The sequence below is a fragment of the Vidua chalybeata genome, chromosome 3, assembly GCF_026979565.1.
Source record: "Vidua chalybeata isolate OUT-0048 chromosome 3, bVidCha1 merged haplotype, whole genome shotgun sequence".
NCBI classification, from domain to species: domain Eukaryota; kingdom Metazoa; phylum Chordata; class Aves; order Passeriformes; family Viduidae; genus Vidua; species Vidua chalybeata.
Window position 1 is genome coordinate 84,373,203 of NC_071532.1, and position 106,922 is coordinate 84,480,124.

A 106,922-nucleotide genomic window follows, 5' to 3' on the forward strand; every position below is an offset into this window, starting at 1 on the left:
AATACAAGTAGTAGAGCAAACACTCTGAGGTACAGAAGCTGCACAAGCCTCAACTGGTTAAGAAGAGTAAGAAATATGAGCTATAGTTGGCTAGGAATTGGTTTTTAATGACAGGGATACAGCAAATTGTGCATACCTGAGGAGAAACCAAGAATGTCACAGTCCTCCATCCTGCTGTCTTGGCACATGCAATTAGAAGGCAGGATACAGATCACAGAAATTACATACTGATCATATTAGAATTTCAGATGAAGAGTCATAAAATTGAACAGGCAAATGCAAGGATTCACTTCTGAGTATAAATTTTGAAAACAGAACTAAGCAAAAGACTGATAGAGAGATTTCTCCACTGTGAAACATAACTGCATCTGGCAGCATTTCAAGTTTTCTTCTCCCACTACTCTAAGAGCATAATGATGTTGTTATTACAAATGAGAAATACCCAACATGCCTTCTTGTGGCTTCAACTGAATATTTGCAGTGAGGAAAAAATACATCTTTATTCACACTGGATTCAGTCTCACATACATTAAAATCATTAGAAATGTACAGCTGTTCAGGTCTCTACTACCTTAAATTTACTCTCTAAATTACTTTCTTTAATGATTTTTATATTTTTATTGACTCTATTTTCCCACTTAGAAACACTACAGGTCCTCTTGACTAATTACAGCATTAAAACAACCATTATAAAAAGTTTCAAAGGAGCAGCTGATCAAATGATCCTTAAATGATTTCCAAAGTTAATTTATGCCTATTGTCTAGTCTTGTCTCTAGACAATATATTTTGTGTACAAGATGTAGAACTGCTCAAGAACATAGGGTCTGAAAGAGAATTGTATTGAAAAACTACATTGACTTAAAAGCTTAATTGTCAGACCATGGTAAGAGATAACAGAAAATTGAAACAAACAATTGTCCCACTGATGTTCCACAATGTCTTTTATGAGAGGACTTCTACCAAAGTCTTTGTCAGATGAAGGACGCTGGCCTAGCTGGATTTTGGCCATAGTTCTAGCAATCAGTTCTTTTACAGTTTGGTGTATTCCTTTTTATTAGCCACAAAAATAGATATTTGCTAAACAACTTTTCAGAAGAGGAGAACACACATTAATATTTACCTTTTAAACCAGTCTTGATCTGGCTGTAACTTTTTCAGTTTTCAAAATTCTATAGGATATTTATAAACTCCTGAAGAAACTGGAGCTGTATTAGCTGCACTTTTACTACATAAAAAACCACTTCATTGTAATTGTTATCTATGAAGATTTGATGCATTGTGAAATGGTTTCATAAAATGCCAACCTCCCACACAGGGATGAAATTGGCAAATGATTCTGTATTAAGGGTGTGTGTGTACATATACATATATCTGTGTGAATAAGGATATGCAAATGTATGTAGATATTCATGTTCTAGAAACAGTTACAATTTTAATTTTCAGCTCTGTGTGGGAGGCAGTTTCCGTCCATGGAGAGGAAAAACACACATCTATTGAGCAGAGAGGAGAACCCCAGTTTGTGACTGGATGCAGGGTACAGGGTGTGTGAGAGGGGTCTGTGACAGCTACATGCTGGGTCACACTGTCCATGCCTTACTGCCCACAGGGACTGACTGCCTTCCCACAGAACTTGCTCTTCCTGTGTGCCACCAGGGAAGCACTACAGTGTGTTCTGCTCATGGACTAGGGAAAGCCCTGCATGCCAATCAGTGCCAACAAATTACCAAGGCATCAGTAGTCAGTCTCCAGCACGCTGAACACCTCCCAGAATCTACAGTAAATCCAGGTTTCTTGTCCTCGAGTTTAGAAAAGCAGCATATTCATGCTAAAACTGCTTCTGAGGAGGCAACTTCCTTGGAGACAGCCTAACTTATAAAAAACAAAACTAAAAATGGGCAAGACACAGGCTTAAGGAAATGTTTGTTGTATATCCAGAACACTGTGACATCCAGACCACTCCTGAATTTTTATAAATATGTGTCTGGCTGTTGAAGTACTGCAGATAGAAAGGGTTCTGCGGAGAACAAAGTGAAATTTGGGCTGCTATTCCCAAATTAGGCTGGAGGAGAATTTCCTACAAATGAGGCAGCTCAAAATGTTAAAGGGATTTCTTGCCAATTTTCTGATCCCCACCTTAAAATTTCTCACCCAGCAATCACGAGATGATGAAGCAAGCTCCATAATACATTAGTTCTGTCCTAAAGGCCAGAAGGAATTGTTCTTTCCTTTGCTCAGAGATAACAAATCAACACCATGTTTCCCAGTGCCACTATGGTCTAAACTAATGCCAGCACCATCATAAATCCTGCCCTGTCATCAGTTCCATTTCAACACAATCCAAAAGGACATAACCATTTTTTTTGTTACCATAAACTGAAAGAAAAAACACACTTCTGTGACAGGAAAAAATCTTAGAATCATGTCAAAGCAGAGATGGAAGAACACAAAAAAAGAGCTAGGAATTGAAATTTCTATTATGGTATAAAATAAATAAGTTTTCCATTTTCTGCTGATGACCAGACATTAAAGGTATGCAGCAGCACTGCATGTCAGGGACATTCTTCTTAGTGAGGGACAAGTATTCACCTATGTCCACAAGCTGCCAATTCAAGGGTTCAAAACATTTTGGGCTAAAGGAGGTACATAAGGAGGGCCCTGCTGATGGACATGCTGAGGGCTTTCCTTGGTCAGATGGGGTTTTCTGAAATGCAGGAATCCTAGCCAGACCAGCACTGCAGGACTTGATGCAACAAAGAAAAGGCTGTAATAAAAGATCAGTTAGATGTTACAGTGACCTTGACATAGATGGATGGAAGGAAAGACTCCAGAAACAGAGACCAGGATCCAGTTTAAGCCCAGGCTTGGTGCAGCTCATGTAGAGAAGCCTACTCCTGCCTCTTCCTCCCCTCCTCTCCCCTCCATAACACAGCACAGTACTGGTCACCTCATTCTCCAGCCATCCTTATTTCAATAATATGGCAAAATGAAAATACTTACTCTTTCCTTGCATACCTGCGCTGTTTTGCTTTCTGGCTTCCTTCAAAGCACCACAGTAGCTGCACAAATCCTGCAGTGAGCATTCTGTTTTTTACCTTCACACAGGGTTTGTGGAGCCCAGCAGGCCGCTGTGATAGACCCAGTATTATCCACAGTTCTCTACAAACAGTTTTATAGGAAGGACCATCTGGTGGTCAGCTGCCCAAATGCACATTTGCTGCCTCCTGCACCTGTTCAGTGTCATTCAGCCTCTCTCTGACAGTTGCTCTCCCATCAGAGGTCTTCCTGAGCGCAGGGACGAGAGGATGCAGCACATCTCCTGAAACAGTGGCAGGTACAGACACCTTTCTGAGATTTCTGTTCTTAAGGAGGGATAAATCCCATTTTATCTTCAAAATTGAGATGACAATAGGACCAGAAGGTAACCACCTGGCTCTCTGAGCCCTTTTACTCAAATCTCTCTGCCATTTCAGAGATGGTATTGATGCCTGCAGTCATTCACAGGTGAGCCTACAATGTACCTACCAGTCAGATGTGTACTACTTTAGCATGGTATTTCTCTGTGCAAACTAAGACTTGAAACCATAAAAGCTTGTTTAGGGACTGTCCTGATATACCAGAATGTCCTGACTGGACAGACTGGACCACAGCCATGTGCTCTGAAAAAAGCTGAATAATGTAACCTGACAGCTAAGTGACTTTCACAGAGGAGACCTTGAAATGAGTTTGGGTTTAAACTCCTGAAAGTTTAAAACTTTCAGGGAGACTGATGCTACTTCTTAGAGACATCTTTCTCCCTCTGCATCTTTGACTTCCTGCAAAAGCTAGATTTTGACAGAATATTTAACTTAAATTTGAAACTTGAGTCAAATGCAACTGGAGAAGTTCCAGTTATCTTTCTTGACTGTAGGTAAGATCTTCACATACAAAAATCCCCCATATTATCAAAAGATTTCCTTCAATGAAAGGAAGCAGAAAAAGAAACACCTGCATTTTGTGATTAATGCTATGATGTGCCTTATTACTACTACAGAGAAACAAAGAGTACAACCTATCAAAAAAAACACTTCAAGGATGGCAAAAAGTAAAAGTGAAATTAAATAATATGCAATTTAATGATAAGAGAGCTGTAGCTGTCATTATCAGGCTGAATAAAAAAGCAGGGAGAATGAAACAATATGTCTGCCAGACCAAATGGCTACTGCAGTCCTGTCTAAAGAATATCATCTGGGAAAAAATCTGTCTCAAGATCACACATACACACTGCAGAATGTGTAAGTGAAAACTCTGGGGTAAAATGTAAACCAAAAGCAGGATACTCCCTAAGCTAAGCAATACTTGCTTGTCTGTCTTTTAAGACACAGTGAAATTTTCCCCAGCTTTCAAATGGTAGCTGGAAACACACCGTCCTTTGTTCTTTAGCCTCTCACAAGGAAGTCACACAGACTAAAGGTTTGCTGAGCAAATATATGACTTTTTCCTAGTCTGCCAGTTTTATTTTGGTGGTAAGTCCCTCTCAGCAGCACGTCAGCTAAGACTCCTTAGTTGTTAGGTGGACGCACTTCACTCTTATTAGGGAAAACATCCCAGCTAATTTGTAGGTTTGAGATTCTTGTTGTCACCTGAGTATAATTTTATTCAGTGTTACCCTCCTGGCTGTACCATGCTGTAGGCATTTGCTTGGGAGGTGGATAGGCAGAAGGAATTTAAAGAACTAGCTTCAGCCTTTTCCCTCTCCTTTTAAGACAATGTAACTCCCTTTTACAAGGTGTCTAAGAGCTGGCCCTGGACATCCCCTTCACTGCCACCAGTGTTTGGGAAGGGTGCAGGCAGCAAAAGCACTGCAGGTCCTGTTGCCTCACTGCAGCCCCCCCCCCCCCCCCCCCCCCTCTGAGGAAGTGAGTAGTTCACACTCATGTTCACCATGGACACCCTGGCTTCCCTGGTCACCACCAGGGTACTGACACCTAATTCATCTTGCTTAGGGCAGCTGTTTAGGCAGCCTTTAAAGTCATTAGGGAGGATACCCTCAAAACACCCCCATTCACCACCTGTAATAACAAACTCTCCCCATACTGAGACAAGACTACCTGTTAGAGGCATCTCCCTGAACTACAACTAGGAGGGAAGCACAGATGGCTACATAAGTCACTGGAGTTTAAAACAATCAGTTATGAGAGTGTAAGTTATAGTTCAATATCTGGCTTCTAGAATTAACCTGACCACCGCTGCATAGCTCACTTGACTTTTGTCAGGGGCTAACATTTGAGAATTACAGCTGTGTTTTGATAGGCCACGGGTGTCAGCTTTAATATAAATCACTGTATTAAGGACCTTAAAAAGCTTCTTTGAACACTTTCACCCTAAAAATGGCAACATTAAGATATGTGATTTTTTTAAAGGCACAAGGCTGTAGCTGACTGGGAGATTTAATGCCTCGAAAATGCATGTCAAAGACTTTCCTGCTGCAAGCTTTAATTGGCACTTCTGATGCTATTTGAGGGGAAAAAATTTCATTCTCACAGCAAAAAAATGCAGAGAGATGCTGAGTATTTTTGAAGAAAATACATATGGTCAAAGTAATTCAGCAGCTTGGTTTCCAAGGGATGGGAGGCCAATATCTGCACTGCCCCCACACTTCAAAAGTCAGTAACTCCAACCTATTCCGAAAAGGTGTCAAGGAGAGACATTAAGAGAATTAAGCTCTTGAAAGCTCTGTGGAAATCAGTGGCTGGGAAAGAGGTCCAAATAACTCCTCTCAGGGGGAAAAGATGTGCAGAAAGATGCACCTGGCCTACTGTAAATAACATCAATCAACACAGGAACGTGAAGATGCTCGATCTGCAGGGGGTGTCAGACATTCATAGGAAACAAGACTTGGTTAGTTCCGCCCCTCAGACGCTCCTTTTAAACAGAGCTCTTTTCTCAGGATTTGCCATTTTGTAACTAAGATTCAACTTCTACTGGGACACCCTTTCTGCAACAAAAGTGTTTTAGAAGATTACACGTGACAACCCCTAAACAAGCAGCAGTTTTGGAGCTGGAAGAGGGAGCACAGCCATACCCACATTAGAATATAGCCTGCACATCTCACCTGGTCTGATATGAAACACTGACCACCAGCTAAGCAAAGGTATTTTATATTGTATTTTACAAAAGCAAGAAAGTGACCACAGATGTGCATGGTTTTGATCTCCATCAGCACATGGAAACACATTTCAAACCATTTCCTTCTGTTCTGATATATTTGATACCATGTTATACTTTGATACTCACGAACAATTACAAAGACACAGAACTGCTAAAACTGCTTCTCTGAAAAATGAATGCAGTTATCATCCTTTCCTGACACTTCAGAACAAAATGGTGTGGTGCTTTTTCAATAAGAATACCAAAATAAGGGTCATAAAAAGGCATTTAAATTTATCTGTCACTACAGACCACTGGAATTTGTCATCATTTATTGCAGTCAACTGAAAATGTAGTAAAGATTTATAACAACATTCTATGGTGCTTTACAAACATATGCTACCATCACAGGTAATTTTACTGTGATTTTATTATGTATCCTGTGTTTCAATTTAATAAAATCAACACTGAAATACATACTTTCTAAACAGGGCAATATATAGCAAATATTTTCTTGAACTGTAAATTGAAAGTTCATGTATTTTGAAATAAAGTAATTATGGTGCAATTCCTTCAAACAATAAAGGCTTCATAATTTTAATAATGTACCAAATGCATCTATGTCAAGTAGCAGAAACAAGTTTAAAAGAGAAAACCTACTGCAGAAATACAACGTACAGATTTTTATTAAAGAAAACGAAACAGAGCAGCTAGCATCCTGCAGTACTGCAAGAATTTGCTTACACACACAGAACAATTTTCCTTTGTCTCACAGAAAGTTAACAGGAAATGTTAGGATATAGCCCCTGCTGCTCTTCACTCTTTATATTAACAAAAAGAGCTAAAAAAAAAAAAATCAATCAGTATTTATGATAAAAGCATACCTATGGCTGATCTAATAGCTAATGCCCCAAGCCATTTTCTTACCCTAATGCTAAATTCCAGTGAATTGCTAATAGTAATTATCTGGGAAGAGCAGGAAGACAGGTCCAAAAAAGTGCTTAAGTGCTGCTTTCCTAACTGCTGGCACTGCAAGAAAACAAAGGGAAATGATCGTTTATATCCTAGAATATCATTGTATCATTTGTTACATTCAATCCCTGATCACTTTTGACAGGTACCACAAGAGATTTTGCAGCACCATAGGATTTTGTGCTTAACTGTTGCTGGAGCCCAGGGCTCCTCTTTTTGGTAAATGCCAGATTGCCAGACAATGTAAGAGGGCCCCTTGGCATTCACTCTTTGGCTCTTACATATTATTTTGCTTATATGTTCAGATTCCTATGTCTTCTTGACACATTCCATAAACAAGTTAAGCAAGTACTTGGTTACTGGCACCAGCCTGGGACGTGGTAATAAAGGCTTGAAGTTGCTCAAGACTGAAGTGGTATCATCTATTTTCCATGCACCAAATCCTTTTCAGCTATTTATAACATGGGTTAACAACAGCCTGTTTATTTTAGGAAAAAATTCTTCAACGAAAGGGCTGTCAAGCTTAAAACTGACTGCCCAGGAAAGTGGTTGAGTCACCATCCCTGGAGGTATTTAAAAGATGTGTAGATGTGGCACTCAAGAACATGATTTAGTGGCAGACTTGGCAATGGTTGGACTTGATGATCTTAGGTCAGGTCTATGAAATAGGTCTATGATCTTAGGTCTACGAAATAGACCTGTATGAAATAGAGGTCTATGAAATAACTCTATATAAATTCAACAATTTCTATAAATTATTCTGTGATTCTGTTTTTTGAAGGAAAGCAAAATCCCTGCCTTTATGAGACACTCTGTCCTATTGGTACAGATGCTAGTGCTCTCAGAATTATTTTCAGAATGCAGGTACTTCATGGATACTGGCATGGAGTGTCTAGGATGTGCCTGAGCTCTGACAGGAAGGCTGCCTGCCTGTGGCTCTGACAGCAGCAGTCATTACCTGCATGAAAGAAGACAAGCAGGGGCCTGGACAGTACTCAGGTCAGCCCTTAATCCCAAAGCTGAGGGAGACTGAAGATAAGCAACTGAAATGTAAGGAAAATGATGGAAAAGTGAGACCAGTTCTTCATATGCTAAATCAAAACAGTGTAAGTCTGCATCCAGGGAGGAAGGCACCTGCAGTTGGCATTGAGGAAAATAATTAGATTTGAAAATCAGGAATGCCAAGAAGTGCAACTAGGTAAACATTCATGGAGTGTGTGCTGGGAAGGGTAAAAGCTGGTAAGAGAAGATAATGAAGTAATGCAACAATCCATGGAGAAGATTTAGAATTTAAAAATTAAAAAATTGCAATTTTTTTACCGCTTCTTTGTGAACTAAGATGTTAAGCCTATTAATAATGATGCAGAAAAGGCATCAGAAGCTTCCAACTAAAATTTCCACTTCCTATTTGAAAAGGTGGTGTATGGTGTGAGAAAGTATTTTCCAACACACCAGCAACTGAAAAGGCAAAACATTACTAGAAATAATTAACAAATTAAAGACAGCTGACCCAGCCTATCTTTAGGTAACTGAAAATGTCAACAGATTTTGAGAAGATCTGTCACTATACAGAAGGGAAACTAGAATGAATCAGATATAAATACAAACCAATTTTCCAATATCCAAGCCATGCTGCAGAATTTAAAGGTTCAAAATCTAATTACCACTAATTAACACCTTTTATGAGAAACAGGTTTTTGTTAATCTCATTTTTCTTGTCAGTGAGGTATTTGGTTGATAAACCTATAACTGAACAGTTTCAGTATTTTTGTAGGGAACCATCTCAGTGAGACAAACATCCAAACTCACAACTACAGCAAGACTATGTTTCTAACGTACACACTGGATACACAAACTGTCAAATTTCAACAAGGAGCTCCCCGCTGGCTGCCAGTCAAGTGAGTTTAGGGGAGGCTGCTCAGATTTGTGACAATACCAGCACACTTTAATGCTCTAGTTAAACCATGCAAAGACAAAGCTGGGCAAAGCCCACACCTTTCTCTGATTCTGTGACTAGAGAAGATCCATTTGTTCAGAATATCAAAAAGAACTTGCACAGAAATAGAGCACACGTTCATATTTCAATGACAACTTACTCTCATTAGTAAGTACCCACACAAGTGGTAGATTTGCACAATACTACTACTCTACTACAGTACTTACAACTAGGCAAATTCTTGAATGAAGAACCAAGCGCAGTCTGACTGAAAGATATTTAGTTTGATGCCAGATTAACTTAGTTTTAAGACCTGCAATATTAGATCACCAAATGGAATTTGTCCCCTTTGACCATAAGGTTTCAGATAGTAAGGCTGTATTTTTCCCAACCAGCATTTAGCCCATGTGCAAAAGGGCACCTCCACAAAAGAAAAGATAATGCAGGTAGCATGAAGAAGACAGGTGATAAAGGACAGTGTTCTAGAATTGCAAATAGAGCACCTCTACACTACTTGCAATCAAGAGCTGACCCTCTCCAAAATATGTCTCCATTTCCATTGTACTACTTACAGTCCTCAGAGACAAGACTATCCCTTCCCTACAACCAGGAAAAAACACCCAATCCACTGCATTAGAGACAGAGGGAAGGTTCTTCAGTAAAGGCGAACCACTTACTTACCAGGTAACCACTGTGTGAAATCAGTGACCTACTAATCTCCTCAGAGTTGGTTCTACCTTTGATTAATGGTCTCCAGGTTCATGAAATGCAAACTTTTACAACACCACATAAATCTTTACATTCATGAGGAAATACAAGCCCTTGTACATCTCAATAAGCTCCTGACTACCAATTTCATACCACTATACTTGCACTTATACTTGCACAGTGTAAATAGTATTAAAGATCAGGCAGATATTGAGCCACTAACAGCTCCATAATCTGAGCTGCAGCACTGTGTTTAATTACATTGCATTATTAAGAAAATTCATCACATGACAGAATGTGGTGGCATGACAGAAGCTCCACGACAAATCCAGGTGAGATCTTTTCTGTACATTATATTTTTCAGCAACTAGAAATATTTTATTGGCAATACAGTTATTTAAATATTAGAAATCTATACAACGTCCTTTTCTTTCCCAGTCTCCAAAACGTGTAGGTTCAGGGCCTCTGGGTCCACCCCTCTCTTTTGTAGTAGGATTGATTCCATCAGGGAATTCTAAAATAACAGGGAAAGTTCATTAAAATTTCTATAATGTTGACAAATATAAAGATGCTATCCTTTATGATGTTTTCCTTTTAGTTTCATTTTCAAAGGCAAAATCAATTCTTTTTTCTTTTGAAAGGCAACCTTGAGCTAAACATTTTCCAGAGCCCTACAAAATTAATTTCAGTTTTTGAGATCATATATATTATGTTATATTATATATATACAAATATAGATATATTATATTATTTATTATGCAAATAAAGAAGCAACTGAATGTTCAGAGGCATTAAAGGACCACAGCCTCTCAAGTCAGAACTTGCATCATTCAGGTACACTGTATTTATGTTCACGAAATCTAAAACCCCAGGTGTCACTTGCTGTTTACCTCTCTATTTTTAAGTACTCTGTTTTAATTTTAGCTTGAATTTTAGTCAAGATTCTGTTAGTCTCGTACTTAAAACATCCAGGTTGGATGGTTGACCCATCCAACCTAACCTTGAACACTTGCAGGAATGGGGCATCCAGAGGTTCACTGGGCAGCCTGTTCTAATGCTTCACCACCCTTGAGTAAAGAGTTTCTTCTAACATCTAATCCAGACCTGCCTTCCTTCAGTTTAGAACCACTGCCTCTTGTCCTGTCACCATCTGCTAGTATGAAAACTCCTTCCCTACATTTTATAAACCCCCTTAAGGTACTGAACCCCCTTTAGACATCAGAAGGCCACAATCAGATCTTCCCAAAGCCTTCTCTTCTTCAGGCTGAGCAACCCCAGCTCTCTCAGTCTGTCCTGTAGGAGATGCTCTAGTCCTTTGATCACCTTTATGTCCCTCCTCTGGACCCATTCAAACAGGTCCATGCCTTTCTTGTGCTGAGGACTCTACACTGGATGCAGCACTTCAGGTAGGGTCTCATGAGGGCAGAGGGGGAGAATCACTTCCCCTGATCTGCTGGCCCCGCTACTTTTGATGCAGTCCAGGATTTGGTTTTCAGGGCTGCAGTCACACACTGCCAGATCATGTCCAGCTTTTCATCCAACTCCCTACCCTGCTACAAAAGAGAAGCACCCTGCCAGCTCATGCTATTTTCTTAAACACCACAGAGCTTTCTGTACCTCAGCCAACATTCTTACACTACTCAGTGCACCTTTACTCAGGGCCATCTCCTAAGAATAGTTAACTCAGGCCATGAAGTGCTTGTAGCACAGCACCATCCTGGGCTGAGTCTCATCCTACACTAGACTGCAGGGCTCCCAAAAACTCACAGTACCCCACATGCCCCTTGCCACACTGATTCTCCCGAGCTTCCCATATAGACACCTAATGTGGGGCTCCCTCAGTCATATCCCTAACACAGCCCTGGTGGGCAACACAGGTAAAAAGGTGCAGGGCTGAAAATGAGAAAAGACAACAACAGAAATTCTGGACAGCAGACAAGAAGAAAAGTGATGGAGGAAACTCATACAGCTACAGGCTCTACAGGATGACATACTGGGATACCTATTTCATAACTTATGCCGACCAGGAAAAGAAATGTCAGTATCTGAGCACCTCTGGCAGTACAAAGGGTGCAAATGCACCTGATATTATTTTGTACATGTCATCATCCCAATATCAAAGCACTACTCATGTGCTGACAGTGGATGCAGATGCTCAAAAGATTTCTCCACGACAGCTACAGAGCAGTGGAAATTCTAAATCCAGCTTCAACTCTTAGATTTTCCTAATAATACAAAAGGCAGTTTGCAAACTAAAAAATACAGGTGCCACTAAAGAGACCTTGAGTCTTCCTCCAAACCTGGAATACCTAAGCAAGTAACAAAATATATTGATTATGCATGTTTTAAATGAAGCAGTGATAGCATTAATTTTCCTGGGAATAAAAAGATGAGAATTAAACAGCTGTTTACACAGTAACTCCAATTGTGAGTTAGTTCTCAAGTGAGCCACAATCTGAAATTGTGTGGAGATGATTCTATAATACAAGAATCATACAACAATACAATTACAAACTTGCAGAGAAATTTATGAAAGAAGGAGAAGCAGAAGTAACTTTTCACCATGATGCAGCTTTCCCAATGGCTGTGGTGGCCTCAAGGTAATACACTCTGGAGTTGGAGACCTTTTCCTAGCTCTGCTGCACAAAAAGTGCCATTTTAGCCTGTATGAAAAGAGGGGACTTTTGTTAAAGAGTACCTGAGGCTTTTAGATATGAAATTAAGGATTCTAAGGTGGAAGAACACAATCAGTTTCTTAAATGAATGCAAGGAATAATTAGTCTTTATGCTGCTATCATTCAACTCTGGTGGCCTTATGGAATTAAGGAAGGGGCACATCCTCATGGACTTAACTATGCAAGGCACCGGCTTGCTTGGGTGTTGAATACGGAGCCCCTGACAGATATCACAGCTATGCTACTTTTTAATTTTCTGTATGTGAGTGGCAATGCTCTCATGAGACAGTATCACACCCAGTTCTGGAAAATGACTTTATCCAAGTTTATCCAAGGCTACATCCCAAGAACTGAAGCAATTACAAGCACTGTACAGAAGGGCATGTTAATGTGTTTGAAGGATTTCATGAAGTACTGTCTACAGATGAAGGAAATTCTGCTTCCAATGGGCACTCTGCTGCCTTTCTTTTGGAGACTATAGATCAGTCTGCATTTCTTTTCCCCAGGATGTTAGTGCTTTCAGACTTGGCTTCCTGTTTACATGCTAAGGCAGAATATATTCTGTATATAGAAGAATGAGAAAAAAATATTTCATCAACTTGTTAATGCTTAATTCATGAAGATGTTGGGCAGAAGGAACTTGTGTTTAATTTGCTGCAAATAGTTATAAGTTATTCTTTGCATTGCCTCTTTAAAAGTTCGTGTATCATAAATACTTGTTAAAAAACAAAACAAAACAAAACAAAACAAAACCCCACCCAGAGTACTGTGTTCAGCTGTGGCATTCCCAGCTGTGGAGCTCCCAAAAAAAGAGGTGGACCTGTTGGAACAAGTCCAGAGAAGGCCACCAAAACAATCACAGCACTGGTGCACCTCTCCTATTAAGACAGACTGAGAGAAGACTGAGAGAATTGGGGTTCTTAAGCCTGCAGAAGAGAAGGCTCTGGGAAGACCTTTTAGAAGCCTTCCAGTACCTGAAGAGGGCCTGTAAAAAAGCTGGAGAGGGACTTTTAACAAGGGCATGTAGTGACAGGATGAAGGAGATTGGTTTTAAAATAAAAGAGGGTAGGTTTAGATTAGCTATTAGGAAGAAATTCTTTACTGTGAGGATGGTGAGGCACTGGAACAAGTTGTTCAGAGAGACTGTGGATACCCTGGCAATGTTCAAGGCCAGGCTGGACTGGGCTCTGTTCTAGTGGAAGGTACCCCTGCTAAAGGCAGGGCTGGTACTAAGTCAGGATGCCCAGGCAAATTTACTTATCTTCAAGAGCAGAGGAAGCCCAGGTTCTCTGTGTGACTTGCTACAATGTTTGACCACAGTTGTTCTGAAGCTTCTTCTCCCCTGCTATACCATTTGCTGCAACTTGTGCCCATTGCCCTGCCTCTCTGATATTTTTTTTCAAAACCAGTAAGCTTAGAAAATGATTCTAAAGAGTGCTGAATGCCTGTCACCTTCTTAAACTGACATCAGCACCTTGCAGTCTTGCCTTTAAAACACAGCTTCCAATTTTGTAAAACATTACTTACTTTCCAGGGGCTCCTTCTCCATACTGGACTCTTCTGGTTCATCAAACCGCCCTACTGGTAACTTTGGTTTCTTTAGTGGCTGCTTAGCAGGTTCAGATCTTCCTCCTGGCTTAGAGCTGGAGCTGCTTCGCGAGTGGCAAAGAAGTGAGGACTCTATCAAGCAAACAGACACGTGTAGCATAAATAAATGTGGGAGTTTAACACTGAGTAATGCTGTGACTATCCAGAGCACCTCTGAAAAAAAACCCTACTTCAGGGATGAGGGAGAGGAAGGCAGGAAAACAAACTCTAAAAATTATTTAACATTCGACTCATGAACACCTAAGAAATCAGCACAGATAATTATTTTTGGCCCTAGAAACATATGTAGGCAAAATTGTGTTAGTTGTATAACTCAGTTCACATTAACAGTGTATTTTAAACTGCTTGAACTTAACTTTGCTGTTACTTTCTTGTATTTTAGACTCTTAAACAGTAATTATGCTTGCACAGACCAGTACAGTCTGTTTTCCAGGAGAAATCCTAACCTCCTCCAAGAAACCTGCTGATTTCCATGTCTTGGCTCATTTCCACCAGCTTTTTAGTCAGAAAAAGCTTCTGCTTTCCCAAAGGAAAGCTTAAAAAATAAAACGTTCCCTTAGTAACAGGTTTTCCAGAATGTCGGCAGAAGATAGCTGGGTTTCCCTCAGGATGGTAAAATAATTCAGTTGGTAGTCAAAAGCAGGTAAAACTTAAGTTCAATTATGTAACTGCAAGCAAATGCTTTCATTAAAAGCATTAACTCTTTTTCCTTTAAAGTCCTACTAAAATTTTGGTTAAAAAAGCCAAATGTCTACAGTGAGCACAAACTATCCACTAAAAATATTTTGGCTGTAGACAGGTGCCTGAAGCAGTTCTGACATTTCCTAAGAAGCAAGATTGCAACAGAAATCCTCCCTGTACCAGCTGGGTGCAAAGTACCTGAAAGAACTATTATTCTACTTTCCTAAGGAGATTGAATCGGGAAGCCTTGTCAAGCCCTGTCAGTTTGACTCACCTTAATATACACCAACTAACAACTCACACCCAGAATCAGCATATTCATTCATTTTAAAATACCACATCTCTAATATCAAACCCTACAGCCACACAAACTGTATTATGTCTGCCAACTGCTGCCAATGCCCCAAAGGAGTAAAGCATGGCGTAACAAACTATCAACAGTAAAGGATCCAATCTGTTGCAAACATTGGGTCTTTCTACTCCTGCCAAGCTTCTTGTCATTCTTCAGTAAACTAGAATAGAAAAGCTAGCTCAAAACTTAAATTATAGCTGGTATTCTAGTCCAAATTAAAATAAAAATCAGATTAAGGTACCAGTATGAAATTGATTATCTTGGTCACTAGAAAAGGGGCGAAACCCATTTTCCTTGATAGATTTACTTGATATTCTTGACCAAAATGCACTCCTCTTGACAGAATTGACAAAAGTTCAACATGAAACATCTCTGAAAAAGATGAGATGAACTATCAACATTAGTAAAACACATTGTACAAACTGACCTTTGATTCCCTCTTCTTTTACAAAGCCCTCCCATTTATTAATTATATAACTAAACTTGAAGTTGAAAGTCCCAAGTCTTTAAAGTCACTGCACTGCAATATTCCATCTTTTGAAGTGGCCCACAGCATGTGATTTATCCTGACAAGGCCATCCATGCAGTGGGATTTAGGCACACATCGGGATGCTCAGAGGATTAGAGCATCAGCCACATCTTGCCATGAACCTGAGAGCCAAACAGAGTACAACCATCTACCAACAATTTTTAACAGCTCTTCCATTAACACACAGCGTACTGGCTTGTTTTAGTGTATTGTATCAACAGCATCACAGAACCTCAGCTTTTGACGGGAGGGAAGCACCCAACACACAGCCCAACTGAGGCCTGTGGGACAGGCTCCGTTATCCAGTCTGCCTTACTTCCCTATAAACAAAACACCCGAATTTCCTGAGGTGAAGAGAACGGACCAGTAACTTCCAGGTCCACAGCACGGTTTCCTCCAGCTATTCTCCAAAAGTTACACCACTGTTTAACATTTTACTGCCATTAAGAACCATGAAGCAACGGCAGGGCAAGAAAACCTCCGTAATAAGAGATTTGCTCGATAGCAGTAGGTTTGCAGTACAGGCGATAATATTAATATCGAAAGGGCGGGGGCGAAGGGAGGGAAGGGGTTAAGAGCAGGGAACCTGTAGGGCCACGGAAGGAGCGCGGAGAGCTGTGAAAGCCCACGGCCCGCAGGCTGGGGCGGGCGCCTCACACTCCTCACCCGCCGCCATCTTGGGCGCTCTCCAGTCCCCCCGGCGCCAGCAGCCCCGGGCGGCGCCCGCCCCGTCCCCTCGCTCGTCAGTTCCTGCGGGAGGAAGGGCAGGGGGGCCGCGAGCCCCTTCGCGGCACAACCCGGGCCCTCCCGCCCTCCGCCCGCTTCTTACTCGCTGCCCCGGGCGCGCCGCGCAGCAGCCGCAGAGCCATGGCCGGGACGGAGCCGTGCGGGGCGGGCAGCGCCGCCGCGCAGGCGCCCCAGGCGGCGGCAGCGGCTCCAGGCTGGGGCAGGCGGCGAACGCGGCCCGGAGCAGGGTGGATCCAGCGGCCTCACAATCCCCCCGTGCCCCTGCGCTGCTCCCCGGCTCCGGTAAACAGAGGCCAACGGCGCCTGGGGAGCCACGGTCCCGATGAAAGCAGCTACGGGCTCACAGAGGTGCTCGAGAAATACGCCGTAACTCTTCACTCCTAGCGAAACGTGGAGCAAAGACGCCTTCTTTCTTCAGTGCAGTGAAGAGTTTAGCGCTGCAAGAACGCGTTTTCCCCTCAATGTGTAGTGCAGTCCAGCTAGGGTTTTTTTTGTGGTTTGTTTGTTTTTTTAATAATAAAAATTGTACATTGTTCAAATAATACACAAAGGCTGCCAAGGACATGAAGGAACTTCGGCTAACACCATAGTGATACACAGACAGTGTTTGTGCTTTCAGACGGCATCTTTCCAGTTTCCGAGTTTAAGCAGTGAAGTTGCTTTTAAAGCTCCGTACAAACCTAACCCTGGGATAAGTAGCGTGTTCATGGAGTGGCGCTCCAGTTAATTAAGTACAGTTAATGCTTTGAATATGGCAACTTTTGCTTTTTGTCACTCTTTAAACTTATCCAGCTAACCTTGTTCTTAGATAAAACAGAATTCACTGTACACAGATACTAACCTGAAGAAGATAACTTGGAGATCTGAATCTAAACCAGCATTTTTTGTTCACATCTGAAAGCTTTAAGAAAGTAAGTCTTGGTAAATTAAAGAGCAGCAGCATTTCCTGGAGTTTATTTGAGCTACATCTGGCAATGCCTACACACTGAAAGTAATTAAATTTAACTGACTGCCTTACGAGTGACATTTTCTCAATCAGCCTTTTATAACATGGTTAATTAGACATTAGAGACTGAAAATAATGGAAACTCTTTAATTTAACAGCAAGATGCTGGGCATCTAGATCAGAGAGAATAAGGGGGAATGCAGAAAAAAATGCTCTGCCTGAAAGCAGCAAGGAGAAAACCTAAACAGGTCTTGTCAAAGGTCAGGAACTTTTTATTTATGTCTTCAGTACAATAAAAACATGACATCCTTCCATTAAAAAAGCTTAACAAGCTGCCTGTAGACACCAAGTAATAGTAACCTCTGCTCCTAAACCACTTAACACAATATGTATGCATACATCATATGTACAAGCATACATGTCAAATTTCAAGTGGTAAGAATGAAATAGCAAAGAAAGATTTTTGAGGTACTGTTTATTCACCTAAAAATGAACTGTCTTCAAAACATATTTCTCATCTTTATTGTATTGCTGTAAAAATTCACTTGTAACTCCTGAATTATTCATTTCTAGATCTTTGGCTAAGGAGGTAATAAATCTTAACATTGGTAAAAACAACTGTAGCATACACCACAGGAATTTTCTACTTTGTGATTAAATGGACTGTTTTCTTGTTTTCCTTCCTCTGTTTACTGATCATTTATCTCTTGCACTGCAGCTTCCTTTGCAAGATGACACAAACAATATTGTGTTTAGCTTTGCTGTTATAAAAAATGGGGAATAAAAGACTTACAGCTAGCACAAAGCTTGCAGCAGGTCAGTTCAGATGAGCCAGATGTACTGGTCTTGGAGACTACTGGGAAAGCACCTGGGAAGCCAGTGTACTGATATTGCCTAAATGCCTCCTCTGCCTCTGAGACCATGTCAAGAACCTTGGTTATCTGAACACCACACCTGGTCAGGGCTAAGCAAATAAAACCAGCTTGGAAACAAGGTTGTTTTGTGGTTACAGAATAAGTTTTCCATCAATGTCAAATCTCTTGGCTCTGCTGCAAATCCTGGTGATCTCCAGTATAACATGAACTCTTTTTCCAAAGTAGTAGCAATGTAACAGTAGTTACATAGCAAAGTAGTAGATTTACAGTAACAGAAAGTTTAGTTTGTATCAAGGATTCAAACACAACCCAAGGAATTAATTTATATACACAACATGGAAACAGGTTCAGACACTATGTCATTTTATGCAGTCATCTCCAAATTGTATCACTGAGAGCTTTTTAAAATAACAGTACCAGCCTACTGCCTTCAGGGAACAAGAGACTGACAGTTAAAGGAATGTTAAGACCTCAGTTCTTACCTCTCATTCTGTAAACAGCAGAATTCTCTTTGAAGCAGCTGCAGGATACCTGCATGAAGGAGGTCACTATCACTAAAGGAAGATGAAGCCCTCATTCAAACAGAAGAGTGGTGAAATGGTGAGTAGCAGCACTTTAGAGCTTCTACTGCATCACATGACACTGACTTATGTATACACAGGTCTGTATTTAGGTCTAGGAAAGCGAAGGCAGAAAACTGCAGGAGTAGGGGGAACATGCCATGCAACACATGCACAGTTGTCCAAAATATCCCAGTCTGCATGTGTTGTTCAGAGAGCAACTGCAAGTGACCATACAGTCTGCAAGTAAATATGAACCTCCTATGCTTCAAGGACATGTTGGGGTCATCACGCCTCTCACTACGGTCAGACAGCACATTCCTTTGGGACTTTGGGATGTCAGACAGCCCTCACAAAAGCTACAGTACTGAGAGGGCTACCAGACCACATATAGAGTAGGCAATAAAAATTAAGGAAGAGAGAATGAATTTACTGTTCTCTTAATTTGCCCTGTTCCTTGAGATACTTACACGTAAATATCACATGATGTCCTGCACCATCCATTTTCCTCAAAAAACAAACCTAATTCAAGCTACTTTAAATAGATGGGACCTACTGTTACCACCTCCATCCCCGAAAAGAAAAGAACAAAAACAAAAGAAAAGAAAAGAAAAAAGAAAAGAAAAGAAAAGAAAAGAAAAGAAAAGAAAAGAAAGAAAAGAAAAGAAAAGAAAGAAAAGAAAAGAAAAGAAAAAGCTATTTCTGTCATGATACTTCTGCTTTTCTAATCACAAAAGCATGTTTTACATGTTCAGATTTCCAGAGACAGAAAGCAAGACAGACATTTTTCAATAGTGACAGAACCATCTAAATACTTGTTTCCTAAGAACAGTTTAAAGTCTTAATTGTGAATCAAGGAATATTTTGTAACTTCAGTTCCCTTCAACAGCTATTCAAAGTTTAGCCAGTAGCCACATCCAATAATATTGTTAAATAAAAGACAGTTGAGATACCAGAACATAATTTAAACATTTAAAGCTTAATAGCAACATCATAATACAAAATTAAAAATAAAAAGAGGCATTGTTATAGTGGGAATGTATTAAAGATACCTTTCTGTCGTAAGGACTTGCCTAACACAACTAATAAAATACTCTGCAGTGTATATGTTGCTGAACTGTAGATGTTCAGATACTCATTTCAGCATCTTGTAAGTTATAGGAAACTCCCCCCATATATTATAAAGACTATTATACAACTTTCCATATCAAATGCAAAATCACTTCATCTATTATTATAGACATTTCATCTATATATAATAATGTCAATTATTATTGCTATATTAATTTCAAAAGTACAAAATTATTAATTATATACAAAAAGCCTCCCCAGAATTTTGGTAATTAGCAGAACATTTCAGTTTCTTTAATTGCTTTCATTAGAGTAATTTGTTCATTTTATTAACACCAGATGCAATAACACATTGCTAAAAATAAACATGCATTATACAACAAGTTTATATTTTTTCAAAAAATGTTCATTACAATTAGTGTACAATTAGTGAATGCACATATAACTCTTTTCCCCCAGCTTTAGTGAAGTATTGTTTGAAACAGAGGAAAGGGAAGGAAGAAGAAACCAAACAATGCTATTCAGCACCAGTAGAAAGTCAGATCTTTAACATTCCTGTATATCAAAAACATTTTATCTGTGTCACTAAACAGGTAAAGTTTACAATAGTCTCATTTGAAGATGTATTGATTTATATTTACAATACTTTATAATCAATAAAACATTTTAATAATATTTAAAAATTGCTTAATTCATAAAAGTATTGCAGAAATTTATAACATTTACTTATTTTAAGTATATACAAAGAAGTCCACGTAAAATTGTCCATGTTCATCTGAAGAACTGACAGAGTAAGGAACCGTCTTAATATAGTTTGCAAAACCCCAATTTGAAGGCAGCTATCATTGAACATTCAAAAATCCTTAGTTGCCATTTGCTTCTGAAAACAAAAGTTCCAGTCATAGAATTTGAGTATGTAAACTAACATGTTTTTGACATTAGCAGAAAATATATTCCCACAGGCATAACGTCTTTAACAATGACAGTAATGATTTTGTAGAAAACTGTTAAGCTGTAGCAGATATAGTAATTTTCAAATATCCAGTATTTTAGCAGCTCATTGTATTTCCAGTTAAACTTCCTACAGTGCTAAAATATGACAAGTGAACACGTAAGACATTGTTAGAATTTTAAAATCCAATTTATTTTTGGCATCTAAAGCCTCTTGTAAAATGTAGCCAAGTAACATCGACTTCTGTTGTCTGAAAGCCAATAACCAAACAAAAGTACACACTGTGCTTTAATCTCCAAATAATTAGGTACCCAAAATTAAGAAAAAGTAATAGAAAAGTAAAAAGAACAAAATAAAAAAATATTGCACAGTCACATTACCTAGAAAGTAAAGTTGATGTTAAAAAGCCCTAAGTGTGGATGATATAAATTATCTTCCATATAAAAAGTATAAATATCTCTTAAAATACAGCTGCAGCTATACTTTAACACCACACATTATCTGAATTCATCTGTTAATGAGGTAATAACCAAGTCTCTGACAATGCTTTTCTCTACTGAAAATATTTTAGGGCAGCAACAAGAAAGAATTTTTCTAAAAATATTTCTGAATCAAGAACAGCAATGTGTGCAGCTCTCCCTATGAGAGAATCTGCTGTATTGGGTAATGCATTAATTACATTATAACGAACCAAATTACATTCCTTGTTTTGAAGAACTGGCAGAAGCAGGTTCTGGATCATTTCAGCATAAATTGGTCCTGTAGAGGAAAAGAAAAGTTGTACTGTGTGAATTGCCAGAAACAAACAATTCTTTGACCTTGAACTCAGAATAAACACATTCCAGAGTAAGAGAAGTAATGAAATGTATTATGCTGTGGTTCTGTTAAGATAGAATATAAAGAAAGTTTATTTTCCTCTAGAAATATTGGAAAAATAATTTTAAGCTATGCATTTTAATATTTGTACATTTATAGTGAGAATGTACTTATCAGTATTAATTTATTACATCATATAAAAGTTATTTGTCAATATATAGCACTAAAATGCAATTGTGCTAGGATATCTCAACAGTAAGTACAACAACTGACCTTAACTGGTTTTTAACTGATTATGGAAAAATTACGTTTTTTTCAGTGCTATTATTAAGCCACAGCTAAATAAAACACAGGGCCTGATGCTACAATTTGATATCCTCAAAAATCAAAATTATTTGTCCTCCCTGCTCATGAAATAATGCATCAAGGGCTGTGTCTATCTCACCTAACTTTCAGCAAAGTCAGTGAGCTAGAAACCTGTTCAGTCTCATCTCCATCTGCATGTTATAGAACAGGACAGACACAGAAAGCAAGTCAGCCTCTACATGGATTTTTCTCCCTCTACTACTACTACAAAGTAAGCCCAAAGTTTCTAAACACATTAGAGGTGCCTCAGTTAAGCAGCCAAAATTAAATGGGAGGAGATTGATATGTGTGAGGTTTTAACCTGAGTGGTTTGTTTATTTTGCAGGATATTTATTACCTGATTGTTTATCCTTTAAAGCTGTTTTACACATCTCAATGCGAGCAGAGTGATAAGGAACATAACGATCCTGCAGAGATCCTACTAACACAATGTTTTTGAAGTAATGAAGACCTACAAGAAAAAGGGTATCACTTATAGCAAATCCTCTGATCTTTTACTACTGAATAATTAAACATTTTACAACTGATATTTGGCACTAATTTATTACAGGATCTTGCACAAAAAGGGAGAAAAACCAATTACAATAGGTAGAGCTACAAAATAATGAGATGTTTGGTACCAGCCTTTCCTCTGTACATATTTAATAGACATGGCCATGGCTCAGTTGTAGAGTTTCCCATTAAACTGAGTATGGTTCAAACCTTCATCTTGTTTCTTAGGAATACTGTGGTTGGTTTCTGGCTATACAGAAGAGAGTAAAGCCTCCACATGGCTTAATGAAACCTAAAGATGGATGGTGCCTTGTCTTCACTGATGTTTCAGACAATAGCTGCATTAGAGTATTCGTGCCTAGCACCAACACATACATGATATAGCCCACCTAGTGCAGGTGCCTGTCTAAGGCACTGCCTCACTGTAAGGTTTAACCAGCTCAAGCACAGGTGCAGAATCCACCCAACACAACCCTGAAGTATAATTAAACCTTTATAACTAAACCCAGAGTTCCTAATTCCTGAACAAGTATGCTCATAGTAGAGCGATGCAAAGGTAGGAACCCCAAGTAATGACAGTTACAGCCCTTAAAGACATTAAATTGTTACATTTTCTCTAGAAATCTGCAGCAGATTTCTGGTGCTGCCCATCTGCTTTAGGCCAAACACAATGGAGCACTTTAGGAAAATAGATTGCCTTAGAACAGCCCCTTCTGAATATCATATTTTAGATACAAGTATCATCAATCTTTCATTATGAAAAAGTGTTTGATCAAAATCTTCTGCAGGAGCAAAGAAAGTATATAGGATATTTCATAAGATAAGTGAGTTTAACTGTTTACCTATTCTTCATCCATTTTGGGGTTAAGCAACAGGATCTGTTTAACATGTATGTTCTTTGACAAATTTGAAATCTAGAGTCACAAGCCACCATACAACTATGTAGCTGAGACCTTGAACCCTCAAAACACCACCTGCTGGATCCACAGCAAATTTTAGATTTTGCTGCCTTAATGATTTTCCCAGATGCAATGCCAGTGTCCAAAGAAGACACCACATTAAGCAGTAACAGATGCTTCTTCATCTTAGACCCCTATTTATCTATATGATCACAAAAATCAACAGAAGTTGCAAATTCAGGGCTACACTTCTCAAAAGTGTTGTCAATCTCTTGCATGTACCCTGGGGTTAAGTGACTTCTGGGAACACTTATGTTTAGAATCATTTTTGAGACCAGGACACAAATTCCCTGTATTGAGAATCTGAAAAGAGGAATTGTGCAGGTTGGGGAATCCCAGGTGCCTCTCACCTTGTGTCTGAGAGTCAAGTATGCCCACTGAGAGAAGAAAGAGATGGCAGGACAGAAGCAGGCCTTGTACAGATATCAAGAGTTAAAGGCACCAACACCTACATTATTCATTTTTCACATCTCTTTCTCCTGTCTCCCCCAGCCTTTCCTTCTCCCTTACAATGGACCTGGAAACAAGATGGTGTAGCTGAGGCTGTGGCCCAAAATACAGCTCTTTCCATCTCCTTGGTAAGAAAGAAAAAAGCAAAAACTGAGCCTGAAGACTTTTATATTCCTTCTACCATTTATGGGGAACAAAGTCTGAATCTTGAGACGATGCTATCCAGGTCTTTCAAAAACCCTGTCATATAAAGGTCTGCCATCAGAAAATATGTCACATTTCTACAACGGACAATAGTACTCAAATGACAATGTCTCTAGCCATGCTGAGATACATACACATAAAAACCCTGGAATATGATTTTTTTTAAAGCAAACTGATTAATTAATCTGATTATGTCTTAGCAAGGGTCCCACAGTCTTATTCAGCATCTAGTGTGTAACTTCTTACATAACTTCTATTTATACTCAAACATTTCTTTTCAAAAGACAGCAAAACTGATCGAGTTCACCTTTAGATACCAGTTCAGCTTTAAATATTACTGTATCATCAACCAAATCTCTTCATGATGGTAGATTATGAAGAGAAGGGTAAAAAACCCCCAAGTTTTTTTAAAATCAATTTTTGATCAATATTCCTATCTTACCTATGATTTTTCTTCTTCCTCTCTCCTTATTATTTTCTGCTTCTTCCAAGACCTCTAAATTTTATATTCAAGCACCTCAAGAGCTATATGCCAGTCTTTTCCTGCCCATATATTTGTACTTTGTTGCCCTTAACAAAATTCCAGCTGTGACAATCTAGAAATATTTTGATCTAGGAGTGTGCCTGGATTTTTCACAAAACAGCACAAGCATCTGTGGCTCCACAGCTGCTTGACTGACACACATTCACATACACCTGTCAGATGAATCCTCAATAGTTTTATAATGCTTAATGGAAAGTACCCCCCTGCTGGCACATCACCCAATGGCAAAACACATTCTTGGCCAACAGTTGAAATAAGGATATCCAGCCCAGAGAAAACTGTATGAATGATATAGTATGCATAATCTAATCTGGGATTTAGCTATTATGCTAAGTACAAATTCTCCTTCCTTTATGAAAATGAGTTTTGTTTTCCCTGACCATCTTAATGAGGTAATAAAAGACTAGTCAGCAAAAACTTTAAAGTAGAATTATAGACTTATAGTATAGATAAGAAAGGCAGATACAGATAATCCTAAATGTGTATGAATGTACTTGACTCACCACACAGTGGCTCATAGTTAGATATTTTAAAAATCCCCTGTTTATCTATTGGTGTAATGGCTGCACTCAAGTTCTGCTCATTAGTTAGGAAGGAAAGTCTCAAAGTAATATCGTACCTCTGCAACAGAAATGGTTTACTGTTTACTTGAAGAATACAGGACTAAAATAACTCTTTAATATTAAAACTGAAACAGGAGATTTTTGAAAATAAGTTCTTTTTCTTTTAGGTTTCCTATTCATATTTATACACAGTTGCCTTTATGAGACAGGAAGCATTAACAAAGCTTACCTGCTTTTTTACTAAGTTTATATAAGAATGTCTGTCGTGGATCTGAATGGTCTCGACATGTCAGTTGCAATAAAGAACCAGACTTCTTCCATTTCTGCATAAACCACAGTCCTGCATTGTTAGGTACAACATTAGTATAGATCCACAATAAAATATAAAAACCAATTAAACCTAAGTATAATATATAAAGTTCATAACAGTCTCTCAGATGTTAATTTTACTCTCATGTAAGCATTGTCAATCTCAGAAACAGTTTAAACTTTCATTTTCTTTCCTGTCTATCTACACAATGAAGCATGAAGGCCTTAATTTCCACTAATGTACATGCCTGCCAACAAAAAAAAACTTCCAGAAAGTGTAAATAATGTTAGCCAGAATATACACATTCTATTTTAATAATTTGTATAGTATTAGAACATTTTGATGTTCAAAAAACAACAGGCATTACTTCTCCAGTTTCTAAACTGAGCTGATTAAATGTAACTTGAAAAAAGGAAGCAGAATTTTCTCACAGGAATACCATAGTAGAAAGTTTTCTATGGTGCTATTTCTCTTTATTAGTCAATAATAATAATAGGTACATAGATAATAATAGACTTTTCAGAAAATCTTGCCTCCCACGCCATGCACATCTGCAGAAACACACTGCAGATTGTATGGAGTTTTTGGAGAAAAAAGACACTAATAGTTTAGAATTATTTTAATGTATCTTATATAATTGTTTGGCAGATTAATTATATTCAATTTAGTTTATTATAAATTGAACTCAATGGATGAAAACTGGAGTTTATTTATGGTGCAACAGAAAATCTGAACCAAACATACTGGAAAATACTTATGCCAACCACCTCTTGCACATCCTTTTATTGATACTTGATTTTTATAACCCTTCTCTCCGCTTATGACAGTGAAATATGCAGTTTCTCAAAATCATAGTAATGCAGAAATGTGCACCCCACATAAAATTGCTAAGTTCATTTCAAAGACAAGATTTCCCTAAACTAATACTACTGAAAATTATACTTCACCTGTATTAACAAGAGCACTGCTGTTGTAGAGGGTACCAAGATGTGGTCCAGACAGAGACAGGAAGGTATGAAGTTTGTTGAGGTAATACTTAAATCGATGTCTTGTGAGCACTGAACGGATTATTAAGTTACCCAGTGAGTGTCCAATAAAGCTGTTAAAGAGAAAAAGCAATATAACATGGAATTTTATAGCAGGATTTTTTTTTTTCTTTTCACAGAGAAAAAGAAAATCAGTGTCATGAAATGCTAAAAGAGCATAGGAAAAAAATAATGAAAAGTTTCCATTCAGACCTGTATTTTATATAATTCAGGAGGCATAGCTTATCTATGTCTCTCGAGCTGCACAAACTCATTACAAACGTGTTTTCAACTCCTCCAGAAATATTTAACACAGCACTTTTGAAAAGCTAACAAAACCAAACTATCCTTCCACCAGCATCTACCACCCAAACCCAAGATTATTTCTGGTCCCTTAGCACCAACTAATAAGAAAATATTTTATGAGCCATGCATGACTGAAATCATCATTACTTTGGCATGTGATGGCACTCAATATGATAAATGTATGAGCATTCCTGAAACAATCTGGTGTAGACAGATTCCAAAGGTAGTTGTAATAGGGCGGAACACCATTTCTTAACTGAACCTGATTATTTAAAAACAGAAGCAACATCTCAGATCTGCTTAGCAGAGCTGACCTTTTCAAAAGAAGTGATTATCAGCTTGAGCAAGCAATTGAAGAATATGTGTCTGTCAGGACAATAGTACTGTCAGGTGTTTCCCTGGTTAAGCAATTTAAGGGAAAGATGGATGGAACTCTTTAGCTTCTTGTATCTAAGGTTAAATATTACTTAATGTGAGGTGCTTACTGTCATATATGCAAGCCTATATAAAGCATTTCTTTAAAACAAACACTACAAAATTAAGCAATTCTAGTTATTATGCTTACAGATCCCTGCTGAGATCAGGACCACACCAGACTAGGCACTGACTTAAAGAAGAACAGACTCACAAAGTTAGAAGTGCCTTCCTGCATTACAGATGCAACCCCAGGATATGGTGAAAACAGAAAACCATCCAAAATTATGTACAGCAGAACTATCACTGCTGGATCACATATGTGCTACAGTATTATTTCTCTAGGATCATCCTTCGTGTTTGCTCTGTATCATTACATTCATAAACAAAAGTAGTTAAAACAAAGCTTCCTGTAACATCTGTATAAGATACAGTGCTTAAAGATTACTTGACTGTTTAAATGCTTCCTAAGCAAGAAAGCTGTCTCGGAAAATACCAATTTAAAAGTAAATTTAAAAATTCAAAGAGTTGGTTATAGAATGGCAGAACCACCCTGAACTCCTAAACTTCAAAAAAATTATGCATTTCTATAACAGAAAAAGGTTTTTTTGTCCATTATTAATACATAGTTTAAGCATATATGTATAGTCTTCTCAGTTGCTTTTAGTACTAGATTTCCAATATTATTTATATGAGAAATTCTTTGCTTGAGTTTGCTATATTTGCTTAACTAATTTTGAAATGAAAGATTATGTATCCTCTGTGTTGTCAGCACAACAGCAGTGCACTTGCAAAACAAAACACTGAGCTGCTCTCTTGAATACTAAAATTTAAAACTATTCCCTTGGAGGACATCATAAAACTCCACACAGGAACAACAAAACCACAGATGTCTTTATGAACAAGTAAATGCCCACAGAAATTGAGTTGACCCTGAAGATGATCTGTGTGATGTAACATCTGTGTGATGTGTTTTTGAGTAAAACAGATTGTTTTCTAAAGAAGATCTGAGCATTAGCAGAGATACTCTCTTGACAGTTCTCCTACAGTTCAGACAGTATTTACTAAAAGTCATAAGGGGATGAGAAACTCTTATACTGTACCATAACAAAGGGCATTTTCTGTGAAAAAAGCAGCAATCCATCTATCAATTCTATCATCCCTAAGAGTACAGGCATACTTAACCCAAACTTCAGAAACATGAAAGATCAATTTTGAGGAAAACTGGAAGCTCACAATCAACTATGTGAATGTACCTCAAAGACTAAACATTTGTAGTTAATTTGAAAAGCCTTAGAAATATAATAAAGGTTACAGTAATACATTGTGATCCAATTCAGATGCTTAGGTGAACCCATAATAAGCCTTAAATTTGTTTTTTAATAGAGAAAGGTTTTAAAAATTGCTCAAATCAAAAAGGGGAGGAAAAGGAAAATTCTTCAAATAGGGTCTTGAAAGTGTAAGACAGGAATGTAATCCATCCTACTCATAGGAAGCTTTGCAAAAGCAATGAACACTAGGTGGCAATATTACAATCTTCTGAATATATCATTAACATACTAAAGTTAACAGAATTACAGTTTTTATACATGCTTTGTGATACAAGTCTACCAATTCAGATCATACTAGAAAAATCAGACACAGCAAAACCTCATTATTCTGTGCCAATAAACAAGAATCCTGTCCAACTATAAAAATTCATGGAAGGAAAAAAATCAAGATTCATAATCAATGAGGTGCTCAAACAACAGATGTTTTAATATATGCATAGCATTAAACACTTTTTTTTTTTTTTATGAGCCAATGTTACTTTGGGAAGAGGATGACAAACTGAATTAATCTACCTGAGGTCAAAATCCAATACAAATCATCAGAAATTTACATAAGACTTGACATGTGCAAAATGATTTCTGAAACTACACTATAAGAGCAGGTGGTTTATTCCCCAGTTGCCTGGTTACCTGGAGGGCTTTCATCCTCATAGACACTTAAAACTTGAATGGGTATGACTGAGAAATTTCACACACTTCAAAGCTGCATTAACTTTGATGGTGACATTGGTATGACCGGTCCAAATGACCTCACCCTAAAGCCTCCTGTGATTCTTTACTAAACAGTTATTTTATAAGGCAAATTGCATTTGTTTTGAATCAAGCTTCCAGCTCATGCTTGCTCCATGCTTGTTGTGAGCACAAAGATTTTGTTCAGAGATGAAGGAATGTGTTAGATAGTGAATTGCAGTAATAGCTGATATTAGCTCTGCAGGTACCAAAAATGTTTACTGAAGCTGACACTATTCCAGTGGTACAGGGAGTGTCTTTTCTCAGTACAGGAATGTAGCACAGTAAAAGTAGGAGTTCACCATTACTTGAGAGCATGAGAGACTGCATTTATCTGAATAAAGGGCAGAATCTCAGAACATCTCTGGACTTATCTTGACCTGAGCTGATTTTGATTTGTTTAAGCTGTGACAACAATCATCTGCCAGTGAACTACCAAGTCAGGTCTAAAGTTGTTTTAGTTTCAGTACAGTTTCTATTAATAACAAATAGTTATTATTTGTGGCCTGAACTGTGTATCACCAGAATGAAGTGTGGTGTGGATGACTGTAGGTACAGGTATCATATGGTAGGGATCCCCAATGGTCTATTAATGATCACTGCAAGAGCACAGTTGTGTAACTTAGGAGAGGAAGTCAGCATTAGGGATGGGAGGGAAAAAAGAGTAAATGGGAAAGAAAAGAAAGAATATATATGCCAACTGGAAATATAGAAATACGAAATTAATCTATCCAGATCCAAGGCCAAGGAAGCTGGAACTCCCACCATGAACATCATTGTCCTTATACTGAAGCCTGGGATGCTGATGTCCAACTGCTTAAGCAAGACAGAATCCAACCATCTTAGGATGTTGGCTTTTTTGCCATACAAAATCACAAATCTGGAGACTGATGTCTATTTTGACTGCTTATGGAGCAGCACTTGCAGAGACAACACTTCCTTTAGGAGATGGGGAGATTTTATGAGGAGAAAACAGCATCATTCAGGACACCACAGATAATTACTACAAGGGCTGTTTTCTACAGTGGCATAACCAAAATGAGGCAGGAAAGCATCAGCTTCTTGAGCAGAGGATTTCTCAGCAGTACTCTCCCAGGCTTTCTGGGTCATCCCTTCAAGGCCTTGCATAGAGGCACATGTCTTTCTAACAGGTCTCTCATGTAAGTTGAAAAATGAAAACTTCTGCTTCAGTAGGGCCCAAGACAAGTACACACCTTAAAAAGGAAACTAAAATAAAAATTCATAGTTTTTTTTTTTCTTTCACATGACGAGTAACAAATAAAAGTGAAAAATATTTACAAATGGGAAGTCTTATGAGAGAAGCAAACCAAAAGCAAACAAGAGTTCAGTTCTCAGGTATAAACAATGAGAAGATAAGTGGGTGGGTTTGCTCATTACAATCTTCAGAAAACAGCATGGGAGAGAAGATCCTCGTGTATGCTGGTGGGTTACAGAACTCTTCTCTCCCATAGCAAGGGTGCTACCATGTAGTCTGTGAAATAAAAATATGATCACACAGTGCTTTTTTAATTTTTAAATCAACGGTTTAGACAAAATTAAGCATGTCAAATCTTGCCTAGCTCAAAACAGAAACGTATGTTTAAACAGTGAGATTATGTTTAAATGTTTTAGATGTTTCCTCCAGCTGAACAAGGCCTACCAAACACATGTGAATGCACAAACTTGTCTGAAACACATGTGACTAGCAAGTCAAAAAACCTTCTGGATGTATAATTTGAGGATGCCTAAACAAATGGATAAGGTAAGGCTTGAATTAGCTCCTTTCATCTGTTAATGAGCTAGCTCCAGTAACACTGCTGAGTTAGTAAGGTAGTCTGCCCAAGTGGTGCACCATACCTTGAGAAAATAAGTGCAACTGGCATTCCCTGGAAGTAAGTGTAAAAGAAAACAGGAATGCATAGACTGTGGCAAGCCCTCTAATAAGATGTAAAACATGCTATTTAGCAGATGAAACAATCAGAAAACATAAAAAATAATGAAATATATTTTCATGCAGCTGCCCTTCAATGTCACAGGTAAGATGAAAATGCCCTGTAGGAGTGACAAGACAGTCTGCCATGTCATACTCGGTGAAGGGACTATAAAATCAGAAGGAAGCTAACTTCATCCTGGCATAGTGCTATTACAAGTTCCTTTGACCTTCTCAAAATACTACCTGTTTTTCTGCAGAACTCTATTATGCAGGATTGTCGAAGCACAGGACAGCAATTCCTTAAATGTAATGCTTAACCTGCCCTAAAACCACCAAGAGATGAGCTTACAGCATTGTTCAGTCTTTGTTCATCTGGCAATTCCCTCTCTCTCCATTGTCCTCCTTTCCCCTACTCCTCCCCCATCCCAAACTGCTTTTTCTCCGCTCTCTTTTGGCCTGCTCCTGAGCATCACAGTTTAAAACAACCCAGGGCTCTAGTTTTAAGTTTATTTCTGTAAATAGTATAGAACAGATATTACCTGATTTTTGAAAGGGGTAGATTATAAATTTGTATATACTGAATAATTTCATCTAAAAGGCGATCTGTCATGGAATCAAAATCAGCAAAGGTATCATTCTGTAAAATAAAAGAAATAAAAAATAATAACTGTATTTTCTAATGCAGCAATATACATTCTGCATTCAGTCTGAATTCTTACTCCCTGGTGTTTCGATTAACAGCACACAAATAAAAGCATCGATATTAACTCTGAATACAAACATTACAGCTAGTTATTATATATTTTTCATGTAATTTTCTTGTAACATGGAATAAAGTGATACACATTCTACTGTAAGACTGCTTTCTTCTAAAATACTAAAACAAATCTTAACATTACACACCCAGCCTGACTTCTAAGCTGTTCTCTACACTTAAGATTATCTGTAGTGAAACAGAAGACCAAACTGCATATTCAGAATTATATCACACTGCCCATGAAATAGAGATGAGACAATTACTGTGACAGCAGTCTACAGTAATACCAGTTATTCAAAATGAAACAAACAAACAAAATTCTTAAGGCCTTATCCTCGGTTCATAGCAGATTCTCTCCAATGATCAGCAGTAAGAAATTAAAAGAGATAGGCAAAGCCTGCCTAGAACTTTTCAACACAAGTTCCAAAGGATCTGTGCTAAAATCTGTAGTGTTCAACACATTGGTAAATGATCTGAGAAAGTAAAGGAGATGAAAAATCAGTTTGTAGGCAAAACTAAATATCCAGAGTAGTCAAATCTAGAATCAACCAGAATTTCACAAGAATCTTATACTACTGCACGCCTGGGTGATAAAATGGCAAGAAATGCAAACAAATGCTACACAGAGAAAATCAGCCCTAACTGTATATGCAAACAATAATCTACATGTCTGTGTTGCATATAATCAGCTATGTTAGGAAAGCAAGGAAAGAAAATAGCAATATAACATTTTGTCAGTCCGTAGTGCAAAAGCCAAGGCAGAACTAGAACTAAAATTGAATGATCAGAACTAGAACTAAAATTAAATTATCAGAACTAGAACTAAAATTGAATGGTCAGAACTAGACAGGGCATCTTAAATGCTTTGTCTAGTTCTGATCATTCTATTTTCATGACAAGAAGTTTCAAGCAGGCCAGGAAGGCTACCGTGGATGAACAGAAACTTTTCACACCCAATTGTTAGAAAAAAAAAAAATGGACTAAGGCTCTTCAGTTGCCTCCTGAGGGAGAAATTGTACTTGCTTATAAAGTATGTGATTAACTGAAGCAGTGAATGAGGAATGATTATCAAGTATTTTTTCCAAAACAAACTGTAAGGTAAATTATTTCTATTTCCTTGTTTGCAACTGAATTACTAATGTATACAAACCACAGAATTAATCTCAACTGTATGCTATGGATACAGAAGTAAAAAGACTCAAATAGAATCAGCCAACATTAAGGAGAAAAGTCTGTCAGCAGCTATTAGGCTCAGTGGTCTCAGTGGAATCCACAGATCAGAAAGCCTCACAGCTGCTGACTGACACAAACTATAGAAGAGAAAGCCTGGCTTGGTCCCTGTCCAGCCTCTTTCACAAAGCATCCCAGCAGCTACTGCCAGAAAAATGCTAGTGCACTAAATGAAGCTTTTGTTTGAGCCACTGACAAGACTTTGTTCTAGTTCATCTCTGAGCTATGAGAAGTATGTCTAATACAATATGTAATACACACATACACACAGACAAAAAGTAAAAATTGGTCTTTTGTGCTTTGGCAAGTTTACTTCACAACTGTTTAACACAAGAGGTAATTTGATATTTGTTCAGTGTTATGATGTAGATCTTGTAGAATGCTGACAAAGAACAAGTGACAGGAATTTTGTATTTCTCAGATCCTCTGAAATAACACATCTCCCTTCTTGCCACACCAGTTTTCACTCTTACCATTTTAACCACTAGTACTGAGCATATTTTATCCACAATCCAAACTGCTTATGCTGAGAACTTAGGAGACACAGTACACACAACAAATTGGTAGTAACAAATGTTAGCCCTTAAAATATTTACCCTCAATACCATACAAGATTTTGTAATTACTTTGACACAAGCCACAGATCAAATGATGGATTCCATGAGAATACAATAAAAATTTACAAAATGTAGTAAACACAATAGTGCAATTAAATCAATGTGTTTGAAGGTTTACACTGTTCATAGTTTTTGTAAAACTGTATTTGTAAAACATATTTTTGTAAAAATTCTTTTTTAGTTGGCAAATACCTGATTCCTTTCAGACATAAGAAATTCAATTCTTCCTCCAGGCAGCCCTAGCTCAATGTAAGTCTTCACTAATCTTAGATCTGCACTGTTACCTTCAAAAGAAAAACAATCAAGAGTTAGATTCTGCAAAGTTAACTTGCAATAAAAGCACTCAGAACACTGAAATTAATCTCTGTCAGAGCTTTATATTTAAACACAGCTAATTATAGTCTCAGCCCTAATTAAAATTCAGTAAGACTTTGAAAGATAAACTAGAATGTCAAATTAAGTGACAAAATGGTTTATGAAAATGACATTCGATGCAAACACTTTTAAAAAAGCAAGGATGTAGGAAGTCATGCTTGATTCTGTCTTAGCCTCCAACTGATACATAGCACTGTGAACATTACATTCTTGGAAATGTAATTAATTTTGATAAAGTCAATTAAAGAACTCAAAGTGAGCTTAAGGAATTCAGTGAAGGAGTATTTCATAAAATGAAAAGGCAGAGTGAACTATCAGTGGATAAAGATACTTTTAGATACTGTGGTACCCAAAACAACAAATGCTAGTTGAACTAGCATCCTGAAGATTTTTCCACATCAGTAGTCAGGGATGATTTTGAAGAAAGGGTAGCCTTTTTGCCTTAATTAGAGAACAAGATTTTTATTTACATCTGTCATTTATAGGCAATAGCTTGTATAAGCTCACCATTTCATAAGAAAATTCTAACTATGTGGACTTTCCTAAGGCTTCAAACACATGTTTTTTTAACAACAGGCTTCTTGGTCAAGTTAATTTTTGTGCCACTTCTGCATGCAATAGCATGAGAATATCTGCACTAGTAGAAGGGAATACCTCTGAGTCCTGTTTTTAAAAGTACTTAACAAAGGCTGCTTTCTGCCCAAATGAGGAAAGAAAAACTGCTGTTATTTTATTTTTTTAACTTAGGAATTTGAAAAATGAAGGTGCCTGTGCAGTGTTGGTGCACTCCAATACTCTAGTCTACTGCCCTTTTGTGTTTCCTTACATTGTTAATTTAAGAAGTGTCTCAAAAATGCACAAAAGCTAGGGGGGATATTGTTTCTTAATATACATATGTGCTTTGAACTAAAAACAGGTGAATATATTCAAGCTATTTAAACTTTATAACCCTTTCAATTAAAAAGAGATTTTTCTCACTTCTTCCACAGTAGAATCTTTGTAGATTCTTTGTAGAATCTTGGAAATAGTCAAAAACCCAACTGGGTTGCATCCTGGGCAATCTGCTGTAGACTCTGCTCTGAGCAAGGAAGTTGAACAAGAAAATCTTCAGTGATCCCCATCACCCTCAATCACACTGTGATTCAGTGACTTAGCCTTTTAAATCCTTATAAACACTTGACTGTGTTTTACATGTACTATTTCTTTTTCCTAACAAGATACACATACTTCATTTTTCTTGACAACACAGCAATTCTAAAGAAAACAGTTTTGTCAGTAACTCCATTCTATTACCACAACATGGACAAATTCCTTTATGACATAAAAAACTGAAAGATGCACCTGATGTGAACTAAGGCATTAAACATTTATGTGCAGGGAAGTTTTATTAAAGAAAGAGAATTCTTAATTTAGAAGATTTTATGGAACACATTGTCAAATGTAGCAGTACAATGTCAGATTCCCATTTCCCTCCAGTGAACCTATTTCAGGTGTCCAATTCAGAGTTTGAATGACCAAAGCTAAACCTCACTGGTAATCTGAACTGCTTTCTTGTACAGTATCACATTTCTCAGCATACCATCTAGGCCATGGACACAAACTATAAGATGTACTCCTTCTTCTGAACACTCATCGTCTTCCATACTGAAATAAGGTATTGAAGAAGCCAGTTTGAAAACATCACTATACATAAATCCAGGAAGTTTAAGTTGCCTCAATTCTTCTTTAGCCTGTAGGAAACTGGAACAAAAAAATAATTATATACTTACTATTGATAGATAAATGTGGGGTCTTCCAGGATACAGTTTTCTACTGTCATTTTGCTTTGTATTCTATGTAATTAATATGAAGGAAAATATATTTATCAAATTACTATTTTCACAAAATAAACCATTTCCTCAGAACATTTTACTGCAGATTCCTACAGCCCCTTTTCCTCTGTAACAGCAACCGTATCTCAAGCTCTACTCTCTTCTCTCCTTTGACTATCTTTGCAAACTCTCAAGTATTTCTGAAACCACTGAAGATGCTGAGTTTATTGTGGTCTTGAGCAAGTAACAGCTTTGTTTCCGTGCAATAAAAAAATTATAGAAATTATAACCAATTGGAAGTCAAGGTAAAGATTTTCACTGACTGTTGATAATTCTTGCCAAGCCTATTTCTTAGGTCAGAAGAGAGCTGGAATCAGTGCTGTAATGTCTCACCATAAGGTTCCTGTGGTAAGCTGAAAAACTGACACTTGCTTCTGAAACAGCCAGATCCAGACTTCTGATCTTCTACCTATTCTATAAAGGCATACACTATAAGGTTTTTAATAGCTGAGATCCTCACATGCTAGGAGCTCCTTGTGTTCCTTCCTCTCTTTCTTCCACTTCACTTCATTTTTGTGCATGGCCTTCTTAATTGCATATCAGTTTCCCTGCAGCACATAAAGCTTTGTGCTTCCTTATGCTTCCTTAATCCATCTGTTCTGCATGATCCCTTACGGTGTCATGCTGTACCCCATCCTCTTCTGCCTGCTCACTGTTTCTCTCCCATTCTACCTTTTGTTCTCTGTTTTCCCAGCTTTATCTTTAGCTCATTCTTCATTAACTGGCAGGAGCAGGCCTCAATGAAGTCGGCCTGAACAGAAACCACTGCTGACAGATGCTCTTATCACTCAGCAACAGAAGCTACTTGAGTTTGTACTCAAGGTATGTTTCCTGAACACACCAAGGGTGGTTCTTTATGGAGCAGATCATACCCTCTGGATTCACAGTTATCTCATATTCCAGGGGACTCTGCTTCTCCCACGGCCAAGTCCTTGATTTTATTCCAAGTTCACTTTTATTGTTACAGATGAGCCTTAGTAGTCTCTGCTCTTCATTCTTCCCATTCCACACCAGTACCACTGTACAGTATTTCAGAAGCTACTTTTCTGGCCACTTCTAACATGTTTTCCCCCACCTGACTGCTTACTCCTTCTTTTTGTTCTCAAGCTGCTTTTCACAAACTATCTGGTCTTCTATCTCTTCCACCTGCTCAGCATTTGTTTCTACCTCTCTTTTAAATTTTCTCTCATAGCAACATTTTACTTCCAATACAACACATAAGCTGCTGCTTCACATGTTTATTTAGCAGCAGGAGTTTATCAGAGAAACTCCTATGTTTACAGCAAGAAGAGGTAGAATCTGGGATCCCTGACGTTCCTCTAAGTTTGGCTTTCCTGGCCACCAAACTGCAGTGTAATTTAGAGCACTGTGGTCTTCGAGGTGGTACATTTTTGATATTTGAAGTTAAGATTTAAAAATAAGGCCATTACCATAGCTTGCATTACACATTTGCTTCACTTAGCGAATCTGATGGACAACCAGTTACACAATGTTTTTGGATTTATGTTTTTGAAGTCAAAGCATATTTTCCCAAGCTAGCTATTTTAACAATTTCATAAAACACCATTTTTATGCTCAGTATCCTTTACAACATCATTCTTCAGCTGGATGATTATTTTTTAAACGTAACAAAGAAAAATCCTGTTTTGCTTGTTTTTCAAACCACATGAAATGACAAGATAACTTATAGAAGTGTAGTGCTAAGACACTTTTTATCTGAACATCTAGAACATGCTGTTACTTGGGCATGCAGAATTCAGAAGCCACAGTTCTGGGGCATTCTACAGCCCAATCACGTTTCTTTTCCCCCTTCTCTATTATATTAACATAATTTCTAAAAGTAAAAAGCTTGTTTTAAAACAATCACTTACGCTAACATTTGAGGTTTTGGGGAGCTTTCATACCAGGAAACAGCTGAAGCTGAGCTGTAGGATGTGCTGCCTGGCTGTTGTGTAATTGCATCAGATTTATTCTTTGAAGAAGAGGTAACATTGCAGGGAGAGTCTCTCAGAGAAGAAGGGAAAGACAAACAACCAGGAGTACAGACAGGGGGCACGGTCATTATGTCTTGCAGGTGTCCACTGTCAATCATTTCAGATCTCAGGGCTCTCTCTTCTGCTAAGCCATGATCTCGGTCAGCACTGCATGCTCCATCTAATATACTATAATCCGTTTCTTCATAATACCCATTTTCAATCATGTCTTGATCCTCCTCTTCTTCCTCATCTTGTTGGGAAGAGCAAATAATTTGTTTCTCATATGCTTCCTTTTGAGGGCTAACAGGATTGCTGTTGTCCATAGGCCAAATAGCTGAAATACCTGTGCTGCTTCGAGAGCCAAAATAGTTTTCAACAAGCCCTTGCTTTACCATGTCAGCACTACCATGTGGAGAAGGATTATCTGTACCAGTTTCACTTTTAGCTCCTGACAGTTCTTCAGTTGTGCCCTTAAATTCTAAAGGCTCATTATGTTTTCCTTTGTTTGTTTTTTTTTCCACTGCATTTACAGATGAAGAACCTGAAACAGAAGATGGCTCACCCAAACAAGTTGTTTCCAAACACAACTTAACTGTTTCTTCTGTAGCTCTAGGATGCCTTTCAAGGATGCCTTGAGGGTCCTTGCAGGTTGTGCCAGGGCCTGTTTTTGGGCTGCAACTTTCCACATCAGTAGGCGTGTCCTCATCTGAAGCAACTAAGTGTAACAGATCTTTTTCTCCTGAGAGTGAGGAATGTATAGACAGAGTTTTGTTATCCAAGTGCCCTGAATACACAGCAAGCTGTTGCTGCAAATTGGTGTTTGATATTTTACTGTCATCACATTTTGGCAAGTCAATTGCTCCTAGATCCAATACTGTTTTGCTGTCACTTAGCTGGCATTCAGGTACAACAGACATCTTTGAATTCTCATCAGGTGACAGCTCATCATCATCTGAAGGCAGTGAATTTATGGATGTCAGGGATGACTGTATTTCACTTACAGCACTTGTACTCTCAGTGCAATGGCTTTCGATTGTGTTTTTTATTGCACAGTCTGGTTTTAGTAAAGGCTGAGGAAATGCTCTGTCACCATTGTGTGCACTTTGTCCATGAACATTTTCAAAAACATGATCAGGGTTGGGGTGAGTTGCAAAAGAACTCGGTTCACTTTCTACACCTGAATCTGAAAATCTAGAAGAGGCATATGTCACACTAACATCTGGTAATTTAGTCATGTCTCCACTTGCAGAGATTTGACTTTCTTTTGTTGAAAGAGTAGGTGGATTGCTTTTCATTTTTGTCAAGATGTCACTGGTATGCTGGCAGTTTCTCTCATGGATCTCTTCCTTTTCAATCACGGGTTCCTGTTCTCCCAAATTCAGTTTATTTCCAGATTCTGAAGACTGAACATTGGGTGCCAGCAAATTATTTTCGTGCACTTCATCTTGCGGAAACTTAGTCCATGATCCAGTGTGAGCCACTCCTTTCTCCTCTTCATAAAGATTCTTATTACTTGGTTTGACCTCAGTTGTCCTGACTCCTGAGGAAGCTGGTTGACCCCCATGACAACCTTCAAGTGTACCTCTGTGCTGTAAAGCACTGTCTGCTTGAACAGTTCCAGAACCAGTCTGGGAGATAGTAAGTCTATCAAAAATAGCCTCATTTTCACAGTGCACAGGACTACTTGGACCTGGTTGGTCACCTTCAATCTTGACAGCCATTTCATCATATGGCAAGAATGGAAGGTCTCTTCGAGTTATTTGCCTGATGCAGGCCTTTGTATCACAAGGAATTCCTCTTACTCCAGGGTCCAGCCCTTCATTAGCATTGTATGAAGGCTCGCCATCTAACCTTCTACAGGCATTTTCCAGTGCTGCACTTATCAAACATTTGTATCCTACTAACACCACAGAGTCCTTTGAGTTCTGTTTTACGACTTTTTTTGTGTTTTCAGCTTTCATTGTTTTTATGAGCTTAGCAACCTTAGCTTTGGATTTATTTGTATCTTCATTTTTCCCTTTGAAGGTTTTTGTTAGCATCTTTTCAGCTTCTGAATGCCAAAAGACGGAGGCACCAGCAGGTCTCATTTTCAGTTCTGGGCTACTAAAACCAGCAACGAAACCTTCTTCAGCTTCTAATTTATCCAGTTTATTGGACTCTGCCCTTGGAACACTCTGAGCTACCAACCAGGGTACATCCAAATCTTTCACAGAAAAGGGGGGGAAAGAGAAAGTATGTTTACAATAAGATTATGCAGATAAGTGATGCTATAACACACTAACAATTATAGAATTTTATACATTCTCAAAACTCAAGCTCCCATATCCTATCAAACCCCTTATCCTATCAAATAAATGTAGTCCTTTAAAGCCAGCAAGAAATTTATAAAAAAACCCTCAAGTTTTACATAATTTTGCTAATTTCTTCAAAAAGAAAATTGTACTGTGAGCTGTGTTTACCTTCAGTAATTGAATCTAAATATCGATCTTCAAAGATAATAGGCAAGGAGTTCATATCTCCATCTAATTCACTGCATTCAATAGGGAGGGGTGGAAGAGAACTGCAGAAGGAAATGTTTTTGATAGCTGCACACACCTGCAGATGACTTTGAGCACTGAAAAAAGGAAGCAGTCCTCCATGAAAAAAACAGAACTATTTATTTTTACATTAACAGAAATTACCAACAGTTTAATTCATTTTAGTAGAAGCTTTCCCAGTAATTAACTATTAATAGCTTGATTATTTAATAACTTCTTTTATAACTACCAGTATTTTAAATCTATATTGAGAACAAAAGTTTCCCTTGAATTTCTTATGTACTTTTGCAATGCTACTTCTACACAAAACTATACAGCAACAGTACTACATGCTATATACTGTGGCATTTCAAAGGCTACTCACTGTAGTTCTTGAAAGGCAAGAGCAGCTTGCCTAGGATGCTCAAAGCAAAAGAATGCTTCAGCAAATCTGCGCACCTGCAAGACCCAAATGAAAGTTATTTTACCTTACAAATAATTTGTAAAAATCCACCAGCATTCCTATGCATCAATGTTGTATCATTTGTATGTATAATACAGACAGTTACTTTTTTTTTTAGATGTTCATTCTGGATGGGTGACACAGACAAGAATAGTGACTGAAACAATTTTAATTTGTCCTCTGGATAACTGGGAATTATCTTAGACTCAACTGCCTGCTAAAAATTTTATTTCCAATAAATCAATCGTCCAAATCAGGCACAAACAATAACACACAAAAATATTACTGGAATTTTTGACTGGAAGAAAGGAAATGGCTGTTCAATTCACACTTCTGAGGCAGAAACCCATTAGATATTCTGCAGTCTCAAAATACAGAGGAGTGTTTCAAACTTTCTGTAAGTACCCTCTAGCCCACAGTAAACTACTGTGCAAAAGAATCTTTTGTTTGCAAAGATTTCAGCTGGAAATGATGAAGACAGTAACAGACTGTACATTAATTATAAGCACTGTATTAAGGAATAAATTGTATGTTTGAGGTCAATAAACAATACAGTACTGAAGTGGTATTTAATAACACATGGGAGTATATTTTTTTATCATCAAATGTATTAAACCATCAATATTTTACCATCAAATACATGCTAAAATAGAGAATATGAATTATACAGCAATTTGCTGCAATTGAAAACATAATCAATGTACTGAAAATGTAGTATCTAGAAACCCCAAAGGTTTTGTACAAGATTTCTCACATTTCCAATATTCTACATAAATATTAATTCAATCAATATGCATTTTATTTTTCCAACTGCCAAATTACCTGCATCTAAAAAAAGCAAACCAAAGAGAATGTGCTGTGCAATGGTTGTTGGCAACAGCTTGCTCGTTAACATTAATTTGGTTGTATCAATTTAAACAAGATTTCTATCCCACTTAGAGAATTACATGCTAGTCTTACAAACCAATAATTTATTTATCAAGTGCTTCCTGACCTCCTACACCTTTAGTTCTTTAATATACTCTGGGTCTTCCTCTTAAATGATGGAACTTTCTGAACAGACTGTGGGAGTTTTCAGCGTGAAACTGGCAACAAGTGTGAAGACCTAGTTCAGTTCCCTCAGCTCTCTCACTCAGAGCTACAGCCAGCATCTGCACCCATCCTGAGAGCAAACGTGGCTCTCTGAAAATCTTGGCCATGAACTGGCAAACATCAGACTTTCAGGACCACATTAATTTTGTTCAGAGATAAGAACTTGCATGGGTGTTCATTTTCCCTCCTGATACACTGCCCAGTATACTTTTAGAGAGTACCACCTGGCTTAAGTTCTGTAGCTTCTACACTTTTTTGTTTTCTTAATTCAAAAAGAGCTGAGGAAAAAAATTTTCCAAGGTGCTTAAGAAAAAACCCAATCCCAAACATTTTCCCCCCATCTCTAACTTGCAAACAAAACACAAAATCCTGTCCCAACCTCCCAGAATTTATTGTACTGTATTACATGAAATTAATCTTAGCCATAACATCATCTCTGAATAGTCATGGAAAATGCTTTAAAGTAAAAAGAAAACACAAAATTCAACAGTTTCTTGTAAATGCAACTTCCAGTCTTGCCAGAACTCATTTTGCTTTCTTTCAGAATTTGTTGTTAGGAGTTTATACAAACACATGTGGGATTAGAATTGATGTTCCCAAGTAATTTGCTGCATTTTCCCAGCTGACTTTTCTAAACAGACATCTACCTTGCAAATACATGATTTTTTCTAAGCTAACCCCTACCGTTTCCCCCAGAAAGGGGGAACTATTGTTATACAATAGACTTAACAGATAATTTTACTGCTTAAAAACTAGATTTTAGAACAACTGATCATGAAGAGTGGACATTATAATTTTAAATTAAGCAATTTAAAAATTAAAGATCCTAATCAATCAGGTAATAGTTACAGGAACATTGCCAAATTAGTAGATGTCTATGGTATATGTCAAGAAAAGGACACACAGCTGTTCCCAGGAAGCAAGCCAGGTAGTTTTGAGTTTACATGTGAGCACTTCACCACATAAAGTAACTGGAGTTATATGGAGAGTAGATCTTTAGAATACTGCACTCTCTTCAACAGAAGAGGAAGGTATTTTTTTATTTGCAATAAATCCCATTTGCAATTAAGTAATTCCAGTGCTTGTGAAGAAAATCTCAATACCAGCTCCAGACAGCTCCACATAGAATAGCAGCAGTATAAAACTAGCAAGCTCCTAAAGCACATAAGTCTTTATTAGTGACAGAAAAGAACCCAAATCAACAGTAATTTATTATGTTTAATAGGTGCTTAACTTACTGAAGGACTGAGGCACTTGCTGGACACTGTTAAACAGGCTCTGCAGAACCAGAGTGACTGCCAGCTCTGTTAGTGACACAGGAACCACTGACTTGGGCTGACTCCACAAGGACTTTGCAGGAGGAAGCTGCAGCTGTTCCTCCTAATCTCTAGACTTCCAGAGGCATGTTTTTTATGGTCCTCCCAATGTAAACAGAAGAACAGTGTATAAAAACTGCTGTGGAATACATATTGTGTGTCTGCATATTTATTAATAGCAGTCAGAGATCTTAGTTTTCAGCTCTCCTATTTTAGGACTAATCAAACTGAAAGAAATAATTTTGGAAGAATTTATTCAGACCTACCAGAAGATGTCACTACAGAATAAAGAGATGAACTAGTTTAGTGTTCAAATGTTTTGTAATATAAAATAACATATTCTGAGCAGTTTTTTCAATAAAATATATTTGTAAACTTTATCAGGTTGATCAGTATGATCCATGTAGTAGATGGATGTTCAGTTTTAAAATGTTCCTTACTTTTTAGTGTAGTGCTTTTCCAAGTATTTGAAAATAGTTAAATATCGAAACACTTAAGTAAACATAAGTAAAACTATTAAAATAGTTTCTATACTTGAACAACACTTCAGCAGAAATACCTGATTTATAAACATCTGTGCAAAGAGGGTGAAAGTAATTTGACCAAATAAAAGTCATTTGACCAGGTGGCAGGCCTTTCTAGGGGGTATTTTAACACATGTATCTTAACCACTCAGATTAATCACTCCCTAAAAGTGTTCATTCATAAATGTTCCCAGGGCGAAATTTCCTGTGGAAGGTATAGTCTGGAAATATTGCAAGAAGAAAAGATAAAATGAGATTTAGCATCCAGTAGTGAACACATCAAAGTATCCATTTCCAAAATAAAAAGGTTTCTTATTCCAGAAAGGACAGGTTAAGTCTCTTAAGAGGAGAATTAGTGGGTCATCTTTAGCCTGAAGAAAAGGAGGCTCAGGGGAGAGCCTCTCCCCTGTACTCTCTACAACTACCTGAAAAGAGGTTGTAGCCAGGTGGGAATTGGTCTCTTCTGCCATGTCCCAGGTGAAAAGACAAGAGGAAATGGCCTTAAGTTTTGTCAGGGGAGGTCTAGGTTGGATATTAGGATTTTTTTTTTTCACAGAAGGAGTTGTAAAGTATTTGAACAGACTGCCCAGGGAAGTGGTGGAATCGCCATCTGTGGGAGCGTTCAAAATACAACTGGATATTGCATGGACATCTGGTTTAGTGCTGAACGTGGTGGTGCTGGGTTGATAGTTGGACTTGACCTTAAAGGTCTTTTCCAACCTTAACAATTCCATTCAATTCCATGACATCTAGTCTCCAAAGAGGAGAATTAGTAGATCATCTTTTAAATATCAATGAAATCCAATAACCAGAAAGCCTGCATCATTTGGTATGTGCATAATGGCTCCAGTGGAACATGATCATCAATGTAGATTTCCCGAGGTATGTTTAAACAATCCCTCTGAATATAAATTCTCAAGATGTTATTAATAAAAGTTACAATTTCTTATATTAAGCACTGCAAAACAAGATCCAAAACCAACAACTGAACATACTCTCAGAAAACATTGGGCTGAAATTTAGCATCTCTTTTTAATTTAAAGATCTACTGAATTTATGGATTGTGAATTCCTGCTCTACTGCCACAAGGGAAGCCTAGTGAACAATGGTTTCTTATATATATTTTAATTTCATATATTTGCCAAGTATTCACAATAACTCATATCAGCTTGGAGTGCAGAAAACAAGCGTCCATTTAAAAATGAAGTAATATCACATTGCTGGGTTCTATCTAACTTGGCTCAGGTAAACATCCCTTCTCAATGCTGTATTATGCAATTCTTACAGAGTCAGCTTGCTTGCTTGCTTCTATCAGGCACTAAATAAAACTGTAATTTTTGGATTATCCATGCCTTGCATCTCCTCTCCAGTCTTTGATCAATTATAGGTATCCACAAAGTACAGTGAGCATAACAGCAAAAGGAGTGAGCATAACAGCAATTCAAAATCACACAGGGCATGCAGATATGAAATCAAGTTATACTATTTCTTTTTCATAAGGAGGAAGGGGACTCTTATTTGAATTTTTTTTTCAAACTGGAAAGCATCACAGAAATGCTCTTAATATGTGCAATATCTCAATTCCCATAGTATAATGAAATACTTTGATTTATATTCTCTAAAACAATTGCAGGAAAATTCAACAATTAAAGCATTTATGAGATATGGAGGATTACTTATATCACAGATTTTAAAAGAACCACATTTAAGAAGATAAATACATCATCATTAGCAGTGTCTTTTCTGGAGCAGTAAAATTAATATATTAATTCTTTCTTTGGTTTTATTAAATATAAATTTGTACAAACAGTAACATACCAGCAGCTGAATGCAAATGCAGGTTAAATGAAACAGTATTCTTGTTTCATACCTTCCACCAGTTAACTTGAGGGACTCCCATATTTATACAAAAACCACAGAGAGGTAAGATTCATAGACAATAAAATGACACCTTTCTTATGGCTAGCACATCAAACAAATAACCCTTACATTCTTTCTGAAAGATTCCATTTATTCTCCATAACAGGCTATTTCCACAACCATAATAACCTCACTAAACAATGTGATTTATCAAGTAAGAGTAGTGTTTTAGTCCATACTTGATTATATTTCACTATGGGAAAGAGCACTGCTGTGGTTCTGCTTGCAGAGAGCCCACAGCAATTGCACACACCCATAGACAGACCAACAGCACTACAGATGTGTTAGTGTACACACACACATACTCACGGGCCAGATCATTTCACATACACTTCTTTTACAAAATTCCATGTAAAAGACTTTTCAAAACTTATTAACATCACAAACTCTTAATTCAGAAAGAAACACACTTTGTTTATGACGTAAGCAGGCAGCCTAAATGCACCAGAGAAATAAAATGTAGGGTGGGCACTAGACATGGCTCCCACGGAAAAGGACATCAGTCTGCACAAATATATGTTATTCCACAGCCTGCAATCTGCCTTCTGAACTGCATTTCTTAGTCAAAAGAACAGTGAATTACTTGGTTCATAAACATAAATAGTATGTTTTATGCATTGTATTCCAACATAATACATTATATACAAGGTAACAAATGAAATGCAACAGCTCCCTTTACAATTCCAACCAGCTTTTCGAAATATAAATAGAAAAATGGTAATCTGGAGTCTCATTTTGATAAACATTAGCATAACAATATGTCCCAGTAAGCGTATGAAGGTCTCTGGGTCAATACTTACTCTTAATGTGTGATGCTCTTGTGCTAGCAAAGCTGTGACCTCCTCTTGTAAGGTAATGACCTCCAGAAACTGCCCCCAGAGAGCCATCAGAAGTGAGCAAAGCTGAGCAAGATTCATATTTATAAGTTCTGCCAGCTCATCAGGATTTTCCATTTTCTGAAGTCAGGAAAAAAAATATTTATGTGATTCACTGATGAAACCATAATGTACACACAGGAATAATAATAAAAAAATATACTTTATCTTAGTGAGAATTTTAATTTAAAAAGCAACTTCCTAAAGAGAACTGTTTCAACTAAGTATTAATACTGGATGTCCTGGAGTTTCCTCAAACCAAGACACTGGATCAATCTATGTTACAACAGTAATAGATTATTTTATGTTGTATTAAATATTGTCCCGTTGCTTTTTAGAGTAAGGACTCCTGTCTAAAAATTAAAGTAATAATTCCACTATGGCAAAGATAAGTGAGTTCAACTCTTGTATTTTCTAACATATAAAAATACTGTGTGCTTGAAAGGAAGAGGAATCAGGAAACCAAAAATTGACACTTGCTACATTAGTCTAACTTTTATAAAATCATAAGAATTTCATAAAGGTATCTCAATTTCAGAATAGTTATAGCTCACAATAACCTTTATAAGAAGCTATATATATCTACATACATTTTATGCATAGTCAGGAAGCAGTGTTATAGCACAGGCTTCCTAGAACCAGATCATACCAAGACAAATTCAGTGTGAAACAAGTTTTGCTTTCTTTACAACATACTGTAATCCTGTGATACAGTCCCACAGTAATTGTAGATAGCTAGGCTTATGCTCCCTGACATTTTAGAAAATAACACAGTTTTTCAGAAACTCATTGTAGGTCTATAAGGCACTGGGGCAAAGGGTTTAAAATTAAAAGATAGTAAAGAACCAACTCTAGCAATTTTACAGCGCTAGACTAAAACAGGACTGGGACTACAGAGACACCAACTTAACCAATAATAAGAGAAACTTTTGACAAGAATTGTACAAAACAGAATGAATAAAAAAGAAAATGTTTAGCAAGCTAAAGGAGAAACTAACGAATTCAGAGAAGCTATGTAAATATAAAAACTATTTGAATACATAAAATACGATTATTAGTTGCCCATAGAGAGCTAGCAATGCTGAATTTGTCCCCAGTTATACAAATTACATCCTTTTAAAGGCCATATTACATTTTCTTGCAGTTATGCTACTACCGCAGTAACTAAAGGTGAGCTTCCAAGCTGGGCAGATGGCCCACTTGCCAGCAAAGGGTGGATAAACTTTCAACAAGTTCTAAAACCTGTATTTTAGACTTTGCCATGACCAAGAAATCAGTTATTCAGCTGGGGCTAGTTCTGACTAAGGAGAGAGATCTATGCCATTTAAAGTAGACAGTGTTTCCTTAAGAATGTAGGGAAAACAGGAAAAGGAGACAGCATTAGAACAAGTGCTTTTAGATGAGGGGATGACTTACAGAATTTCCTTTTGTAAAACCTACTACTGCTTGGTCTTGCATCATTGTTATTTGATACCATCAAATCCCAAAAAATCAAATTATAACTGCAGAAAATTCAAAGTGTGATTTTTATACAAGTATATATAAATATATTATTATATTATACCATAGTATATTTTTGTATTTATATATTTATACCTTTCTAAACTTTCATTTTCATGATACAAATAGTTACACAGTTACAAATACAAATAGATGCAAACAGTTAGACTGACACACCAGATCAACAGTTCAGTTCTGGTGTCAATTGCACAATTTCTCTTTGTAGGAAGAGTTTAAATAAGTGCTGGGAAAAAACATAGATGCTGTCATCCCTGAAACAAACAGTTTATTCCCAAGTATCATATAAAATCAGCACATTCTACTTTTATAGTTATTTCACTTATTTAATACATGAAAAAAAGCCCTGTACCTTGACTTCTTCACACAATTCTGTAAGACGAATTTCTACATCTATGTTTTCTGGAAAGATGAGAGGACATACCCATGAGTAATGTACTTTCCAAGTTGAAGAGTGAAACAAATTATCTCACAGAACAATTTTAATATATGAAAAAGAATTCATCAAATAAAACTTCAAGCCATATTAAATTCCACAGTTATTAAGTAAATTATAAACTTCCATTAAAATTCTTATAGCAATTTCTGAGATTGAGGACAGAACATAATTAAGAAAAAAGTATTTGCAATTATCATGATTGCTTATCATGATACCTCGTCAAGGACAGCAATTTTCCATTCAAAATTAAATTTGAAAATACTGTAGTTTAGATGATACAGTTTTCAGATTATCCACTGATATTCAGCAGCAATGTCATCATTTAAAACCAAGGTAATACAATTCCTCTTCTAAAAGATTTTCTAGAGAAGCCTTATTCCCATATAATTTTTCTAAATGTATATAATTTACAAGATACATGAATATAAATACAAATCTTTAGTTGTATGAGGAATTTTTTTTTAGTTAATAAAACTGTTCTTTAAGCAATGTCTTGGTAGCTCAATGTTAAGAGCAAATCAATTTAACAGCTTAAACAGCAGCTTAAACTGGATCTGAACCTCGAATGACTCATTTATGAAGAGAACAGATATATTCCTTCACAAAGATGTTTTTCCTTGTTAAACAGCCCTGTTTACTCTGGGGGATTTGATAAATCAAATAATAATTTGGTATTATGTTTAATTTCCTTCTGCATCTGAAGTATGAGTAATAAGGGAACAATTAATAAACCCTAAAATTGCCTGTAACAAGAATTTATATTTCATTTTTGAAACACGGTATTAAGGAGAAAAATGTTCAATATTTCTTGAAAACACACAGCAATAAAATATGCCTTGAAAGCCCCAACAGTAACTTCAGGGTATGGATAATGAACAAAGGTTTACAGAACAGCAACAGTGTGTAAACCGAACTTCTCTTTAATTATGCCACCTATACTCGGTAAGTATATATTGATTTTGAACTAACAGCATTTATCATGCTTAGGTTTGAACTTAATGCCACACAAATTAACTCACAGAACACAGAGTTCTGAGAAAAAAAGCAAATTGCAGAAATGTATGTTGTTCTCAGAAACAAATTGACAAAAGTTGTTTAAAGAAACTACCTGCACCTTTTGCTAAACAGCACTTCATGATATTTTTTCTGATGCTATATTAAAAAACAGAAGACAGAATAGAGCTAACACAACACAAAAGGAAATTAAGCACTTACATTCAATAGCAGTAATGTTAACCTAGCAAATATCTGATCCAATTTTGCTGGCTCTGCTAAAAACCAGTTTGGTTTCCTTTTTATATTAAAAGCAAAACACACTTATAGTTGATTAAAATATTGACCTGCTATTCTATCCTTTTCCTAACAGAAACTTCCTTGTGCTTAAACAGCTCTGTAATCTTTTGTCCAGCATCAAGCCCACACTGACTCTCCAGAGGGAGGACTGGTCCATGTAGATATGGACAAATGCACCCTAAACACTGATAATGCCTTGTGTAGTGTTTAGAAGAATTAAGTCTTGAGATACTAGAAGGAATCTGAAAGATTTCCCAGAAAGAAAAGGTATTAATTATCTTTAATTAGCTAAAAATCATGAGTCTGTGTTGCATTAAATGAAGCTATAATTTTAAGCTATTTTTAAATGTTGATGACTGACTGAACTTTCACTCATTTTTATTTAGTATAGTAGAACAACACTAAACCAAAAAACAGCAATGATGTCTTATTTTATCATCTACACTCAGCCTAAAATTTAGTAGCTCAATTCTGCAGACTTCAGAGTTCAACATATGTTTGCTATCGCTGAATATTGAAATTGTTTCTTTCTACAAAAGGAGTAACATTTTATATCATTAATAAGACTATAATATTTGATAATATCAATAAAAATCTGAGGGATTATATCACCTGCTTTGGAAACATACCTAGGTAGGCGAATCTCTGGGTTCGTGGATATTTTCTTCTGAGAAGGCGTTCATAAAGGACCTGCATGCTGGCCTTGGCTAGTTACAGGGATTGTACACACATGACTAGTTACTACACTCCTTTCTTTCACCCGTGATTTATTATTTGCCTTAAAGTTAGTAAAAGAGCTTATTGCTAGCCTAGCAATTAGTGCAGTTAGATCAGCACATGAAAACATATCATTTTAGTGTAGTTTCTAGATTAAGTATCACTTGTGATACACATTAAGATAGTGTAGATAAATTTTTTATTTCCTGAAACCAGTAATATTTAAATGCTCAATTGCAGTTATAGAGTCCAACAGCTGTCTTCACATGCTTCTGCAAAATCAGTGCCTTGTGTTAAAATTTTATGACAGAGAAATAGCAAAGCAAACAGAAGAAACAGAATTAAAGAGAGAATAATTTTTTCTTAAACAAAAAAGTGATGATTCTGAAGTTTAAACAGGACTGGATATTCTCTTCTGCAATGCCCATTTAAACTTCACAGATAAAATATCCACTATAAAAAAAGTTCATTTACTTTAAAAATTAAAAAAAGGTGCAAATTACAATTGTGTACTTTGTGAAGTCCAGTGAGCCTCAATTTCTTTACAGAAACTTAGCAGAAACATAGCTTTTTTTTTTTTTTTGTTAACTGCTGATGGATTTTAGAAACATTAGTGTTAATGGCAGGTATTATTTTTCATAAGCAAAATGTGAGTTATAATTAAAGCTTACATTATTAGTACTTTTTATTATATCAATTGTCCCAATCAATGTATAAACAAAATAACCGAAATAAATGAAAAAGATATTTATAAATATGAAAAACCAAGTAATTCTAGCAGAGACTTAAAAAATAAAAATAAAAAATTAAACCCACATGAAACAAACTGTCAGAAGACTATGTACAATGAATGTTAAATCTAAGCTGTAATTTTCTCTTCAGATATTTATTGTGACCATTTCTGTTCAAAATCACAATCCTAAAGGTAAGCTAAATTACCCATATAGATGAGAAAAGGTCTGATTCAAGCTCCACTGAAGTTGTGAGTGGTTTTGGTGACTTCAATGTGGTTGAGGGATACAACCCAATATTGCATTGCCAGTATGCAACTCAATGGCTGCTTTTTTCTATTACATGTATATTTTGAAGGGACATTTTAGGGGTACTGAAGATCATATCTGAAACACTTAAATATCAAGATTTAATCTAAGCCTATCCTTAGAACAACAACAGTGCCATCAAACTCAATATGTTGAGCTGGTAAAGCAAATCCAGAGAAGGGCAAGACTGGTGAAGGGTCTGGAGCACAAGTCTTGTAAAAAGTGCAAAGCAAGCTGGGGTTCTTCAACCTGGAGAAAAGGAGGAGGCTCAGGGGAGATCTTACTGATCTTCTACAACTGCCTGAAAGGAGGTGTAGCCAGGTGGGGATCAGCCTCTTCTCCCAGGTAAGAGGAAATGGTCTCAAGTTGTACTAGATGGGGCTTATACTGGATATTAGGAAAAATTTCTGCACTGGAAGGGTGGCCAGGCATTGGAACAGCCTGCCCAGGGAAGTGGTGGGGTCACCATCCCTGGAAGCATTCTAAAGGCATCTGGATGTGACACCTGGGAGGTGTGGTTTAGTGGTGAACATAAACCACATGGTTTTGCTGGTGTTGCTGGCTTAACTGTTGGACTTCATGATCTTTAGAAGTCTTTTCCAACCTAAATAATCCTCTCATTCTATGACTTTGGAAAAAGTGTATTTTCACCTTACAAGGAAAACTAGGAGTTGAGTCACTCCTTTAATAAGGTGTTTCCTTCCATATCAAAATTAAGATAACTGTCAGAAAAATGTAGCAGTAACTGTAGCAGAATTTTTGCTTCTATAAAGAAAACACCTTGGTTTCTAGTATTTTTCTATGGACAGATTTGTAATACACTCCCTGAATTTTTTTTTTCCACCAAAAATAGCTTTGTATTTGTAATAAAGAAGTGAAACATTCTTTGAATCACTAATTGACCACATCACATTTTAAAAATATCTTTCATATCTCAATTACCAACCTTAGTGTTTCACTGTGCTTAGTTTTGACACTGGTAAGAATAAACAATACAAAAATCAGTAAGTATTGTCTACAATCCATATAAATACCAAATTATCTTTTTTTTTTCTTTAGTAGAACATGACTAAAAAAAATGTGGTTACTGAAGAAAAAGTCTAAATCATTGTTTACAATGCCAGTGTATTTTCCTTTCTTATTTCCACTGCTCTTCTAGTTCACAAATCAAGGTTAGGCTCTGTAATAGATCTTCATTCTACAGAAAAGGAATGTACACGTACATTTCCATACATTACATGTAATACATTTGCAGTTACTTTTATCACATGTGGTTATAGCTAGAAGTCTTCACGGCAACTAAACCTGTTTAAAAAGTTAAACTGCAAACTAATCCAGCAGCAATCTTTTCTTGTAGGTGTTTTTTAATGAAAGTTTTCAGTGAAATATTCTTCTCAAAGCTTACAGAATTTAGATTTTTGTACAAATATGCAATGTTTCCTTACAACAAAGAAATGTAGTATGCTACTTGGATTAGGAGCTTCTCTAACTTTCTCACCTCTAAACATAGTAATTTGAAATAAGAAATTTGAAGTAAGTAAATTGAAATAAGAGCAAATCAAGACCAAGTAGGAAAAATATATTTTCATAGATTAAGACTGTTATCTCCTTATTTTATTAGAGATGAGATAGTACTTTTTCCTTTGTTTTTCCTTAGTTATTAAATTTCAGATCAGTTTAAGCAAAAAACCATTTTAGATATGAGATATGCCATCAGTGATGCCAGATATGCCAGTTTAATCTAGTAGAGGTCTTAATAAGCATTCACAAGAAAGAGATATGTTTTATGAAATTGAACATACCTAATTCAATTCGGTGTGAAGAGGGGAGATCCTTGGTTATTGTAATGAAATATCTATGTAACCCTTTGAAAGCAAGCAGCAAAGTGGCACAAAGTGTATAGTGGAAATTATAAGCATGGCTGAGGAAAGACTCTGAAACAACAAAACTGCAACCCTAGAATAAAAAAGAAAAGGCACATATTTATTTTGTGTAATAAATGAAGTGTTAGCAGAATGGCTATAAAGATAAGCAATTGCCTCTTTTCACAAACTTGATCCACATTTTTGTGATTCTCAATGGATTGCAAGACATTAAAAAAGCAGGTCAAACAGTTAATATTGTAAGCTTCCTATAATTACATTGCTGAAGCAGGTAACAGTTTTTGGAACAATTTTTCTCATTTCCCTTTTCACATGCCACCCCAAAACAACTTTAACAAAGTTCATTCTTTATCAAATAATATACCTGCAGAAAAGATAAAATTCACACCTCCCAACAGAACACAAAACTTTAAACTGATACATAATCTTACGTCTGCTGATAATTGTTTTGTGTAGTTATTGCCAAAGACCACACTTTCAAGAGAAGGAATCACAGAGTCCCTGTTTTGTGCTGGTGCATTCCTGTTCAACCACGTATTCTTCACTGGGCGAGGAAAACTGCAAAAAGCACAAATGAACTGATAATCTGCACGTACTGTTCCTCATTACTTCCAATGCAAATTTCAATTAATTTAAACAATATTCCTGAAAGTTTAAGCCAGAAAGATAAATTTTGAACTATAACAGGTATGAAGCATTCATTTTCTGTGGATTTTGCTGTGAGGACTTAACCTCTTAAAAGTGAAGCAGCAGCAGGAAGTTGAAAGCTGTTACACAAACTGACATTGCTGTTTTCCTAAAGGATGCCTGACCTCTGCCTGCTGAGGAAGAAATCCTATCCTGAACTCCTGGAAGAACAGAGCATCCTGCAACAGTAGCCTTGTGATAAAAACTAGGAAAGATAAATGAAGAATGAATGAATGCAGACTATTAAATAACAGGCAGAAATAAGCAATTATGGGTTAAAGAAAAGCATAGGTTATATAGGAGTCCAGGGCTGTAGCAAAGTAGAATTATCTTCTCTTTCAAGGGAAGTGTTAACACTGGCTGTTCACAACAGAAGGTGAATCTGAATGCTACTCAGAAGAAGAAACCACTCAAAAAGTGACCACCCCTAGGAAAGGAAGAGGTGCCAATAATGTGAACATGATCCAAACAGAAGACCAAACTGTCATTCATGAAAGCCTAAAGGACAAAGAGCAGTGACATCTGCAATTCTCAGGTTTTTCAGAAAGAAGTGTTCCAGAAAAGTGAGCCAGATACAGATACAGCAACCATCACGGATTTGCTACATGGAGGAGCTCAGCTGAAATAAAACACTGTAAATTTTAAAGTTTCGTCCTCTCCCCATCATAAAGGACAACTTGAATGCTTTTAATAATTTTGTGGACACAGCAATGCGCTACTCTCAAGATAACAAAAGCAACATAGAAGTTGCTGTTTTGTTTCAGTATCTCCTTACACAAACTGTATCAAGCTGAGGTTTAAAATTAAATAGTGTTATTGTATCACTTGAAAAGCCAGGAGCTGAGGAAAAATGCATAGAAAAGATTTTTCTCAGATTTACTCCAACACAGATTTACTGCAACTTTTTAAAAAGGTCAGTAGGCGCAAATATGTTTCTGACAAAAAATTAGTATCAAAACCTGGTTTTCATTTTCTAACAAATGATCAATATAGGTTAAATGCCTGAATCTCACTTGTGGGACAGTGTGATCATGTACATTTTACATACATGATGCTACTTTAAGTGCATTAAAAAGTGCATTTAAGTGTATTTATGAGATTAGGTCTTCAACAACAATTCCCACCTTCTCAGTACTTGTTTCTCTCCCAAGTAAGGCTGCGCCATCTCTTCAGATGTCTTAGATCATTTACTATATAACCACGCCTAAAACACATCACCAAAACAATTCAAACCAAATTGCGGGGGGAAAAAAGGACAGAAAAACCCATGAAAGCCAGCTGAATCCTCCAAACCAGCACAGCCCTACAGCACAGAACAGCTGTCTAACACACACAGAGACAACGCTTCCCATGATGTGAAGACAACCACAAGGAGTGGGAGTACCTGAAGCTAAAAGTCTAGGCACTTATGGCACAGACTGGACTTAAATATGAGGAAACTTGAGGGCAGTAGCATGGAGTATTTGAAGACCATGAAAGAAGGAAAAGATAGATACAGTAAAAAAAAGGTGTGCAAAGAATACTTCATATGTGTAACTGACTGTACAGCCCTTTTTCACAGAGAGAGAGATGCAAAGTAAACAGAGATTGCAAAGGTTGATACAACTAAATGAAATAAAAAGGCTCCAGCAAAAAATAGCCAAAATCTTTTTAAAAAAGTAAATTCTCCAGTTCCATTTACTGAATAAAATGGTAACTGTATCATTTGCAGACATCTCTGTCATTCCAGTAGTAACCGAAAACTGTGCAGATAGTTAACAGAAGGCATCCTATTTTTATTAACAGCAGCTATTTCAGTCACTGTGTACAGTGTGCAGCAGATCTTCCTGATTAAAAAAAACCCATAAATATTTATACATATAAATATACACATATAAATATAGATATTTATGCATTCCTCCACTTCTCTGGCCTTGGGCATTCTCTCTCTTCTACACTACACACTCTTATTTCTAATTTAAAAACCCTTGAATTTGTTTCAGATAATTTTAAAAACAAGAAGTTTCTCATCCCTCTGGGCCCTGACTTCCAAAATAATTTGGAATTATAGAAATTATAATAATTATATAAAATTATAGAACATTACAATTATAGAAAACAATACTGTCCATAGACTTAACTCCTTCCTAAATAGTCTAGTTTTTATAACATTTCCATTTGGACATTCAAGAATTTATTTGCATTTTATTAGAGAGAAATTACCTTATCAATGGCTGATGCAGAGCAACCAAAGAAGCATGGACTATAACTGATATGACAGAAAGGTGGAAATAATCAAACATAACGTTGACGTAATGATGAAGGCCCTGGTGTAGGTTAAAGTGCAACTTTAAAGTTCGGCTACTAATTGGCTGTAGTGTGCTCAGGTCATCTGGTCTAAAAAGAAATCAAGAGAACAACATACAATTAGAACAATCATATTTAAAGTGCAAGTTATTAAATTGCACAAACAGCAATTTATTGTAAGTCCATACTTTGGAACACAATGGCATCTCCCCCAGAGAGAAAAAAAATAGAATGAGACAAACCAGTTATGAAATTTTTAATAGACTTCAGCATTAGATTTCTTTTTTACCATCATTTATGTCTAATGTGAACACACTATATGTATAAATAATACAGATTTAAACAGATTAAAGAGTTAACATATATTCTTGCTTTAACAAAATCTTCTATATTTAAACTTACGAGTAGTCTGTATCCGTGAAGTGTAAATCTAATGTTAGCAGAAAATTCATTTCATTAAGTGACTCCTCGATCTACAAAGAAATCATAGAAGCATGAAATCTTTCAGGTCCATTATTTGTACTACTTCAAATTGTACATTAAAAAGCCTAAATTATCTGAATATAGTAAATTTGAACAGCAGATTACCTTCCTCTCATCTAACAGCATTTTTATTTTGAAAATCATCACATCATTCACAGAAACTTCCTCATTTTTGTAAAGAATCTGAAATGTTTTACTGCAAACTATATTGTCATGGACTGAAGCAGGAAAGGCAAGATCTGTTGCACCTGAAGAGAGAAACAAGTATTAATATAATTGGAAAACTCAGAGCAGCTAATAAGTGGAACTATCATTTCCACCAGTTTCATGATTACTATTACAACTGTAACAGTATCCGTAATGTAAATGGTTTTCTTTTCAATCAGCAACTGATGAAATTTGAAAGGGTACATTTTGTTTCAAAGAAACACTGTCAATATTTTTAATATAATTTGCTTTTAATACAAGTTCTGAAGAATTTTTGCTTTGTTACAAACTGAAGACATTCTAGGCATCAAAAATTGCAATAAAAATCCTGAATTCTGTATTGTTTCATCTAGCATTCATGTGAATTTGCAGATTTTAACCACACTGAAAACAAAATTACCTACAGATGAGGCAAAGAGGTTAAATGACATATACCACTCCACTGAATTAATCGAGAACAGAGATCGTTTGTTCTTTCTTTCGAGATCTTTGCATCCTATTCAGGCCAAACTAATTCCAAGCTTATCATCTGAACCTGGCACTGTGCATGCAATGTGACACTTCAAAGGCCACTCATCACAAAGAGTTCAGGAAAGTGTGATAAATGGCTGGGGGATCTTTTGCTGAAAAGAAAAAGTTAAAAGACTTGCAGAAGAAATGAGAAAGGGAAAGATTTAAAACAGTCATTGAGGAAATATTTATCATAATAGCAAAAAATTATCACACAGGAAGTATCACGACGGGTACTATCCTCTGAAAAAAACCTAAAAGAAGTTGGAACTTGGAAAGATCAGAAGTAACAGAAATACTGACATTTATAACTCCTCTTAAAAATGGCTCAATAACATCATCTGCCAAGACAAAATGTCTTAGAAATTGTGTAAATGAAAGTATAGAAGATTTTTTAAAATTCTTTTGATTCTTCTTAATAAATTACTTCAAAGGAATCCACAAGAGGAAAAATAATCTCCAGTTTGCAGTCTACAGTTTCGGGGCCTCTGATAGAATATTACTGCCTTTGGCAAACATTCCCACTCTTAGTAACATCTTAATTCAAATTCTCTTCAGAAATGTACAAATACTGGGTTTTGCTGAAGTGTTTTCATACATATCATCAGTTTAGGTTTGGGTTTTGCTGAAGTGTTTCCATACATATCATCAGTTTAGGTGTCCTGGACAAAGTGCTTACAAAGGCTGAATCATTACAGTGTAATTCCCCTATGAATAACGCCACTTTCAGCTTACATCCATCTGTGTCATCTGTTACAGCTGAAGGGCAGAGCAGGTATGGTTTCACTTGGCACATAATCTGATCTTACTGCACAGCATCAGCAAAAGGGATCTCCCACTCCTGTCTGAAACAAAAGAAGTAATGGAGACAAATGGCTGAGGTCCCACTTCCTTTGCAGTGTCCAACCCTGAGTTACAGCCCCCAACTCTGCTGACCTCAGTGTAACACAAACCAGCACCCCCAGCAGACAGAGAGGAGCTGCAGAGCAAAAGCTGAGTCAGGAACAGCCTGAGACACTTCCACATGGGGAGCAAGGTCTCACAAATGTGGGGTCATCAAGGCAGAACTGCTGTTTTTTAAATCAATGCTGCACTGACTGGCCAAGACTATTCCAAAGCTTCTACCCACACAAAAAGCCGTTTCCACAACAGAGGAGAAAAAAAAGTGGGATATTTTTACTCTTGCATATAAATGACATATTTACTCTTACATATTTATTACTCTTGCATATAAATTTACTAGATTTATATTTATATCTATATAGTTATTGATTTGTATTTTACAAGATAATTTACTCTTGCATCATAAAACCAGACATCTCATTCCTTCCTACTCTGCTTTTGCTGTTTTTTCTCCTCCTTTTTTTTTTCTCTGAAAACCAGTGATGAATTTTTGAGAGAAGGAGGAATTCAGAACATTCTCAAATCTGAAGCAACCTCATAAAGTCTAAAAGCACATATGTTTTTCTTTTCATTTTCTACAGCATAACTACATCTTCCTTCAAATTACAAGAATAATAAAAGACCTTCACAAGACTGGAGCTAAAGCAAGTAAATTGCCTTATCATATCTGTAATGACACTCATGCTGTGTCCCAAGCAGTTCTCATGAACTACTAAAAGACGTGGGAAATAGAAATGGAAAAAAATACTTATTTAAATTTATGAAGGACTGCATGAAGAGCTGGGCAAAGGGTGAAAGGAGATGCAAATGAACTGGAAAAAGATGAAAAACTTAAAGACCGTGTATTTGACTTGGGAAAATAAAAGGAGGAGAGAGATCAAACAAATAGTCTGTAGGAGAGGGGAAAACACAGCCAAAGTAAGGAAACTGTGGATGACTTGTGCAGAATCCAGGGAGAGCTAGTAGGCAAAGTTACTTGGAGAGGAGTGGGAAAATCATGACATGACAAAGCTAATAGGATTTAGAATAGGCAAGTATGAGAAAGACTGAAAAGAGAGGAAAGTACAGAAAGAAGCACCTGATCAATACAGGACACCATTCTCAAGAGTGGGAGCTGTGGGTCTCCTGACCAGCCTCCTCTGTGATCAGCAAGCAACATTTTCACACAGTGAATCAGCACTGTGCTACTCTTGGCTGGGACCAATAGCAGCTATATTCTACACACAACAGCAGCCTCGGGAATTGCTGTCAGCTATTCCTCCTCCTGGAGCAGGAGGGCTGCATGTGAGCCCACAGCATCCAGCTCTGCTAAATCAAGCAAGTGCCTAAATGGAAATGGAAAGCAGAGGTTCTCAGCAAGACCTAGCACTACCATGTCCACATGAAGGACAAACTAACCTCCTTTCACTGACCAGCCTGTACCCTTCCTCCTGCTTTCTTGTGGGACAAACATCATCAGCATCTACCTGAAAAACCAAACTGAGAAACTGATCTAAAAAGGGCCCCAGTTTTTGGGTTTGAAGGGGTTTGGGTTTTTTGTAAAGTGGTTTGGGATTTTTGTCAGCTGAATGAGCTCCCCAGCTGAGTTCCCAGACCAAATCAGACACTTGTGTCAACAACACACAGAGCAATATGAAGGTAAGACAGAGTGGCCAGGGGAATCAAGTGCTGGTATTTTTCTTCTTTGTCAGAACTGCTGATCTAAACTCACACCAAACTGCAGTCTTAACGTTTATACCCTTTATGCCTAGTAACAAGAAACAAAAGCTAACATACATGTCACAATTTACTAACAAGACTGCAGCTTTCTGAAAAAATAACCTAAGACCATTCAAAAATATACCATGAAATGGAAAAAAAATTTCATTTTTTCCCAGCAGTACCAATTATATTATTCAGTGTCACTCTTCAAAGTATGTTTTACTGAAGAATGTTTACCAGACCCAAATTCTCTAAACTAAACTTTGCCTTTGAAGTGGAGTAATCTTGGCTCATCAGAACTATTAATTTATCTCACACAAATCCAAGAAATATTTAGGAAGCTTGACCAAAACCCAGTATATACATTGTTGTTGTACTCAGAGCTACTTTCAAAATAGCCTCAAATTCGGGTTTCGGTTACATCCTATCACATTTTCTCAGGCTGTATTAGGTTCTTTTTCCTTGAAATTCCTGTAATTCCACATAACATTTGAAAACTGAATTAATTTTTTGCTTTTCACATTTTTACACCATGGTGAGGTTTGGCCTAGACAGAATAAGGTGAGCCCTAACAGGTTCCTCTGGATTTAGTTTCCCTGGACATAGAAACAAAAAGTGAATGACAAATTTATAAAAGAAAAAAAGATAAGGGAATTCTGTTCAGGAGGTTAAATCAATTTTCAAATATACCACTAGAGAACAACAGAGTAAGTTTGAAAACTGCATCCTTTCAAAATGTTCTTTTCAGAAAAAGAATGGGCTTATCAATCTGTGTAAGAGTCTGTATCAGAAATTCTCCATTGCTTTCAGATATCTAATTAGATCTGCCCTTGGTCATCTTAGCCTGAAACATGGAAAAGACTGAGCTATCAGTGGAAAAAACCAAAAGACACTCATATAAAGGAATCACCATGTTTTGCTACCAGCAAAGACAATCAGCAGATGAAAAACAGTATCAAAAATTCTGTAATCAACTTTTAAGTCCCGTTGTTAAGAACAAGATATGTTTGCATTGTGTTAGTAACAAAATTAAAAACACTTCTGTATTAGTTATAAAAATATATGACAAAAGTGTAATTCCTCAATTAGCAAGGCAAGATAATGACCTAATTTACTGAAAAGTTTTTACACTTACCAGTCCCATGTAGCAAACTAGCTTCCAATATGTGTGGAATTCTTGGAGGAATTTTCATAGACGCACGAATCTGGTAAAAGCTAAAGCAAAAGACAGTGATTTGCAACACTTGCAGTATAGTACATCTCATTTACCATATACAGATATATTGACAAAGGCAAGAATGGATAATGGGAAAGAGGAACAGATCAAGGAAGTCTACAAAGCTTTACACTGTCTTACTTGACCCTTATCTTGTTTTTTTTTTTTTTTTTGATTATTGACCAAAGTAGTAGACAAACATGAATAAAAAGAAGTCCCAACACTAGCTTTTCCATACCCCACAGAGTTGGGGCAAATACTTGTAAAGACCTGCAGTAAACTACAGTGGGAAACTGGTAGAAATTAAAAATCAGGATTATCACCTACATTACAGTCATCTCAGAGGGATCTGCCATGTAGCACATCTACAGGACTGCTATAATCAGTTCTGACACTGAAGGAGGTGAAACTGCAGTTTTTAAAACTCCCCCCTCTGGGATCCTCTGAAAACACTCTCCTTACCAGACACTCCCTATATGGTTTGTGGCCACCAGCTATGCAAAAGTGCAAATAAAGGGTCACACTAGGCAAAACATGACAGTACCTTTATGCTATCAAAGCCAGAAACTGCAGGCTTAAAGCCTAAAATTGAGAAAAACCCCAACACAACTCTTTGGGGTCTCTGCCCCCTCTCTAAACCATTTTTCATCTTATTCAGCTCCATACCATTTCCAGCTTTGATATTCATCTAAGAAATCCTTAACTGTCACAAGAAAGATTTTATGGAAGCCTCTACATAACACAAGCACCCACCCTTAGATGACACATTCTAACCATCTCATCCCATTTCAGATAATTTATTTTTGTTTGAGGAGTTAGCTTCAGCTCCTCAGTGAGCTGATGTGACCTACCACACAGCTTCCCAAACACCAGGACCAGTGAAAGGGAGGCAGGACAAACAGGTACGGAGAGGAAGAAAACCCCACCTTTTTTTGGCAGGAGCATGGTCCTAAATGCCCTAGGGAGTGTACATTTACCCTTCATATTTCACTCACAGTGTACACCCAATCACAGTCCTGGTTTTCATCATCCCCAAAAATCCAAATCCAAACCAATGTATTTGTGGTTTTCTGATTTTGGCTTCTAACGCTTCAGCTGAAGCTCCCCATCTGGGACTGATGTGACTGTGTCTTAGCCTATCAATCAGCCAATGAAAAAGCCCTTAATTTAATTCTTGCACCAAATTAAAAGTCAACTTCAGTCTCATCAAAACTTATATACCACAGAATGCTTTATAATGAACCAGGAATATTGTTAGAGATAAGAGATTAAGTGATTCCTACTTTTAAAAAGTAGACCAAAACTTAACCTATTGCAAGCTACTAGTTAGACATTTCATTTTTTGAAACCCACAGTTCAAACATGATTCCAAATACACTCCCTAGTGATTAATAAAGAGTAAATTAATTCATTTTGTATTGGGTTAAAGAAATATAAATTAACATTAAGCTTTCACTGTTATCTTCTCCAAGAGTATACCGAATAGAGATTAAGAGTGCCCCCTAAACAGTAACCCAGGAGGATGCAGCGTAGTACAGTGATGTACTCCTCTTTTCTGGGTCAGATGAGACTTCCATCATTCAATTAGTGACTCATTTCACCTATACTGAAGAAACATGATACATGATAATGTACAATAGCCTCAGCAAGGAGATACTTTCCACCAGCCCCAGCTTCACAGTGTCATTTTTGTATCCACAGTAAACATCCATCAAGAGCCTGATGCCCTGCCACTACTGGCTGCATCTTCCCATGATCCTAATGACCAGCCTGTCATGGTAAAGCATACTGCTTGTTATTTCATGTATTAAAAGAATGTAAAATTATTGATATGGTTTACATGAAATATTTTATTGCAGTTTTCTATTAAAACATCACATCTCAGTAAGTTCAGAGATATGCCACATATTTTAATTGACCTTGGCTTTAGCCTACCAAACTATTAATACCAAACTGTCATTCTATTAGAATTTTAAAAATCCAAAATCTGCATCATGCTCAGCTGATGTTTAGAAGCATGTGATAGCTCTGCAGAGCATAAATTTGACTCAGGATTAACAACTTTATCAAATGTGGATAGATTACTGAATAAGGACTGTAACAAGGTAAAATGAAAGGCAAGGCAAAATAAAAACTGAGCATTGAACAGGAAAAAGGTGCAATGGGATATTCCCCTTACTTAATCCAATAAGACTCATTCACCCTAGAGATACTATTAAGTGACTGCTTACAGTTTGTGCCTCAAAGAAAACGATCGATAGAATTGTTCATGCTTAAAATGTAATTTGTGAAACCAAAAGGCTCTTAGGACATCCTTTCTTTCTTATAATGGTTTGCCTGCAATTAATCAAGAGCAGACCATTCTATCCTTTTCCTTCAGTAAACCCTTTACCCTTTTATTTGGTTCCATGGGGAGATGAAGGTGTCTTGTTTGCTTGTTTGAGACAGGTGGTTTTGATTATCAGCAGATTTATACTCTAAGCAGTTTAGAACACAAAACATTCACCTGTTACTCTGAATAAAATCTTGTAGGTGTTCAGCAAATACATAAACACTAATTCAAAATCTTATGCCTAGATAGATGACAAAATGATTTAACTGCGCTAAGGCATTTAAATAAGAAAAACAACCCTCTACACAGTATTTACCTGAATTATTCACTGTCATTCATCTTTAAATGCTGTATACATTAAGGATCTATCCGCAAATGAAGAGCTATTATACGGAAACAGGGTACTTGACTCACAAAGGTAATTTGTATTAAAAGGTATTTGTAATTTGTAAATAAGGAAATACTTTTTAAAGGTTATGATATACATTTCTCATTTGTCAGCAAATTTTAAAAGTAATGTAAAACAGTGCATCAAGCTTCATCACTCTTTTCCCCAAGCTCTGCCTTCCTCATCTTGCCATCTTTTGTTCAACCCACTAATCAATTTGTGTTGCAATGCTTCCATTTCTATTAAAAACCAAAACAAAACCAAGTCACTTTCAATTATTTCCTGGCTGTACTATAAACATTGTTTAGTTCTCATCAGGACAACTGACTCATAAACCTGATCTATGGTATCTGCTTGGGCCTACACATAACAATTCAGTATCAAGGACTTGTTACTCACCTATCACATTCAATTGTCCCAAATATCCTTAAAACACTCCATAAATAAGATCTGAATACAATCAGCTCTCCACTGTCTCATGTATCAACTCTACACTATCTAATGTAAGGAGAGAATGAAGGTATCCTGAGAAGTGGAAAATTCCATATGATAACAATGCTACACATCACACAACCGATGGTGCAGCAAATGTGCCCAAATCAATAAACTCCAGTCTACCAATGCTTTCAAACCCCAGTCCAGCTTCTTCCAAATGGTGGAACATGCCAGACTTAATCACACAGTTGCAGGCTTACCACTAGAACTTTTCAGACATGACAGCTCAGGTCCATCAGTGTGTCTATCCTACACTGCTTTCCTGAAGCCCACTGGGAGGGAGAACCCAGTACAAACATCTCAGAGCATGGCCCGTGCTAAAGCAAAGCCAGTGAAACCTCACATGCCCAACCTTGGTACAGCACATTTCCTTTAACATGCATCTCTAAGTCCCAGGAACACGAAAGGGGAATTCTCAAACTGATCCTGCACCAATCTGGTTCCTTTTCAAGTTCTGACTCTGAGAGCAACCTAGACAAATGCTCTAATGCTAACAGAGACATGGGCTTCAGGTTCATATAAAGCTTTATGTAAAACTGTTTTCCAGAGCAGAAATACTAGAAAAAGAAAATAGCTCAAGCTTTGCAGTCAGCATTAAAATTCCAGAAAAGTGCTAGAGTTCTTAAAGCATAGACTGTGTTTTTTATGTGAAGATTTTTAAAGAATTTGAAAAAAATGTTACAATCTGTCCCTTGATCTCTGTTTTGACTGCATTACATGAAAAAAAAAAAAGCCATTTTCAGATTATTAACTGAAACTGCCACATCATCGTTGTTTTTTTCAGATAAAGTCCGAAGTATTTTGACAAAGACACTTTACAGCTACTCTGTTTTGAAGAAAATAAATAATGGTATTCAGAAAAGTGGTATACTGTAAGAATCACCTATAAAAAACAGCAATATCCTTCAGACTATCATTTGTGCCATTAGCTCAAGCAGGATTGCCGTGTATTTCACTAAACAGAGAACAAAACAGAAATACCACCAAGAACTTTAATTTACAGTATGACAGAAAATGCACAGAAAATTAATCATCAGCAAGAGCCTGATATGCACTAACTATTAAATTACCCTGACAGATTATGCCATGATGTTAAGACTCAGCACCTGATAATTCAGCAAGATACAAATGGGTGATCTTAAATGATACAGCTAGTGTTTGTCACTTTAAAAGGCTGGGCTACAACGGCAGCTAAGGAAGGCGAGTTTTAACATGAGTCACTGCAGTACAAGCAGTGCAGGAAACACAGCTGGATGAAGGTCTGACTACACCAAGAACAGATTTTGAATGAGTCTTTAGAACAATTTTTTCAAGACAACAATCAGCATGCTACAGCTTGATGTTCATGGTGTTGATATGATTTAAGGACAGGCTCCAGAGGGAGGCTGAGTAAATAGAACTTGAAACTGTCTTAAGGCTACTTAAGCATTGGAACAGATAAGCTATGGAATCTTCCCTTCTGGAACCTTTCAAAACATGAGGGGACAGTGCTCCAGGAAATATGGTTTGTATGATATGCTACTATCCCTTTCAGCCTGAATCAGTCTATGATCCCAGAAGTTAAAGGAAACCTGAAAAACAGGGTTCAGCAATTTCCAACTTGATGACTGAAAGACAACACAGTAAAAAGCACATATGGTCAGGAACTGGTACACAAAACAAGTTGCAGACTATGAATAGAGCATATTTCAGCTCCTGATTTTCCTAAGTCTACATGGGCAAAATCCCTCTCAATAGATGATTTACTTGCTTCTCTGAAAGGCAGCATCTTTTATTTCCTATTAAATTTCAAATGTCATTGACTTAGGAAAGAAAAAAAAAAAAAAGATGACCTAAAACACCACCTCTGAAAATTTTCCAACTTCTCCTTCTCTAAATGCTTACAGCATTTATTTTACTTATCTCGGCCACAGACATGAGGTCTAGGATGAATACCAGATCTCTTGCTCTAGAGTACTACTTAAAACTTTTATCCTGAAACAGTTTGATATCCATCCCCCAAATGGTACCTTTGCTTTTGCTTCAATGTGGGAGATAGGTCTAAACATTTGAGATGTCTACTGAGACAGCATACAAGCAAAGCTAAAGTGGACAGCTTCTAAATATCCAGGTGATTTCTGTCAAAGCCAGTCTATGCAGTTATTCTTCAATAAATATATGCACATGCCTGCTTGTGTCTGTTTATGTAATTTGGTCCTCAATGTCATTACATGCTAATATATAACCCTGATATTAAAAGGTTCAAGGATATCTGAAGCTTAGCGTCCTTACTACAGACCTTGCAAGAAAAGGTGTTCTGAAATAAATAGATAGAATTACTGCTCTTCTGTAGGCAGAGGACGCCTCTACTGTCCATCCTGTATAAAGGATTACATTTTATTTATCAAGTTGTATTAAAACCTTGAAGATCCAAAAATCTGGCATGTGCCAGAAAATGCTTTCCCACACAGAAAAATTGATAGGTTTCCATTTTTTATCCCCAATATGGGGGAACTTCATTTAGATAGGCATAAGTAAGGGAGTTTTTACCACATTTGTGGAAAATGGCAATTTATAATCTGAGCAGGAAAGAGGTTTCTCAATAACTGGAATATATCTTATTACTGACAAAAATAGAAATGTACGAAGCAATAGCAATTTAACTTTTTAATGCTCCCACATGGAACTACAGGGAGTAATGCATGCAAATATGCAGTCATAAAGTACAACCGTTATTAAAATAAAAAAAATCTCATGCATTAAAAAAGCATATGAGCATTTATGGCGATAGCTGCACAGGAATTTACTTGAAAAACCACTTAGTTTGTCAGCTAAAGAACATTCCAATGCAAGTGTACATTCTGAAAAAGCTTCCTAACACACTTCATTGTTGAGGTAAAACTTTTTTGCTGTTCCTCTCGCCAGGAAGAAGAAAGACAGAAGCGTGTGCAGCAGAGTCTGAGCTTTCCTCTTCCCTAAATCCCACTGCACTCACTGCACACTTAAATGTGCTCAGTCACATTAACAAGAGCAAGCACTGAATGTCGTGGACTATAAAACTCACATGCATATTGGGTCACCTGCAGGGCAGATTCTAAATTTATCAGTTAACCAAATGGAAGAACAGCTGTGACTCTGTATATGCAAAACCTCAGGAGAGCTTTTGGGATTTACTGAGTGCAGGGCCCTATTAAAAACACACCCTCCACTGCAGACCACCACTAAGACCTCCTTTTTCCAAGGTGAGCTGTGGCTCAGGCAAGCACGACTCATTTGGTGCAGGAGGAAACAGAGATGGAGATGAAGCACTGCTTTGCAAATATGGAATGTGGCAGTGAAATGAGGAACTGCAAGGAAAACAGACAGAAGAGCGAGTCTCCAGAGGAACAGGCAGCTCTGGGGCAGTGATTCCATGGAGGCAGCATCAGACTGACCCTGGCAGAGCTGTGTCTTCTACAGATCACACCTCTTCCCATGGTAGCGATCGCGCACTAACAGAAACTCCTGCTGCAGTGAGAGGTTGAGTCAGCAAAATACTGAAAGGATCCAACGATGAGAAAAAATATCAGTTTATTTCTGTTCAGCACCCCTCTGTTCTACAAGATAAGCCCCTTGCTACTGGAGAGACCCTACATCCCCAATTCTTTAATGGATTTATAAAACAAATCTTAAAAGCAGTAAAGACATTTAGCATTTCCCACAGTTACAAGCCAATACTGACAAATGCCAACATACTTTTCTAGGCAATATGAGTACACCTGTGACGTTTAAAACATTCCATATGATTGTGGAATACTCTATCTTAAACATTAGCACAAATTTGCCAGATTTTTTTTGTAACCACCTAAGCATTCTGTTAAAAGGCAATCCAGGCAAAGAGGAAAATAAGAACAGAAGTAAAATTAGGTGCAATGGAACAGAAATAAGAGAACAGAGAAAGACAGAATAAAGCACAGGCAGTAGAATGTTGATTATTGAAGTGCAAAATTAAAACCAGAATTGGTTAGACTTGTTCCTCACTAGGAAACTTGCACAGTCATCTATAAAAATTTAATGCCACCAAACCCAGCTGGGGCCCACAGAATACCAAATGGACACCAAACCAGTTACAGGGCTTATCTAGACAGGGAATTATTTGATACAAGTATAGAATGCACTGAAAGATTCATATCTTGCAATCACTTTGTAGTAAGTACTTCTAATATGGACCAATATGAGATTTACACTCTGCTATAACTGTGGGATTTATCTGAGAAACTCTAATTCAGACACTTGAGTAACAAGAAAACTTTCATGCCCTATGTTTAAAATATTTTAGCAATCCCTTCAATGAAAAATCTATGTATTTCCCAGCTGACTTTTATTAAGATGAATAACACAATGGGCAAACTTAGAGGAAATAGATAAGAGGTTCTCATTCATTTGAAAGAAAGCTTCCTTGAAAGTTAATTACTTTTTTGAAGTACCTCACATGCCTAGAACACACATTTCTGAAAATTAATCTTATATATAAACAAAATAGTAATTAGATCAAAAGTTTGATGAGTGTTATTTGGGAGACTAATACCTCAACTAAGTCACAGCAGCTTGTTATGAAACAGGATTAAATACGTAAAACAGGAGAGAGGAAAGAAAATGCAACTGGAGATTTTGCCTTATTATTACAAAATCCTTTTCACCATGTTCTTTCCACAAGACACACTCAGGCAGAATTCCTGCAATGGCTATGTACATCTATTAAAAGACTTGAAAGGCGAACAGTCTCGAAATAAGTATTGCTTTTTTAAAGAGACACATAAACATGCAGTACTAGATGAGTTCTTATTTAATCAAATATATGTTAACTTATATTAGTCTGTGTTTTTAATTTTAGTTCCTCTTTTACTTCCTGGTCTTACTGAAGAGAAAAAGAAATCATACTAAATTTCCTTACATCTTTACAACAGTCCCATAAAGCTTATCTTCAAGAATAACAATTTCTCATATTCTCTTATAACAACTTTTAAACTCTATTTATTTAGCTTGAAAGTATTTTTCATTTGACTTTTCGATTCAGCATACTAGCCTTGCAAATCATATATCACAATTGTTTAACCACTTTGTGGCTTGGAACTTTTCAGTTTTCTGGGGAGAAAAGTACAGGATGTTAGGTTTTCCTAATATACAGGGTCACAATTTTATAACTTCAGCCCTTGCAAACAGACATCAGTTTTTACTAAGATATACCCTAACATGTTAATTTTGAAATCAAAGTTTAGCAAACAGATGGGAGACCAGAAGACAACTCGTTTTCTGGCATTCAGTAGTCTTTTAAATGTTGTAAGTTTTGTAGCTGTGCAATTCTCTTCCTTTCATCTGTCAGTAAACAAGTATACAAGCCTAACAATTCACTTTGCACCTTATTTCAATGAAAGGCAATTTTAATAGCAAATAGCAAACATTTAACCAGAGGGAAAATCAGGCACCACAAAGACAACTGTTGCAAAAAATCATGACAAAAGAGCCCATGTGAACTACCATGCCTTATGTAAGATGCACCAAAGAAAGGTAGGTCATCACTTTCATCCCTTATCAACATCTTCATCTTTTCCCCTGTAGTAAGCTGTGTCATTCATGAAAGTCACATTAGCTCCTGTCATTTAATTTTTTAAATTGAAACACTGTAGTTTCAAATATAACACACTGCTCTGAGATGTTATTAGCACACTAAGAAAGAAAAGTAATCTCTCAGATTTAGAAGTGTCTCTTTTCCTTCAAGCAAGGCACATTTTCATGACTCATTTAAATCAACTTAAGCCAGTACTGCCACAGGTAGAAGCATCTGCAGACCAAAACCTCTTTTACATATTTTTCTCCCTCCTCAAATAAGTTTTGATGTTCCATCAACTCTATGGTAAAACAAACCAAGATGCTCATCCACCTGAAAAAGGAAAAGAAGAATCCAGAAGGGGCTATTAACAGCAGGCAGGATCACAGGGCCAGAGGAGAAAGTACTCCCTTCAGTGACACAACATGGGCTTAAGAAAGGCTGAGCTAGTGGTGGGGCTCCACACTCAGAAATAATATGAAATTTTACTGCCACTTCTGGTAAATTATTTTTTCCTCAACTTCAAGAGTTTCAACTCCAAAAACACTGAGAAGCAGAACTGCTGGCTGCAGACTGTATTTATACATTTATTATTAACATAAAACTTAAGAAACCTCAGAGAATATTACCAGAACAATGCCACAAGCAAGTAATGAAAAGTTAGCAGCATAAGTTAAGATCTGTTTCTCTAAATTCTGATGGTCTTAAAAGCTTATGAATGTCAAAGAGTAAAGTGAACATTCAAGATTGGAAAGCAAAAACTCCACTTCTTCCCCCTTCATAAAAAAAGGAGAGTTACTGTTCTTGAACAGTTTTTTGACATGATAAAGCCACCTCCTACAGCAACAGTATCTTCCATCTCCTAAGACCTACACTATCCAGTACACTCACAAGAATTAAACTTCTGATGCCAATTTAAATAAATGAAACAAATTACAAGAGAACAAACACACTAAGTAGTCAAATCCCTTTTTCTCTCACCAGGTTCCACAAGCTGGATACCCTGAAGACACACAGTACCTGCTGAACCTGTTCAACAAGTTAAAAAAAAAATTATATAAGCAAGAAAAAGAAAATTGTTTTTCTAAAGTCTACATTTTTTAAAGGCTTCTGTTTTGAGAAAACTGTAACAAGCACCGCAGAAAACTTCAAATGGTATCCAAAATACTTTGAAATTAATTTTATGTAGGAATGTATTCAGGAAAGGTAGGAAACAAATTGCTGAAAGGAAGGCATGCAAAAGTACTATAAGATGAAAACTGAGAAGAATATAGTCAGGAAAAGAGAAAAACTCCATAGAAGAAGCACTAACCATAGTAATTTGACTGAAGTGCAGAGATGGTCATCAAGGTGATCATATGATTTATTTTCTACATACACTGAGGAGCCTCAAACTTCCCATGCATCTGGGTATCTAACTAATTTTGTTCCCCATTTCCTGGTTTTTGTTATGAGGCTGACCTCCCACCACTGCTCCCTGTAAGCTGAGATCTGCAAAATCCACTGAAGAAGAGTCCGAGTTCTCCTTGCAGAGTTGGAAGCCGAGGGTTTCTGCTGCTCTGGATGCCTTTCTATCATCTCCTCCTTCCCTCTTTCAGAGCTGACCTACAGAAAGGGACTTGATATTCTGGATGTGATTAGGGGCTCTTTCTCTGCCAAGTACCAGAGCTGGATATCTCTGACTTCTGCAATGATCTGATTCCTTCTCTGTGCCAGTCAAGCAAGCTGGCATCTGGGAAACCCTATCCTTTCTTATAGTAAGGGAATGTCAAGAAAAAGGTCTTGAAATTTAGACTGTTCTTTTACAATATAAGAACTTCTGCAAGAAACAAAGTTTAAGGAATTCTATTTACCCGTTTTCCTCTGTCCTGTCCTCCCAGGCACTCAACTCTTCCCCCTGCAAGACATTTGACACCTTTCTCAATTACACCCATGCACCATTTGCAGAGCAGTTCTGGACTGGTCAGAGCCAGCAGCTCAGCCAGCACAGCCCACGGGGCAGGGCACTGCAGCAGCACAAAGCTGCCAGCAGCAAGGGAGGTGGAAACTGCAAACTGGCATCGCCAGGCGAGCTCTGTATCTCCACATGAGGGCTTAGGGAAATTAGAATTGACATACCTGACGTCTGTCATAACTCTGTATCCTAGGGGCAGGGATGCCAACTGAGATGAATGCAAAAGTTCAAACAGAGGTTTTGTTTCAAAACATACCAATCCCTGAGCTGCTGTCACTGAGCAGATCATACTGACATAAGGGCCTCTCCCGTGCCAGAAATGTCTTCCCAACACGGAGGCCGGAACTTTTATGGACATTTCTCTCAGGACATAGTCCAGGATTACAGTTAAAGCTAGTTGGTGACAGAAGTAGGCATCCCATTCCTCCTGTGTATACTCCTTCTGCACCACCACTGACAGAATATCAGTGTTTTGCCAGTTTTTTTCTGCTGGTTTACCACTTTGAGCTGAGCAACCATAAGGTGAAAGGGCATGACTGCAGGCACACAGGAAGCACCAGAAGCAGGATCACCCTACTCAGGCAGCTGCTATCCAACAGATCTCCATACCTGTATATCATTAACCTTGTGTTCCTGCCAGCTTAACCCACTCTCTGACTGCACTGCTGTCAAAAGCAAGCCCATCTGACTGACCTGACTGCAGGAGCAAATGAAGCAGGAGAAGACCATGCATATCACACCTTTTGGCAGATACATGCTTGGCCAACTAGAAATGCCAACAGATACATGCTTGGCCAACTAAAAATGAGAATGCTATTTCACACCAGATTTGGGTTCATGGCACCAACAGTGGACCATGCTGGGTATACTCTCTTACCCTCTCCCTCCACCAAAAAAAACCCCTGGTGCTCAGGCACAACCATCCATATCACAGAAACATGCACAAGTGAAAAATATGCCTCTTTTTTTCTCCCCAGACTGATCACCTCCAATAACTTGGATGCTACTTCTTGAAGTAAAAATACACAAATATAGAAAATGATTAGCAGCAGAGGTATTGATCACTTAATCTAAGGTATTCATCATATTTTTGGAGAAAATATGAGACAAATTTTTAAAGCAATTTTAAAAGTTTGCAAATCAACAAAGGAAGTTATGTATACATAAGTATGAACACAATGGTCCAGTCTAGAGGGCCTCTAAGTATTTGGAGTTATTTTAAGCTTCTTCCCCCATGGCCAGTGTGAGTCAGAATCTGGGAAAGGGCGAACAAATGGAGTGGGGTGAAATAAGGTTAAAAAAGTATTCAAAAATCTGATGAGTTACTTTATGTGGAGTACAGGAATTGGCAGGAGGCATAAGAAGTAAAAGAGGAAGAGATTTCGAAGCAAGCACTTGACTGAAGTGGAGGCTGCAAGTTTGAATCTGCATTTGGTGGTGGGACTGAGCCTGGTTCTCTATTTCAACAAAGCTATATGCTCTCTGCAGTGTGTGATGATCCAGTAAAGTGCTGTTTGTGATTACAGATACAGGTATATATCAAGGTATTATTAGCTTGTATGAGTAGCAAAAGAGACACAAAAAGACACCATACCAGAAACTTTTGCTGTATTGTGAGACAGTCAAGACTGTGAAACACAGGATGAGTATCTTTTCTCTCCCTTCCCTCAGATAGCTATGGATGGTAAACTAACTTAAAGAATCATATTTCTGCTGTAACTATTATGGATATTAACCAAGCACACATAAATAAGGCAAAACACCTATGAATGACAGATTTTTCCGGGTGTTGCTACCATCTCACAACATCAGGTCTGAACTGTAAGACTATGTACAAGCTACAAGCTTCTGCACGTAAGGGTGCTAACACTTGAAAGAATCTCAAAAGTAGCAATTTTAGTGACTAAATATGTATCCAATGCAAAGTTAAAACTGAGACTGCTGTCACATGCCACTCCATAATACTGAACTCAGTAAAACTCAATTTAGAAAAAGAAGGTGCATACTCAAGAAATCATTATTTTGATGCCTTCAACTAACACCTATGCCCATTCTACCTTCATATTATACACAGCTGAGTGCTATATGTTCTACAGAATAAAAAAAAAAAAAGGTCTTCTCCAGATAAAATTCTTTTATACTAATTTCTGTCTTACACTGTCTTTTACTCCCTCACTAAACTCATTGATCATGTTTCTTCTGATAGACTTCATGGCAAGGCAGGCTGAGGTACAACTGTTACTTTGCAGTGTGAAATGGTACCTGGTGTTACATACACAAGACCCCTATTTCTTCAATTGCATAAAGAAAGAAGGAATTATACAGACCCCCCAAAAGCAGTCTCAAAGGACAGCAAATTATGCCATATCACTGTCACACCACAGAGCTGTGCCTACCATGGCACTGTCAGGTACAGAAAGGCAGCAAGATGGCATAACTAGGCATCTGAGCTCTTTATCTTTTTATGTTTTTGTTCTTAGAAAATAGAATTTTGCCAAATTGAATGCCTGGGGGAGATGGGATGCCGTTAGACAGCTTTAATTCTGAGTTGAGAAAATGTTTTCCATTGCAAAATCATAATTTCAGTTGCAAAAGTTGTTATTTTTAAAATGTCCAAAATTACTACTTTAATGTAAGAGCTAAACTCTGAATAAAATTCAGGTGATTTGAAATTTGTACCCCATATCTGAGAAGTCTAGAAGATGCAATGAGTACCCATGAACATTACAAAACATTGAAGTAATATTTTTAGAATATGGAGGGATGCAGGAAAAAAACATACCCTCAGGACAACTATAACTACCAACTCTTAGCTATACCTCAAAGTATAATGATTGAAGAAACAAGCATCTGTACAATCATCTTTATGGGTCAGAATACGTAGTTAAAACCTGCAGCATATGGATCTCATTTATTTTCTTAAGCTGCAGTATAGTCTTCTAGGAATTATGACAGAGAAGAGCGGGGAGGAGGATTCAAAAGTAGGAGTCCAATTTACAGTGACCCCCAGAGAAGCTTCCCTGTGTGGCTGGAAGTCTCCTAATACAGGCATAGCACTTCAGATAACTGAAGAAGACAAGCAGAACAAACCTACCCATGTCTTCAGTTCCACTCGGTGTGCTTCAAAAAACCTTAATTCTCAGCTACCTCAAAGGAAACAGTGCTCAGTTTTCCACTTACTTTTCTAAGCCCTATTTTCAACAAATATAAGATGTCATATTTTAGAAGATAAGATTCTGTCTTTTAAAGTGTAACTACTCTTTGGGACCAGACCACGTCATTGGTGTCTCAGACACGCTGCATCACAGGGCCTAATAGGATAATTGATGATACTAAGTTTCAGTTTCTGTAGCAATGGCAATTTAAAATAAGACTTCCCCACTTCTCATTCCCAGTCCTACCTTTCTTGTCTCAAAGCAAGCAGGACCTGTGTGTGGGCATCCACTGACAAACTAGAATCAGAAACTGATCCACTTAAAAAAAACAAAACAACAACAACAAAAAACCCAAGACCAAAAATATTTGCATAATTTTTCCTAGACACATTATTCCCTTGAGTTTACAGCCTAGCCTTCCAAATCTTAAACCTGTGTAATTGCTATTTGGATTACTGTAAAACCATAAACTGAAGAACAGAGCTCATCTTACAACTGTTATACAAATTTGACAGCTTTCTTCTCTCTTTGTAAAGATGCATTACATTAAGTAAAGATCACAGTACAATACATCAAAAGATAAGCTATCCTGTCAGAAGGCAAGTCACAACACTTATTTCCAGAAAAATATGTCATATAGAAACATAGTTTGAAAGTAAAACTATGTCTGAGCTGTATGAATTAAAAAGAAAACCAAACAGGTGAACCTGAATGTTTCTTGTCCATCAGGAGTTTGTCATTTGATCTTCATGCTAGCAACACAAACCATTAGCAAGGGCTACTTCTTCATTTAAGGACAAAACTTTTTCATTTCTGATAAACAGGAAGAAGAAATGTGGTGCTGCTGGAAGTGTACATTTTGAATTTTAATTTCCTGTAAAAAATTTAAAATTAATGTAGGCAACACACTGGATACAGAAAACAATACAACTTTTTATAGATTGCATTATTTCTCATTACATTACTGAGTAATCATAAGATTTATTAAATTTCATACTCTGATTCAGTGTCATTTTCTTTTAAGCTACATTACACAACCACATGCATGGAAGCATAAAATGTCAGTGCTGCTCAGACACATCAGTGAGTATCTACACATGGAAAAGCATAGATCTCTGGAACAGAAGAATATCATAAGGCTAAATTTTCAGTAGTCTCTGAAGCTTAAATTCCTTTGACTTTTAATAGGATTTAGGTTCACAATCAACTTATGCTGCAATCTTACCAATAACCTTTCAGATATGATACATCTCCAAAAAATACCTTTTAGTTTGGAACCTGCCAAAGTCTCTCCTGTAGAATTTAGTATTATTATTCCATCTGTAACCCAACCTTAAAAGCAAAAAGACTTTAAAGAAGTGTGGTAGACTTATACTACTAATGTAAGTTCTTCATGTGGTTTTATAAGAATCTTTTAACCCAAAACAAAGTCAAATAAAAGAAAACTAAGACACACTGAGCAGTAAATATGCAATAAAGAGCTACTGTTACTACTTTATTTACTTGCTCTCCTCATAGTTTATGTAACAACAAATTTACACTGCCAAAAAAACCATTAGGAAATTCTTTTTCTGAAATCCACAATGACACTGCAGGTGTCATTTTAGTGAGAAAGTAAGAACACACTGAGATTATAAAAATGCACAGATATGGGGAAAATGTAGAAGATGTTTTCAAAGCAGATCTTGCAGCAATGTGCGCACTACACTAAACTACAAACTACAAGCTAAGTCTCTTTAGCTCATTAGATTTGCCATTTACAGGTAAAAAAGCAATACAGAGCTCCAGGAAAATGAGAACCTCATCTTCTTAAGTGAGGGTTATCAGGAAACTCTTCTCACCCACAGAAAAGGTGTAACTGTCCCAGGTTAGACATCAGGACATCATCCCATGGTGGAACATGGGAACTTCACCTGAGCACTACAAAGTACCTAGGCACTTTGAGTTGTTTGGAATCAGACATTCTGAACACATTTACATCTCAGTTCAGGATATATCTGTATGGTGACACATACAAAACATATGTAAATGAGGGGGTACTGTTCTTACAGCAAAGGCTTTGAAATTGAACAGCTTTAAGCAGAAGGAGGGTAGGGTTAGATGAGATATTAGAGAGAAATTCTTTTAGTCAGAGGGTGGTGAGGCACTGCAACAGGCTGCCCAGAGAAGCTGTGATCACCCCATCCCTGGAAGTGTTCAAGGCCAGGCTGGATGGGGCTCTAACCTGTTCTAATGGAAGGTGCCTCCCCCATGGCAGGAGAGTTGTTACTGGATGATCTTTAATGCCCCTTCCAACCCAAATCATTCTATGATTCTATGCAAAGATTGCTGAGATTACTGACCCAGTATGAGGCCACAGGAGGTGCCACTGTTCACCAGCTTTAAGTTGGACTTAGCACCACTGACCACAACTGTTTGAGCCAAATCATCCAACCAATTTTCCATTCAACTCATTCTCCACTTCTGTAATCAAGCTATGTTACGTTTCCTTTGTCTTTAAAGAAGATCAGTACTGTAGACCTTACTGGAACTTTCACGAACTAAGATGACAAAACAGCCTGAAACTTCACTGTGTCAGACTATCATTCTCACAGGTCCCAAACAAATACATTTCTTTAATTCATTTTGTCACATAATACTCACATATCAATCACTGCTTGGGGAAAAATTCCTATCATCACATCTCACTAGCTCAAAACAAAAATTGTGTCAAGCCTTATTTGAATGTAATAACAGATAAAAATAAACCAATGGAGCCATCTGTAACAAGCTGAATTTAAAGCAAATGGCACAGTTATAAGAAAACATAACAAAATAGCTGTATTGGATACATAAGACAAATATTTTATTACAATGCACTACCTGTTACCCCTTCTTGGAATAATAAGTTATCCTAAAGTAAAGAAAATAGTCTGCTTTAGAGGGTCACTTAGAAGGATATTATAGTTATAACCCTTCATATAAATATGATCTTGAGTAAAATACTATATGACATTTTGGCTCAGTCTGCACTATTTAGACCAGTTTAGATCAAAAGAGTGGTTTTGAGGCACTTTCCCCAATGACCCCAGTTTGTTGCATGCTGCTTCAGTTCACTGAGAGCTTTCTAGTCATAGAACCTGGATGTCTCCTAAGGAAGCTGAACTACTCTGACCTACCTGTCACAATACGCACTTCAACCCCGACGTGCACCAAACAGTCTGAAACAACTACTGATACAAACAACTTCAAATTACACTCATGATACAAAATATCTGCTCCAGAAGATGAGTTTAAAGCCTAGTCTGAAGTTACTCTGGAACCACACAGATGTATGGACATCAACACTGCTTTTAGTAATTCATTCCTTAAATACCAAATTTAATCGTTAGCACAAACACAGTCATAAGTGCTTCTGGCAACTGTAGTGCCACTACAGATACAAATCCAAGAAAATATGATATAGTTTGGATGCAAGAGTTGGCAGATTTCTTCAAATAGTTATAAAAGCAGGAAGAAAGTAAAATGGGTTTGACTGGATATTTTCTACAGAAAAGGAAGGGAGAGTGGGATATGTGCCACAAATTCCAATGACCAAACTCATATTTAATAAAAGGGACAAAAGACATAAAATACATAAGGGTAAACTTTCAGACTGATAAAGTGATTCATAAGACAAAGCTGTAAAGAAAAACAACTAAAACTGTTCAGAAGGAAATTTAGGCTGGGAATGATGACATCTCCAGTTATCAAGTGAGCGAGAATCTGGACTCACTCTGCAAACAAATACTTTGGAATAAAATCTACTAATAAGGGACTTGATGTGATTACTTGCAATAGCTGACATTTTATTCTATACAGTTCAGAAGGTCATGATGTTTCTAACTCCATGAGACAAGCATGCCATGCTGGGAAGGCTTGAATGCACACAATACAATCAATTCTGTACTTGATTTTGGTGAGACAAATCATACTAAACAGAGTGGTAGCTAAAAAATAGGAGGCTAACAATGCAACTAAAGGTTTCCTTGTCTGCTCATTCAATCCATTATCCAACAGCTCCTCCAGCAACAGAAGTATTACATATGGTGTCAAATAAACACAAAGACAGTTTCCTAGAAAAATACTGGAGCCTAACCAGATTGAATTAATTGCAACAGTCACATTTCTTGGTCTGTCAAATTATTCTGAAAGTTCTCTCTTCTACCTGACAGTAATTTCAACAGGAATGTGCCCAGAGTTTAAGGTTCAGGTTGAAACCAGAGAAGTCGTTATCTCCTCGCGTCACTTTTCTCATTATGTCAGCATTCCACCTCTCTGAACTTGCCCTGTGAATTTACTACTTTTTAGTTTACTGCAAGAGTAAGCTAAAAAGAAATACTCCAGGTAAAGCACAAGGTAATTATATTGCTGTCCTTTGCTTCTCAACTACCTTTCTGAGGAACCATTTGAATTGTAAGGTTAAGACAACCAAAACACTTCTCTTCAGGTTCTCCATTAGAGTAAATGTGCTGCCATGTTCTACCCTCTCCTTTCCCACTGATTTCAAAGATTAAAAAAGGCTACAGTTCAAAAGACTGTGCTTTTTTGTTGAAGTAATTAGAATATTCTCAGTGTTTTCATAGACCTCTTAAGCCTTCCTTAATCCTTCTCTTCCAATGAAGACTGAAATTACAATTTCCCTAAAAAGGGGTCAGTTCATTGTATATACTTCGACTGCATATAGTAGCAAACGTAATGAGTCATCACTTCTGTAAAAAAATTCCCCTAACTGTACTGAAAACAATACTCAAACACACACATACACACTTGTCTTGAACTAAGACAAAGCTAAAAACACGAATGCATTTTCTTATCACTAAAATGTTTCTGTGGAAAGTTACTCTACAATGTTTTGGAAAAAGCAGCTATCATAAATCACACTGATACAGCTCGTTCCATCTCTGCAAACACTAACGAAGCCTAAACTCTAACATGCATTTTTACTGTAATCTACTTGAGGATTGACAGAAGGCTAATATACCACAATACTAAAGGACCAATAATCTTTCATAGCTCCAAAATAAGCTGCAAAGGATTATTTCCTGCATAGCCATGGGAAACAAGGACCTTAGAAAGTAATCTAGGACAGTCATGTAATATCAAATGAAAGGAATGTGGAAAAGACTTCTACAGAGGTAAGGTGAATTAAGAGGAGGTCAGGAGAGTCTAAAGAGGCAGCATGGAGTCCTGTGTAACTGGAGGTACAGCACAGCAAGAGGAGAGAGGTTGGTGAAATTCTTCACTGCTAAACTGATAAACAAGCAGGTTAATTGGGACAAGACCATTTTTAAAATATTGAAGAGAAACATCTATCGTATTTCAAACAAAAGGGATTACAGAAATTAAGACATGCAAGGCCTGGGTAAGAATATAATGTACTCTCCATATCTACAGATTTTCCCTCACCTCCAATTAGACAAAAATATTGTATTGCAACTTAGGTTTTAAGAAAAATTATTTTAATATTTAATTTTAAATCCTAGAAAGAATATGACTTTCCAATACAGAATAAAAAAATTCAGCCCCCCCCCCCCCATAAAAATAGTCAGTACCACATGAAGAAACACTGTATGACAGAGTACCCATTAAGGTCTTTCCAACAATAGCCATCCAACAGAGTAAAGTTTGAAAGAACATGCTACCTACCCTCTTTGAAACAAATCCACATTGAAGAATTTGTGGAGCTCCACGGAGAATTCTACCATAGCCTGAACTTCACTCATGTTTATGAGGATGAAGAAGTCAAAACTTGTCAGCACCTTAGTTACTGAAAACAAAGTGAAAACAAACTATTTAGAATACAAGCTGGGGATAATGCATATCTGGTCCTAAAAAGGACAATGCTTACACACAGTTTTGCACAGCTTCCTTAAATATGCAGGCCCTGAGGTAAACAAGAATATAGGATGGACCAAATCCAGCTCACAGTAACTTCTACCTTTCTTGTGAAGGAATCAAGTGTTACCAGAGAAGCATCACAACACATCGTCAGCATAATACAATCCTGGCACTTACTGGTACTTACATACTGCAGCTCTGCTCGGGTTCTTGGCTGGAGAAGGAAAAATACTCTCTGACAAGGAGAAAAAGAGCATGGGCTGCTTCCAGCCCTTGTTGGTGCAGAATGTCCATGAAGGCAGCAGAGCCTCAACTCTGGCAGGAAGAAGACAGTAACAGCTGAATTACAATGTAGCCAAACAGTAAAGAGAAAATGTCTGACCAGGTCATGTAAGGCTTCAGACTCAGAGATTCCCGGGGAAGGCAGGAGTTACAGAAGGCAAGGCAACATGCCTATTTTTAGTCTTTTTTTTTTTTTTTTTTTTTTTTTTTTTTTAGTAAAGTGATAATTTTCACTGTCATCTTCACAGCCACAGACTAGCAAGTTCCTGCTACCTTACAACTGCCTGCTGATACCTACATTAAAATCCTACAGATTTTACTAAGTTCTGCAGGATTTCCTTCAACACTAGATTAATGAAACATACTACACCTTCTAAAAACACTTGTCTTCAAACTTCCCAGTTTCTGCAAGCACTGTCTGGTTTGAGGACTAAGCAAACAAAAAAAACTTGAGCAGGCTGTACTTCATGAACATTAGTCAATTTTTCTGGCTCTAATGTAGAAGCAGTAGACACTGTCTGGTGCTTGAATGGATTATGGGTTTTTTTGTTTCTAAAATTTTGAACATGCATTTGGGTGTTTGTGAAGTAGCAGGCAGTACTGAGATTGAAACAGAGTAGGTGGCAAAAAATGTCATGGCTGTAGCAGGTATTAGTCAGCTGAAAGCAAAGTTACCTTTAGGGGCACAACCTCTAGCCTACAAAAAAAATTGTCTTAGAATATGACTCAAGATAAAATTCCCCTTCTGTACTCACTCTAGAGGAGCTGAAAGACTTCAAGCACTGTAACACAGGTGTAAATTTTATACTCTAAACAAGACATTAATTCTGACCTTGGTTTAACAGCCAATACAGGGACTCTGAATGCACTTTACAAAAACACGGGAACAGTACATTATTGATGTAACAGGGGATAGAGGAAGAGGAATTTTGCTGCACTGGGACAACCTGAAGAACTTGGATCAAGAGCCCTTACCACAAGATCAAAATTACAGCATCTAGATGATGCTATTAACCCAGCTTGTCTAAAAAATCTTGTCATCATTTGAATTTCAATCAAAGGACTTCAAGAGACTAATTGAATGATGCCATAAGTTTTGCTACAGTTTTGTAGTGTTAGAACTGGCAGTGACAGCCTACAGGGCTTTGCAGCAATTCCCTCTTCCACTGCTTTGTCTATAGTACTGCACAGGGATGTCCTCTTTAAAACTAGATACAAAATGTCCTGCACTGTAATTCTCTGGGGCTGTAATACTGCATTATCACATGGGCATCACCTACCAAAATGCAAATGTATATTCTGCAAATGAAACCTGACTTGCCACAGAGCAGAGATCCAGAGATCCTAGACCCACTGTGACCCTTGGCTGCTGGGCAACAAACTCTGTGCACTATGGATGAAACTGTCCAGTACCTCAGAAGGAAGCCAATTTAAAGCACTCAAGGAAAAGCAAAAGGATCTTTATCTTTTTAAGGATGCCATGGGGCAGTCCCACCCAACTTGCGTTTTGGTGAAACTACATTCTCAAGAGAGGAAGACATGACAAGGCTCAGATGTCCTGGCACAATGAGTGGTGCTAACTCCCTGAACAGTTTGCCTCCATTAAGTGAAGTGAAGACTGTTCCTGTGGTTGCTGTTGGGCCATGATCAGGGTCCCTCAAGTCCCTAGCAGGAAAATTCAGAACAACCCAGAACCAGTCCAATTAGGTAATCTCAAAGGTCCATTTTATGAATGAGTTAATTCAACAACAACAACAACAACAACAACAACAAAAAACCAACAAAAAAAAAAACTTAAGAAAGCCACATCTTGCATGACTGCCAAAAGGGCTGTCCAGTGAACTTGTGGTATTCCTACTGTGTATGATATGGCTCTAGCTGGGGTACTCCCTCCCTTCTTTCTCTATTGAGCTTACTTAGCACTCTCAGCCACTTCACTAAGAATTGCCTGGCAGGCAATTTTTCCCTGCAGACTAAGCACAGGGTCCAGCAACCACAGGCCTGCATGACACAAGACCACGCATTTTAATCTAGTAACACAGTAACACAGCTCTTGCTCAACTACAAACAGCATTTGGAGAAACCAGTGTGTCTACACCTTGCTCCAGCACCAACTGCAAAACCAGCATGAAATACTGTGGCACAGTTCACAGAACAGCACACCCAGCTAAGCAGTGCTGCATACTGCAGGTACCCAGCTGACCACTGAGAATAGCTTTTGCTTTGTTGAGCATCAGCTCGTTCCACGTGCATCTTAAACTGGAAAAAGGGGAACATTCACTGCTCTGGGGTGACATAAACCACATCACTACTTTTCTGCCAAAGTCTTTCATACCAGTGCAAAGGAAAACAGTACAGAACAGTTATAGTTCTGTGAACTATGTAACAGAAAGTGTTATGCAGTGAATAAATATTTTAAAGGAGAAACTCAACTTGGACAATGTCATAAGCTTGTAGACTAATCATACAAAAGCCGACAAAAAAACCTGAACTTATGTAGAGGTATTTGTTGTATATATTCCTGTCAAATTTACAGCTGAACTCCACAAATTTCATCTACAACAAAAGTTCACAACTCAATTTAATATTTAATGAGTTTACTGTTGTATTTTAAAGCACATCATTAGCATTTGGAAACCAAACTGCATTAAGAAACAAAAGAATCCTTCAGTAGAAGCTCTCTACATGAGAAATGGAGTTTAATGCAGCATATAAACCCATACCAGAAGGTCTGATAATAAATGACAATATCTTAATACACAAATTAGAACAGGTGGGTTCTAAACTTTTGGTAGCTACTTAACTTTTAGAATCAAAACAGCATTTCTATATTCAAATGTATTCAGAGCACTGAGACTTAACATTTCCAATAGTTAAAATATCAGTTAAAGCCTCTTGATCCTACACTGAGGGCCAAACCTTTCCTTTTCTTCATACTTCTGAAAGTTTACTTATTTCCCTAAGTTGGAAAATCTCCTATATATCCTGGCTGGTCCATGCTGTCCCCACATCACCTCACCACTTTCTTTAGTTATCCAAACTAATTTTTCCTGAGGCCACAATAAAAAGTGGACCACAGGATAACATATTTTTAATACTTGACTGAAGGGAAAAAAGCTGTTTCTTCTGTTTCTTGATTCTGTTTTTTTTTTTTTCTAAATCGATCATTTTAGTGCTACTTTACAGCAGCTGCATCAGAGCACCTAAGAGTGAACTGAAAATACCTCTTAAATGAGCTTTGTTTTCAGAAAAATGATAGTGTAACACTGCCATTAATCTAGCTATTTGCACTGGGAACTGCAAAACAACACTTTTGCAAATGAAAAACTGAGAAATGAAACTGCAAAAAGACGTTCAAAGAATGTCTTACCTGCACTGATAAATACTCCATTTTAGTACGTCAATCAACCAGTCTTCCAGTTCTCTGCTGTCAAAAACATACTGATCAAACTAAAAAACAAACAAACAAACAAATGTTTTACTAAGAGCAACATTTCTAGAATGTTTCAGTACTTATGTACTTCGTTCTCTTTTCCTGCATTCTAATAACAACCTTTATCATGACCTCTCCAGCAATCACACAAGAACTGCCTACCAGCATTCTCCAATCTGACCTTGGGTCCTGCACTGCAGTTTTCAGCTCTCCTGAAGTGTAGTAGTCTGATATGTATTTTTACAAAGTAAGTAAAAAATACAACTTCTCATGAAGCCAATACTCTGGCAAAGCTGACATTGCTACATCCAGCCAAACTATCCCTGTCCTCACCAAGGAATTCTAAGCTCCCAGAGGACTCTGGTACACCCCCAGCCACCCCACAGCCTCCTCAATCTTCAGAGAGACTCTCAGCTCTCCAGGAGCAACACAGCCCCAGAGAGGTAGGAGGATATTCTGGCCTGAGTCATCAAATACAGCTCAAGCCCCCACACAGCCTTACATAGCTACCAGGGAGGAGACAACTTATAAGAACAGGTCTGATGAGATTCTCCTGGTAAATCTTATGTCCCTTCTCCACAGAAGCCAAAATTCAGGGGACAAGGAGAAGACCAGGAACCCACTTTCTTAGAGCAAACATTGCAGGTAGGTCAACACCACCTAATATTCTGAAACTCTCCCTGGAGCTCCTGATAAACTACTACCTTAAAACTGTTTATTAAGAAGCAGTTAATCCCTCCTGTACTCTGAAACCATTAGGGCACTTAAAAAATACAATTAAAAAATGCAAAATCTCTTTTTTATCTGATGACCTTTAGATTTCAAAGACACAGAAAAGAGAACACTTAGTTCTAACCTCTTAAAGGAACTTTGCATCTATCTGTATATGTATGTCAGAGAAATACAAAGACAAAATATATCACAGATTGTGCAGGCAAGCTGTGAAACTAAACTGGTCTTGCATTAACTTCAGATAAAAGAAAACAGAAAAAGTACAATATTAAAAAAAATTATCTGGATTTTTTAAAACAGGTTTCACTTGTGCATGTCATGTCATGGTATTACATCTTTGATACCACAAACTCAGTAAAATCCTGAAGCCATAATGCCACATAAATATGGCACCAACATTTATAACATTTGTTTAACAATGCATTACAACCTGTGTCATACCAATTCTCTTTTAAAGAGGACTGAGTTCTTTTTTTTTGAAAAAAAGAGAGAGAGAAATAAAATGCAAAATTCTGAGGAACTGAATTTTTTCTAGTCTTAGATTTAGTATTTTATATTCAGTGGAAATCAAAAGTAAAACTAAGGAACCTACAAATGAAAATAAAACAAAGCATTCATTTTGCTCCAGTCTGTTTCTAGCTGTTCATTTAACATTCAAGTAGTATTTTTCTTCAAAGTTGCTGTGGGAGCCTTATACACCTCCATCCCTGAGCTTTTTGACCAGTCCTCTTCTCCTATATGCTCAGAGATCCAGCACCTGCCAACACAAACTCAGCCATCATCTATCTCTGTGCTGATGACTCACAGGTTTGTCCCCTCCACCTGAGAACTGCCTTCAATTCCAATTTTAGCTATTTCTTAGACACTGCTTTCAGCTGAAACTTAATGTGGTGAAAACAAAGTTCTTGACCTGACCAACAAGGCTATTCCCAATGCCTACTTTCTGAGTGTGCATACTAGCACAATCTGACTGGAAACCTAGACACTGTTTTTCATTTCATTTTCTCTGGGTTCTCATAGACTTTGGCAAGACTATACAGAAGATGTGCCAAATTTTTCTGCATGCGATTAGAAATATGTCCCATCTAGCCATACAGCTAAAACTCTTCCAAGCTAATATCCTTTTATTTTAATTACTGTGAGGCTGAAAAAGCATAATTCACTGCATGTATTAGTTCAGCATGGTGCTGCAAAGAACCAGTCTGTTATTTTGATCATTTCACCTTTCTCTCTGCATTCCCTGCAGAGAGTGCCTGGACTACTGCAAGCATAACTCCCCTGTCCTTTGAAATCCTTTTAGAGCTGTGCAGCACTCAATATCACAGTGCTCCGGTTGAGACTAGAGCTTCCCAGCACTAGAAATAAACCCTGCTTCTCCATAATTAAAACGGTGAGAGTATAGAAAAGAAATGGTAGTTGAATTTTGGATTGCATAATCATCATGTCGTAAAACAAGCAAACAAACAAAACCCTTATGCAGAAATATCTAGAATACCTTATTCAATTCATTATCCCAATTTTAAAAAGACATCACCATCAACTAGAAAAATACCTCAGAACAGACTGCTTTACATCAGGATTTCCTAATTAATTTTTTTTAAAGCTTCACAGCTATAATAAACGTGTGAAGTAAATAACTACACATACAGTTAAACAACAACTTAATCTTCATGGGCTCAGGGCAAAACTCAACTATTACAATTTTCCTCATGCCTGGCTCTCTAAGTCTAGACTACTTCCCAGCCAACCATAAGGTTTGATTCTAACAAAGCTAATGCAAGATACCTATAACATTTTAATGGGCTAGATAAACAACCAACTTAATCAGGCATTAAAATTCAAGTTTTCATACTTTTTGCTTTAAATTTAGCACCAATATCTCATCCCTTATGCAGCACACTGATAAAAACAACATACTCACTACTTTGAGCTGACAACTTGATTATTCCCACTGAGCACAGAAGTCATTAAGATGTTGCATTTATTTCTTTTCTTCTCCCCTATTAATAGATCATACATGTGATACAATAATTCATCTTGAACACTTATTAGGCTTATTCCCTTCTATCCTAGCATTGCTCTTTGTCTGTTTGACAAATGACATGTTATTTCTAAGCTTCCTCATTAAAAACTTTAACAGGAAAAGTTCTGAGAGCACAGTTAAAAGCTCTCTTTCTTATTGATGTGTTCTTCTCCCTTCACCACAAAAACCCCTGCTGCAAAACAGACCCCATGCTTACAGATTTCTGTATTTTTCCTCCCAGTATGGACACTAACTTCTTCTCTCTTCAGCCAACAATTTATGCTAAACAAAAACTGCATCATCTCTGAGATCCCTTCTCCTCTTTCTCATTAAAATGAATTGAACAATGCTTGCAACAGTAGTTTGCACAGAAAAATGGAAACAGAACATGAACAAACCAAAATGAATTATTTATTTACCTTTTACAAAGACCTCCCATAAAAATAAAACCCACATTTTAAAAATTATTAGAGGGCTATGAAATAACTGGCACAAATGTGATTGCTTTTGAGTCAGAAACAACTAAAATGGAGTGTTTTGATGATAACCAGTAGCAGTTCAGGATATGTGCTACTACATTATGCCAGCCACCTTGTCCTACTTTGATCCCACACACTGGCTGAGTGAGAAAAATGAACTTCCACACACTCATGCCAAGAACTATGGAGAGTGGACCATGAAAATCAGCAGTAAAGCTGAGCTACCTCAACAACAATGATGAAAATAAATACCTCTAACTACAGCAGCAGTAATGTATCTGGAAATACATCTGCAAATGTAGAAATAAGTCTGTAAATTAATTGCTTGTATTGCTTATCACTTTCCATTAATGAACTCACAATCTATCTTTTCCTAACCTATTCAGAAGAGCATTATGGGGGGAAAAACCAAAATGAAGTGCTTCTACTTAACAATCAAAGTTTTTGGAACTGTACATGAAAAGCATATAAGGATCTTACAGTAAATGGAAAAAAATCCAATAAATTGCAGGCTATAAATTTTGGATTAAAAAAACCCCAAATTGCATAGCTTAATATATTCACCTTCTTATAAACTACTGAATTTATGAAGGATGTATCGGATAAGAATTAATAAAGTAGGAGAGGGAAGCTTACTAAAATAATTTGATTCCGTCAATTGGAATAGTTTTTTCATAAAACACTAAGGGTCTATCTAAGTGTTCTTAAAACATACTTCATTTTCCTACTTACACAAAGGAAGAAAGCTCTCTCTTTGAATTCCATGTCCCAACAATGTCATTAAATGAAAAATAACTTTCATATGGATGGATGAATTTGACATTAAAATGTCTGCAATGATTGTTAATGTCATTACTCTGTCACATTTTATGAATCAAAAATCTCCAAAAGAAAGCTGCAACCTCTCTCCCACCACAAGCAAATTTGTTTTCAAAAAAATAAACCTTTGGTTTCAAGAGAAATGAAAAATAAATCTAACAATATATGATCAGTAAATTATTTTTAATAGGTAATAATTCTGTATTATTGTCCTCTGTAAATAAAACAGCAAAATTTACAGAGTTGAGTCATTGTTCCAATACCTGCTCTGAGGTCATTCTTTGACAAGACAGTAAATATAGTTTAGATTTGACAGGTTAATTTTGTATTGGAAGGCATTATGCCAAATCGCTACTGTATTTCCTCCCTGTATTTTACAGTAGGCATTAAGTTAGCACAAATGATATATTGCATACTCTTATTAACTTAAGGAATGTGAAACTTGGCTGCCTGATCGAAGCTACATTAGGGGATAATCTGATAGTAAATCTGATCCAGGATCAGTGGTCACAAAACCACTTCCTTGGTAGCTCCTACAGTAATAGCATTGGTGGTGATAGGCTGGATCAGCCAACAAAGAAAACCAGTGACTCCAACAGGACATTTTTACAAATATAATTTCTTTCAGAAATACACAGGAGCACTGTATCAAAAACTATTTTATTTTTCAACAGCTAATGTTAATAACCCAATATAAAGGCAGCTGATTTGGGGATGGCTACTACATCTTTAAAAACATAATCCTTGACTTCACTTTTTTCACAGAATCACAGAATCATTAACGTTGGAGAAGACCTCTAAAATCATCAAGTTCAATCTTTAATCTAACACTGCTATCTCCACCACTAGATCATTTCCTCAAGTGCCAGCTCCACACTTCTTTAAACACTTTCAGGGATGGTGATCTCACCACTGCCTTAAGGCACCCCTTTTCAGTGTTTGACAATCATTTTAGTGAAGCAATTTTTGTATCTAAACTTTCCCTAACACAATTTAAAGCCATTTTCCCTCATTCTTTCACCTATTACTCGGGAGAAGAGACCAATCCCCATCTTGCTACATCTTCCTTCCAGGTAGTTGTAGAGAGTGATAAGGTCTTCCCTGAGCCTCCTTTTCTCCAGAATAAACACCCTGAGCCCCCCACAGGACTTGTGCTCCAGACCCTTCACCAGCTCTGCTGCCCTCCTCTGGACTCGCTCCAGCACCTCAATGTTTGTCCTGTAGTGAGGGGCCCAGAACTGGACACAGGATTCGAGATGCAGCCTCACCAGTGATGAGTACAGAGGGACAATCACTGCCTGGTCCTGCTGGCCACACTACTGCTGTTAGTTTCCATTTTCCTACCATTTTAACAAAACAAATCGAGGTCAGCATTATAACACATACATTTAGATTACAAGTTTAATTCTTTGATCTTCAGCACAAAAAAAACCCCCAAAAAACAACAACAAAAAAAAAACCAAACAAAAAACCTAAAAACTGGAAATATAAAACATTGTTTTTAATGTCTCATAATGTCTGCCCACAGCTTTTATTTCTCAGTAGCTGAGAAAAGTCATATATTCTTATTTTTTTTCTTCCCTTGTTAATGATTTTCTAATGCTCTTCAAGACCCTCTCTTCAGCTTCTAAGACCCTGTATATAACGGTAACCTTTCTGCTCCGCAAAACATGCATTCATTTTACAGTCAAATCCATATTATTCTAGTACAAAGTGCAATTTAGTTCTGGAATGAATGATACAAGTGCAAAGTTGAAGGACAATTCAGCAGACTGCTACTGCAAGTTGTGACCTAACGAGGTCATAAAAAGTATTTCAGAATGTGCATTAAAGCTTTTCAGAAACATATTGTAGCAAACAAACACCTACATGTCAATTTGGCCTAAGGGTTTAAGCTCTCTTGATGCTCACTTATCTTCGTATTGACCAGATGAGGAGGAGATACTTTTCTCTGCAACCTCAGGTGGCACCTCCAGCAGCTTGTCTTGTACACCTCCAAATCTAAGAGCACTAAGCTGAAACATATCTAAACTTCTAAGTTCACTTAGTTATTACCCAAACCAGCCAAGCACAAGATTTTAATGCTCTGTCCTTAATGTTCCACACTCTTTTTTCTGCCACTGAAGCCTGGAGCAAAACAGATCTGACCTAACAGAAAACAAACAAAGAAACAAAGAACACCACCCAAGCAAACAAGCAAAATAACAACAACAAAAACCAAACAAAACCCCCACAAACAAATAAAACCAACCAACCCACACTCCCCACTCCCAAGGAAAAAAAAATACAATAAAATTTAATCACTGCCTACTTTTTTTAGCTGTTTAGAAGAGAAGGGACTGAACACAATATGCAGAGTACTGTGTGTGCTTTTTTATTGAGAAATGCTCAAGCAAAAAAGTCTTTGAAGAAACAAGTGTCAAGTAAAGATAACACTGATCAGCACTGGTGGACAGCTGTGATGGTAGCTTGAACAAAGTGAGCAGATCTTAGCATGCACACTATAAGAAGATAGGGTGTCAGTAAGCACCCTGAGAAAACAGCACATTATATATCAGTAGCAAAGTATTGAAATTATATCCTTTTGCTACCCTTGCAGACTTGCTTGCACCCACGCCACAGACAGCCATCTCTGCAACTGTGCTGGCAGTAGTGGGAGGCAAAAAACCTCACAGCACCAAACCAAACCTTTACAGATATTTTGGAGATTACTTTGTAAGTTATTGGTGGTTATGGGGGGGGGGTGTTGGTTAGGTTTTTTTTGTTTTTAATTTAAACAGCAACATTTCACTGATTTAAATACAGCATGATTCCATAAACAGCTGCACTGATCTGTCTTGGAGTGTGCCTATATTAACATCTAACCCTGAAGAGGTGAGTAAGGGCTCAGCAAGAATTTAAGCCAACTTTGTCCATGAAACTACACTAAGACTTCCACACTAGAAACAGCTTCAGAAGTTTCTCCCTCATGTGCTCATTCACATCTTCATAGCAGCAATACATCGCCCCCTCAACACTGCCAACACAGTGCTCGTGGGACAGCATTTTAAAATTAATTAGTTACCATTTTAGAATAATCTATTTTCGCAGGGCTTGATCAGATCGCTTCCTTATCCGGTTTCAAAGCACATCTCCACAAATAGCAGCGCCATCGAGCACGGGGAAGGGAAGCGCGCAGCAGCACAGCACAGCACAGCAGTTCCCTGGCCAGTTGTCCCCTCAGCCTCCACAAGCCACAGCCTTGGCACAGCAAAGCAAAGAGGTCTCGGTAGCAGGGTGAAAGAAACTGCCCCTTCTTGCAGTGTTTTTAGCCTCCATTCCTTTCTTTGACTCACCACAAAAGCTGGACAATAACACCCTACCCCTGTTCCACTTCCTCCATGGAAGGACACAACCCCAGAGCGCAAGCAGCAGCTCTGTCCAACCTCCACCCTGCTCCACAGGACAAGTTCTGCTCTCTACTCACAGGCCTGGTTTCCCAGAGAGGCAACATCTCACCTGGGAGCCCTCCTTGGCACCCCAAACCATTTCCTTCCAGAAGGAGGCATGGAAGGACAGAAAGCTGAGCAGCTTCCAGCAGCTTTGTCCCAACAGGTCCAAAAACATGCTCTGCCTGCAGAGTAATCAACCAACACATCTGGTATCAGGAGACAGGCACCATTTTTGCCGAAACAGGGCTCTTCTGCTCCCTGTCATGGAGGAAGAGAGCGACAGGGCTGCTCTAGTCAGCACAGCCTGCTCCATCTGAGCTCCACAGGCTGCAACCCTCCCTTAGAGTGCTGGCATTGCTCCTCCCCCACTACACCGCGAGAATATCTTACTAAAGAGTCCCTATGAAACAGGCAAGTATAGCAGCATTAACAAATTCCGTTTCTAGATCTGCTTTTGTTTACGTTGCAGCTTGAAGGCTTCATGCTCCTCTTACCTCCTGCTCCCCACATGGCATTTCACTAACAGAACAATGCTGACGTGTGAGAAGCTGCTAAAAACACTGACACAAACCTAAAATGGCAAGACTCTGTTTCCAAAATAGCACATTGGAAACAAAACAAATCTAATTATCACCTTTAGTAACTTCAATGGGTAGACTTGCAGGGTTACATCAAAACAAATCAGAAAACTGTTTTCTGAATTAGCTCGAACCATCACCAATGCTACTTAAACAATTTTTGACAATGTTTTGTATAAAACAGCTTTTGTTCACTCCTTTTCTTCTACCATTTACTTGTCATGTTTAGTTAGAAATTCTGCTACTAACGTTTTGTAATCATTAAATCCCTTGCATGCTGCTTTCAAATTTGCTACAACTAGAACAAGTACCACCCCTTAAATATAGCATAAACATTCAGGGAAAAAAAGGCCCAACAACTAGGAACCAAAGTCATCAGGGGCTTTCCCTACCCTGCTGATAGCATGGCTGGTTGGTTTTCTAAAAGGTTATTGTTCCTTCCTCTCTTACCTGAGAAGGGCACAGTGACTGGCCATGAAAATTCATCATTCTAGCTAAACTCCACCAGCTTTTACACATTTCTGTCAAAAGGCAGGTAACATCTGCTAGAGATTCTAGTCACAGACTCAAATTCAGCTCTAACATTAGTAGCATTAGCTGGCACTCAAACCAATTTCAGAGACACACAATACAGCTTCCACAGGTTGTCTCTTCAGGACATACAAAATAAAATTAAGAGCATATAAAACCCTATGAATCAGAGCTTCTGCCCCAGCAACAAGGGCCTTCATTAGAAAAAGAAGCCCAGCATGAAAGAATGGGCACAAATGTGGAGAACTAGGTCCTGACTTCCACGTTCAGATCTAGTATTGACCTCATTCATTACAAGGTTTTTTCCTCTAAGCTGTTTTACATGTAAAGCATTAAAAGATGTTTTCTACTATCCATGGTTTCTTGTTTCAGTACTTCAAATATCCTCAATACCTTGGCATGTTTTAATCTGGATTTTTTCACCACAGTGAGGGACTGAAGGTCAGAGGTACCTAAAACATCAGCTCTAGAATTACCTGATAGCTGGTATAATCTCAAAATTTACCCAGAATCTCTTTTAAAAACATATATATGCCTTTATAGAAAGCTAGATCAGCCACATATAAATAGACAGGCAAGCAATTATAATTAACTTTAAAAGCACTACATATGCAACTACCACTACCTCTGCCACTAAAACTCAGGAGCATTAATTACATTATTTAGACTGATTTTTTTACATGGAAATACACAATCATTATATAGAAAAATCATCAAGAAATAATGGAATTGACAGCCTGGGGAGAAAGTACAGCTTCTTCTACAGAAGCACAAATACTACAACATTTTCCTTGTAAATTTCAATAGAAAGAAGACAGAAAATGTGCTGCAGGCCATTCTAATATGAAAATTGAAAGGGAAATCTTTCTTACTAACTTTAGAAAAAAATCATCTAAAGCATAAGGAGAATTCAGTTTATTTTATAGCTAGAAAGCACAATAAAGCATTATCTCTCAACATCCTTTATGCAACAGGTAATCAGTGATCTGTGGCATTGTCAGTTACAGGGATTAATTCATTAGGTCACAGCACGTGAACAAGGTTGTGATTATAGTAAGCAGACTTGCATCTGGAAAACAAGTCAGTTTGTTATTTCAAAATGTCAGAGGTCAAGTGTAAAGCTTCTTGTAAAATTAACTGTTGAATGCTACAGATTTCTTCTTAATTTGGGTGTGTACAGTTTTGTGATTTATTTCACAAACAAGATTCAGCAAACCATATGCACACATATCTATATATATCTGTATAATTCTATAGTATTAGAGCTAACAAATGTATAACTTTTCACTAGAAATCTAAATACAGCAAAATTTGTATATTTTCCTTTCTTTCTGATGTAAGACTTGCAATTCAGAAATGTGGACATGTTTCATTTATCTTTAGTAAAACCTATTGGTAAGTGAAACTTTTATCTTGTTTCCAACAAAATTGCTTGCACAATATAAAGTTCAAAATTCTTCACAACAAAAATGTTCCCAACTTCAAAACCTCTACAGAAAATCCATTACCAAAAAAAAAAAAAAAAAAAAAAAAAAAAAGCACTGAAACCATCTAATAAAAAATAATTTACTTTCGCATTTTCAACTTTTGTTCCACTTATAAGTTGAGCTCTGTGAGATTTGATTCTGTTCCTTATTTCTCTGTCTGTTCTTTCCAAGAACAATGCTGTCACCAATTTCCTGCTTGAAATAAACACAATTTGCTCACCTGACTTCTTCCTGACCCAAAACTATGGCAAACTTATTTCCTCCCTTTCAGATTTTTTTTCTTGTATACTCTTTGTTGTATACTCTTGTTACCACAAAGGTTCCATGCATTGTTCTTCGAGGAAGACGGTTTGTACAACAGACTTCTACAAATATCAGCAATACCACATTACTAAATACCAACTGCTTTTGCTATCAATGAAAGCATAAATATTTAATTATGTTCCTATTTCAACAGTAACTTCTTTTTCTACTTACAATACTTAATGACATGTATCCAACAAATGAATATGTTCAAAAGGTGCTTAGCAAAATGCTAGAGAAGGCAAAAATCAGCAGATGTGTAGCAAACATAAAATCATGTGTCTTGCCAAGGAGAAAACACATGGTGCATTAACACTAACAGAATGTAAGGACATACTTTACTGCTTTGCCTAGCTGTGGCAGAAAAACATAGAACTAGTGTTTTTTTTAAGAAGCATAGTACGATTGTAATAAGCTCACAGGGACCAAAAATGTGACTTGAATGGATTTAACCAATCTCTCATTCCTGTTTTAAAGCAGCAGGATTGTGATTTATAGAACCATAGAATAGAATCATCAAAGTTGGAAGAGACCTTTAAAGACCATCAAGTCCAAATGTCAACCAGCACTACCACTGTAACCACTGAATTGTACCACCAGGATATAGGAACTTAAAAAGTTTTGAAGATTGCAAGATAAACAAACTTTTCATTAATTTAAAAAAATCACATTTTCCATGCTTGTTCATTAGGAGGAATATTGAATGCAAAATTAAATAATTATTAATTCAAGAAACTCTGAGTTATGTTCATAGTTAACCAAAAGAAATTCATGTGCTGGTACTTGACACAGTAGTACTTATTTAGGCTACAGGTTCTCTGAGCAGCAGCCTGTCAGAGGTAACTGACATACAACAACAGGCTGTCAAAACAAATATCCATCAGGGACAATGGCTGGTCAACACATAGGTGCTACTCATCTTTCCTGTTATGAAAACAAAGCACTAGTGAGACTGTATTTTTCCATACAGAGAAAAAGGAGAAGGGGAAAACCCACACAATAAAACTGCAACTCTTCCACCATGGTTAACAAGATTCTGCCAAGGCTGTCCTATAGTGTGTAGGGATTGGGAGATGAAAAAGAACAAAAAAGACTTCAAGACACAAAACACAAAGTACAAGATGAAACAGTTACCAAGCAAGGATGAGAAACATTAGTCTTTATCACAAAAACAACTTGAAACACTGAAACAAGGTCAACAGTAACAAGAATTCACAGCCCTTGATTGTTGATTCTCACACCGAGGTCCATCTTTGGTACTGATTAAACTTACAAATTTATTCGGGACAGCAACTAGGCCAAGAGAGAGACACAGGCATCAGTACTCTCTGCATTACATTAATAAACATTTGGGTACCTGCCTCCTAGGTTGGTAAAGGCAACCAGGTTCTCTTCAAGGAAAAAAACAGTACAAGAGTCAGAGCTCATAAAGGGCTCCCATACCTTTACCTTCAATAGATCAAAACCTTGCCACTCAAAGTAATCTGCCTCATTCCTTTGCCAGGATTTGCTTTCCCATGCACCTCCCCAGGCAGACAGATGACTGTGGCATTCATATCCCATTCTAATCACTTCCAGCATGAGAAGCTTGCACCAAAACACCAGACTGTAACCTGCTGAGAATGAGATACTGATAGAAACATCCTGTCAAAGAGTGCTTATCATATCTCAAAACCACAACCAAGTCCACTAGAACTTGTCAGTGTCTTTCTCAGCAGATAACTGACTAGCAAAGTCAACAAGGAATGTCGGAGTGAGCAATGGATCTCAGTTTTCACATCTCTCCCTGCTTGGGAACTGAATTCACTAATTCTATATTTGTGAGAAAAAAGCACCAGAGACAGTCCTGGAACTGAGCTTTGAAACCCATGTGCTGCCAAGGGAAATGTTAAAACCACAATACTGCAGTGTCAGGTAACAGTGTCACATCCATCACTGGGGCTTCAGAAGAGATGCAAGGGCTTGGCTCTTCTGAAATCTGAACAGAGCCCAATGTGTTATTTTTGAGGTTTTACTTAACTCAAAACAAAAGTGAATTCTATCGCAATGGAATCAAATTGAATCAACAACTGTTTTGGTTTGTCTGGCATGTTTTCAAAATCACAGTTTTGAAGACAGGTTTTGGTTACTGTGTGCACTTTACCATTACTGATTACTATTCATGCCAAACCTTATACAAGCCAGTCACATTGACCATAATCTGAATTGAAGGTAACAAATCATTTTTATTAATAAAGGGCTAATTTAAGTTCAAAACCAGTATTTTCAAATATCAGTCAACTCTCACCAGTAGGGTAGGATTGTATTTCACACAAGGGATATTTAAACCACTCCAAAGAATGAGTTCAAATTCATATTCTCTGACTTTTGTCAATTGCCAAATGAAAGCTTAGAGAATTTACTTATGCCACTTACAGGGGGGAAAATGAATGGTGGGAAAAAGAAAACAATTGGTCCACCCAAGAAAAATGCAGACTAAAATTTATATCTGTGCTCAGGCATACCAAATGCAGGTAGTCAGACTGTGACTACTGGTACAGTCATATGGAAGAAACAGAACAAGATTACAACTCTGTGCTTCATTCATTTAAAGTACGTGCAAAGATACAGCCAGAGTCCAGATTATTGTCCACTTCTGACAAAACAGCTTTAAAGGGCAATGAACTGTTGAACAGAATAATAAAAATTATGCTGGAGTACCTAATTTATTGCCCCACAAATCCAGAATTCTTTCATTATAAAAAAGCCATAATGTTCCAGCAAACCAGAGATTTATCGAACCGGGTTTGGGCTGTGCTATTTATCCCTCAACAAGGGCAAGCAATTTTATCTTCACAATCAAAATGCTAAGTTGGAGTTATTTAATGGAAGAAAATGTAATGCCTTCCCTTCCAGAGTAATACAGATTCCGCAGCATTTGCTACTTGCTATCAGTCAAGCAAACCAAAAGGTGGTGCGTGTGGATTTTACCTCAGGCTTTGCCTATTTATAAGACATTAAGCAAGTCGAAAGAACCACTTAAAAAAAAAAAAAAAAAGTAAAACCCAGTAAAACAAAATCGAAATTTATGTCCACTCTACTTGATAAAATGTAAGATCTCAAACATTAGCTTATTTACGTTTCAGTCAGCAAAATTCTCTGCAACCAGGAGAAAGAGGAAGTGGGCTTAAACACATCAGCACAAATATCTCTTTGGTTATAGTATCAACATGATTGTAAATCCCCCAATTACAGTTTTTAAAAATCTGTTACGCTATGCAACTTCTCTTCCAAGCAGCATGTTTGCAACGCATAATTACCAAATAAAGCTTTCAAACTGGTTCTATTCGAATTTTTGCTTAAAATACAAGAAACGAACATTATTTCCACCAGAGCGCTTACTGATCATGCAAATCCTGCCGAGCGCGCCCCGAGGTTAACCGAGCCCTGACGAGATCCTAGGGACGGTAACGGGGGTGACGAGCATCTGCTGAAGGCACGGCACCGCCGCCCCCAGCGCCCTGCCCCGCTCTGCCGGCGTTCCGAGGAGAACGGGCTGTTCCCGCTCGGACCGGGAGGGCGGGAGCCGCCAGTGCCGCCCTCCGCGCACCAGGAAATAGCTGCGAGTTATTCCTAACGCTCCGGCCAGCAACTTTCCACACTGCACGCAGAATCCGACATTTAAAATAAATAAATAATTAATTGACGCCCCCTCCTCTCCCCCTCAACTCTGTTTCAAACCCTGCGAGGGTCCCGTATTTCTCAGGAAAGGAAGGAGGGGAAAGGCACCATCGCCTCCAGCAGCGCCTAATACCACGGCCGGCCCTCGGACACTTCGCGGCGGGGACGAGCGAGACATTATTTCTGACCTATTTTCGGCGCCGCCTCGGAGCGATAAACAATCAACAGCGGCGGCGAAACGCTGCCCGGGCAGAAACTTCTCCGGCCACGAGTCGCTCCCGGGGACCACGAGCCGCCCCCCGACCGGGGGCTCGGAAAGAATCCCCTGCCCCGCGGCGGAGGCGGCCAAGCCCCCGACCCACCTCGCCGCCCGCCCACCCGGTCGGGCTGCCGAAAGGCTCCCCGAGTTTTCCTGCGGGGAGCGGGGCTCAGACCGACACAAACAAGTCCCCCGCCCGCCGTGCCCACGGCCCCGGAGACAGGCCGGCCACGGAGGGGTGCCCGCCTGCCCCAGCCCTTCGGGAGGGGACGGACACGGTCCTGCCGCTCTGCCCGAGCACCCTGCACCCCCTCGCCGCTCCCCGGCACCGACCTGGGACACAAAGGAGCGGCCGCCGCTGCCCGCCGATCGCCCGTGCTCCCCGCGGAGTCCAGGCCGCGGCAGCACCGGGATGGCGTAGCGCAGGCATCCGACGCCAGCGCTTGCTGCTCCCGCGACGGCCCGTGCCGCCGGCGCCCGCTCTGCGCTGGGCGGGGAGGGAGGGGGGGGGCGCTGGGAGCCGGCCGAGCGCCGCTTCCTGCTGCCCAGCGCCGAGGGGCGGCGGGCGCCGGAGCCGCCGCCGGGGGGGCTGCGCCGGCGGCTAAGCAGAGGCCGGTGGTAGCGGCCGCATCCTCGGCTCCTGCGCCGGGCTTTCCACGCCGCCTCGCTCCGGCGCCGAGGAGTCTCCCGAGCGGCTCCCGCGGCGGCCGCTGCTGGCAGCGGGAGCCCCGCTGTGCCCGGACGCGCCCGGCTCGCGCTCGCGCTCCCCCTGCCGCCGCGCCGCGGCTCGGGCCCCTCCCGCGGCTCCGCGGGGCTGGCTGGGGCGGCCCCGAAGGGCCGGGAGACCCCCGGGGCGGCACGGACGCGACCCACCCAGGGCTCAGCCCTCGCTGCTTTCCCCCCGCGGCCCGCTTCGCAGAGACCCCTTCGTGGCGCACGCTGTGAGGCGGGGGAGGCCTGCCTTCTGCCGCGGCCGCCAGCGCTGCCTTCCCGGTGCCCGCTGCCTTCCCGGTGCCCGCTGCCCCGGCCTGGGCACGGAGCAGAGGGCAGCCCGCGGGGAAAAGGCTACTGGGGCTGCTGGGTGGCAACGGCGGGCGGGCAGGGCTGTGGGGCACTCGCCAGCAGGTGCAGGACTGGAGCTAATGAGCCTTTATTGAGAAAAAGTTCTCGTTTCTATAGTAAGACTTTTTATCAGTCCGTGATACCAAAATAGAAGTAAATCGGCTGTAAACGACACTAACAAAACTGACTCCTCAACACTGAGGAGGAGGGATGCTGGGTACGACTGTCTCATTAACAAGTGTGACATGTAGCTTGAAAATGAGTTTGTTCAGAGAACTATTGCAAACAGAATGATTGTTTGTCTGAAGAAAAATCCTATTCTTCTTCCCCTTATATCTACCTGCCTTTATCTGAAAAAAAAAAATCTTGGATGTAAATAAAATTTGTATAAAAATAGTTTTTCAGACTCCCAGTGTGTGCTTCTTTCTCAATGCCTAACCCTGTAGCTGTTTTGCAGAGAGAGGAACTGGAATGCTGGCAATTTGCTTTTAATTAAAGGGGTCTTTCAGTCCAGTCAGGTGGCAGCAATGTTAAATTTTATGTTAGTGTTTGCATAGAATTCTTTCAATAATTTTGTCACCAATTGATTTAGCATCCAGACATGCAAACAGTAAATTGACTGTGAAGGCAGGGAGCCAGATTGATGCTGGGTTGGGGTAAATGACAGAGGGATGAGAAGCTGATTGCCATGAAGTACCAAAACCAGCTTTGTGAGACATCCTTGTGAGTTCTCAGCACCTTTTGTTTCTGTTAAATCTGATTGAGATTGTACTGCTGGCAGAAATTTACTGCAGGTTGAACCCATGGCTATTTGGAAATTTAATTTTTGTGAAGGAGATTTCAGTTCATGGGAGATTAATGATTTAAATGAAACTTGCATCTGTTTTATCAGGAGCGTGTGAATGTCTCAAGGCTTTTTAAAAAGGCAGTTTTGAAATTATTAGTGGCTCTGCTATTTTTTTGGTTTTGTCCTTGGTTATTTTGGTTTTAGTAACTGCTTTGTGGTCCCACAGAGTCAGTTCCAACAACCAAAAAAATACTGGAGTAGTTGTGCATGGCTGACACAAGGTCTCACCAGGCCTAAACATGCCTCCGACCTGCCTCAGAAATTCAGCAGCTTTGTACTAAAAGATGCTCAGCACCAGATAATGCCCATGGATCTCAAAAGCCAGATTTTATTGAAGATGTTCTGATTGCTGAATAGTCCAGAAGTCAGCCTGGCAGTTTGGATGGGCTTTTATATATCTGCACAGATAAATTCTTGTCTGGCTTGTAATTTTTTTTGTTATTTTATCTCTCCTTAACCTTGGCTGGACTTCTGCTATTAGGAGAATATGTCTTGCAGGCTTCTTCCCTGTTAGATGCAGGAAGCATTTCTTGGTAACTGTATTGTCCACTGATAGGAGCCAAAAACTGGCAGCTTGTTCCTATAAATGGCAGAACTGCCATTAGAGAAATCTCATTTCATCCCTCACAAAAATCCACTTGTAAAGATATATCATCAATCAGCCCAGCTGCCACTGGGCTGGACAAAACCTTGTCCTGCTTTTGCATGTGGTAGTGAGTACCAGGGATGGGGTCCACTGACATCCCACACATAGCCCATGTGCTTTCTGCTGCCTCCCTGTTTGTCCATGTAAAGAGGGATGATCTGACAGCCCTTCTGAATGAAGACAACTTTAGGGAACAGCAGCTCCCTCAGTCCAAAGCTGTCTTTGTTTTCAGGAGATTTTTAAAGTTTGGGTGCTGCACGTATGAGCTGCCACAAAAAGCTAGTCAAGCCTGGATGCACTGATAAGCGTTGCTTATTAGAGATACCTATAATGAACTTATAGATTATTCTCACTAATAACTAACAAAGGGAAGCCTGGAAGTAATTGATTGCTTAGGTATGATGTAGGAGACTCTAGAAACCACTTCTGCAATTTGAGTTCTGATGAAGCTGCCTTTTCCATGTTAAATGAATTTAAATCCTTAGTTCATATGGCTGGACTGAGCATTTTTTCTAGTCCAGGATTTTCTTAAAAAATAGGTTATTGATGTATGGTTATGTTTGTCAGGTTCAATACAGCACTAATACTGGTCTGTATCCTCTAGCTAGCATCAAATTCATGCAGACTCAGAAACAAAAGCTGTGGAGCCACCAGCAGCTGAACCCAGAAGCAGGACTGGGAACCCGGATGTAAAGCCACATGAAATCAACTGCCCAGCTTCCAGTTTCAGAGCCAGCCTCTCCAGTGATAACCTGGGGCTCTTTCTGCACTGCTCCTGTGTGTAGTATAGACAGGCACACTGTGGAAATACTGTAGTAAAGGGCTAGTGAAGCTGAGTGGAACCACCAGTCTGGGAATATTCTGTGAGGTTCAGTCCAGATTCCTGGGAAAAAAACCCCACAATAGATACTCTGACAAGGAAGCTTGGTAACTGTGCATAAGTGTGTGTTGGGACGCCATTCAAGAAGAGTGTGGAGTAAATAAACTGTTTTTCTGAGAAGTTTACATAGGTAGACAAAGAGAAAGCTGGAATCTCAGAAAAATTGCCAGAGAAGAAAACACAGGGTGTAGAGTAGGACGGTAAAGATTGCCAGATTTGGAGTGAACATTGTATCACAGGGATGGTTCATGTGTAACTGTGTCTAGGATGTAAAACTGGGTAAGTATAAGTGGAGGAATGAGTCCTGTCAGAGAAGTAGCTGTTGATTGTGCTTGTTAGCTGTCAAAATATGGAAAAATGCTGAATGAACATTCAGCTGATTGCTCAATAAAAACACAATTCTAGACAACTGCCAGATTTGGCTATGTGCCCTAAATAAATATCCAGATATAGGATACACAGCACTAAGCACGTTCATTTTTGGATAACAGATTAGTGTGAAACATCCTCTGCAATGGCTTTAATCATAAGAAAACATAGAAACTAATTATGTTTTGAGAATATTTTGATAACTGTGTGTTGAAAACAGTGAATGAAAATATGCTTCTGTGAACTGTAAGGGATTGCAAAGTTCTAATTAGAATATATAATTACAAAATCATAATTAAGCTAGTATGTTACTAAAATAGAAAGCATTTCACTTAATTTTTTTTTTTTTGCTTTAAATAATTTGGTCAAAACAATCTAAAGTAGCTTTTAAACTTTATTACATAATAAAAAAATGCAATACTTACAGGATTCACAGAAGATTGGTTAAAAGCTACTTTTCCTCATATGACAAATAGTGATAATTTTTTGGTTGTTTGGGAATTACAAAGCAAATGGAGGAAAATTAACAAATTGTGTATGGAGAATAAATGAGAGATATAAAAATACTGCAATAGAATTTAAAAGGTCAGCTTCCTCTTGTCAGGAGAGGCTCTCTAAAGGCTGCTCAAGACTGGGAACTCAGTGCTGTAGCTGCCTTCAGCTTGCATGGTATTAAGTGGTTGCAAAAATAAGGAACTGGCTTTTTTAACACACAGCATGCTAACAACGATACAGGGAAACCTTCATACCATTGCTGTTGTCAGTGGTTCCAGACACAGCCACAGGAGTTTCGGATTAGATGCCCTGACTTTAAATAAGGGACCTCTAAAGTGGCTAGAGATAGAATTTAATGAATGGACACAAATTAGGTGTTGGAACTGTGCAAGTAAAGATGGGAACAGAATTAATGCAAGATCAATTGATCAGTTGAGAAGTTGTAGTTGTAGAGGTGATGATCCAAAGGTGGAAGCACATTCAAAAGGAAAAAGGGAAGCAGAGAACCCACTAGAAGGCTGCAATGCAGGCTTGCAGGAAAAAAAAAAAAAAGGGATTTAAAATACAGCATGTTAATTACCCTTCTAAAAAAAAAAAAAAAAAAAAAAAGAAACAAGGATATGGAAGAAATGTAGTCCATAGGATGCTGGAACAAAGCACCAATAGTCAGTTAGAAATGCTGAGAAAGACAGATTCTGCAGAGAAAGCTGCATTTGGTTTTGGCTTTCTTTACACAAGAAAGAACTGCAAGTGTCAAGGGCACAGCATATGTGCTTTCATTTGATATTAGTGTTCATCAAATGAAAGGCAGAAGGGAAGGAGAATGAGGGAAGGAAATGTAAGAAAATAATTCTGAGTCTCTTGTCTAGGATTTAAGAAAGTAATCTACTTAAAGATTTGTTTAAAAACTCTAATGCCAAGAGACATTACAGGAAATAAATTTGCATTAACTGTCATTGCTCTTTAGCAAGTTCTCATGTATCAAACCTAAATATTTCAATGCAGGAATACTTAATAATCATGTCAACATCTAACAATTTCTCACCCTTTTTGGGAAGGCATCAATAGAAACTAATTCCACTTTCCTCAGTGCAGCAGCAGTACTCTTGGAGCAAGTTCTCCTAGGCAGTGATGAGATCAGAAGTGCCCTGTTTGCAGGGTATTGGGTGGACTCTACTGTAGAGTCTCTGAAAACAGTTTTCTCCAAGTTGTTTCCTTGCCCTGTCATGGGAGGGCTGGGACCTTGTGTCTCTGCCCACAGCTGCACCCACATTGAAATTTCACCCTCCTCTCAGTGATGCCCAGGGCTTGCTCCTGCTAACACCCAGCAGTGGTCAGGTCACATGCCAAGTGATTTCTGCCTTGGGGCCTTCTGCCCTGGCTCTTGGAAGGATATTCCATAGCCCAGCAGATCAGACCTTAATGCTAAGTATTTTCTTATACTGAAATCACATTTTGCTTTATCCTAGGTTGCACTTAACATTAACAGTTCTCTTATGTTGTGCATTGAGAACCATAAACCATAGAATCACAGAATTGTCAAGGTTGGAAAAAGCCTCTAAAATCATCAAGTCCAACTGTTAACCCAAGACTGCCATGTTCACTACTAAACCATGTCCCCAAGTGCCACATCTATACATCTTTTGAACATTTCCAGGGATGGTGGTTCCACCATCTTTTGGAGTATTTTATCTCTTGTGTTATTTGGCTGAATTTTTCTGAGGTGAGGGGCAGTTTATTTTATCTGGTTTCTCTGGAGCTATGCTTTCTTTCTACTGATTTTTTTTTTTTCCCAATTTGGATATAATTTCTAACAGTAATTAATGTATTTTTTGATTTTGCTTCTGAAATACAAATGAAAATTGTTGAGACTAAGCCTAAAAATAATAGTTAAAATATTCCACTAGATGCTTTTCCCCCACTCTCTGTGTTGCTATTTATCATTGTCTTTTGTGTAAAGTGTCTTTCCCAATCTTCTGTTTGATTATGCAGTATAAGATTTACCATTCTTTTTAAAATGAGAGTATATCCTTTTGAGAGCTGGGAAGCACAGCAATACAATAAATCCATATGGATTTATTCTACAGCATGTGACTGATGGTTCAAATGAGCACTCAGCTCTCATAATAAGCTTGAAAAGAGGAGAGAGAGAGACAGAGAAGTGTGGTGTGACAAGATGGAAAGAAAGAGAAGAAAAACCTTATGAGATTCAACCCTATTTTGATCACTCCTTTGCTCTTTTGTGTTTGTCAAGGACATAAACAGTCATGTATGCCCTGAGGCCAGAGCTTAAAGAGCATGAGTCCTGTACTGGTTTATTATAGACTGGCACAAGAGATCCCCACCATTGTGATTGCAATCACATTAAAATATCCCAAAAATACCACCCCCCAAAAAACAAACAAAAAACCAAGAAGAATAGAGAAAAAAAAAAAAAAACTGAAAAAACTTTGTTGAGATTTGAAGGAGAATTAAAACATAAGTCTCATTTATTTATTTGATTTCCTGAAAATACACATGTGTTAGTGGAAATGTTTTAAAAGCTTTGCGTACATCTTTGGTGTCAGTCAACAATTAAGTTTCTAAAACATGGGAGTACAAAAATATGTAATGTACATAATTTCAAATGATATTTTTGGTTTTGAATATGTTAGTAGGAGGTTTTAATACAAACAACTGTGTTATTTTCTATTTCAACTGTTGTATTTTATATTTAGTTAGAATATGAAAATCACTAAGATATCCTGATGGTCTTTCATTGATTCTTTCCAAAGCTGCTGTTAAGTTTACAACCTCAAATGTTAAAAAAATGCTTTTTTGCAAAATTTAAATCATATTGCACAATTTCAGTACTGTCAGATCATTTGTTTAAATCTACCATGGCTGTACCTATATTTTGGATTTAAAATGCTGTCTTGAAAGAGAAACAATTGCTTAGATAGGAACTTATGAAATGCTGAGATTTTAAGATCCTGATGATGATAATAATAATTTGAAAGGTACGAAAATGGAAATACACAAGTGAAATGCCATCCTGAAACAGCAAAGTCCAAAGAGACATCTTGTTTTTCTAATATCAGACAAGCATTTAAACAGACTCAGTGGACATAAAGGGCTTTTGCAATAAAATACTGGTTTTTTTCTGAATTAATATATGAGAAATAATATTCTGAAGATTTCTGGCCATAGCATAGCATTAAATGTCATTCGAAGGTGAAAAAGAAAGTTGCATCTAAAGGCAAACACTTTCATTATTACTAC

The 106,922-nt window shown here is 37.9% G+C and overlaps 2 protein-coding genes across 6 annotated transcripts; both read right to left on the bottom strand.

The window, feature by feature from the left end:
* Positions 1–6,442: 6,442 nt before the first annotated feature.
* On the bottom strand, positions 6,443–18,918 carry SDHAF4 (succinate dehydrogenase complex assembly factor 4). Of its 4 annotated transcripts, XM_053938613.1 has the most exons (5): positions 16,418–18,591; positions 13,946–14,098; positions 9,717–10,257; positions 7,055–7,156; positions 6,443–6,968 (listed from the first exon to the last, which is right to left on the bottom strand). In XM_053938613.1, the coding sequence occupies exons 1-3, from the start codon at positions 16,455–16,457 to the stop codon at positions 10,148–10,150; spliced, it is 303 nt and encodes a 100-aa protein (XP_053794588.1). In that variant the 5' UTR covers positions 16,458–18,591; the 3' UTR covers positions 6,443–6,968; positions 7,055–7,156; positions 9,717–10,147. The 4 variants fall into 4 exon arrangements, with proteins under 4 accessions (XP_053794588.1, XP_053794587.1, XP_053794589.1 ...); XM_053938612.1 differs by having other exon boundaries at positions 6,443–7,156; XM_053938614.1 differs by lacking the exon at positions 16,418–18,591 and adding an exon at positions 16,255–16,391 and having other exon boundaries at positions 6,443–7,156.
* A 1,237-nt stretch (positions 18,919–20,155) lies between these two features.
* FAM135A (family with sequence similarity 135 member A) lies at positions 20,156–99,899 on the bottom strand. Of its 2 annotated transcripts, XM_053938414.1 has the most exons (22): positions 99,696–99,899; positions 84,998–85,077; positions 81,154–81,274; positions 61,516–61,595; positions 57,165–57,307; positions 56,979–57,049; positions 56,493–56,666; positions 54,035–54,161; positions 53,523–53,676; positions 50,593–50,670; positions 48,584–48,633; positions 46,639–46,794; positions 40,909–40,982; positions 40,467–40,621; positions 37,903–40,210; positions 35,740–35,900; positions 33,978–34,069; positions 31,721–31,818; positions 26,391–26,542; positions 25,363–25,473; positions 22,259–22,372; positions 20,156–21,498 (listed from the first exon to the last, which is right to left on the bottom strand). In XM_053938414.1, the coding sequence occupies exons 3-22, from the start codon at positions 81,228–81,230 to the stop codon at positions 21,293–21,295; spliced, it is 4,581 nt and encodes a 1,526-aa protein (XP_053794389.1). In that variant the 5' UTR covers positions 81,231–81,274; positions 84,998–85,077; positions 99,696–99,899; the 3' UTR covers positions 20,156–21,292. The 2 variants fall into 2 exon arrangements, with proteins under 2 accessions (XP_053794389.1, XP_053794390.1); XM_053938415.1 differs by lacking the exon at positions 50,593–50,670 and having other exon boundaries at positions 99,696–99,898.
* Between the last annotated feature and the right edge of the window lie 7,023 nt (positions 99,900–106,922).

What these genes read in the sequence shown, in the direction of transcription:
- FAM135A (XM_053938414.1), bottom strand. Translation starts at nt 81,230, where the DNA reads ATGAGTGAAGTTCAGGCTATGGTAGAATTCTCCGTGGAGCTCCACAAA. An exon ending in GTGGATTTGTTTCAAAGAGG is followed by an intron (nt 61,596 to 81,153) that starts GTAGGTAGCATG and finishes CTTTTGCTTTAG; the next exon opens with CTTTTACCAGATTCGTGCGT. An exon ending in TTGTGTCCATGGCCTAGATG is followed by an intron (nt 34,070 to 35,739) that starts GTATGCTGAGAA and finishes TTTCTTTTGAAG; the next exon opens with GTAACAGTGCAGATCTAAGA.
- SDHAF4 (XM_053938613.1), bottom strand. Translation starts at nt 16,457, where the DNA reads ATGGCTCTGCGGCTGCTGCGCGGCGCGCCCGGGGCAGCGA. An exon ending in CGGCGCGCCCGGGGCAGCGA is followed by an intron (nt 14,099 to 16,417) that starts GTAAGAAGCGGG and finishes TTTGCTTGATAG; the next exon opens with AGTCCTCACTTCTTTGCCAC. An exon ending in GGAGAAGGAGCCCCTGGAAA is followed by an intron (nt 10,258 to 13,945) that starts GTAAGTAATGTT and finishes CTGTTATTTTAG; the next exon opens with AATTCCCTGATGGAATCAAT.